General features: G+C 39.6%; 4 protein-coding genes across 5 annotated transcripts; 2 read left to right on the forward strand and 2 right to left on the reverse strand.

Moving 5' to 3' along the window:
• Positions 1 to 6997: 6997 nt before the first annotated feature.
• NSMAF (neutral sphingomyelinase activation associated factor) lies at positions 6998 to 45985 on the forward strand. 2 transcript variants are annotated; one of them, XM_040065095.2, is made up of 31 exons: positions 6998 to 7114; positions 16845 to 16934; positions 17036 to 17114; positions 17206 to 17273; positions 17359 to 17395; positions 20187 to 20237; positions 22584 to 22655; positions 23034 to 23081; positions 23207 to 23259; positions 23769 to 23898; positions 25694 to 25765; positions 26599 to 26707; positions 28718 to 28894; positions 29881 to 29960; positions 31284 to 31374; positions 31468 to 31531; positions 31652 to 31703; positions 32640 to 32760; positions 33026 to 33157; positions 34878 to 34920; positions 35362 to 35525; positions 36964 to 37072; positions 38420 to 38478; positions 38937 to 39004; positions 40664 to 40731; positions 40962 to 41085; positions 41849 to 41932; positions 42935 to 43085; positions 43508 to 43610; positions 44597 to 44706; positions 45617 to 45985. In XM_040065095.2, exons 1-31 carry the CDS (start codon positions 7062 to 7064, stop codon positions 45709 to 45711), a joined length of 2757 nt encoding a protein of 918 aa, XP_039921029.1. In that variant the 5' UTR covers positions 6998 to 7061; the 3' UTR covers positions 45712 to 45985. The 2 variants fall into 2 exon arrangements, with proteins under 2 accessions (XP_039921029.1, XP_058276214.1); XM_058420231.1 differs by lacking the exons at positions 6998 to 7114; positions 16845 to 16934; positions 17036 to 17114; ... (17 more) ...; positions 35362 to 35525; positions 36964 to 37072 and adding an exon at positions 37761 to 37776.
• A 3804-nt stretch (positions 45986 to 49789) lies between these two features.
• Positions 49790 to 65171, reverse strand: SDCBP (syndecan binding protein). The gene is made up of 9 exons (XM_040066556.1): positions 65039 to 65171; positions 60532 to 60613; positions 57611 to 57689; positions 54989 to 55098; positions 54519 to 54677; positions 53347 to 53522; positions 51956 to 52127; positions 51381 to 51472; positions 49790 to 50518 (listed from the first exon to the last, which is right to left on the reverse strand). Exons 2-9 carry the CDS (start codon positions 60580 to 60582, stop codon positions 50464 to 50466), a joined length of 894 nt encoding a protein of 297 aa, XP_039922490.1. The 5' UTR covers positions 60583 to 60613; positions 65039 to 65171; the 3' UTR covers positions 49790 to 50463.
• Positions 65172 to 87898: 22727 nt separating this feature from the next.
• LOC120754951 (cytochrome P450 7A1) lies at positions 87899 to 95210 on the forward strand. Its single transcript, XM_040069329.2, has 8 exons — positions 87899 to 87992; positions 88105 to 88202; positions 88339 to 88483; positions 89733 to 89973; positions 90342 to 90955; positions 92386 to 92516; positions 93452 to 93627; positions 94243 to 95210. The coding sequence occupies exons 3-8, from the start codon at positions 88404 to 88406 to the stop codon at positions 94540 to 94542; spliced, it is 1542 nt and encodes a 513-aa protein (XP_039925263.1). The 5' UTR covers positions 87899 to 87992; positions 88105 to 88202; positions 88339 to 88403; the 3' UTR covers positions 94543 to 95210.
• A 17361-nt stretch (positions 95211 to 112571) lies between these two features.
• UBXN2B (UBX domain protein 2B) lies at positions 112572 to 126315 on the reverse strand. Its single transcript, XM_040080364.1, is given in 10 exon segments — positions 112572 to 114212; positions 116289 to 116365; positions 116367 to 116454; positions 116587 to 116724; positions 117206 to 117315; positions 118642 to 118719; positions 120244 to 120403; positions 121920 to 121991; positions 123480 to 123580; positions 126190 to 126315. Coding segments are annotated over 10 exon segments (1113 nt in total). The 3' UTR covers positions 112572 to 114049.
• Between the last annotated feature and the right edge of the window lie 17864 nt (positions 126316 to 144179).

Genomic DNA, 144179 nt, shown 5'->3' on the forward strand with positions numbered 1-144179 from the left:
ATTTAAAATGGAAGCATGAATATTATTCTGTCACAGCTACTCTTTGCAGCAAGTATGCTGTTGGACACAGAGTTGAAGTAGATACTAAATACATGGCCTAACATATCTGGGACTATTACCTATGCAAAAAGTATAGGCATTTAAATCATTCTTCACTGAAATATTTTAAAAGTTTTAAAGGCCAACTATGTAAGCAAATGAAACAATTTATTCTGCATCTCAGTTCTTCCGCTTTATTTTCCCTCCCCTACATCCATGAAAAACACCCTTTGCCAGAGCAGTGAACCCGTAGCCCAAAAAATAGGGAGACTTGCGATTTTACCAATTACAGAGTGGGATTCAAACATCCCTTTGAGTTCTATCCACATATACTCTTAGACATCTAGTCACATGCACTTACTCATGAGCAAAGGAATAAAACACTGTATTCATCAGCTAATTGATGTTCTGCCAACAACTTAACTGTGCCCATTCAAAAAGAGGGAAAACCTATGGCATTACAAGTTACTTTTTAAATTCACATTTGAGTGATATGTTATGGTAGTGGATAAAATAGAAACTGGTATTTAGTCTGTAAAGTTTATTATATACTGCTTTTGCATAGAATATCTGTCCTTAAGAGATGCTCCCTCCTTCCCTGAGACTTTTCAGGTATTCTCTCACCACCACTATCCATGTTTATTTTCACTACTATGATATAAAATAAAGTTCCATTGTCCTGTGGACTATATGTAACAAGCTTACTAAAAGGCCTTTCCTTAAAACACCACCAATACTGAAAAATTACTCAACGGCTCATCCATTTTTCAAATGAACATTTGTGGCACCACATTTAGCAGCTTTACAGCAGAGCAGAGTGACTCCTGAATCTAATGACATGAAGTATATATGGGTGCTGGAGGGGAGCCAAGTCGTCAGCTCCCTAAAGTAGCTGGAACACTGAAGGAGTGTGGGAGTATCTTACTTGATGAACACATTCCGTTGTTTTTTTTCCATATAGCTCACATGTGTTCCAAATCTGTTTTAATAGAGTAAATATACTCTTTTCTGTTACAAATTTGTCTCTGATCTTTAAAATTTACATGTCTTTAAGGAGACTAAATTAGTATTTATTTTATTTGCCAGCAGTGCAGAAGTATAAAAGTGTATCTGATTATTTCTGGATTATCATGCACTCTGCCCTGTTTTAGGAGTACTCTTCAGGAGCCTTCCAAAATGAAGTACAGGGATCTGCACACGAAGTTTGGTACATGCAGTGTGTATGTGGATTTTCAGTGGCTGAAAATCCAGCCCTCAAATTCTGCAGAGATTAACCCATGAAAAAGAGCTGTTAGTAATCTTAGCAGAGGAGTATAGAGACCTAAAGGAGAGGTAATCCTTCAAGGAGTACTAACACCAAACCAATTTATAATCAAGTACTGTATATCAGAATTAGCGTGGCTCAGAAGGATTTCACTGGAATCATTTATTTTACATAAAATCTTCAATTTAAATTTACATGGAAAATAATTGTACAAGTTTCTGTCATCACTGCCTTTACAATTTGACTTATAGAACATCTTTAAATGTTGACACTTTAAATCTGCCTCTAGGATTATTCTTTTCTCTATGGAAAATGGTGAATTATACATTTGTTTATTGATAAAAATTGGCTTAATTAAAATTGATTTTAAATCAAACACACACTGTGTACACATATAAATTGACTTACAACTAGCTCAAAAATCATAGCAGAATTTGATACAAGAAAGATGATTATGAACTAGTTTAACTGTATTCAGAACGGAGCTGGCAATTCTATCACGAGGGTAAACTTTGTGATTGCTTTTAATCTAGTGGAGTTTCTGCATGTATCTCCAGGTTGTCACTCAGACAACAGGTAAGCCATGACACATCTAGTTGTTGTTGATTTTGTTATCATTACTGTGGTAGAAGCAAGATGTACCAGTTAAAGATTTATTTATTATTCTAGGCTCTGAGTACACACACAGTGAAAAGACAGTGTGTGTCACAGAAAACTTGGGCCAGTGTTTCCCTTGCAGACGTTAGTCTGCCCTAAACTTCTCCTGAAAGCAAAACTATTTATTCCTACCTTTCAAAAAATGCTTACTTTACAAAAATGCAAACTTAAATAGTTTCAATTGTAATTGTAATGAGGCAACAATGTTGGGTTTTTTCCCCATGAAAAAAAATGTGTTTCTGTTTTCTGACTAGTTCTACTATCAATAAGCTAAAGTTTTCTTTACTAGTTTTGCCTTTAGTTAATTTGTCATAGGTTGGCTATTGACATATCTTTCAGAATAATTATTTATTGGATGAATCCTTGAACTACACTCAGGAATCTTTTATACTCCCAACAGGAACACCACCATTGACTTCAACAGCTGAGGTTAAGCCTACTCTGAACATTTCTAAAAATGCTCAACAGAAAAGGATGGCTTGACAAGAAACACTTGAGCATTGTATTTAATACAGCCTTTTAGACACCCGAAAGACAAAGATTTAGTGGTTAAATACCATGGTGAATATCTGCCTGAAACAAAAAAAGAAAAAACAATAAAATAAAACCAGCTTGGAATATCTGAAGTCAAATTCCAGGAATGCAGTGAGCCTATAAAAAAATACAGGTTTAGTAGCAACCCAGAGATATGGTAGCATACCATGAGTAATAGCTGTATATAAGAATGCTAGGGAAAATGGTAAATCAGGGATGATTATTCAATGTGTATTGAATTCAGGAAGAGACAAAAGATACTGTTCCCGGTGAAAATTAAAAGGAAGAAGCAAAATTACATTATGATCCAGGTCTATTTTTCATAATAGACTACAGCTGTATTCAAAAAGAGGAAGTTGGTGTTTTTCTGATGTATTCTGAGCAACTAATGAAGGTATTCAAGAAGCTTGCCCATAAGATAACAATGGATTTCAATCACTTGAGTACCAGTCTGAAGAACAATATAGGAGTTCTTGTAGCATTTTAGGGATGAACTTTGGCTTCACAGTACAGAAGAAGTTACAAGAGGCACTAACAACTGGAACTTCATGACAAGTAGAGAGGAGCCCACATTGATTTTAAAGGCAGAAAGTAAACAGAGTGAAAGTGATCATGACACATTTGACCAAAATAGACTTCCCTACTCTGTGAAAAAGGAAGAAAAACCATGTCAGCACTATGGATTGTACTGCTATGTAGAAATAGTTAAGCTAGCTTTAATCAAGCTAGTCTAGGTACTAAAAGCAGGCTCATCATAACAGCATGCCATTCTGTATGAGTTAATTAACCTCCTTTCTGTACAGTCTAGGCCTCAGCTCAGTCATTTAAAGCTAACCTAGATTTTCTACAGAGAACAATAGACTCATTTTTAATTAAACATACAATAGCAAGCTATCTTGATGTGAACAAAAGGAAGGAAAGGAAGCTTAAGTAGACTGTGTTAACATCACATTAAAAGCTCTTCAAGGACTTGAAGAAAGAAGTCACAATAAGGAGACATAACTGAAGGATAACATAAAAGAATATGAATAAAAGAATAAAATTACAAACCCTACAGTAAAAATTGAGTGACAGGTAAAAAGGAGTATAAAATGCAGCAAGAAAATGTTCTGGAAATTCATTAGAAGTACCCAGATACTTAGTTAAATTTATCTTACCATAGAGTTTAAAGAAGGAATCAGTTAAAAACTATGTAAATTTTATGCAATCAAGTTAATAGGGCCTAAAGAAATTTACTTAATAATATAGCAAAAACAATCTCTGAATTGGTAGAGGACTATATACGTTTAAAGAGACAAGAAAAGGATAAAATGCATCTATCTAAGGAAAGCTGGTCTAAAGCAATTCAGATTTATTTTGATGTCAAAGAATAATCTAGAATAAATTTCATCATTAAGAAGTTAACATAAGGTTGTCAGGAACAGATGCTCTCACACTACTCTAATGGCCTTTTTTTAATTCAATTTCACTGATTCAGTAGAAAAGGAGAAACAGTAAGTATCATAGATCTTGAGTTTAGAATCAACTGTCCCATGACAGTATCATTAAAAAAAAGCAAAAGAAACAAAATTTTCATTAAAGCACTAAGCAATTGGCATGCTGCTTACAAAAAACAAACTTGGAGAGAACCTGCAATGAGAACCCATAAGGATCTGTTGTCATTTCTGTTCTATTCAATATTTTCGTTAGTGATTTGCAAGATGCAACAGAATATAGATATATTAAAAAAACTGGTTCTAACCTGTTACCTCAACACGCAAAGCAATCACACGAGACGAGAGATTTTCACAGGACAGAGACTTCTCCAATTCAGCTCAAGCTGAGTCAGGGCGGAGAGAGAGCCTCCGTGTTTATTTCTTACTTTTCATACATTTGTGGGTCTGGCTGAAGATTGGCTTCTGGGTTTAAACACCCCTCAGCCTCAGTGGCCAGACCAACGGTCAGTTACAATTGTTTTCAGGTTAGAAATACGCAAACAAAGGACAGAGAATGAAAAACAAAGGATTTGTTTATGTTACATATGTGGGAAAAAGGAAGAAACTGCTCCTAATATTGTGCAGTAGCTAAAAGGTCTGACTCCATTTAATGAAAATTTAAAGGGCTTTAAAAAACTCAGAAAAACCAGGTTGACACTAACCAATGTGAGAACTAGAAGACAGTATCAAATTTCAAAACCATCTTCTTAACTAGGATAAATGTCTAAAGTTAGCAAGATGAAATCATCACGGCTAAGGCAAAATATTACACCTGAGAATAACTTACATATACAGGAGAAAAAGTGGAGAACTAGATGGCATTATGTTAGAATCAGTTCTGAGCAGAAATTTCTGTCACAATAAGACAAGCAAGTTCTTACTGGGATGTATTTACGAATGTTCCTCTAATGTGTAACATATGAGGCATAATTACTGCACTCTAGTTGGTGTTGATGCTAACATAAAGGCAAAAGGCTATCCTAACATAAAGGCAAAAGTCATACTGGAAAGAAGGCAGAATAAAGCTGGAATAATAAATCATTTATTAGTGTAGTCTATAAGAAAAGTGAAAAAATGTTTAGTCTTTGAGAGGATGATATACATATCCTCACATATAAACAATTATATGAATAAGTATATATTTATACACAAATATTTATTAAAACGTATGTGAGGCACATAAATACTGTTCACCTTCAAGTACTGCATCGAGCTCTGGGGTCCTCAACACAGGAAGGATATCAACCTGCTGGAGCAAGTCCAGAGGAGGCCACCAAGATTATTAGAGGAATGGAGCACCTCTGCTCTGAGGAAAGCTTGAGAGAATTGAGATTCTTCAGCCTGAAAAAGAGAAGTCTTCAGCGTGACTTAATTGTGTCCTTCCAGTACCAGAATGGAGCCTACAAGAAAGATGAAGAGAGTCCATTTACAAGAGCATGTAGTGACAAGGACAAGGAGTAATGGCTCCAAACTAAAAGACAGAAAGTTTAGATTAGATGTTAGGAAGAAATTCTTTACTATGAGAGTGGTGAGGCACTGGAACAGGTTGCCCAGAGAAGTGGTGGATACCCCATCCCTGAAAGTGCTCAAGGCCAGACTGGATGGAGCCCTGAGCCATCTGGTCTAGCGGAAGCTGTCCCTGCCCAGTGTGGGGGGAGGGATTGGAACTAAATGATTTTTAAGGCCCATTTCAACCCAAGCCTTTCCATGATTCTCTGATTGCATGATTTCCACTGGAAGTATGACAAAGAATGCAGCAAAGAAAAAACAGGTTGTCTATTGGACAAATATATGTCCACAAATGCTGTTAGAAGTTTGTACAAGCTACATGCAAATGTCACAGATTTTCTTCAAACAGGTGTTTTTACAAATTAGTTAGAGAAAGAGTTCATGTAGATGATAGAAGTGGTTTTCAAACTGTGATTTATTGCCTCCTTAGATTCTGTGAAGTACTCCGAAAGAGGACCCTGAAAGACAATTAGCCAAAGTAAACCTGCCTTCTGCAAATACAACAGTTCTCATAGTTATGTCCACAAATGGAAAATATTTGAGTAACACTCATAGTTATGTCCACAAAATGGAAAATATTTGAGTAACACTGATCAACATATACCTGAATCCACCTCAGTGCAGAGAGTACATCAGTATATCTCTTGAAGTCTAGAAGCCTGTAATTCTTTTAATTCCTAAGTGAATAAAAATATATCCTCTCCATGAATCCATTTTTCTAACTCATAAATATCCAAAAAGCAGCATTTTTTTTTTTCTACTGCACAAGAGATGATGTCTGTAAACACGTAATAAATACAATAAATAGTTCAGATACAGTGTCAGGTCTATGAATTGAAGGCTTTTTATATGAACTAAGCAATTTTACTTAACTCCTCTTTCCATAGAGGTCTTCCTAGGCAATGATAGGTCTTGAACAAATGGCATGAAGCTGAGTCAGGGGAGGTTTAGGTTGAATATGAGGAAAAGGTTTTCCACCCGGAGGGTGGTTGGGCACTGGAACAGGCTCCCCAAGGAAGTGGTCACAGCCGCACGCCTGACGGAATTCAAGAAGTGTTTGGACAATGCTCTCAGGCACATGGTGTCACTCTTGAGGATGCCCTATGCAGGGCAGGCAGTTGGATAATCCTGATGGATCCCTTCCAAATCCGCATATTCTATGATTCTAGGCTTTGAACACACCTCGTGCCCGGACAGCTTCTGTCACACGCATTACGGGCACAATGATCTCACTGCAGTGGCACTACACTTAAAACTTTTATTTTAATCCACGTAACAAAGCTGTTTCGCAATGTAATACAGCGTGAGCTTCCCGCCGTGTGCGCCGCGAAGGCCCCGAAGGCCCGCAGAGACACCGCAGCGCGGGCGAGGGCGCAGAGCCGGCAGCACCGCCGGACTCCATTTCCCCGGCCTTTTCCCTGGGCCACCTTCCCCCGCCTCTCCGGCGCTACAAACGGGGCGGGCCGGGCTCGCCAGCCCGGCTGCGGCCGCGGCCGGCCCGCTCTCCCCGCCTCCCTGAGGCGCGGCCTGGCCCGGTCCGGCCTGCTGTGGCGGCGGCACCGGCAGCTCGGCCGGGAGGCTCCATGGCTTTCATCCGCAGGCGGCGGCTGGAGCGGGAGCTCTACTCCAAGGAGAGGTGAGCGACACTGCCCCGCCGGCCCCGGCCGCCCCCGCTCGGCCCCGGCCCGTGGGAGGGCCCGGCGGAGCTGCGGGGCCTCCGGAGAGGCCGCGGCGCAGCGCCGGGAGGAGAGCCCGGGCGCTGTGCTGCCCTCCTTGTTGTTACTGATGAGATCAGGTGGCTGATGGTTCCCCTGAGTTAGGGCTGAAAAGGGAGGGGAAAGGACCTGGGAAAAAGGAATGCTGCTTGCCTTGCATAAACTGCATGAAAAATAGCGTTTTGTAGATTTTTTTTTTTTTTTTTAATATTAGTTTGTTCTCAGTTGTGCTTGTGGCATGGAGCTCTGCTTCACTGTAGTTTGTTGGGATTTTTTTTTTTTTCCCCCCTGAACACTATAGTCAGTGTACTGTCAGCCCTTAAATTACAGACTCTGTGTTGTCTCTTTAAAGTGTTAAATTCAATTAGCCCGTTCCTGCTTGCTGACTGACTTTGTTTTGTTTCTGAACGTACAGCAAAGGTTTATCAAACATGCTTGAGTGTATCCTGAATTTACTCTCTTATTTTTAGGTAGTGTCCCACTTTCTTTTGCTTGGCTTCGCTTTATCTGTCTTGTCAAAAAGTTTCAAAATCTTTTGCAAGCTTAATATTTCCACATAGGAAGTCTCTGTGAGAGCAGCAGGTCGACACAGCAGAAGAACACCGGCTTCTCTGGGGGGATCAGAGATCCCCAGTGGTCTCCTGCGATTGGAACCAAGGAAATAGCAGGCTGGTCCAGTGCAAATTCCTGGTGCAGGTCTCTGCTGGTTACACAGCGCTGTTTATTGTTGATGAGAAAACCACATGATGAAAAGCTGGACTCACTCTGTCCGTATAAATTCTGATTCATAGCTGTACAGCCAGTGAAGCTACCACATCCTCTGAAGTGGAATTTTTTTTTTTTTTAAATTTATTATTGTTTTTTTAAAGTACAGATGTGTTCTGGGTCATGTTTTGTCTTCTTGAATATCTTATTGCTTTGGGGGCTGCTGTGGTCTCAGTTGTGTGTGAGGGGCTGCAGGGAGAAAGGACAAACTACCAGTGTAGAAGGAAAAGAGAAATTTTTTTTATTGTAAAGTAAAGCATCTTAATTGTAGGAAAAGCAAGTGAAATGGCTGTGTTAGTTGTATTTTGGCTATAATATAAAGACTTTTTTTTTTTTTTTTTTGTGGGGAAGCTGAGAAAAAAGGCCAAAAACAGACTTGTCCTTAAGAACCCATGTGGGATCTAAATCTCTTCTAAAAAACCCTGAGAACAAACTCAGCATATCAGTGTCAGCCTTTCTGATCTACAATTATTGATGAGAACTTTTTTCTTTGCTCATACTTGAAAGCTTATGAAGATCTTATTATTTGAGCTTGTAATTTGAGCACTTCATGAAAGATCAGTCTCATTCTCACTTGCACTGGCAGCTTTTCCTGTATCCCTGCAAACTCATTTCTTTGTTTCTTCCCTTCTTCCCCTTGCCTAACAATTGATATTAGTATGAAATCCAAGTAAATTTATGTATTTTGTACACTATATCAGGTCCTTCCCTCTCCCTCTTTTCCCGTGCTTTTCTCAATTAGGAAATATTAAAAGCAATTAAGTGATTTAAAATATTTTGAGCTTAGTAATATCAGATCAGAGACACTGCATTTTTGTTGACTGTTGTCCTTATAGTTCTACCTTAAAACAGCAAAAAACCTGCTTGCTATGGCTTAATTGAAGGGACAGAGTCTGAGAATTTTTTTATCTAGGTGCTGGGTAACTGTTAGAGAAACCAACTTCTGCTTGAAAGCTTTGCTTGATCTTTGTATATAGGTGTAGATATTTCCTAGTGAAATGGCCAGGACTTTTTAAAATTTTGTGGCAACTGCATTTGATGTGTGTTTTGATTTGGGGTTTGTTGTTATTTTCTTTTTTTATTTTTGTTTTTTTGTACACTGTTTTCTACTAAACTTTAAGCTATAAAAGTTCCAGTTAAGAGTACTGTGAAACTTGGTAAATTAATCTTCATATGCAGTTGCTTTGGCAGAAAGGAAGATCAGATTAGTTTTAAGTAATCTGAAAAAAAAAAAATTCTTCTTAACTAATTAGTCCACTTTAATATCTAGTTATATAAACCTTCTTTTCTGACTGTATGCCATTTTCTGGTAGAAAACAAGAAAATGCTGAAGTCCTGTGTGCAGGACACTTTATTTAATCCCTAAAATATTCATCCTTTATGAACAGCAATCCTTTTTTACAAGCACTTTTAGTTACAAAACATCAAATTAGATGATCTGGTCTTTGGCTCAGGTCGTTGCTTTCTTTATAAAATGATTTCTCACTCTGCTGGCAGTGTGCCCAAATGCAGGCAAGTGTAAACACTGGATATGGGGGCTCTCTATACAATTTGTATACAGCTGCTGTTTGTCTTGCACCCTGCTTGGCTTCATGTGTGAGGGGTTCATCTCTTCTGCTGGAAACATCACTCACATGAACCAACCTACTGGCAGCATGTGGGTGCTGCAGATGGATCTCTGGTGTGATGGTTGCTTGGGCATTGGATTTATATATATATACATATATACTTTTTTTTCTTTCTTTTCTTTTTTTTTTTTCCCTTTTTTTTTTTTTTTTTTTTTTTTTATCAGTAGCCTTATCTTACTCTCTTGGGACAAAATGTGCATAATGAAGGCTTTTATCCAAACATCAGCAAATGAGTCCTACAGCTGGCCTAGAGATATTTTGTTCTTGTTGGGAGGAGGTTTAGTTATAGAGTTGGTTTTGCATAGCTGTGTGCTGCTGCTAGATTGGACCGCCCTGCTTTTTCATCCCTGACAATTACCTTCTGTTATCAGGATGGTACTTCCAGTTTCAGATCAAGTGATTATGCAAGGTGTGTTGGATCAGCCTCTTGAAACCCTTGTGTCCAAGTAGATTTCCATCATGTGCTTTTCTGATGAAAGGATGAAAATAGTAAGACTTCAGTCACAGATTATAAATCTAGAGCAGGATCAATGGGTACCTTTCCTGGGTGGTATAAATAGGATTTGCCAAGGCATTGATCCCTGCATGGTCATAACTGTGTCCAGTTTGAATAAGTTCAGTGCTTCAGGTGGTAGGTGAAATTGGCATATAAAATAAACTGTGGACTTGTTTTGTATTCCTTTCCCCGCCCCCAGATGCTGTTGCATGTCTGAGTCTTTTTCAAACTGAAGTATAGAGGGACATGCACATCAAGCAAAGTAACAGTAAAATTCTCAAATAGACTAAACCTGATGCACCACGTTTTTGTTCGGAGGATATTTTGTAACATCTTGGCAGGATTTATAAACCCTAGGTTGTAGTTTGTAAAGGGTGATTGGCTTCTTGGCTGCATACTCAGAACAATGCTAGGAATGTTTGGGTGCCTTTGGGTTCCCAAACCTTGTGTACTGGGAATGGCATCATATGAGCTGAAGTTTTATGAGTGTTTTCTTGATACTTAGCGCTGAGTTTTTTATGTGTCTTGGGTGTGTTCTTGACTCATATTCCCCAGACCTTTTCTGAGTGTCAATTATTTGATTGCTCTTTGAAAAAGGAAGTGGGTTCTGTTTTTCTTAGCACGATGGTTACTTTTTTCTACCTGGAGTTGCTTCTCAAAGGAATACTGATTCCCTTCACAAGAAAATACCTTCCAACTGAATGGCATATGAATTTTTCAGTTATTCTTAATATAATCTTTCTGGGACTATACGAAGACAGGAAATTTTAAATAGGTCTTAAAGCAAAATTATGTTGGCATGCTTTAATTTACCTCTTCCCTGAAGTGCAGGCGCTTACCTTTTAAGCTCAAACAGCTCCTCATAGAGTGTTAAAAGATTAACTCTTTACTCCACTAGGTTCTGTATGCTTTGAACACTGTGTGGGGATTGAAGATGTTCCAACACAAAAGCTCTTAAAGCCTTAATTAAAGTTCTCTGAGGGGATGTAGAGATGTGTATGCCTACACTGTACTGATCGTCCATTGCTGTAGCTCCTACTCACCCAACAAATACCTTCAGACAGACAGGCATAACTATGGCTGAAGATCTTTCCATTTTGGATCTGGGAAACTCCTTGTGTTATTGAAGTTTGTGATGTTGGTTTTTACAGCTGTGTGAGTTGTTACAATAAAAGATATTCCCCTATCTAGCGTGTTCTTCTTTCTTCTCTCTCCAAGCTGCTGCTGTTGATTTTTGAATGCAGAACTTGCATTAAACCTGAGATTTAACAGTGTAAGCACCTTTCTACCCACTCTAAAGCTCAAGGCTTTGGATAGTGGCAGCGGTGGCTACCAATTTATTTTACCCTGGAAAGTGAAACTGCCTCTTTCCCAGCATCTCTTGACAGCAGAGCTGCTGTGTGCATTTGCTGCATTCCAGAGGGTAAAGTCTTGTTCCTGACCACCTTGTTCTTGTTCCTGATCCTTCACATGGTACTGTTCTGGTATTCCATGTACCCTTCTGTGCGCAAAACTATCCTGGAAAATTCCACAGCTCTGATTAGAAGCTTGCCTAATGGCATGGCTGCTGATGTGATAACTTTTAAAGTCAAAATTGGCTGTTCTCCACAACTGGAAGTAGTTTTTGAGGCATTACAAGTGTGTGAGACCAGCAAAGTTACTGAAGCTGCCTTTTTTTTTTCCTTTTGACTTCTGTTTACCAAATATTACATATAATAAGAAAATGCAGTCATCTAGAAATTTCTCTGAAGGTTTGCTTGCTCTTGGTCATTGAGGATAATGACTGGACTGTCAAGAGGCCATAGTATAAGGTGTTGAACATCTTGCAGACTCTTAACCCTTATAGATACTTCCATGGGGTTTGAACTTTCTTGAAAACCTTTTGTAATTTGTCTCTTTGTCATTTTCAGAATAATATATAGGGGTTTCTTTTTGGATAGCCTAGCATGTCAAGTCCATTGTACGAGAAAAAAATGGTCAGTGATCCCTGAAGTTGGGCCTGTGGCTTACTAACTTCATCAGTGTTTTGCAAGCCATTAGATAGCATTGTGACCACAACATTTGTGGGCACAAACCTGTCTTTATTAGGACACAAGCACAAAAATATCCTGTAATAACCTTTAAGGTGTGAGTTTTATTGCTGGATTTCAAAGGATTTTGTGTCAACAGCTATTTCCAAGCCGTAGTATTACCTTTCTCTAAGTATATTTTTAATAAACAATCATTAATGATTTATACTTGGGAAGTTTCAAGTAACAATTGGCCTATTAATTTTGAAAATGGATCAAAATTAACCACTTGCTGGTAATAAGAAAACTGTCTCAAACTTGATCCTTTTCTGTTTGCCTGAAAAATAATTTTGTCATATTTGTTTATTACTGTATTACAGGAATACAAAGTTTTAGAGCACCAGGCAAATGTGTTTAATAGAAACTGAAGGTATCTCCTGCAAATAAGTTAGAACCAGAACTGGACTTTGTTTGTTTGTTGGTTTGTTATTTGGTTGGTGTTTTTTAGATGCTGGTTCTTGCTGATAATTTAAAAGTGGGAAAGCAAATCAAAATCTTTTTCATTTTAGATAACAAAGCATTTTTGTACATTACCAGTTAAAACTTACGATTTTCCTGACTGACTGCTTAGATTGAGGGGGTTTTGTATCTTGGGATCAGACTTGAAGGCAAGGACTGGGGAAAGACTTACTTATTGTTACTTGTCTCGGCATTGATTTTTTTTTATCCAGGTTGCTATTCCAGGTCAGTGTGATAAAGTCCTAGGCTTACAGTGTGTGCTGTTAATTACACAGCACTGGGAACAGTACAGGTGCTCCGTGGCTGAAATCCAAAATATAATTTTCAACTCTTACAGGTTTAGCCAGTATCTTATAGAGGATAGCTCATGCATTCTCTGCCTACTGTTAATTTTTGACTTTTTTTTTTTGTTTTTTTAAATTTTCCTGTCATGTGCAGAATTAAATTATTATTTTAAATCTGTGCTAAACATGCATACAAATTCTTGTTGTAGGACCACATAGCATTTGATAGTATATAAATTTGGTATACCGGTCATCTCGATATCACAACTGTCTTTGGAATACCTCCTTTAGCTCTTTGGAAGGCAGTCAGCCCAAAGCCCAACAGCTTGGCTGCATGTTGAAGATCCCCATTGCTATAATTTTATAGCTATTATGATTGATGTCCTATTTTTTTCAGGCCTTCACAGCACTGTTTGCCTACTTATGCAACATGCCAGAGACTGACCTGTACCCTTGCTGTCTGTAGATACTTGTTAAACCTCCTGGCAAGCCTGAAGTATCATCATGTGCAGTGATGGTTCTCAAGAGGGACCCTGTTGATACAGGAACCATCAGTGGCTCTGTTTATTTATGTGAAAGATGCTTCTTCTGTGAAGATAAAAAGCTCTGACTGTACTCTAGTAAAATGTGATGAAACTTGACTTTTCTTCGACAACTCTATGGATCGTTAACACAGGCAAATGAAATGTAAATACTTGAGCAGCAAAGACTGAGATGAGTTGAGAAATTCCAGAAGGTTATTCCAGAGATCACACATCATAATCTTCAGAGTACATTATTAGCAGTAACTTGAACTGGTCTGGATTTGTTTGCCAGCAGTGAGATGCAAGTCTGAAATTTTGCCTTTGCTTATCGTATCATATTAATTTTAAAAGGGGCAGATTTTTTGTCATGGTCTTGGGACAGGCAGTAAGTTAGCCACAGTTGCAGTGGGTGCTTGAAGAAGTAGAGACCTGTGATTGCATTTGTGGAGATTTGATATCTGGCTCTGTCTGCCTACAGAAGTGACTTGTTGCAGCCTGAAAATAAAGGAAAATGCAGTTAGAGTAAATGGACTTGCAAGAAGAGTAGCAACAAGCATAGAAATGATAGGAAGAGGCTTCAGAACTACATGGAAGGCTCTGTGAAGAGTGGGAGGGGAAGATAAATATGGAAAATGCACTTAGCCTAAATGATGGACAGTGTTTGAGGAAAAATGCTTTTAACAGCTTCCAGCACAGCAATACAACCCATTTTCCAGACAGAAAAGCTGAGGTCAGTGAGCAGGAGATCGTTGCACAGGAGGTCGCTGGTCTCCAGCAGGAAGCTCTACAGTGATGCTGTCTCTGTAAGCCTGGAGAATGAGTACTCATGTGGAAGAGACACAGAGAGAATAGCAAAAGGATAAACTGGATGCTGCTAGCAAACATGATACTTAAAAAGGAGTGACCCTACAGTTTCCCCACAGTACCTACTTAACCTGTATAAAGTGTTTGAGGTTTTGTGCATATCTTCTCTTTTTTTATTTTTTTTTTTTTTTCCTTCATGAAGTCATCTGGTTCAGCAGCAGTATTATGCAGGGGAAAGAATACCTCAAATTCTTGGCACAGCTTCTGTTTTAGGGAAGATGAATTGATTTATAAAGTGACAAGTACAAAGATACAATAGTTTCTTAGAGGTAGTTATAATGAAAAATTTCAAAGAGAACTCTCTTGGTTTATGTATTTTGGCTTACATTGAGGATATTATAGTTATTGTGAATAACAGCCAATGTTTTGATATAAAAGCATGGCTTGTCTTGAATACTTGAGGGATGCCTACATTTACCAAAAACTTTAAAATATCTAGTAAATACCAGTGCTGTTGACAGGTGAATTTGGAAAGAATATAAAAATGTGAGGAGCTTGTTAAAAGAATAGGTAGAGACAAAGGTAAGAGCCCAAGAATGAAGAATTCCAGAAATGAAGTCTATTGAACAGGCATTATAGTTTTCTTGGAAAAAAATAATTGTGGCATAAATGCCATTTCTCTGAAGCTCATGTTCCCTGTATCAATGGTGGCTGTTTTCTAATGAAAGAGAATAGATTTTTTTCAAACAAATCTGTTTGTTCTTGACTTTTTAAAATTATTTAAATAATAATTGCCTTATGGATAATAAATTGGATGTTTATACATACTAGAAAGAAGATAATTTTACTGGTGAATTGCTCTTTATACATCCAAACACAGCTTTATTAGAAAGCTTTAAAGATGTGATAGAACTTGCAAGATCTGAGTTTGCAAAGTCAGAAATTTTAAGTTTGTCATGGATGAATTCACCCGGATGATATGCTGAAAAATGGGGTATAATGGTAACTGCATGGAAGTACTATGTTTCACATCCTGACTATAATTCCATATGGCGCAGAATAACCCTTGGGTCAGTTGGGGTCAGCTGTCCTGGCTGTGTCCCCTCCCAATTCCTTGTGCACCTCCAGCCTCCTCGCTGGTGGGGTGGGGTGAGAAGCAGAAAAGGCCTTGACTCTGTTTAAGCACACTCAGTGCTTAAATCTTTGAATTATCAGCAGTTTTCAGCAGAAATCCAAAACAAAGCCTCATAGTAGATACTCAAAGAAACAAGCCAAAGCCAGCACAATGGGATCATTAAAAAAAAACTGTTTTCAAGAGGGAAGAGTAAAGATAAGGCCATTTTGAAAAAGCAGCAGGGCAGTAGGACAAAGTATCTTGGAAACACGAGCAGTTTTGAGTATAGAGACCCACTCTTACTTGTAGTTGCAGTAAAACCTTTATTGTTATGTTCTGTTTCAGGTAACACAACACAATCTTCAAGTGCACAAGATATATCTTCAATGACACTATTTTTTCCGTTGTGAAATATGCTTTTTTAATGAACGTGTTTTTTAATGATTTTAATGATTTTTCGATTCCCTCAGTTCATTTTGTGAACTCTTGACTTATTTACTGCTGTTTGAATACTGCTCTGGGGACACTTGGTGCTTATTAGTGTTTTCACAGGTATTTCTAGTGAAGCACATCATGGGCAAAGTACAAAAAGCTCAAAATGTGGGTGTAAATAAATACTAAGTGCTTGTGGAGATTAGACCAGTGCTCCACACAAACAAGTTGTACTTCCAACTGAAGTTGGTTTTGCTTCTCCTGCTGTGCCAGTATGCACTGGCATTCTCTACAGAATGAAACACTCAATGACCGAGTGTTCACACTGTTAGAAAGTTGTTGATTTTTGGTCACTTGCAGCAATTTTAGTTAAGTTGGTAGAGAAAGCATTTTCATATTCTCCCTTGTCTGGCCTATTTGCATTTATTTGGTACCAGCACTGGCATTACTATGATGCTGCAATTAAATACTTTCAAAGGCTTCAGTTTCCTATTTTTGTTTTGTTGTTGTTGAGTTTTGTTGTTAATCACATTCTTCCATGAACAGGCTTCCTGTGGGCTGAACAGAGGTACAGAGGAAGTACAGAATGTGGTTTGTGAGGAAGGTAATGCTTCCTCAGAGGGCATCCATCGAATGACTCAGTTGTGTTCTAAAATCTGGGCCAGTGTAACATTTCAGACCAATGTAACTTGGCTTGGCTTCAAAACAATCTAATTCCATCCATTCTAAGTGATTAGTTCCTGCCCTTCCTTTTTGTGTCATTGCATGTTCTGCCTGACATACACTGATCAGAGCTAAAGCAGAAAGCCTGTCTATATTAGAAGAGTTTCCACCTAAGACATCAGAATCAAATATCTAACTGTGTGATGGAAGAGCGTCAATTGATCTTCTTCACATGTACACAAATTTTCCGTATAGGTTGTTATTTTAAAAAGCTAAATTAATTCATTATCGGGGTGTGAGATGTATCAAAGAGATCAGTGAAAGCTTTCCAAAAACTCATTATGTTTTAGTAAGAATACAAACTGTTATGGTATTTTCTCTTAGAATAAAAGATTTTTTTTTTTCATTTGTAGGTTTTCACTGCTGCTTCTTAACCTCGAAGAATATTACTTTGAACAGCACACAGCTAATCATATTAGAAATAAAGATTGCAAAGATGAAAGGTACAAAACTTTTACATACCCTGATTTACTGGAGTCATTCTAGGCTCATGTATCTTGAACACATGCACAACTTTTTTTGTTTTTTTAATTGGTCCTTTTAGAAAATTCAGAGGCTCCCTAAAAATCTGTTCAAAGTCAATTATTTTTGAACCAGATGACAATATCCAGCCCATTATCAAGGTAAGCAGTGCAAATTTAAATTTCTTGGTAACTAAAGATTCCCTTTAAAAAGCTTCTAAGAAAGACTGTGTATTTTTATAACTTGCTGCAGATACCATTGAGGGATTGCATTAGTATAAAAGCCCCAGAAGATAATGAAGCAAATAACCCTTTCACACGGTAGGTAAATTTGGGATACTATATGTATTTAATTTCCTTTAATGCCCAAAAATCCATCATTTCAAATATCTTATTTGCATTTTAGGAATACATCTGGTGGGATTTCTGTTGTGTGTAGCCAGGTAAGACTTGTGTGTTATTAATTCTTGATGTATAAATGGGTGAGGTTACATAAATGAGCAAGCCTATGTTCCTGAATGGTATTTTTCCTCAAATCTGTAGTCCAAGAGTGGGAAGTTCACTGAAAACAAAGCCAATTAGTGTCAAAAACTTAGCATTAATGTGAAACTGTTGATGCTGGAAATTGCAAACTGTTGATGACTTCATTAAGTCATTAATTCAATAAACTGAACTTTTTGCCCTGTGCATTTTATAATGGAGCTCAGGGAAACCTTAAAACTGAATGAAAACAGGGGAATAGAATGTAATAAAACTTGGTTTTAATCATCTTTAGTTTGGTCTTGTTATACTGCTTTCATCTGCTTTCTGCAGCATGTTGTGGTAATGACAAAGCCATCTCGGTCCCTGCAGTTCAGCTTTGTGAAAACTCTGGACTGTGCTCTGTATCCACCAAATAGTTTCCAGAAGTTGTCCTGAAATACTGTCTTCCAGTTTCAGTCAAGAGTTGTGATTGTGGATGTGTTCATTCTTAAAGTTAACCAAGGGTATGCATTTTAAATTCTGATAAATTACAGTTGACAGGTACAAAGCTGTAAAAGTTTTAAAAAAACACAACCTCACGTGTTCCTTCCAGGACAGAGCAGAGTTGAGGCAGGGAATGCAATTTTAAATATTCTTGTATAGTTCTAAAATCTGTTTTTACCAATGCCCAAAATTGATAGCCTTGCTCAGTTACATGCTGCTGCAGTCAAAAACAAACTCAACCATTTAATATTGTCTGTGCCAGAGAATTTTGTGGCTTATGTTGAAGTAATCAGTATATTTAATTTCATTTTGAAGCTGCTTCTGTGAAAAATACTGTGTAATCGGTTTCTTGAGTTAGCAGGTTTTCTTGTGTACTGAGTGATTTAAAAAAAAATATTTCTAGCTGCTCCAGGCAATGCTTCCACCATACATCATTGCTCTATGTTCTGAATAACAAGTGATTATAAGAAACATCTTGTAGGAAAGAGGAACTAAGTTTTAAGATGGCAAGCGTGGTTAGCACCCCTCACTCCTCCCATTTGTAGCTTGCCAGTCATCTTCCTGTCTCTGAGGAAATATTCTGAAATACTTGGGAGGCATCATAAATGCTGGTATTTTGTATAAAAGGCATGTGGACTTCCAAGTGTCGAATAGTCACTAGTTGTAATTATGACTGATCCTAATCTAATTAAAAATATGGGGGTTTAAGTAGAATTTTGGCCTTGTAGGAAACAACACGTAGGGAATACTTGGAACACCTTAAACATCTATACCTTTTAGACTTAGAAAAAAATGTTATTACATAGCTGGATATGCAGCTTTTCTTTATGTAACTGACAACTTAGAACTAATGTCTTTAAAATATAGTAAATAGGAATAATGATTTAAGATTATTTCAGTATTTTTTCTTGAGATAAAATTGGAAGAAATCCTCCAAAATAGGAAATTAATACAGCATGCTTAAGTTTTTGCTGAGCCTACAAGTAAAAAAAAAACCCGAACCACTGTGTCTACTTATGTAATGTAGAGTACTCAGTATAGTTATCCTGCAGAAGAGCAATGAATGTGAAGCAGGTTTTTCATTCTGATTCCATGGCCTGATTCAGGTCTGTCCATGCTGATGTCAGATGAAAAACACTAATTACCACTGTAATGTAGCACTTAGAGAGGCAGTGCTGAGCTATTGGGCTTCTAAGCCTCCCACTTGCTTTCTTCTAGCTGGATGTTTCTTGGAGTGGTCAGGTGGTGGAGGTTGGCTCTGTTGTCAGCTGGTGGGAATGGGGAAGACTGTATGGATTCTGTGTAGAGAGCATTGTCCACATCCGTTCTTGCAAGCTGAGTACTTGCCCTTGCTTTGGGGCTGCTGCCATGATGCCTTGGAGTGTAGAACCACAGGTGTGCTACCTGTAGGAGGGAAACTGAGGCACTGGGAAAGGACCTGTGATCAACCACAGCAGGTTATGCAGTTGTCACCCCAAGATAGCTGTCCAGTGTATTTTTGTTTAGTTCAGAAGCAGTCCTGAGCTTAGGCCTGAGATTTAGCAAGTTTGGGCTTTCTCTACAAAAGGCAAAACCACAACTTATATCTGGCTTGTCGCCTTTGAGATGGTGGATAATAAGGCACAGCGTGCAAATTAGTGTGCTAGCAGTCAGGTCTTTTTATAGGAGTTGTGAGAATGTTCTGAAGAAGGAGAGTAGTTTTATGTGGGTTTTGGAGAGGAAAGATGTTCTCAGAGATAAGGCTAGCACCAGAGAAATAAAACTGTTCAAAGGCATGGTATTGGATGAGGGAGGAAATCTGGTGTTCGTTGCAGTTGGAGCTGGAAGCAAAATGTTTTGCAGCAGAAGAAAGGCATTAATTTGAGAAAGTTTGCACAGTGTATGTTGTGAGTTGCCAGGCTGGAGTAATTCGTGTTTGGGCAGAACCTTGAGCCACTAAAAGAGGGAGAGGATCTGCCCTGCTGAATGTAGCTGGGTGTATTTGCCTTAGTATTGCAACTCCTTGAAGGTCATATGATTAGCATAAAAGCCCACTAATCAACTGTATAAGTAAGCCTCTGAACTAAATTGAGCCCTTGCCCTCCTTGCAGTTAGCTCATATAAAAGCTCATTGTTTTTCTGCAGTTTATCTGGGATAGTTAAAGCAGGGTATTACAACCCAGTGTTTTGCTTGCCTAAACAGTGTTCTCAGCTTTGTATTTGCCAGTACTTTGGATTAATTTTATTATTTTTTAAGGCGTGAATCTGTAATGTTTGTTACTCTTTCAGGTTTTTCTCATTAAAGAAAGAAATGTTATTGCACCCTATAAAACAGTAAGAGTAAGTATGCGTTTTTTTCACCACTCTTAGCAAACTGAAGTTTTGTAAGGATTTACGTTCTCATTTCTGAAAGAGTAAGATAATTATCATTTGAGGAATATGACAATGAAGTTCAAAAAAAAAGTAATTGCATATTGAAAAACATGTCTGAATTCTTCTCTGATGGCTTTCTGATACTTCTTGGAGGACATGCTGCAGACTTGACTCTTGCCATTTACCTTGATGTGGGCTCTGTGGGCTGACTGCTTGTGTACAGGGGATGCTGCATCCTGGCTAAGTGGATTCTGCTCAGTTCAAAGAAATGGCAAAAAAGGCTGCTCACAGCAGAAATTGGAGCTTACTCATAGTTGCTTTCTGCTGATGGGCTCCGTGTGTTCCAATTCTGAGTCTTGAGGCTTCAAGGCATGCAAGTAAGAGTTCTTTGCTTAAATTGTGAGATTAGTTAGAAACACAAAACTTTTATTATGTGGAGTTAATTCACATTTTGCCCAAGAACTGAAAAAGACAGGATTATATTTCTCAATGTATTTGTTTAAGAAACTTCAAGAGTGGTGGAGTCCATAAATTTGTATTACTGTAGTGAACAGCAAAGAGGCAAGAGAGGATCGCTGATCTCTCAACAAGTGCTTTGGGTTGATTTTGTGATTAGATCTGCCTCTGAACCAAAGTTTTTTCCTTTGTTTTTCTTCTATTCTGGTAATGCTTCATGTGTTGAACCTATTTTGTCTTCTAGTCCTTCCATGATTTGTTTTGCAGCCATGTGCAAGATTTGTTAAGTATCAGACAAACACCTTATCCCATTGCCAACACAATGAAAAGGAAAAGAATCTGAAGGGTTATTTGGAAAGCTTTGCACTTCATTTTCTCCTCAGTTATGATTCATCCACAGCTAAAACATTTCTGACAGCTAACCGTCACAATTTACTTCGCTAAAGTGCAGCTATGTTTCTGCATTTTAAAACAAGAAATCTAGTTCAGCTTCAATCTTTTCTGATTTTTTTTCTGTTGCTGCTAAATATCATCTACTTGAATTGTTGCCAGTTCCATATATGTCAGTGAGTGCTGTAATTGAGTAATACATTTTATCTTCCATGTCTTTATTTGATTGTTTCAGATTAATTACAAAATACTGAGCTGTTGTCTTTCAATATGGCTGGAGAGCTACAGAGACAGCTGCTCACAAAAACTGTCACATTGTTGGCTGTAAGCAATACTTGCAGACCATTCACTTGGATTTCTGAGAGCTGTGTTTTTTCTGTTGAAGGAAAAGTGTACTATGGATGAAATGTTGCAAGGCTTTTATCTAAATTGCTATTGAATTTCACGTCTCCCTATAATCCAGTTCCATTTGTTTTTCGAAGCATGCTTTACTCTTGCATTGCTGTCAGTTCAGGCCAGATCACATATATTACACTGAAGATCATCTAGATTTTCATGTCTTCCTTCCTTCAGTTTAAAATTAATCCAGTTGTATCTGCTCAACCAAAACACTTGGTTGTTTTTTCTAGCCTGGGGAATCACAAAATGCTAGAGAAACATGTTGATACAGTTTTATACTACATTCAGAGGTCATGGAAGGATCCAACAACCTTTGCTAAAATATGAGTTCTGTATAAAGTTAGTACCAGTCATATACTGGTTATGGTTATATGGTTAGTACCATGCATATACTTTTAATATACTTAAGTTAAAAATAGGACTGTGTGCTATAAAATGACACTTAAGAAAGCTGGGAAAACTTGGTAGGGGAAAAATGAGTGTGCCACATATGCTGGGTGATGTGTTAGTGAGGCTTTTGTAAATGCCTAGTCAAAATAGGCTGTGATTGGATTTGGGATCTTTTCAGCTCAAAACTACTTACGTAGATGACAATGACTAACTTTTTTAGCTTAGTCTTTAAAGATTTGATGGGTTGATGTCTTTCTTCTCTATGAAATACAGTAGCTGTTTAAAATGTAACATGCCATTTGCCAGTTCTGTATTTGCATGTGTTTAAAATAGATATTAAAATAGCTGATATTAAAATAGGCAGAACAGGTACTACTTCTACATTTACTGATCTTCACACTACATTAACTTAATCACTTCAAAGCTATTGTGCTGCATTGTATTAAACACCAGACAAAGTACTGCACAGAGAGCTTTCCACAGGGAAAATACATTTTTAAAGAAAAAAGATCAGGTTTTACATCTGCTTTTGGAATCTTTGAGATATAACACAACCTTTAATAGCATAGTTTTACCAGGTTTATTATTTAGGGGTTTATAGTTGAGTTTAGTTTGATTTTTTTTTCCCACTGAGTTCTATTTGAAATTCATTCCTAGTAAATGTACTTTTAATTTTAGGGTAGAACAGAACACTTATTCCATCTGGATGTTGCTGGGAAAGTAGGAGATGTTGTGCAAACTCTGCATCAGGTATGTGGTTATTTGATAGCCCTGCATAGTTCATCACAACATCTTTTGATATCTAATGTAGAGTTTTATTTGTTCTCAAGGTGAAAACCTTGGAGTATCTATTTTTAAAATGTAGAATTGAACACAGCAGCTAGTTCTGACAGCTGTTGTAAGTGATCCATATTAGCTTTTAGTATGCAGGGTGGTACTATGGAGACAAAGCAGTAACATGGCAGTAGCAGTGAATTACTATTTCTTTTTATGTCCTACTTGAAAAAGAAATACTAATAGATCTTTTAGTATGTGGTCACCAAGAATGCTAAAGCCCCTCCTGATTCTGTTTACTTTTGAACGGTGTGGCACATCTCTGTGCTATTTCACTTAAATCTCATTGTTTAGCTTTATAGGGCTTCATGTCTAGATAAGATGGGAGATCAAGCTGCCATGGTGAGTATCTGATTATTTCTAATATACCTGTTTAATAATGGAATTATGATATCACTGTTTAGTAATTAAGTTCTCATTGCATTTGAATCAGAGACCATATTAATTTTTCTTTCCTTCCGCATTAGATAACTGCTATATTGCAATCACGCTTGGCTAGAACTTCATTTGATAAAAACAGGTACTTTTCTAATCACTTTCTGCTGGTAAATCATTATCGTCTTGTTGGTTGATCAGTCTACTGCAGTGATGATAAGATGGCTGGTTGAGTTAGTCTAAGTTCTCTAATTCAGAGGGATAGTTTCTTTGTATTCTGAAGCATCTGGAATGGAGACTGGGAAATTCTGTGTTGTGAAGATGAATGTGTTACTTTATCTCCAAAACATTTCATTTATCTGTGAATTTGTTGCAATTGTGCATCAGTATATGCCACATAAAACTATAGTTTTAGAAAAGTCCACTGGCTTACTGCTCTGAGACTGGAGCACACTGTAGCAATGTTCTTTCTGGAGTTCCTGTTAAAGTGGAGGTCCCAACAAAGAACTTTATTCCTGTGTAAAATAGGCTTAGTGAAGTCCCCATTATGATGTCCCAAGTCTATAAGCCAACTAAAACTTTTCTAAATAATTTGAGGGTGCCTCTACCATAGTAAGAACTGGAGGTAAACTTACTCCTTTCCTTCACTTGTAGATTTCAAAGCATTTCTGAAACGCTGCATATGGAATGTAAAGCAGAAATGGTGACGCCACTGGTGACTAATCCAGGGCATGTGTGCGTTACTGATGCTAACTTGTACTTCCAGCCTCTTAATGGATATCCTGTAAGTGCCTCATAGCTGGTCTTGCATACAATGTGAGCACGCTGCCCTGCTAGTGGACAGTTTTACTTTTCTGTACTTTTTCTCTAAAGTGCACGTAGAGCACATATCCAAGAAGACTATTTTCGTTTATATTTAGAAGGTCATTCGTTTTCCTTTGATCTCTGCTGCCTTTAGTGTATCTCTTCCTCTGAGGCTTCATTCTGTGCTAACTTGCTTAAAGTTTACCTCCTACTGACAAAGCACAAAGTGTCCTTTGCTCATTCTCTATTAATATTTGAAGATCGCTATTTGTAACATTTCATTTAAGATAAATTTCTCAGTCTGATGCTGTTCAATGTTAGTGAGAGCTTTACATGTAGTTTACTTCGGGAGCTCTTAGTTGGTTTCCAATTAAACTGATCATTTCTTTATCTAGAGGAAAACTGAGTGTATGTTGCAGATGGATTATTGCTTTAGAATGTGTCTTGGGAGCAGTAGTGATGGTCTTGGCAGGCCACTGACAGCTGTGATTCTGTGAAATACCTTTAGTATGGACATGGCAGTAGCACAATCACCAGAAAACTTTTAATTCTCAGATTAATTTTTTTTTCCCAATTTGCTTGTCAGCATGTGAGATTGCATCAGCAGCCCTGGTGCTGCTTCGCCTGGGTATGACTGGTCCTGCAGTCTGGTGGAGCACAGTCTGGCCAGGGATGAAATACCAAGCTAGACCCATCCTCTTATCCCAGTGCTGGACTGACAGTTCCCTCCACAGGAAGGACCTCAGGGCTGAGGGCTGGAGCATACCTCTAGTGCTCTCATCTGTGGGGAGAGAAAGGAATCTGCCTAACTGGAGTGCCCTAAGGACAAGGAAAAGACAAACCGAAGATTCAGTGGAGTCTGGAGATTCAGACTCAGGAAAATTAAAGGGGAAGCTCTGAGTGGTCTGAAAGGAGTATTGAGTTAGAGAGATCTTGTCTATGACAAGAGGGAGGAACGTTTGGAGCTAGTACAGAGAATGGAAAAGGGAATTGGAGAAGGCATGTTTGACAAAGGAGGAGGAATTTGGAGGACAGACTTTTTAGCAGGCCCTTTTGCTATAGGTCAAGGGTAATAGTTTTAAACTAGAACAGGCTAGATTCAAACTAGGCAGAGGAAAAAAAGAAGTTTATTACCATGGGGGTGGTAAAACACTGGCACAGGTTGTCCAGAGAGGTGGTGGATACCCCATCCCTGGAAATATTCAAGGTTAGGTGGGACCACACTCAGAGTAACCTGGTCTAGTTAAAGGTGTCCCTGCTCATTGCAGTGGGGTTGGACTAGATAGCCTTTAAAGATCCCTTCCTACCTGAATTATTCTCTGATTCTGACATGCTGAAAGATAAGTCCAGGCAGGGGAAAGGTGTTTCAGTGGGATAAGGCTGCGGTTCTGATTGCACCCGCCAGGTGGCAGCCTTGGCACAGTTTGCCCAGCAGCCCAGTGGCTTCCTTTTAACACAGTTCCTGTGCTGCTGCTCTGGTGCCTGGGCATCGCTGCTGGCGACAGGCTCGGGGACAAAACACTGCTGCTTGCTTATTCCTGAACTGCTGTGCTACTCAGGCAAAAGCCAGCAGCGCAAAGACAAGCTTCCTCTTTTTAACAGAACTGCTTAGCATCACTATTCCACTGCTAAAATGACATGGATGGATATTGTTTTCATATTGCTAGTATCTGTAGTCGAGAGAAACTTCAGCTTGTCTGAGGAGAGTAAGGCAGAAGGACATAAACCTACTAGAATGTCTCCATCTTTTCTTCCCCCTCCCTTATCCCCCACAGAAACCAGTAGTACAAATAACACTGCAAAACGTGCGTCGCATCTATAAAAGAAGACATGGGCTGATGCCACTGGTAAGCTCAAGTACTGATTTTATTTTATTGTCTTGCTGTATATATGGTTTCTTAAAGGGGCCAGCTGAAACAGTCTGCATCATTAGGTAAAAAACATAAAAACTCTGTACTAAATAATGAACAGTACTCAATGTACTTTCCGGTTTTTTAAGTGTTTTCTTTTCCTGAGTTGCCATAAAGTTGAAAACAGAGTGAATTCTGACAAGGATGAAAAACTTCTTTTGTAAGCAGTCAGTGTAGGGGAAGGAAGAAGGCAATACTGTTAAGGAGCAATTCATTCCATTTATCTCAAGCACCTCTCATGGGATAGAATGAATTTCTCTCTCATGGTGTATATTCTCTGAATTGATTCATGGAGGAAGTTTGGTCACTGCTTCGTATTGAGACTAATGTGGAGTGATGGGTTCCACTGTACATGACTGAGGAATGACAAGAGCTCTGCATTGAAACCTCAGTTGTGTGCTTTCAGGGTTAGCACTGAAATTTCAATCTTGTAGAATTTTTTTTGTCTCAAAAACCATTTAAACCAAACGTACTCTTTTTTTTTTTTTTTTTTTTTTCCTAAGTGAATGGAGTGATGCAAAGAATTAAATATCTATTACCTTGGCTTAATCAATCCAGACAGAGCCAATCTATTTGCTCGGTGTAAACTGAATGCTGTTATGATTGGAAATAGAAAATTTAGTGTGACAGATTTTGTGGGAAAAACTGCTATCTAGTGTAGAGCCAAAAGTCTTAGATATTAATAACTGGAACTTTCTGTTAAAAAACACAAGTACTACGGCTTGTCAATAATCACTCTCATTTGCTTTTCCCCTCCTTTAACTTTTCAGGGACTTGAAGTATTTTGTACAGAAAATGATCTGTGTTCTGACATCTACTTGAAGTTCTACAACTATCAGGATCGAGATGAGGTCTATTTCCTTATTGCAACATATATAGGTTTGCAGTATTTATTTATTAATGTAGTGTGTAGTACCTTGTACAGGGAAGTTTGTCTGGATTTCGCTCTGTTAATGTGTGGGAAGAATGAGAAAAATAAACAGATATATGAGCTGTAACACTTTTTAAGAGAAATAAGCAAAGAGCAGAATGAATGTTGTGAAATGGCACCAATTTTGTTGTGTTTGAAGAGCTGAGTGTGCAAGCTGAGGTGGCATTTGAGGCAAAACTAATTTTTTTGATTTGCAACTTGATATGCACTGTCATTTAACAGCCCCCTTTCCCCCTCTTCAAAACAAAAAAAAATTAAACAAATGAAACAAAGCCCCAGAACCCTATCTTCAAAGCAAGGGATAAGTAAGATCCACTCAGTTAAATTGTGTTTTGCTGAAAAAAATGTAGACTAGCTTGTGTGTGGATCCCCCACGTCTTCCATTAAGACGCTATTAAGAAACTTTCTGTAATAGGTGGAATTTCAGTGTACACATAAATACCTGAAGTTTCCTCAGTCTTAGGAGTGGTTGATGAAAATTATCATTCTGAAACACTTGATTACTCATTTCTATTAAATCTTCTATGCATTTCCTAGAAAGTGATGGTTATTTTTTTACAGATTGTAAACAGAAATTTCCTTGTGTGTGTGTCCTGTAAAAAAAAAAAAAACAAAGGAGAAAAAGGCTGAGTTTTTCTGTAATTTGAAACGTTGAAACTCATATTTACTGCCAGTATTGAAAATGTTTATGTAAATTTTGTGCTGTTTTGTTATAGGACTCTAGTTCTGTTTCAGTCAATTCACCTACGTATCAGTTGACATTTCCCTCCTGCTTCACAAATAAAAATGGAAAGGCTACGAAGGAATCATAACTTTCCTTTAGAATTGTTTTAGTCTTCTAGATTTTTCTTTGAAAAGGAAGTAGATTCTGACATCATTTTCTCTGTTACTGAAATAGCTCTATGCTGTTACCCTGCTTCAGACTTTTTCTGGATAATTTTCTAAGATGAAATTTCAAGGTGTAAGTGAAAAATGCTGATCATGTTGGAGCTTAGAAATAAAAAAAGAGTGAACCCTTTCCTTAAAAGTGTTTGTAGTATCTCAGCATCTCTCTGGCAGCAGAAGAGCCTCTCTTTGAAGGTGCTAACACTTTTTACTTGTAGAATTTAAAGTGCTAAAGTGAAGAAAAGATTGGAATATGTCTTTCCACCCTATGCTGAGCTAAAATAGAGGCCTGCCATAATCTAATCGAAGTTTCTTTCTTGCCATCATACCATGTTTGCAGTCCTTCAATTCTACTGTTTCAGGCACTTGCCCAGGTGCTGTATACTGAATCAATGGAAGAAAGTATGAGAATAAATAAATAGCCCAGTTTTCCAGCTGCATACCTTGACATTGCAGCTAATAAGCAGAGAGTAGTGCAGTTTAAATTTCTTGAGCTCCTGCCTGTACTTCAGAGAGAACTCCAGGTGCGTAATTCCTGCTTTCTTGAGCGAAGGTCAAGTTTTCTTTTTCTCTACTTTCTATTTCAGTCTATCTGAAGTTAAATCCTGTCCATGTACATACCTGACTTTTTTCCACAAGTTACTGATAGTGGGTGTTGCAGTAAGAAAAACATATTTAGTTGTTTTCCTTGACTGAAGCAGAACTGCTTCTAGAAATTTGAAATCTTAAAGGTTGCCAGATTGCTGAGAGAGTTGTTCATGGTCTGCAAATATTTTTCCGTTCCACATAAATATTCATCGGTTCATACTGTGTTTGGTTTCAGCACTTCTTCTTTATGATTTTTTTTTTTTGTTTTGGCAAAATGCAATTTAGACCTGTTTGCAGAGATACTAAAACATGTGAAGTATGGTAACTGTGAAAACATGAAGCTGGCAATTAATTCTGACTTATTCTATTATGAAACTGTGCCTTTAATTATTTTATAGTATCTTGCATAATGTTAATCACAGTATAGTTTGGGGGCCAAACTCCAAACCTCACAACTTTTAATGTTGTACTTTATTTTATTTTAGAAAATCATATTGCAGAGCACACAGCTGAAAGTTATATGTTGCAGTGGCAGCGAGGACATATATCAAATTACCAGTATCTTCTTCATCTCAACAATCTGGCTGATAGAAGCTGCAACGATCTCTCTCAGTATCCTGTATTTCCTTGGATCATAGCAGACTACTCTAGTTCAGTGTTAGGTATGTGTATATAGAAAGGCAGGTTAGTGCATCATGACCAACCTGAAATGTGGGGGGAGGGGGCTTTTACACTGCATAAATTTCATGTTACATCAAAATGAACCTGGCTTGAGTGCTCTTGGATGTTTTCTTGTGGTCTTAGCGCTCCCCTTTAGCTTAGGAGACAAAATATCTCACCTTTTTCTCTTAAGCATTGCACTCCTCAGATACAGAGTATGTACCAAACATCTGCTTGGTTGCTTTGCAGATCAGCAGTACTGAGCATTCAAAGACTTTCTGTGATTCTTATAAATGGAAAAGAACCAGTAAAATTACTTTTTTTTTTTTTTTTTGGAACAAGTTAGATGCACTGAAATATGTAGAATCCAGGTGTTCTTTTATAATTCTTAGCCTTGCAGATTGAATTCAAGAGGCTGACAATGCTTGTGCCTAAAGAAGCTCCTTGATTAAGGGTCTTAGTGCAGTTTGTGATGGGATTTTGTCCTTTTGAGGTTTGTGTCCCTCTGCAAGAGGCATAGTAGGGGAGTCTCATGGTGTTCATCAGCACCTGCTCAAGCATTTCAATCTGATTGTATGGTGGGATTTAACTGTAGCCTGACAGAACTGTTAATGAGTAGGAAGATGATACCAGCTGCTTTTTTGCCTTTGGTAGCAGGACCTTGACTACACGATGCTACTTGCAATAACTGTCCCATATGTTAACTATTAGCTCTTAAGCAAGAGGTATGATATGATATGATATGATATGATATGTACTTGAAGGAAGATGAGTAGCCATTTACATCAAGACTTTATGGGATTGCAGGTAGTAAGGAGAGAGAAAATTACTGGAGAGGTTCTGTATTGGCTTTTGTTTGCTTTGTTGCTGCTTGGATAGGTTGGGGGTTTTTTTAGTTTGTTTTTAAATATTGATTAGAGTACATTAAAGTCTAGTAGAATGCTTGGTGTCTATAACGAAGTTTTTGTTTTGTTTTGTTATTTTCAAGATCTGACAAAGCCTGAAACATTTCGTGACCTTAGTAAACCAGTTGGTGCCCTGAATAAGGAAAGGCTGGATAGACTTGTGGTACGTATATCTTGGCATTTGTATGCTGAACATTTTGGGCCTTGTACATATTGGTAATAAAAGGAGCTTTGTGCAGCGAGCTTTGGGAATTATGTCTTATGAATTATTGTATCACAAGTTAACTATCAACCTTATCAGAAGCAAACATACCTATCACCATTCTACGTTTAATTTCCAGCTTAATTTCATCAGAACTAATTTTTTCAGTACTAATCTAAAATTATTTGAATCCATTTCCTCTCTCTTACTACCTTTTCATACATATATGCTTTTAAAAGCTTTGCCTTACTTTTAAAATAATACCCTGAAATCCATTTAATATGGTGGCACTGATATGCTATAAACATACATGGATTTATGAAACTTCAAAACCCATGGATTTAAATGTGTAACGTAAAGCACATGTTTGAAAGAAATAAGAAAAAGTAGTAGAAATCTTAAGTATTTCTGTTTAAGAGAAATACTGAATTTGAGGGAGAGTACTTCAAAGGGAGGAAATTTGGATCCATGGAGGTCAGAACACTAACTTGAAAATTTTATATGCTTATAATAGTGCACCAAGTTTTTCTATTACTCAAGGTAGGCAGGCTTTCCTTTCATAAGCTGTCAAACACATACCTGGAGACCTAGAAGATCCTCAGTTGCTTTGCTTTTAATTATTTGTGTAAAATGACTGTCTTCTATAGAAACTTAATTATTCCAAAATAATTTATGGAACATTAGAAAAAATAACACTGCCTGAATAACTCCATTATATTGATTTAAAATTTTAAAATATTTTAAAGTCATATAGCTTTCTAAGGTTGTGGAAGGCAAGTATATGAATAATATAGTGTTTACAGTAACAGTAAGATCTGACTTTCCTCAAACTGTTACTGGCTTCATGCTTACTGCAGTAAAAGTAATTTTGCTTTTATTATCATACGTTTTAGAGTAATTTATAGGAGCTTCAGACAGGAAGGAATCTTCCAGGTTGATGGAAGTCAGTATGTTCTTCCATATTCTCATTAAACTTGGTGTGAAAGACAAAAAGGATGAATTTGTTTGTACTTCTTTGAATTTGAGTTCCTTGACTTATGTGTTAAAGTGAGAAAGGAAAGAAACACTGAAAACCTGATAGTTCTGGATGCTCAGTTGTGACAACTATTTTGCCATATTGATTTACTGCTCTGGTTAAAACTGCGTAGATATTAGAACTTAAGAGGGGTTTTTTATCATCAGAGGAAAAATTGAGGGTGGGTAGTCCTAATCTGTGTTCAGTATTGAGGGAAAGCAGGAGTGCTGATTTGAAACAGACGTTTCTTTCTTCTTCCTATGTTGCAGGCACGTTATCAGGAAATGCCAGATCCCAAGTTCATGTATGGAAGCCATTACTCTTCTCCGGGTTATGTTTTGTTTTATCTCGTTAGAGTTGGTAAGACACCTTTTATATGCTCTTTGAGCAGACAGTTACCTCCAAAGCAGACAAGGTTTGGAGCAAGCTGATGCTGTTTTTCTTTCTCCTTAGCTCCAGAATACATGCTCTGTCTGCAGAATGGAAAGTTTGATCATGCTGACAGAATGTTCAACAGGTTTGTTTACATTTTGTCTATAACTAGGCTGGTTTTGTTTTCAAATATGCATCAATGGGGAGTGCAAAGCCTTAAAAAATACTTTTTTTAACAAACTTGTGATTGATTTGTCTTCTCTAGCATTGCAGAAACCTGGAAAAACTGTTTGGATGGCGCAACAGATTTCAAAGAGGTAAGTGGCTGGGAAATTATTCAAATCTTCTCATCTGTGCTTAGCTTTTTCATCTGCTATTGATTTGAGAGTGTTTGGTTGGAGTGTGTCAGTTTGGTTTTTGTTGTTTGTGCTTTTCAGTTGTGTGGGTTTGTTTTTTGGTTTGTCTTTTTTTAAGGCTGATGACTGCATTTTCTTGGGTATATTAACCCTGTATCAGCTCCGTGTTTGCTCATCTGTACCTGCTTTCTGGCTTTTAGTTTAGCAAAAGTATCATTGTGAATATTAATGGCAATACATGGGAATTACCAGAATGTGAATTAAGGTTGAAAAGACAATTTTGTGTATTGTCTGTTGGAATCTTGTAAGGATTTGGCTGTATTGCAGCACTGCATCTGGAGAGTTAAATTGTAGAAATAGTATCTTGGGTTTTTGAGCCTTGAGAAACCCTAACTTGTAGAATATGTTGAGAATAATAAACTGTCACATAATAAATACTGTTAAACTCCTTTATCAAAGAAACATTATTTAATACAGTGAAGCTTTAAAAAAAATAGTCTACAGTTAATGGTTAGATATGATGGTATTTAGATAATTGATTTAACCTCTGAAACTTCTATCATAATTTAATTTTATTCTAGATTTTAGTCTTGACTCTTACTTGATATCTTAAAAATGAGAAGGTAGCTATGCAATGAGAGTTCTGAAGATATTATAAACTCATAGATATTATGGATTTATATGTCACACATTACTTGTTTAAAATGTGTGCTACTGAATTTAGCAATTTAGCTCAGAGAACTGTCTTGTAGGGAAAACCTGGAAAATCTGCCCAACTTTAGTGCTTGACATATGATCTTTAATAACTTTCTTTTCACTCAATGATCTGTTTAAGTGATCAAAACTAAGCTGATATCAAATCTTGGTTGTTACTTTTGTTTGTTTTTTAAATTCCAGTTGATTCCAGAATTTTATGAAAATGATTCTAGTTTCCTAGTAAACAGTTTGAAGTTGGACTTGGGAAAAAGGCAAGGTGGAAAGATGGTTGAAGATGTAGAGCTTCCACCTTGGGCATCAGGTAATAATAATCAAATTTCTTCTGTTATTAATTAATTCAAGATTCCTGGCATTGTGGTCCCTCCTCAAAATTGTTCATTCTGGTTTCTTCTGAATGAACTCTTTCTTTAAAACACTGACATATTTCATAGGTGCTTTCAGGTTTTTTGAGAGAATCCAGGTTAGTGGAGGTGTTCGGCTGGCTTTTCAAGAATTAGGACGGGAGAGAGATGGATAACAGTACTGAACAGGATATTCTCTCCTTTAACTAACCTTTCTCTTGTCAGGTCCTGATGACTTTCTTAAGAAGAGCCAGGAGGCTTTAGAAAGTCCATATGTATCAGAACATCTTCATGAATGGATTGACATCATATTTGGCTACAAGCAGAAAGGAAGTGAAGCAGTTGCAGCTCACAATGGTAAGTACACATTTATAGAACTAGCAAAGAAAAAGGGGATGCTTCATTTAGGCAGGAATGGTAAATCACAACATATCTGTAATGCTTTTTTTGTTTTAAATGTTCATAACTGTGCTTTGAATGCTTAGTCCATATTGGAAATAGTGATTTATCTGGTAGTATTGCCTTCATGGTGATTTGCATCTTTGAAGATGTACTTCAGAGAGGGTGGACAAGATGATTCTGTAGCATTGCTCAGATTTGCTTGCACGTCACAGTGTGGCAATATAGTATGGAATTAGTGTTTCCCCATTAAAAATGAGTCTGCAGGGTCTCCAAATAAACATGTATTTAACTTCCCTCCGCTGTCATTTCAGCAAGAGAATTTCAATGCAATTTCCCTCTCCTCTTGAGAGAATTGGAAAGGGAAAGAATGGGCTAATGGGCACCAGGTCTTTGGAGCAAGAAAGAAGGGAAAAGTGTGTTAGTTTGTCCTTGTATGCATACACATGACTGTTTGTGAGACATTTCACTCTTTGCAGCCTTACTCTGAGCACGTATCTAACCACTATGGGCCCTTACAAAGGCAGATGTTATTATGTGACTGCTGTGTACGTGTTCTTTTACACCTAAAAGTATTACCAATGATTAAGGTATTCATCAGTATGATATTTTAGCTTCAGATAAGGAAGTGCCTTCTGTTTTTAAAAAAAGAGTAGCAGGTCAGAGTTTTAGGGTATTTATTCCAGAAGTCCTGGTCCTTTTGAAGGACTACAAGTAACAGAAAATGTTGAGATTGCCCTTAACAAGATAGAACAACTTTAGAGAGAAAACCTTCCTACAACTGTGGTAAGAGTAGGAATTTTGGTATTCAGTTCTTTCTACTTTGAGGGTTAGATAGTTGAGGATTGTTTCGCTGGGGTTTGTTTGGTTTGGGGGGTATTTTTGCTGTTTGGCTGGGGACAGGTTGGTTGTTTTCCTACTGTTCATTTCTCTCCAGTGTACTTTTTCCATGTGTCCTTAACATATGATTGGCTCTATTTTAGAATTGTAGGGTTTGGCATCCAGTCATACGGTGAGCATACGTGTCAATTACAATGTACCACAGACTTTAAATACAGTAAATCAGCATATAAACTATGGCACCTATATTTTTACCTGTCAAAAGAGATCACTAATAAGAGCACTTTATAAGCATAATGTGCTGTTTTTGCTGCAGTGTGGATTTTTATTAGCATAATGAATTGCAGACATTTAAGAAGATAAAGAAGAGAGGCAGAAAGGATCTGTGTGTGAATGAGCTTAGGTCAAAGTAAATATTCTTGAGCAGAGGCCTCAGTCATTTGCGTCATGGCAATTCACCTGGAAAGGTGAATACACAGATCTTTCTGATCATTCTTTATTACTTTCTGTTTCCTATCTGAAAATTAACCAGTTATGCAACTGTGCTTGCTTGCTTACTTGTTTGTTTATTTATTTATTGGGGGTAGGTATTTAATGAAGCTTAAATAAGCGATCCTTCCTTTACAAAAGTACTGATTTCTTCTGAAATTATCTGAAAATCTCTTGGAAGTCCTAGGTTTTTTCAGGTAAAAAAAATGGGATTAAAATGTAAGACCTCAAACTCTTAATGCCTGCTGAAGTAGCTCATTTGTGAGTAAAAAATGCAGCTCTGTTTATAGGAAGATGAACAGAATGAGCCTTGCATATCTACATTGTACAAATAAACTTCTTTTTCCAGTGTTTCACCCATTAACTTATGAAGGAGGAGTGGATTTAAACAGGTAATGAACAAGAATCTGAATGTTTTTGTTAAAGCAGTTAGTTAAGTTTCTCAGCATCTCTCCAAGTTCTCTGCTGGCTGTAAAAGGGCTCTGTACATTAATGGCATTGCTCTTCTATTTTATACTCCTAAATATGCAGAGAACCAGCAGCATGTTCTCAGTTTTAGCTTGCATTGAAAGATTGTTACTTAAGCATTTCTTCAGTCTGGCTTTTGTGGTACTGCTTCATTTGTTCAGTCATTGAGAATATTGTTATTTTATATAAACAGAGTAATGAAGCTGTTATATGATTGTAAATCTGCAGTAAATCAGTTCTGTAGAATGTGTGCTGGCCTGTAGTAGTGCTGTAATAACTGCACATGCAGTTCTATGCTTTTGGGGAAGGGGAGGGAAAAAAAGTACTTGCCTCCTTGGCTTAATTATATATCTTGCTTTGTAAAGTATTATGGACCCCAATGAAAAAGTAGCTCTGCTGACACAAATCCTGGAGTTTGGACAGACGCCAAAACAGTTGTTTACAACCCCTCATCCTCAAAGGATAACTCCGAAATTGAAAAGCTTGTCTCGAACATCTAGTCACAGCATTTCCATAGCTGAGTCTCCAGGTAAATGTTTAATAGATTAACTAACAATGTGAAGGATTTGTAATTTTGAGTACTCTCTTTCTCCCACAGGATCTCATTATACAACTCTGTTGGCTACTTTCCCTGTGTGCCAACTCAAGATAAATTCGTGAACTAAATCTTAAAGAAAACTAGACAAGTTTCAAATTTGAAAATAAAGGTGTTGCCCTGTATGTTGCCTTCTGTTCCAGTGGTTTCCTCTGGGGCTGTTTAACCTCTGCTTCTGAAGCTATGGGAGGGCGGTCATCCCTGGCCTTTCCTAACACTTTAAATTCTGGCTGATTGACAGCAGTTTCAGTGACCATATCTGTAGGCATTCTAAATGATGCAAAGGTTTGTTTGGGTTTTTAATAAGAATGTCTTAGGGGTAATCAATTAATTAGCTTGGTAAAAGCAAACCCTAAGAACTTATATTAAGCGTCTGATTTTTTTTTTTCCTTTTCCATGACTTGAATGAAAAACTGAAATGACATTTTTTCCCCCCTATGCTACTACATACTGTAGGGACAGAGTTGATAGAATAACTGTCTTCTAGAAGACAGTTGTAGTGCCCTCACAGGCTTCTGTTCAGGGAAGGACTTAAACCACTTCTCTGAAACTGAGATGCTATTGTCTTCATAATGTGTATAGTGATTTAACTATGAATTGGGCAGAAGATTCAGCCCAGGTATCACTTGGGAAGATTTTTCTCATCTGATTGTCTTCAATTCACTTACCATTTGATGGCCTTCATTTTTAAGCAGAGCAGCGACAATGAGTGCTACTTAGCATTGCAAGCTGTAGCATCCAATGGCAAGAGGAGCTTTTAGAGTTGTATGTGGTGATAGTAATGGTCCTGTGTATTAAATAGATTCACTGCCTAAGTCATTAGTTCATACATCAGCAGTTTCTCTTGGGTTTGACCTTTTTATAATCAATGTCTAAGTATCTCAGTTTTGTTGCGTTTTTCATCCCTTAACTTTTGCAACAGTGAAATGAAGTTGTGACACTCTTAACAAAATGCAGTATAATAATAAAAGCATGTACTTAATTGTAGCAGTAAATGGCTTTTCTAGTTCTTTGCCATCTGGAAAACCCTTGACATTTCAAAAGACATCAAAACATTGCTGCAGAGTTTTTAGGTTTTCTTTTTTGTTTATTTGTTTTCCATTTTGGAATTACATTCCATAAAGTCTGCAGTTTAAAACCACTGATTTAGTGATAAAAATCCTATTTTTGACTGTGTAAGCCTATGCAAATTCAGCAAGAGATTTTGGAAAAAAATTAGTGATCTTGTCACTCTGCATTAGTCTAAGGTTCTTATTTGAAGCTCTGCATGATTTCTGTACTTTTATATTTATGTCAGCTACCTATATATTTGAAATAACGTCTTTTTATTCTCTATTTGTGATGGAACTTTATTGTGGCATTTTTTTTACAGTTTCTCCAAATGAAGAATCATTTGAAGATTTGACAGAAGAAAGTATAACGCTTGCCTGGAACAATATTGCCAAACTAAAGTTAGATCAGCAATATAAAATTCACAAAGAGTAGGTACTATTCTTTTCAGTCAAAATTATTCCGCTGAATTTGGGGTGGGAGATCTGTGTATCAATCTGAATGAGGGGCTAGGATTTTAAGGTAAATACTTTTCTTTGTGAGATGACTTAGTGATTTGATTATGCCAGATGAACTTGAGTATCTGTTGGGTTATGAATCCAGAGAAGGTATTTTTCAGCTTGGTTTTTGCTATTGTTTTTCCTTAGCTCTAGATCTGTATAAGTTCACTATCATTTTAGTACCTGAAGCAGATATTGGTTTCTCTTCTCTAAAACTGATAACAGCAGGCAGATAAAGACTTCTGTTTATTTATTTTTATAATGCCAGGAGGACACAACTTCATCCCGTCAGATTTGAAAGGTTAAACTCTTAAGTTGTTCCACTGTACACCTCAAGCTGCTGCTGCATGAGCAGTTTGCCAAGTCTCCAGCTATAGGTTTTCAGTTACTCCAGGTACCAAACTACTGTTCTGATGTATTCCTAGGAGTCAGCAGGGGCACTTTTCTGATGAACTTTGAAAATACCTAATAATGAACAATGTCAGCTCTGTTTTAAAGAACAGGTTTTCCTTTGGCCCCATCTCTTGTCCTAGTGACTGGGCTGCTTAGGAAGATTTCTTACTACCTTGAGTCCAGCTACTCTCTTGGTGACTGTAATTCAATCTAGGAAAACATTATCATGTCCCTAAAACAAGGTAGTATTTGTAATGAGAAAATCTGTTAACACATTGTTAGCATTAGAGAAATCCTGATTCTGGAAAGAAACTCAAATTTCAGCTTCTTATTTTTATTACTTTTTTTTTTCCTGAAGACTGCTGAGAAATAGTGAGACACAGAGCTGTGCAGGATGCACAGAACTTTGGCTGTGCAGGATGCTCTGTGCTTCCTAATTTCCTGACATAAGCTTTGTCTAAATTTCTACCTATAGTGACTTTTCCAGTGTCAAATTAAAGGAGAAAAAAAGTGCAAGTTCCAATTCCTGACACTTGAGGTTTTCGGTATCTACTTGTGGGCAGCTGCCTGACTATTTGTAGTTAATCCAGAATTGGAAAAACTAAATGTGAAACCATTTATCCTCTCACGTGGACAAGTCCCTTCTGATGAAGATATAGTTCTTAAAGAATATTATGGGGATCTTGTCCTGGTGTTTCACATATTATGTCAAGGTATATTTTTGTCTCTAGGCAGATAACACAGCACTGTAGTGTTTTTAATCTCCTTGAATGTCTTAGCTCTTACAGAGCTCAAATAACAGATTTCAACTGTAGTCTGTTTACAGTATGGTGGTTAAGTTTCAAAACCTATGAAGTCACCCACAAGCTTACTTGTATTAAACAGGGCAATTACTGGAATAGCAGTCACTTGCAATGGGTCTTCTGTTTTCACTACATCCCAGGGTAAGTATTGCACAGGTATTTACCATAACCTGCAGTGCAAATGCAGGTTAATGTTTTGGGTTTTTTATTTTTAACAAAATGTCATGAAACTGAAATATATATATGATATAATTAAATAGCTTAACTATATGAATTTGCTCAATTTTAGATGATTTTGACTCAAGCATTTCAATATTATCTAGGCTTGGAAGATAATTTCAGTAACAATAATAATGGAAGTTGGTCCTTTTAGATACCAGATTTCTCTCAGAGTTTGATGAGCATGGGGCATTTACCATCTGTACCTGGTACAAAACAGGATAGTTCCAGGCCCAAGTCACAAGCCTTATAAAGTTTCTCAGAGACTATGAGAAATCTGTGTCTGCTATTCATATTAAGATATTCAAGCAGGAGCAAAATTACTAGCTTCTACAATATAAAATAGTACTTTTTTCTTTTATTTTGTCTCTTATCCTCAGATTCAACTTTGAAGATGTTTTCCAAAGACTCGAAAACCATCCAGAGAAGTGTATCCTTTTCAAACATGGTAAGCTGCTCTCAAAATAGGAGTGAGATGATAGGGAATCTGAAAGCTGCTCAGAGAGATGGCTCTTAGCATCCATCAATGCCTCTTTTCTTTCCCCTGTCTACTCAGTTGTATTGTGTATTAATTATTTAACAGAGTGAACTGAGACTCTCTGAGGCCACCAGAGAGACACAGCACATTCTGCAAACATGGGCAAGGAGCATTAAATGGTTATGCTGGCTCTGTTCTGAGTTGCCCTGCCATCCAGAGAAGAGCTTGTGGTAGACAGAGATAGTCTGGCATAAGCAGCAGTGTCTTCCTGAGCAACTTTGAGCTGCCATTGGGACCAGAATTGCAAAGATGAAATTCCACCCGTGTGCTCGCATCCAGCATTGCCTTAGTGCACGCAAGCGTTTGAAGCCTGTGAGACAGCAGTGAGCAAAGGAAATCCAAGCACAGGGAGTGGAACCTGTGCTGGCTGAAAATGAGCCATCCTTCTTCCATGAGCCATGATCTCAGCAAGTTGTGAACAGCATTTTTCCCCTGCTCCTAAAAGAGCTGGGAAAAGGATTCTGAATTTGATTTTCTGTGCTTAAGCACTTGGCCAGACTTAGGTTATAAAGATACACTCCCAGCTATCATATTCAATCTTCTATTGGTGCAAGATGTCATGATGTATCAGTTTTCTCTACCATTGTCTCTAGGGGAAACAAGAATGGCAGATGTGTTGCCCAGACAGAGGCTATAGCATGCTCTGACTGGTCCCCAAGTAAATTGCAGGATCAAGACTCTATGGTCTGCCATGGGACACACCAGCAGGTGACTCTAGATGTGTCAATTCCTAGTGCTTCAGCAAAGGGAAGCTTGGGAACATCGCTTCATAGCACTGTGAGAAGGATGCCCTTTGACTACAAAGCCAAAAGTCCAGTTTTCATGAGGAGACCTTGTATACTCTTATTCTCCTCCCTTGTAGTCTTAGAGCTGATCTAAACACTTCAATCAATGCTAGAAGGAGTGGTGTTTACAGTCCAGCAGCTTACTGTTTTTCAAACAGACCGAAAACATGACCAGTAATGACACCAGGTGGAAGCACCAGGCTGATTGTTGGTTTTTTCCTTGCTGTTTCTAGTGATGGTAATGTAACTGATGTAACGTAATTAATGAAATGATGGTAATGTAACTAATGTAACAGGTATCTGTAAATAGTGTTTCTTGTTGAGAGTAGTAGAAATTAGACAGTTATATTTGTTATTTGAAAGACCTGAGTTGATAAGTACCTGTGATGGAGAACAAACATCAAAAGAATCTGCATTTTCAGTTTCTGTTAGCTATTTGTGTCTAGAATTGACAGCAGCTTACAAGATGAAGAGCTGACCCAGTTACTGATTAGTGAGAAATTACTTACCATGTGCTTGAAATACCAGTCAGTCTCTTTGGAAATACCAACCAATTCTGCATGTGTTCCTGAATGTTTCTGCTACCTTTATTTAACAGAGATTAAGTATTCTTGATGTTCAGTGTCCAGCCTCTTAAGTTTTTTTTGATCAGTTTTCATATAACATCTGCATGTTATTTTTATAGAAGATTAAAATGCTGCTTGTTCTCCAAAAGCTTGTTAATGTACTTGGATTGGATTTGGGGTAAGAAATTGAGTGTTACTTTTTTTTTTTTTTCTTACAGGCTTTGTCATCTTGTCTGATCTTACCAGGAGATACCACTGTCATAAGTTCTTCATGGGATAATCATATGTGTGTATTTATTCCTATTGACTTCATTGAATTGCATGGAGTGCCTTGATTGTTGTTTATGGTTTTAGATAATGATACAGAGAATAATTTTTAAAATATTGTGTGTGTATTTCTATTTTTTGCCACTAGATTTCTGTTGAAAACTACAGAAACGAAGTTACTTTCTTTAGGAAAAAAAAAACAACTTAAGTTTTACTAAACATAATGCTTCTATAACCTTTCTCTGTCAGATATTTTTATTCAATTGCATTTGGAAGACAGCAAGACGTCCTAATGGGCCATGATGATGCAGTCAGTAAGATCTGTTGGCGTGATGGGCACTTATTTTCTGCATCTTGGGATTCCACTGTGAAGGTTTGTAGATGGGATTGTTACAGTTGCATAACTATTTATAGCCAGCACTTTGTAATATTCTGCCAGCCAAATGATTTGGAGTGAATGTACCTGTTGTAGTGGAGTGCCAGCCAAATGATTTGGAGTGGAGTAATAACCTGAGTAGTATCACACTAAGTTTATTTCTAGAGTTTTTTCTTCATTTAGCTTTATCTCAACTGTTTCAAAGCTAAAGTGTTACATTTCAAGAAAATTCATTCAGTCTAACTTAATGTTAAAAATTAGGATCCTGAAGACAAACTGTATTTGTTGGAGGAGGTGGAATGTTTTGTGACTTTGACGATTCTGTTTCCTGGTGGAATAGACTTCTAAAATGTTTACTAATTTTGTAGTTTACATTCTTCAGCTAAGAGGACCAGGAACCTGCTAATCTAAAGAGTATGCCTACTGATAGGTAGAAAGATAATTTGGAAATTATCTTAGAGTTAATAGAGACAGGAAATAACTTCCCAAAGCCTGCTGTGTATGATTGTTTGGGTAAGTACACCTTTAGTGCAGTGATATATCCATTCTTAGGCAGGCTTTGTAGGCTATCTGGAGTCAGCAAAGTTGTGTTCACCATGTAGCTCTGCTTAGGGTGAAGGAGTTCAGCTGCCATTTCTTGCTGTATTCTGCCACGTTGGCAGTGAACACAAGCAGCCCTCCTTGTTCCTTCAGCACTGAAGGAACTCATCTGGGGTTATAGCACTGCTTTCTTGAACAAACTTTGCTATCTGTCTTGTAGGTGTGGCACTGTGTTCCTGGAGAGACCTTGAGCAATAAAAAACACCACTTTGAACTGCTTGCAGAGTTAGAACATGATGTTAGTGTAAGTATGTTGATACAATGTCTCAGAATAAGAAAATCAATTGATGATTTAAATAATGATCTAGTGGTGAAGCACAAAGATTGTGTTAAGGGCTGAGGGGTGTATTTTGCAAAATGTGTATAGGGTTTTTTTGTTTTGTTTTGGGGTTTTCATTGTCTGATGGTTCTGCACCAGTGTTCCCTGATTCCTGGGTTGAAAGGTCCATTTCTTGGGATTGAAGCACCAGTGTAAACAGAGGTTTCTTAATTTTTCTTGCTCAGCTTGTATGCGCAGAATTCCTATAGGGGGCAGGAGGGATTGGGTGGTTTTTGTTAGCTTTCTTTGGTTTTGAGAACAGATTCATCTTTTTTCAAGTGTTTTGATTGTTACAGCTTCCTCTTAACGTAAGGCAAGCAAATGAAAATGAAATGAGTTGTTTACCATGCAGTCTTAGTGAATTTCACTGTAAATATACCAACACATTGTATGCAATGAATCATAAATGTGTAACTGCATACTTTTGTTTATAGCCTCTAACATCACTCTAGTAAAATATCACAGGTATCTAGACTGTGTTCTAAACCTTCCTAATAGTTTTTTTAATAGATCACAACATTGGCAAATACTGAAACAGTTCTGGTAACATTTAAGAACTGTGCCCAAGAGAACTGGAAACAACTGATGGGTAGGAAGTTTTATAAATGTGAAAATTTTACCCTTAAGGGTAGAGTCTGGCAGTTAGATGGAGAGTATTGGTACTGAAAGCAATCTGAAATGTCACTTAGCATTTCTGATTCTGCAAAGCAAAAGTTTTTAAAAATATCTTCAAAGTGACCTATTTTTTCTTTTTATAGTTTGGATTTTTCATACTTGTACTTAAGGATGCTGAGAATTAAATTCAAAGCTTTTCATAAATAAAATATCATCTTAGGGATAACGGGCTTGTGTTTGTGTCTGTTTAAAACCTGTCTCAAGATGGCTACATGAAAGAATAGGAAAAATCACAGGATGTTTAACTTCTAGGTAAATACAATTGACCTTAATGCTGCAAATACCATCCTGGCATCTGGAACCAAAGAGGGTGCCATTAGTGTTTGGGATCTTACTACAGCAACAATGTTGCATCAGTTGCCGTGTCACTCTGGGACTGTATTTCATGCTGCTTTTAGTCCTGGTATGTTGGATTTCAGTTTTTAATAGTCAGTGTTGGGAGGTTCAAAGGGAATCTTATTCTTGATACCATATATATCTTTATATATATAATATATCTTTATATATATATCTTTCTTATTGCTTACTTATCTTTCTTAATGCTTTCTTACTGCTTTAAGGGGGATGGTGAGGTGTTTTGGATTGTCACATATCTCCACTGTAAAGAATTTAATTGTATACTATGCCGTGCTAGACTGTAGACCACTGGTGTTTATCTTTGCTTGCTTAGAGACTTAATTTCCAGTGAATTATTTATAGATAAGTAGGTCAGGCAATGTCACATCCAACATGCTGATCACAGGGTGCTTTGGTAACGAAAACTGAATGTCTGAATGTGCTTTATTTTGTTGTTATTTCTTTTGTTTGCTTCCTTCTTTTGTACAGACGGCAGACATCTACTGAGCACAGGGGAGGACTGTTGTTTTAAAGTAATAGATGTACAAACTGGAATGCTCATATCTTCTGTGACCGCTGAAGAACCACAGAGGTAATGCTGAGAACATGCAGGTTACGGAGTTGGGTGGAGATGGTTGGTGACAGCAGAGTGGGAAAGTGGGAAAGGGCAGTAATACTGGGGACTTTGATTTTGCTCCAGTTTGGAAAGCTTGATCATAATGCACACAACATGCTAGAATGTCAGTCTTCGCACTCTAAAAAGTGATTCAATAAAACAAACAGCTCTCTAAGTAAACTTTTCAACAACAACTTTCATGTCCATTAAAGGTGATGACAGCTGTAGCTAACTAGCTCTTCCAGCAGCTGAGTTACTGAGGTGTCTAGCAAGTTGAGTTTTCTTACTTGAATCATCTCCATCACTAATACTGATTTTTTGTGTTTGTTTTGGAGGGTTTATTTTAATGTTTTCTTTTTATTTTGATAGTCTTGAAAAAAAGATTGGGTTTTAAAATCAAAGCTTGGTCACCTTTTTCCACCAACTGAAAAGCAGACTGTTATTTATGGTTTTATCAGATAAACAGGTGGAATGCTGACTCAGTTACTGGAGTAAAAATATAGCAGCTGTACATGGACTACACCTGTTCATTTTTTTTGTGGATATACATAAATACATATGCATGTTCACATATATATTTTCACTAGTTATTTACCTGAAAGTCATCTCTGCTTTTTCAGTGACAGTTTCAGGATTATGAAGTGGCAGAAATGAAAGTGATGGCTCATGAGAGCACTGGGATATCACAACACTTGTGTAGCTGACTGGGCCCTCTTCTGTTACGGGATTATGTTTCATACTCTGCCAGGGGAGGGCCTGGCTGGGTCTACAGTCACAGAACCAAGTTTTGGTCATGACTCTTTTAAATAATTTGGGAATAATCTTTCCAAAAAGACTCTGTTAAAAGGTGAATTCCTTTGGTTTCATGTCTCTATTTCCAGTTCTTTTTTGACCTAATTTGGAAATGTTTGGCTGTCATTATGCAAAAGCTTGACATGAACTGATTTCAGACTTACTTGCAGGTGCTTCAAATGGGATGGAAATACCATCTTATCAGGATCTCAGTCTGGTGAATTACTGATTTGGGACCTTCTTGGAGGAAAAGTTACTGAAAGAATCAAAGGGCATACAGGTAGGCCTGAACTATTCCTATTCTCAAACTGAATGTGAGATTCCTATTTTCCAGCTCTTTCAGTACTGAAAAGTTTGAGAGTCATCTGCTCAGCCATCTGGCTGTTCCTGACACCGGCTTTACCTGAAACACCAGAATTAAAAGTAGGTCCATGTAAGCCTCCTAGGAAATCAGATAAGAATGGAGGAATATTGCTTTGTACAAGACTGGCCAAAGGGAAATTACTTTCCTTTTTTAAAATACACACAACATTGCAAAAGTCAACATTTTTCTACCTCTTGGCCCTCAAATATAGTATAGACTGTACTGTATGCTTTTCCGCAGTCTGTCCAGGCTGAGTCTAACAGCATTAAGTTCTCTAATAAGGTTGTTTTGGATGGGGATTTGTAGGCTGATTAAATGTATCTATATAGTCTCAATACATCAGCAACCAGGATGTGTGGAGAAAAATTACTTAAGTTTTATTAAGTCAAGTTTTTAAGGCTATTTAACTAAAAACCATTGTTTCAAACTTCCCTGCTGTAAGTTTTAGTCTGGAACTTGACCTGTGGAGAGACCATTCTGTAGTTGGGGACTTTTCAGAAGTGGGCTTCTGAGGCATATGCTCCAAGATGTGAATACACTTTTAACACGAAAATTCCAAACAGCAGAGTTAAAAAGCTCGTTCTCCATGAATGATTTCCTTAGTTGTCATCTGCATTCTACATTGCAGTGATGTTGTCCCTCTAGTAGCTGAGGCTATGGAGCATGAGATTATTACTGTGAATAAGAGCAGCCCCCTAGAGCCTTACTAGAACTCCTCTTGGCATACCCAATGATCAGACTCTATGCTGAACTCTCTCAAAAATACCTGTTCTGTCATCTCCAGTACCACACTTTTTTGCATTTTGATTTACTTCTTGTTTCCCAGGTGCTGTAACATCCATGTGGATGAATGAACAGTGCAACAGTGTTATTACAGGAGGGGAAGACAAACAAATCATGTTCTGGAAGCTGCAATACTAAGTGCCTTTCCCTCCAGTCATTTAAATGAACTCTTATTTTAAACCAAACCTTTTAAAGGAACTTAACTGTGTGCAATTATGGCTGCTGAAGTTCAACCAGAGAGGAAGATTTGTTCAACCACAACTTTCTATGTTATGGTGACTATGCTGCAAGCTCTTAAATTCCTTAGAGTATGCATTTGTTTTTCATGGAATGTCATTCTGAAATTGCTTGTGTAAAATGATATCTCATATAAAATTAAAGACTTATTTTTCTGTAATTAAAGAGCTCTTAACTTGCAGTCATTGTTTGATTTACAGGGAATGTATCATAGCTTGCTGCTTTGAACTGCTTTGAGAGAAGAAGCATTTGCATTCTTAATTGGAGCCTTTTAGGGTGTGTGGAGCTTAATGCTGTCATGATGTGTGCAGTGAACCTTTCTTCTTAGTGGAGATGCATGTGATTGTAAATACTGCTTTGAACAGCTGCAGGCAGCTGCTGTACTGAGCAGGCCCCAGTCTGGGCTCCTAGATACTCCTTAGCTGCGGCTGTTTGCGAAGGCATAGAGCACAGTAAGAACAAATTGTCTCTTGCTTTTTCCTACTAAAAAACAGCATTAATGTATTGGTCTGGAAAGAAAACAGGCATAAAACTGATCTCCTAACAGACCAGCTACATGTACATGTGTTGGGATAAATATTCCTCTAATTCTATGCCTGAAGCTGGAGCATAAAAGACTATCACTCCTTTTCCTCATTTATATTATCCTTCTCTTAGTAATCTTCAGCATTTTCATGTTTTGTTTAGTGTTCTCAACCTTCTTTAACTCAAATCACTTTTGGGATGGAAATTCAATTGCAGTATTTAAACAGAGCTACAGTTCCTGGGTTTATCCAATCTCCCAGCTGTCTCTTAACCCAGGAACAAAGCAGTCTTGCACAAGGATTACTTTCTCTGTAGGACTTCAGGGTATCGTTTCCTGGGAGGAGCTGTTCTGAAGTGAAAGACTTGAAATAGTATTTAGGTGGCTTATTTACAGCAATAAGCATTTGCATTTGTATTGGTGCCCGAGTATGACTGAAGATCTGTTTATTTCTCTGCTGGTGTTGAGGTGTGTCCAGGGCAAGTGTTCTACTAAACACTTGACACCCAGTGCCTATTCCAAGGCACAGCTGTTTCTTGGTATTGTAAAACAATCAGTTTATGGTTAGGTGCTGTTCTCTTCTTCCCCCAGTCTTCGATTATGCTGGAGTGGGAGCTTATTTTTCAGTAAGGTAAGGGTATTAAACCAAAGTGGTATTTATTTCAGCTGCACTACTGACTTGGCTTAGCAGATAACTGGATTTTTATGTAATCAGTGTGTGTGGTGAAGCCACACATGGCAAAAGACTAAGCCATAACATGCATGCCTGCTGTACCAGTCTTAGACTTGCAGGAGAATGCTGGGTGTCTGCCCTGTTTCTTCACCTTTATTTATTTCCCAAACATATCTGAGTGTAGACAAAGATGATAGAAATGTGATTTTTCTATACTTGCCTGGAACTGGCTTGGGTGAATTCTGGATTATTCTTTGTCACTAGGGAGACTCCTGCTGAGCTAAACCAGAGGAAAGTAACTCAGAACTGAGGAGGCACAAGCCTCAGGGTCAAAGTATCCCAGAGAAGATACCCTTTCAGTTAAATACGCATGCATGGTAGGCAGAGCTCTTGAGTGCAGCTGAGATTTACCTTCTAGTGTAAAGCATGCTCACAAAACAGAGCCCTCACCCACTGCTTCATTGCCTAAAGCAACCATGGCTTTCTAAAGGGGAAAAAACAGTCAAGTTAACCCTGGTGACTGGATACTTCCTTGCAGTTTCTGTGAATTTACATATATGCATTTAGCCATAAGTTATTCTTCAATACTAGCTAATTTCTGCATTAGAACAAGAGCTTTCTGATTATTCTTTTACTTCTGGTTGCTCTCTGCTATAGCTGGAAGCTCTTGCACTAACGTTCTACCAGTTTTTCCCAGTGGATTGCCCCTGTAGTTCCAGTGATTTGGTTGATAACAAAAAAATAAGTATTGTCATCTTGCGTTCCCTCAACATAGTGTTGCCTTGGTTCACTTTTCTTTTTCAGTTTTAATTTTAGCCAGATTTGTTCTTAGTAGGGAGTCACAAGATTTAAGTCACCAACTGCCACTTTTTAAGATGTAAACAAAGAGTTTTAAAGCCCAGTTAGATCTATAATCAGCCCTTGCTGACTCACCTGCTCCTAAGTAAAAACTGGTTAGAAGCAGAGATCAGTGTCCGGGCTCCAGGGATCCTTTGCTGGGCTGCAGCAAAGGAGCTTGGCAGAGCCCTCAGAGATGACTGCAGGCACAAGGGCTGGGGCCCATGAGGCTGAATTATACCAATGCTACATGAAGCCACCAATTACTGCCAGTGCAGGCTTGCCACAGTGGTTCCAGAGACACATCATTTAGTAACCAAACAGTGCCATTAAACTGGCTTGCAGGATGAATTTGATCACTTCTCCAGCCTGAAGTGCTGTAATTGTTTTCCCTGGGTTACCAGAACTAGGAATGAGAAATGCATTTGAGAAACAGCAAGCTACATAACAAGAGTTTTCTTGACCACTGAACTTCAGTCCTCCCTGGAAGAGCAGGTCTCCTACCCCTGCTTTTCCTACAAACAGGAAAAGCTACGCTTAGCTACACATGGTAATGAGAAAGTGGCAGATGAAACACTATTTATTGCAGACTGCCAAGGTCTGAAGCATTTGCTTTTCTTTTTGGTGTGATCTCTTAAAATCTTTTGCAGTATATGTTCCTTAAATGGACAAGCAAAAAAATAATTAAGATGCCACCACCCCCAGACCAATTCTGGATCCAAGTAAGTTCTGAAGGAATACCTAAACTGATTCCCCAAATACATCTTTACAAAATAATAGCTCTACTGAACTGAAGTTCTTTGCTTTGACTTCATGCTACTGCCAAGTATGAGGAAAACTGAAGTTCAGCAATCCTAGCTGAAAGGTTTCATAGCTGAAACCTGAAACAGAGTAGATGGGGGGAAAAAAATAGTAAAAAGGCAATCACTAAACTTCAAGCCTCATGCCTCTGAGCCGTTGTGGTGGGCTGATTCCAATGATCAGCTGAGCCCCTCCTGAGCTGCCGCACAGCAAGAGGGGCAAGAGTGACCAAAGTGCAAAAGCTACAAAAATCTGTGGATTGCAATAGATGGGAGAAGTAAGTAAAGGGAAAATATAAAGTGGGGAAGAAAAAGGAAGTGATGCAAAGGTAATCATTCCTCTATTTCCCCAGCAGACTGCTCCCCACACCAACAAATGCCTTGGAAAGAGTTCCCCCCCCAAATTACTGTTGAGCATAATGTCAAAAGGTGTTGAATTGTCCTTTGGGAAAGGAAAAAACTGTTGGGATCAGTGATCTCAGCTGTGCTCCCTCTCAGCCTCCTGCTCCCCGGGGGAGAGGCCTTGACACTGTGCACATGTAACTCAGCAAAGACCCTGCTGCATTATCAGCCCTGCTTTGGTCACAGGCCTCCAACGCAGCCACAGACCCACTCCTACAAGAAAATTAACGTCATCCTAGTCAGACCCAGCACACTCAGCAAGCTGCAGGCAGTTTTACACTGAAATTGCAACTCTACAATTAGTACATCTTGTAGAACAGCTGACTGCTACACCATATGTTAAGCTTAAGGTGCATAGAGAGTTAGAATCACAAGAAGGCTTGGGTTGGAAGGGATTTAAAGATCACTTAGTTCCCAACTCTCAGCCATGGGCAGGGACACCTTCCACTTGACCAGGTTGCTGGGGTCCCATCCAGCTTGGCCTTAAGCATTTTGAAGGATGAGGCATCCACAGCTTCTCTGGGTAACCTGTTCCAGTGTCTCACCACTCTCACAGTGAAGAATTTTTTCCACTGAACACATTTAATGTAGCCCAGTGCTACCCTTCTAAGATATTTCAATTTTAAAAGGAGTAAGCTTTTTAAAATATTTTACACTGCATTTTCTATGTTAGCTGTTGGCTGAAACTGACCTTGATAAAACAAGCCTTTTTTAGTCTTTTTAAGTATGTACACACACAGGATCTAAAGTTTTGGTCATTTATTTGGTTATGTCTGAATCCTTAAAAGAACATGGTTAAGGCGAGAGATCAGCATATTAGTTACAATTCATATAACAAGTAATAAAAAGATTTGAGTATCTGTACACTACTTTAATTAACGCTTACTTACTGACTGATGCCTTGAGCTATATTCAGCTAGGTGGCATTTTTGTGTAAACAGTATTTACTAGAACAAAAAATTAACTAGTACTAACTAGCCTTACTTCTAATACGCTACTTCAAATCTACTCTTGCAAACAAAAAGCAGTAAAAATAACTCATTTGTCTTAGACATACAAAGCACAGCATTGTCCTGGGTAACAACATGTAGCTTTGCAAGGGATACCTGGTTCCTTTAGTTGCAATGGCTTATAGTAGTAATAAGCTAAATAAAAGACCTACGAAAAGAAGGCATAACACAACTGGAATTTCACATTTGTCAAGCATGTAAGGCTGCAAGTTTTACAGTGTGTGAATACACGAGATACGTTGAACGGTGACATTCCCAGCCATTGTAGATGCAAATGCTTGATGCAGCATATCTTCTCTCTGCCTCCAGAAAGGCTCATGTGCAGAAGAAAGAGATCACTGAGTATAATAGCCCAAGTTTAGTGGAATCATCGTTAGGTATCTGTACACACACATCCATGGTGCAAGTTTAGACTTCAGGAACAGAGTGATCCATCAGGCTCTTCATGATGCTAGTTGCCATCCTAAGGAGAAGGAAAAGGCATTCAGGTTTGTAAGACAACTACAGAAGACCACTCAAGCTTCTGCTCGCAATTGCTTTATCATTGCCAGCCCCTTAATACAAACCAGAAGCTGGACTTTCACTCCACTATATCTGACAAGTTGCTATAGACAGCTGCACCAAACTGCACCCCCAGATGAAAGAGAAGCCCACAGTACTCAACATTTCTATTAGCACCTGAGCTGTGTTGTTGGTATCTTTCATGGTATGGGCACATGTGCAAGCAGAGTACAAGCACAAGGGAAGGAAAGCAGATGGAAAGGTGGCTGTTAGACTGAAAACTGCTTTGTAGAAAAAGGATACTAAGCCAAGGGGTTTAACAAAAAACAACAAAACAAGAAAAAAAGACTCAATTACATCCGAAGCATTATTAATGTCTAGCAAGTTCAAAACTATTTTTGCAGGAAAGATTTAGTTGTAGAAAGCCATTGTTACTAAATGATTAAGAAGAAACCCAAAACTATCCTGCCAAGAATCACTTTTACACCACAGGAATTAATTGGAATACAACAACATTTTAGTTACAAGGTAACAAATACTTGTAGTATGCAGTTCTCAGAAATTCAGGGTTTGTCAAAAGAAGTTTAGAAAAGGTTTTTTTCAAGAGAGAAAAAGGCAGAAGATATCACAAACAAAGAACAGGTTAAAAACAGTACCAACACACACCAATTTGACCAAAACATCAGATTCAATAAATATTCAGGCACCCCCACCCCTCCTCCAGTCTTCAAGTAAAGTTTGTAATTAAGTCATATCGTGAGTACACTTTATAGTCACTGTCCACTTGATTATAATTAACACCATGGCTGCTTTTTATTACCTACCTCTTTATTATATAGTCATAAATACTGGAAGGCATGACAGTGATGGTCACTACATTTCCAGCTGTTGCCAATATGTCTGCAACCTGTGAGTCCTGTTAGTAAACAAGTCATATATGAGCAAGGCAACTCAACTGGCTAAGAAAACAGCAACTCAAGAGCTTTTTCTAGACACATTTCACATGGCTCTGAGACTCCCCCTCAACTTGTTTGGAGCACTCAGCATTCAGGACAAATCACTGAAACTGAAACACCACTTTACAGATGTTTGGTTATGAGTTTCATGAATACACTGACTAGGGAAGGAACACAGATGTCATAGACAATTCTTGCTAAAATTTGATGCAGGTTGGAAGGAGGAAGCTTAGCCTTTGTTTTGCCAGCAAGGTTGGACTACAGATAAAAACAAGAGGACCAGCCTTGCCTGTAGTGGCAGACAGGGTGAGAATGAGTTTCCCTGGCAACCAATACAAAACTGCACAGAAGCCCAAAACATCTATGTCTCCCCAGACAAGTTACATAATGACTAGAGTTTTCATTTTATGAACACTAAACAATAGTAATAGTAGTTATTTTACCTTCAACCCAATTACATTCTGGCCATTAATTTCACAGATGTTGTGCTCTGTCAGAAGTCCATTTCTTGCAGCAGAGCTGTCTTTCACTATTGAGGTTATTTTTCCATTCTTGAATATGAAACCAACATGCCCTGTGCTGTCCTTATGCATGGTAATAATTCGTTCAAAAGGTCTAAAAAGACATTTAAAACACAAAACAATGTCTTCAGTCTACTAAACCACAGAAAAAAACACATGCTATTTTAGCATCTTTATCTTATAAAATAACTGTACTCTAAGGAACCCAAATATTTTCTATAATGAAAAGCTGTTGGATTTAACTTCATTTTGTTAATATTGTTGTATTAAAATATACTTTTTTATAAATCTTACATGTTTTCCCTGTTCTACAGATATTTCACAATATGGATTAATAATAATACAAAAAATCCCATACAACATCCACCCACCCACCCCCCCAACCAAAAAAACGTCCATTAAAAATAAGTTCTCCACAAACATTACAAGGTCGATAAAATTGCACGGGCAGTTTTAACAACTGTAGGTACACCACAGGATTCTGAGAGTACAAGGTTTCCCCAACAACCTTTCTACTGCTTTGGGGACAATGAACCTTTAAATTGTGTCTTTAAAAGGCAGTAGAAATAGGAAGGGGATGGCATGTTGGGCACTGAAGTGGCAGACAGAGCAGGGGATCTGCTTCCACAGTATTTTAATTCAGTGTTTGAAGTAACTGCCCTGATCAAAGCAGCTGCCCTCCACTGAGTCAGGCTCGGTTCTTAACAAAGAAGGAACATGGAAAAAGCTTTGAGTCATACACTTAGTCACATGAAGTACCATCTGTCTTCTTGCAGCCTACAGGCCTTATGTTGAATCTGACCTGTTGTTACTACATACAATTAGCTACAAGATCATTATTTTAAAAACATTGTGTCATCAAGCATGCTTTCAGTAAAACTGAAATAATTCCTCTGCAAACAACAGAGTTCACAAGAAAAGCTATCATGCTACATAAAATGCAAATTAATACAAACATTTTGTTACTGTCCTTTAATGTTGACTTTCACTTATACTAAATGAATAAAAAAAAAAAAAACCCTATCTGAAAAAAAGCACAGAACTCTTCAATTCAGAATTTAAATTTAACTTGTGCCATCTCTCACTCACTAGTTTATCTTGGAAAAATGTTATGCCTCAGCATGCCCAGGAAGTTTACAAATTGGGAACCATTTTGACTGTTCCCCACAAAAGGGAACATTTCTAAAGATCTTTACTACTGAAGTACATGGACAAACAGATTTTGTTAAACCTGCTCAAGCAAGGGGAGATCTAAATCTCTCAGAATTGCTCAGAGAGGGATAATGTAAATTCAGATCTGCAGTTGGCATTACCTGTCCCGAATGATCATTGAAATCCTTTCTGCAGAAGCCTGTTTCAGAACTTTATGTGCTTTATCAGAACTCCATCCTGCACAGTTTTCACCATTGATCTGCAGAACTTGGTCCCCAAACCGCAGACCAGCAAGGGATGCTGGAGAGTTTGCCTGAACTAACTGGACAAATATACCCTACAAAAGAGGAAGAAAAAAGGGAGGGGAGGAGAAGGGGAAGTTCTTGCTTAAAGATGAAGACCAGTCACAGAACACACAGCCCCTAAAGTTTCCCATTCTACACAATATCGGCCAAACAGACAAGACAGAAGGTTTTGCTAATTGTATCTTCCTAAGGGGCACTTTTGAAATTTCGGTCTGTTTCTAGAGGTATTTAATAGTCTGACAGATAATTAACGCTCAAACAAAGTTCAAAAACAAGCAAATCTGTCTAGATCTCTAAATATTAATAAAAAAACCCCATGAACGTAACATTAAAGTCTTAAGCAAAGGGGTAAATACTTGTCTGTTTTAACGGGTGTTACAAAATGATTTCTAGTCAAAGAACCCCTAAAACCAAGAAAAGCATATTAAAGCAAATCACAAATAATACCTTTGGGAGTGAGGGATGTTAAAAAAAAAAACCAACAAAACAACACAACCCCATGCTACTCTAAGAAAACTCCAGTTTCTGCATTAAAACAACTACAGAAAAGTGTTTTAACCCTAGAAGCTATCTTCAGTACAATTTTTAAAAAACGTTCAGATTAAACGACTTAAATAGTTTAAGTACCTTTAATAAGAAAGGAGATATTTCTAAGCTGTGGGCAGTTCTCTGCATACTGCTGAATATTAAGTACTGTCCAGTGTTTACACAAAGGTAAAAAGTCCTGAGCTGATAAAAAGTATCACAGCAACCATGCAAGGACAACTTTACACTCTAAACTGGAACAAGAAATACTGTATGTATTTTTCACATCTTATAAAACACATGGCATTAAACTATGGCTATAAATACAGATCCTAGTCCAGAGAGCTGGAAATCTAGTTACAAGTCTAATGAAGGACTGTAAAATTCTGGCAACAGATAACAAACCATTATACAGAAAACCATTCTGTCACCACACACTAACTTCATTACTAACATAGTCCAGCAGTAAAATCTCTAGAGGGAAAAGGAACCTCTACACTTACATTATCGACAGACTTAAGGCGAAGTCCAATTCTGCCATCTTGATCTTTACACAGAATTGCTTCACGGATGCCTTGCTTAATTTCTGCTCTGCGAATTCCAATATCGTTTCCAGTCACTGGAGCTACCATGTAATTAGTAGAAGGTCGTGTTACCAGTTGCTGATTAAAACAAAACAGCCAGACAATTTAGTTTCAACTTTTAAGAATAGCTATATGTCAGTTTGTATGAAATGATATTTTAAAAAAACAGCACACAAAACAAGCCACAAGACCAGGTCTCCCCACCCCCTGCCAACATTGGAAATGGACAGCTCAGTTTCAGAACAGACTAAAATAGGCACTGCTACTTAAATAATTCACCTCTCAGTCAAGTATGGTACTTAAGGCAAATAACAGTCTGCTCTAGAATGCTAGATATACATTTAGTCTTTAGGCTTTTGTTTTCTAGAATATGCTTGACTGGTACCTACACCCTGTGGCTGAGCAGCTGCTGCCACTGCCAAGTTCCTCTGCACCTCTTCCTCATTGAGGCTCAGGCCCATATACTGAGAAAGTTCTGGATACAATCTGGGGTACAAGCCTATGGGAAAAAAACAAAACAAAAATCAATACAACTCTTGGTTTGAAAAAGGGAGCAGTTAACTGCTTTTACATGCACAATTACTTCAACAAATCTTCTGCTGTTGTAATTATTTAATTGGAAAATTATGACAGAAGACCCACTTGAACCAGAACTGTTATTCTGGCCTGGTTTAGACGAGCAAAGCAACCAGACAAGAAGCACTTCTCAGATAAAGAACTTACAGAGAACTTTCAGTTTCAGTTACTTCATTCACCCTTTACACATAGACACATGGTGACGTTCCAAAACCAACAGTGTGCTGCATTCCGCGAGGACATGCCCTTAAGCGCTAGAACTTCTGGGCAATTAGTGAGGACTACTCTCCTCCCCACCCCCAAACCAGGTGGGCTGAAGAACATGCACAGAGATCTTCTTCAAAGTTCAAAACAGCACTCAAAAGAGGCATTCATGCCAGGGATATTCTAGATCTGAGGCATGGGAAGGTTTCTGCAGAAGCCTCCTGGTTATAAGGCTCGCACTACAGTCTGCTTTGAGTCTTCATGAGAAAGTAGCTGTCATTTTCTCACAGCTTCAAACTGTGGCTTTATAGATGCCTCTCAACAAGACAAAACACACACAGCCTTCAAAATATCCCTCTCTACCCAAGCGGAGGGAGGTGCAAGGAGTGGGAGGAAAGGAAGCTAAACTGATGGACTTGTCAGACCTTGAGCTGAACAACTCTGGAAAATAAACTTGATATTGCTGTCGACATTCCACAGATCATTAACTGGTGCCATTTTACAAGTGCCAGTTATGAGAGCTCTTAAGAGTTCCCCTGACATTCTCACTAAGTGAGTGGGAACAGAAAAGGCTGCTTGGAAAGAGAGGCAATGGAAAGGAGGGCTTCGGAAGCAACCAGACTCCCCAGCACACAAGGCTTAGGTTTCCGGTGTTCATTTATGGGCATAAATGTATAAAAACAGCTATTATAAGAATCCATGTCTGAACTGCAATGGAAAATAACTTTCCTGGGAAGGAGCAAAGGTCAGTGCAAGGTGAATGCCAGTATAAACAAGATTGATTTTGGTTTTTTTTCTTGTGCTCTTTAATATACTGCTTTGCATGAGAGCTGTCTGATCATATTTCTGGACTAGTCTAGTAGCTTATAGCTGCATCAATATTTATTAAAAAGCTTTTGATGAATAAATTTTCTAATTTTGTTTGGTTTTTCAAGCTCCTAGGATTATACACAACACAGCACAAGATTTCTTCAGCTACCCATTTTTTCTGTTTTGTTCTTTACTAAAGACCACAACACAGGATGCATCTTTGCTGGCTGAATTACAATCTCATTTAAAATAGAGAGCGCTCCAAATAGTGGAACACACAAACTCTTGATGTATAGTCTCCTGTTTCTGTCAGGACAGAAGCATTTCCAGTGGGTCTGGCACATGATGTAAGGCCTTCTTTCGTTTGGGATATATTGAATGATTAATCACTCTTCAGCCACAGAACTCCAGAGCAATTCACACACAAACTGATGTCAAAATTATGTTTTGGTTCCTGCTGGCCAAACACATGCAGGAGAATTCAAACTACGGACAGCAGTAAAAATGCTGCCAAGACTGCTGAAGGAAACTCAAATCCAGTCTGGTGAGATTAGGCCAGATAAATACCTAATCCAGACAGGATCTACCAGAGGCAACTCTGGTGAGCAATGCAAACATCTGCCTTAAAGTCATCTCAGACACAGAAGGACCCAGAGGAGAACTGGAGACAAAGTTCTATCCACCAGCCTTTAATACCTGATCAACCAGCACTCCTGACCACCATTCCAGCACTGCTGCTGGTCTTGCTGGTTAGAGACTTTAGGCTTTTTAGACAGAGAGTAATTTACTAAAGCATAGCTCTAACCTCAAACATACCTGTGCATCTTTGTGGATGTACAGGTACATGGGAGAAAAGAAGAAGAAAGTACAAATCAGACTTAGATCTGATGGATTTCCCATCACACATTTGCTTCTAAAATCTGCTGGAAGTTTTAAGTTGATTGCACAACAAAATTAAGTGCCAGCTTCCTGGGCACTTCTATTATTGACAGAGATTTTTCTTTGTCCCAAAGCAAACTCACATGTAAAGGAAAGACTGTGACTTGCACTTTCCTCTAAAGCTTACAAATACATATGTGATAAATAATGACAACTAAGTGTCTGAGGTAAGAGCTAACAGAGCCCAAAGGTACCAACATCAAATCTTGCTATGCTAGGCTTACTCGGAAAAGGTTGCAAAAAGAGAAGGGTGGCTGCTTGCCACAACTTCCTTTTATAAGCAAACACTGTTTTTTGACTCCTATAGCACCTTACCACGGTTGGTGTTGGCATTTCCAACATGGAAATGTAAACAGGGTAACATTTATTTCCCTTTGTAAATAGGGTAACATATTTATAGCTATTTTTGACTGTACTGTTAACTTTAGGATTTCGTAACTGCTTTCCACAACATTAGGATACTATGCAGTACATGAGCTTACCTCCATCACAAGGAATTGGAGCAGAAGCTTCAGACAAGATTGCTGGATTAGCTGGATTTGAAGAAAATGCAGTCTGAGCCTAAAAGCAAAGAAACTCACATATGCTATCTTGTATAAGAAAAAATAAATCTTAATTATGCAGGCAGGAGACTCAGCATTTTCTTTTTTCTTGTACATGCTAATTACTATCCATCTTGGAGTAATGAAGTCAAGCTTTTTATGTGAAATAGCTTCAGTACAACATGCTGTTATAGTATCAAAACTACTTTGGCAGATCAACTCACATCTTCCTCAGAGACAAAGCTACAGTGATAATGCAGAAAGGCTTTCCTGTCAACCTGTTCTTCTGTTTACATCATCAAGCAAGTTAAAAAGCCTTAAAGGAAACATCACCTCTGTCCAACAAAGCTTACAACTAAGTTTTAAGGTATGATCTTTAGCAGAGTTTTTTACAATTACTGTTTTCAGCTGGATAGCAGGAGTGTTACTTCTTCACACCATTTGCAGACATTAATAGTGAGATCCATAGTTCTTTTCAGGTGTCAAGTTCTGCACAATCCAGTGCTACTAGCATAACATCTTCTGAAAGAAACAGATCTTCCAAGATATTTTTTCTACAGCAATTGCCACTACAGTGAACACATCAGGCTTTATTTCTGTATTGCTGACTGGCTTACGTTATTAAGTTCTCTTACACTGGTGAGTCAGTTTCCTTCCTTCTCAATACCTCAGCTCTATTTTTTTTGCCTTGTGTGTTCATGACCAGTGAAAATACAGCCTTAGAGAGGCCTCTTAAGCATGATGGAAACAGCTATCCCAATAACTTTCCTGAGGCTGAATGTCAAAGGTGGGGGGTGCAGGGGGAGGAAATACTCAATGCATAGTGAAACATTATGCTGAACAGGACACATAAATTTTCTAACACAACATGACAGTCAAATTACTTCATGATGTTAAGGAAATGCTTAAAAATAGAAGACTTCTCAATCCTGTACACTCCAGGATGTTGTCTTTAAAAAAAGGTTTCTCAGCAAGAATGAGTCATTATTTAGCAATATCACGTGTATTTAGAAGCACAGCCTCCAACTCAAATGACGGACAAAAAGAGAAGGTTAGAATAATATTTAATGTTTGTTTCAGCCAGCAGTCATTTGAGTCTTACTCATTCATTGCAGATACAGACGGTTTTCAGCACTCTGCCCCCCTTTCCTCCTAAGAATGCTCTCAGACTTATTTAAAAAGACAGCAGTTTTATAATGCATTTTTTATGAGAAGGAAATAATTTAGCCTTTGATGCCAGCAGGTCAAGGGAGGTGATTCTGCCTCTCTACTTGGTCTTTGTGAGACCATACCTAGAGTGCTGTGTCCAGCTCTGAGATCCCCAGCATGGGAAAGACATAAACCTGCTGGAGCAGGTCCCAATGATCACAGAAGTAATCAGAAGATGGAACACCTCTCCTATGAGAAAAAGCTGAGAGCTGGGGGTGTTTAGCCTGGAGAAGAGAAGGCTCTGGGGAGACCTTACAGCAGCCTTTCAATAGTAAAGGGGACTTAAAAGAAAAATTATGACAGACCTTCTAGCAGGGCCTATTGCAATAGGACAAGGGGTAAAGGTTTTAAACTAAGAGAGGGTTACATTTAGACTTAGACCAGATATGAGAAAGAAGTTTTTTAAAATGAGGGTGATAAAGCATTGAATAGGTCATCCAGACAGGTGCTAGATGCCCCATCCTTGAAGACATTCAAGGTCAAGTCAGACAAAGCTCCAAGCATAATGACCCAAAGTATTCAGTGAATCTATGAAAAGCATCAGTGAAAATGGAATGGCTTACTGGTTACATTTATGACAATTTTCAACTAATACATAAACTCTAGCAGTTGGTTAATAAAGGCCAAAGGAGCATGTTCTTGGCTCCAGGCTACTCAATTTTTAGTTCAGCATTACCAGACTGTAGATAAAGGACTCTGGTTACATAAGAATGGAGTGGGTGGACATGTCAAGCAGAAATCCCAACATAGCACCCACAACTTCAAAAGCCCCACCCCACACATACAAACACAGATTAGACAAGGCACTGTACTTTGGCATAGCACAGGATAATTAAGAAGCGGTTCTTGCAGTTTGCTTGATTGCTTCCCAATGAAAACAGCAAGGACAGAAGTAGCAGCCACCTAAAAACACACTATAACTCCTTGCTGTTGTTTACACCAGGAAGGAATGCAAGTTAAGTTCAGGAAAAGGTAAAATGCTGAAGAAAGGAAGGAAAGTCCTTGTGAAATACATCCATGTCAAACTTCTCAGTTTTTAATCCACTAAAGTGTTTTTTCATGATTTTGTTTCACAGATATTTTTTAGTCCTCATCATGTCTAATAATAAAGCTACAAATAATCTTACACATAAAGGGTTTTGCACAAAAGTGATAATCTTGGATGCACTGTGAGAACTGGTCACTACCATGAAATAGCCAGAGGACAAGTCTGATTCCAGATGGCATTAAGACAGCCAGTGCTTTTTGTTGCTGTTGTGCTCAAATGACCACAAAAACTTTCTACCACAGATCTGGATGCTGAGACTGAGATGCAGCAGATTTATTAGTTTGGTCATCAAGTCAGAAATTAAGTATGTGAAGAGACTGATTATACTCATCTACTTAAGACTATTTACCTATACTTCAAAAAACTCAAACATATTGAAGACAAATGAATACAAATGAATATATAAAGCAAAATAAATATATCCAGGTGCTAAAATAAGCATTAATCATTTTAGACCAAGCTACAAAGTAAACAGATTGTCTTTTCCCTTTCAGAGTGAGACAGTAAAACAAATTCTCAACTACAATAAATCTCCCCTTTTCTGGATTAAATATCAGATATATTATTGTCATCAAAACTCATCTTTTTTTAAAGTCCACCATACCTGAATAACTTTGTCCACCTTCAGATCTTCTAGGGAAGGATAGAGAGACATTTTGATGAAGTCTTACTGGGTAGAGGGCAGACTGGAAAAAAAAAACAAATGGGAAAGCAAACAAACAACATGATTAGCTTTCAGATATTTACTGAGTTTAACTCCTTAGTTTTATTTTTTTAAAATAAATTAACAAGACTAAATAAATTAACAAGACAAGTGCTAAATAAGTGTTCTGTGACCTGCCAATCAGCAATAAAGATATCTGGCACTACAGACGGATTCCATTAAGACTACCCATAATCTGTTATCAATACCAGCCTTTGGCTAATAGGCTTTATTTAATATACTTAGCAGTATCAAAGTTTAGTTCTCAATGACGAGAAAACCTACACAGAGAAATACATTTCACAGGAAGCAAAGGGAGACTTTAGGAGGCCAAGATGCAATTATGATGAGGGTTAAGAGGAAAAACCTAATCACCCTCCTCCCAACAGGGAGAGTATTTTATATACAACTAGGGAAGCTTCCACTCTGTTATCCAATTTATTTAAACACTTCTAACATTCCACTGACCTGCTTTCAGCTGGGCTAGAGCTAATATTCTTCCTAGAGCTGTGTTTTGGATGAGAATATTAATAACACACCAACTGTTTTAGTTGTTCCCAGAAAGTGTTTATCCTAAGTCAAGGGCTTTTCAGTTTCTCATGCCCTGCCCAGTGAGTTGGCTGGAGAGGCACAAAGAGCTGGGAGGGGACACAGCCAGGATAGCTGACCCGAACTGGCCAAAGGGATACCATGTGGCACCATACTCAGTATATAAACTGGGGGGAAATCTGGCCAAAGACATGGGCACTGGTCACCAAGTGGTGAGCAGTGGAATGTGCATCGCTCATTTTATGTATTACAACTCTTAATATTTTTTTCTTCCTTTTCTGTCACATTAAACTATCTAATTACATCAGCCCATGACTTCTCACTTCACTCTTCTGATTCTCTCCCCCCATCCTGCTGGGGCAGCGGGAACAAGCAAGCAATTTTGTGGCGCTCCGTTGCTCACTGGGGTTAAATCATGAGATCCAGCAAGAAGCCACTAGAGAGAACTGGCTTCCCATGTCCATTTACAACACATTAATTGCAGCAAGAGCCCTGTATAAACTAGGAAGATTCAGTGAGTGGTGAGCTTCAAAACACAAGAGATTCCAGGCTGGCTCTCATGTGATGTTCAGTGAGCCCTGTGACAACTTATCAGGAAGTAATACAAAAACCAACCAATCTGCGCCCCCCCCCCAAAAAAACCAAAAAAAAACCCCACAAAAACAAACCACAAAAAACACCACCACTAAGCAAGAACAAAAAACAGTAAACCACTTCATATGATATTCTAAGGCACCATGCTGATATCCAGCTCTGCTAGAACCCATCACCTGAGGCTTCAGTAAATCCTATTTTTCCAGAGCTCCTTCACTCATGCTCTCTCACTGAGATCAGCTGAACTTTTGAAACCCAGAATGAAACATTCCACATCAGTATATGGGAATATTTTAGTGAGAGGGATATAACCAGAAGACACTAAAATGTGATACAGTTTTGCAAGTCACCAAAGGTATTGAGAACACAGTTCATACAGAAGTTTTACTCACTACAAGTTTTTAGTTTGGAGATTCATTTTATCATCCAAAGAAAAAAAGGTTTTTATTAATGTAGCAATTTAGCAAAAATTCCAGACTAAAAGTAACCATTGCATAAATCCTTGAGCTATTGCTTCTTTAAGTGCAGATATGAAGTCCATTTCTAAATGAACACCACACACACAGATGCCTAATGTGATACTGCAGTAACACAATAGACATCTCTTCATATTACACTAAATTCATCAGCAGCTTTTATGCTTGTTCAGCAGTGCCCAACAGCTCCAGTATCATGTCAAACTGCAATTAACTTCAAAAAAGCATGCCCTAAATGTGACAGAGATCTAAACTGTAAACAGTTGGTCTCTTATATTACAATAATTAATTGCTACTGACTTTTTTGATTAATTATTGCAACTCTACCAAACAGAGTAAAAGCCTGGAAACCACAAATTAAACACACACATTTAAGGCCAGTTTGAAGTTCTGTTTTAATCCAGCATTGACCTGAAACAACTAAATGCTTTTGCTCATCCAAAATGGGTAATAGCAAATGTAAGCAAAAGCCCTTGGTCAGTCAGGTAAGTGGTTCCTGGATGCTCCATTCTGCTGCTCACACCAGTCAAGGCACACACAGCATCGGACTCGGCATCTCCCTCTGTGCTACAGCTGCCCTGGTAGATTCAGGTGCTGCTCCCAGCACTGGCACATGTTCAAAGTCAGCACACCGCTGGCAGCAGGCAGGAAAAGAGGGCAAGCCAAGGACAGTGTGTCCCCAAAGGAGTCAGCCAGCGGCAGGGCGGCAGCAGCACTTTGCAGGTGGTAATCTCTGGCAACCACAGAGCTGCAGAGCACAGCACAGGGAGAGCGGGGTCCCCTGCCCCAGTGACCAACTTCCATGGAACGTCCTGCCTAGCTTTATTTCTCCTCCACAGACCACACAGTTCTCTGCACATAGTTACCTGGTTACATTTGTCATGGACAGGCAACCTCAACCTCCCCCTAGATTATAAAAAGGAGCACAGTGCTTTCTGTAGAAAAGAATTAGCAAAGTTAAACATATACTAGGATCCAGATTACAAAAAAACAACACTCCAGAAGTTTATCCTAACCCTTGACAACCCCCTAAGCCTCCCCTCCCCAGCCAAGGGTTAAACAAACCCAAGTGTTTGTCACGAAGGATCTGCTGGGCTGGCTCCCGTGTCACAAACTCACCAGTTCCTGGTTTTGGTTTTCCAACTAAATAGCCAGAGTAACAGTCACCACGTAACTGCAATCAGCGAGTTCGTAACTTCGCACATGGTATCGTATTAGATAACGATAGCCACAAGAATATTGCGTTTAGTTTAAAAAAGGACTTTTTTAAGTAACAATTGCCACCGTCAGAGACCATCGGTAATTGCAGCAAGAACTTGTCCATGACTTCTGTGCAACGTTATTCACAGTATAAACATGAATTTTAGTCGGTGCTGTAACGGCTTTAGGCACTAGGGAGTGGATACCACAAAACGTGAGTCACTACAACCTCCTCTTCTCTCTTAAAAATCTACACCAACATCAGAATCAGGTTCCCCAACCATTTCCATACTTTCACGTACTGTAAGGAGACCATGTGTTTAGGGACACAGAAGTGAAAACAAAAGGAAGGGCATGGGCCAGGAGCTGTAACTCTGCTAGCGAGCCGCAAAACCTGGCAGCAAAGACCTCGCCCCCCTCTTCAGTACACTTGGCTGGAAAGTGACCGCCCCTGCCAGCACGTCCCACTAAGGAGATCCTGTTTGCCAAAGGAAGTACCGGGCCACCGATCGGAGAAATATGAAAGGCGTCACTCGTGACACCCCGAGCCTGCCAGCAGGAAGTCTTGAAGGTGGGAGTGATCCCGAACTGCTCTCGGTGGCGCGGCTGGGAGGAGACGGGCTGCCCGACGCATTCTTCAGCTCGGAAAGCATGAACACAGCACAGGTCCTGCCAAACCCCAACCTGTAGTGACTGCAGTCTTTGAAAGCACCAGCAGCCAAAACTGTGGGAGGAGACAGGGGGAAAAAAAAAAAAAAAAAAAAAAAAAAAAAAAAAAAAAACACCAACACAACCCCAGAAAACGCTGCCCCATATGTGTTCCTCCTGTAGACCGTGAAAAAAGTACAGCGGGACACAATGTTGGCACCTATAGGAACATTGGTTCCCATTTGCAGAAATTAGACGTTTACGAGCCCCAAAATTCATCTTTAAAGCAGATCGGGGACAACACCTCCCGAAGGTCAGACTGAGACATCACGAACCGAGGCACGGTTTCGTAAGATACATACTCCACTAATAACTCAGTATTTCCCTTCTGATACGTATCTAATTAGCCAGGGAGCAACTGCCCTCATTATACGCTCATCTCCGAAACCTGCTGCCTCCATTTCAGACCTGAAGCAAGGCTCGCCTGCCTGAAAAGGCCGTCGTATCACTCCACCGCAGCAGCACCTTTCAGCCCGTCTCAAGAGAAGTTGATACTAATGCCCTAGCTTCTCCCACTGGCCCCGGAGCCCCAACGAGGGGCCAGAAAACGCTCCCAAACCCGAGAGCCGGGCACGGACAGTCACACGGGGCCCTATTCAGGCGCTGCTTTCCCTGTCGGCGGGCGGAGAAGCCCCTCGGGCCGGCAGCGCCCCGAGCCCCGCTGAAGCCTTCCCCCCGGCCGGCTGCGGGGAGCGGCGGCCCCGCAGGAGCACGACACGGCTCCGCGGCTGGAGCGGGCACCAACACCGCCCTCGCAAGCGGCACAGCGGGGCCGCCTCGGCGCCGGCCGCCCCCTCCCCGCCCCGCAGCCCCCCGCCCGGGCCCGAGGAGCGCACAAAGAGCCGCGGGGAGAAGACCCCGCCCGTCGGCCCCTCGCTTACCTCCGGCCCGGGGGATTGTTGGTTGTCGTCCGTCGGGGCCCGCAGTACGGAGAAGGGCGGCGGCAGCGGCTCCCCTGGATCCCGGCAGCGCCGCTATGAGCGGAACGGGGGTGGCGGCGCAACTGGCCCGGCCCCGCGCATGCTCCGGCGGCGGGGAAGGGGCCGGGGCCGGGGCCGGCGGCTGTGGGGCGGAGTGGGACCAGCGCGGTGGAGGTAGCCTCCTTCCACTCTAGCCGCTTGTTTTGTTTCACGTAGAATTTGGTTGAAAGAGATCTTCAACATCGTCGAGTCCATCCGTCTACCTGGCACTACCGCTGAGACCACTGAACCACATCACCCAGCGCCAGATCCAGACGCCTCTTAACACCTCCAGGGATGGTGACTCCACCACCTCCCTGGACAACCTATTCCAGTGCCTGACCACTGTTACTCTGGGTCTTCCCTGTTTCAGTTTAAACATTTGCTCTGGGTCCCCTCAGTGCAGGCACGGCAGAAGAGACGGGCCCCCACTCCACCTAATCTCCACTGTAGAGAGAGAGAATGTCCTCTCTGAACCTCCCCCTGAGATTTCTATGGTTTTGTCGGGCCTTAGACTCATTCGTGCGCCATTATTGGTTGAAGCTGTCGTCTTCATGGAGAAAAAGTACGATTTTCTGCTCATTTTCCTACTTTTATTTTTCTGCTGTAATAAACCACTCTCCACTAACGACCTCGTGTTTGCCTTGATTTGCTTGTCTGGCGTGGATGGGCGAGCTGTGACACATCAGAGCCAGAGTGACCACATCACCTGTCCCACGGTCCAGCACCTGCCTGAGCCTTCTCCTACAGGCAGCAACAGAAGCAGAGCTTTTATCCTGGAGAGGGTCCCCTGAAGAAACCGTGATGTAAAGTGTACCAGTGACAGAGAAATCCCCGAACAAGCTCGGGAAAAGCTTTCATGAGTCAATTATCATAATTACCCCCCTTAGTCCTACTTAGAGTGTGAACTTCTCTAGCATCAATTTTCGGTCTTTCCTTCTTCATTACAATTCTTTGCCTGTTGTCAAATCTTGTTCATCATACAGATAATTAAATGCGCTGAGTGCCCTACGGCTTCTCCTCACGTAAGAAGCCAGAGCGTTCAGCAGAGAAGTTGAGCAGTACTAGGAAGCCCGGCACCTAGGAAGGAGGTCTGCTCCCACCTACAGTCTCTTTCTCCTGTCCTCAGCCAGTTGGGACTGGCAGTCGCCACGCTCTTCTGAGAGAAAGCTTAACTCATTGCCCCAGGAGAAATCAACTCCACCAAAAAATATGAATGCTTTTCTGCTGGTTAGTGAGCCATACTGGCAATAAAAGTCCCTCTCAAGCACAAGCATGAGCCAGAGCAAGGAAGCTTGTGGCTGGAAACAGGAGAAAGGAGGAAACAGAAGGAGAAATGGGAATGAGAGGGAAGGTTGTGTCACTTCATTCTGGCACTAACAGGTGGTTTCATCATTTGGGCTGTCTGCACAATCAAAACCTTAGTTAAGCTAAACAGAATTTTTGTTGCAATATATGTTTTTCTGTTGTTGTTGCAGTATATTTTCCAGTTCTTTATTCTCTCCAGTTGCCAGCATCTTTGGTGAGCACCATAGGATAGCAGCCACAGCAGTGCTGAATACAGCTCTCTGGCTGCTCAGGAGGCTTCTGTTTCTATGTCCAGCACTCGGCCAGACATGGAACCTTCCTGCATGCCACTACCTGAACCATTGGCTGCTCAGTCATGCAACTACAGGTCATTAAATATATGATGTGAAATCTTGGGCTTAGGGTATAAGTTCACAAAAATCCTGTGTTACGTGTCTTCTGGGCCAGGAGGAAGGGAGGGAATCTAGCTCTGGTTTAATAATGACAGATGATTACTGCTTTAGAAGTGCTATATTTTCTTTGTAGCCAAAAGAGATTTTAACGTAAGTGCAGTGAAAGTTTAAAACTGTGCTTAGACAAAGTGCGCCACTCTTCATCCTGAAATGAGCTCAGTGCAGTGAAGCCCTGGACCCACCCTGTAGAATGAAGAGCACTGCAGTGCTCGTGTAGCATGGAAATTGCAGGTGTGTCATTGACAATTTTCCGGTGCAATTCTGCTGGGTGCCAGTGCTAACAGTGGAAGGGTGGTGTTTTCTTTTGGTTTGATGTTGAATGCTCCTCTCATTGCAAAGACCTTTCTTCTCTCCAGAAAGCTAGGTTGCTATTTGCTGTTTTCTGCATTAATTTATCTCTTTGTGGTCTTTCAATTCAGCCTGCTGTTATCCACGGAGCAACTTTTTCCAGTGGGTTATCAGACTTGTACTGTCAATGCACCCTCCCTGATTTCACCCACAAGACTGTAATGGATGTTAATTTTCTTTATGATTATGTCCTAGCCCAAACACTTGGTTCCGTATGGTTTATTACTTGTTGAGCATACTGTGTGTGCTCTATTACAGATACATGATCTAAGAGCAAGCAAAGTCTAGGTTATGGGCAGTAGCTCTAGAACCATGTCTACCTGCAGGACATCCACTTTGGTATCAAAAGTGAATCTTATCATCCTCATCTCCCAATGTATTGTGAAACATGATTTCAATACAGATTTTGAAAAACTGTATAAGGCTGTTTCATATTGCTAAAGAACAGCTATTGGAGAGAGAAAGATCGCACTTTTGTCCTGAAAAGCTTTCTTGGAATTGTTCATTTAAATATAGGAATGAAATATAATAAACCAGAAAGATAATTGCTGAAAAATGGGTATGTCTAATCTGTGCGACCAGTGCAGTTTGTCTCAGGGTCCTCATCCTTTGAACACACAGACTAAAGACAATTCCAGCTACTGGTCTAGTATTGTTTCCTTCCCAGGGAAACCAGATCTTGGAAGGGGGTGGCATGTGCCTCAGTCACTCTGTGACATAAGCTGAGCACCTGGGACAAGGGAGATATTTCTGTGCCCTGAAGTTTGGAGGGAGGCAGAAGAAGGGCCAGGCCATATCTTTCTAAGAACTCCACTGAGACTGAGGAGCTCTAAGGAGTCACAGGTGAATTGCCCAAATAAATATCTCTAGAAGTTCCTGTGGTATGTACGTCTATTGTTTGAAAGAAGTGGAACAAATAGCCAAGTCAGTAGTCTTTGCTTGTTTAAATTATAAAATCACTGGCAAGTGTGATAATTTTCCATCATATGTGTACTGTTTGTGGGTTTTTTGCTGGTCTAGTGCCAACTTTCAAAGAATAATAGAAACCACCCACTGATCAGTATCAGTCTCAGCTGTTGCAAAAATCTTAATAATACATAATTATTACTGAAAAGTTCACATTTCTCCTTTGAAGCTGAAAACAGGTTGTGCTTTTGTTTGTAAGGAAGCTCTCCACCCATTCCGCAATGAGACATTATTAGTGGTCCCTCAAGAGGCACAAATTGTGCAAGATAGCAACCTGCCAGCACTGGAAACAGAATAATTGTACTAAGGTGGTTCCATACCTGGGGTAACTACGAGGGAGTTAACAGGTCCTGCTCTAAGCCAGGTGAAAGGAGTGTCCAGACATGTTGTTTGTATTTCTAGAACAAACTTACCCCAAACCAGCTTAATTAACTGTGGGGCTGCATTGCACTGAGCTGGGCCTCTAGACTCCATGTTACAAGAATTTTTGTGCTTTCCATTTGGAAACGATAATTTCAGCTTAAAGCCCTGTTATGCAGAAGAGATTACATCACAGGAGCTTTGCCCCAGTAAGGTACTTAACATTAGAAAATGCTAGGTCACTTTTTTCCTCATTCCCTGATCATCTTTTTTTGATCTTGCCTTTTAAGGGCATAACATATTACTTTCACCTCCAGCCCACAGGGTGGATAGCACTCAGTGAGTGATTTTCCACTGTTCAGTTGGCAGTTTCATGCCCAATTTCCTGTCTACTATTCAAACTCCGCTCTAAAGATGGAAATACTAATGTTGTCACCATCCTTTCTAAGTAACGCTCTAACATCTGAGTGCTGTGCAAACAGTTGCTCATTTATTTTCTGTCATAATTCCTGGGGTACAGACAAGGAATTCAGGTACTCAAGTTGAATATGCTCATAATGCATTATTCTGAGCTCTCAGTTCCACCAGCTCATGTCTCATGTCTCATGTCTGTGGTAAAACAGGAGATATTTTGTTAAATCCCCACCTTCCTGACTTCACTGACTCGTTGTACCCAACACTTCTGCAGATTAGACCTAGAGCCTCTGTGGGGCAAATAGAAAAGGAGCAAAACACAGGAACTGCTTTGTGGAGAGTCTGGAGAGAGGAGTTATTTGTCACTGCAGGAGAGCTCTGGGGCAGAGACTCCACAGCCTGACAGTCCAGGGTGTGAGCAATAAATTGTTCCTCTGTCCTCCTCATTCATTAGACACCTTCTAGTCTTTGCAACAGATGAAGACAAGGTCCTGCAGACAACAAGCTCCTTCGTGCCTGACCCTGAGCCATTCCTAGGAGACAGGAGACAGGAAAGAGGCAAGGAAGGGGTAGATTTGAGCTCTACACAGGCAAGCAGGAGGAGTGACTGTGCTCTTACTGTGCCTAATCCACAAGTGGGATTTTGCTGGAAAGGACTTAAATAACCTGAACAGTTCTTTCCTGCCTCTGACATGTTTCAGGGTTTAAAAATCTATATTCTTTGTTTTCATATTGTAAAGACTAGGTAGGCATGGCAGAAATAAGGTGTATATTTCACAGTAGGTGTAATTTTTTCTGTTTAACTGTTTTCACAGGGATTCAATGTCTTTTCCTTTCTCCTGGGATCTCTAAGTTAATATTTTGTACCTTTATGTTAGATACAGTCTAGTTCAGGCTGAGGTTGTGGTAATATAGGTGATGTTCCATGGTCTAGATGAAGCATGAAGCAAGACAAAAGGACAGATCCCTCTACCCTCATAGAATCACAGAAGGGCTTGGGTAGGAGGAGACCTTAAAGATAATATAATTCCAAACTCCTGCCATAGGCAGGAACACCTTCCACTAGACCAGGTTTCTCCAACCAAAACCTCATCCAGCCTGTCCTGGGCACAAGTGCTTGTGACAAATGCAGCATGAATAATCATTGAGCTCTGATGCCTCAATGGGAGGCTGGATCTTTGTTTTAAAATGCCACCAAGGATAAATTTGAGCAGACATCTGCCTCTGGGATGGGATGGTGGGACAGATGTGGACCGTCCTTTTGCTCTGCTCTGGCTACTGGGACTGTAACATCTGGAAGAAGAGGCAAAGGACAGTGGAGGCCAAGAGCAGCTGCTCTAGCAAGGCTCACTAGTGGCACCTGTTGGAGAATTTTTATGGTACCTACCTTCGAGGTGAATTAAACACACCCTTATGCTTAAATATAAAAGAAGAAGTTAATGAACAATGCATTGGGCGGAGTCCCATCACAATCTGCGGCTCTGCATGGAATCTGCAGAGATGCATCACAAACAGCTTCCTTATGTACCCAGCACCAAATCCAAGATAATTTGCATGGAGCGCCTCAGCCTGTGGATCCACCCTTCACCCAGCTCTGCTGCTCAGTTTGCCCCTGAGCTTGGCTCCCTGAGCACTCTCATTCCAGGCTGGCTGCAAGACAAAGCTGAGACTGTTCCTTATCACCAAGGGAAACTTCACTCCCTTGGAAGGAGTCTGTTCTGTCTCCGGCATTCCTGCTTCCAGCCAGTTTAACCCCTCCTTGCCCTCTATGCCAGATCATTCCTCAGCCACAGATTACCACTACTGAACAGTAATAATTAGAATTTCCCTTTTATGTCTGTCACCACTGGAAGTCTTTAGACTGAGCCAAAAATTTTTGGGGGAGACTGTCATGGGAACTTGAATTGCTGTGAGCAACCAGGAGATGGCTCATCCCAAGGCATGTGTTGGTGTTGGCACGGTGCCCTTACTTTTCTGGAGAACTGTCTCCATGCTGACTCAGCAAGTCAAATGCAGCTCAGGAGTGGTTTTTGGCAGTCTGCCACTGCATTTCTGACCACACCAAACCTGTTTAATTTATGGGACCGGTCTTGAGCTATATAACTACTGGAGCACCAATGTTTGTCTGTTTGTTTAAAAAGGCAATAAATTGTCCCCATTTGTAAACTAACCAGCTGTTTAAATGCTTCCGCCTTTTACCTTGTGTTTTGTCTTTCTCTTCCTGTTCTCTACAATGTCTGCCTGTCACCCCCCTTCCATCAGCTTTTTCTTCCTGTTACCATGTTCTTTTTGTGTTTTTCTGTTTTAATTTTTATCATTCTACCTGTAGATTTTCTTTTCAACTGCAATGCAAGGCTGTAAGATGTAGATCTCTGATCTTTGGCTACTTAAGTCAAAAATAATATAAAAAACACATAGAAATAAATAGGTAAAATGCAATATTACAGCAATTCTGATAGTGGAACATTAATATTACTTGTTAAACAAAGGTTTTTTTTTTTTCCAGATTAACCATCTTTAGTCAGCTGCAATTCGGTTTTCTCAGGCCAGAAGGCTGATTCACATGTAAAACCAGTGGACTCTGCTTTGGACAGGTCATTCAGTCCCATATTCATATATTTTAATCTAATCTGGACTGAACAGCCTCATACTTTAAAGCTGGTTTCATATTATGTCTGTAGCACCACCATGCTTTATTTTTCCTTTCTGCACAATGAAGATATTGTTCAGTGCCACAGTTTGCTTTCTCCAAAAAAAAAAAACAAAAAAAAACCACAAAAAAACAAAACAAAACAAAACAAAACAAAACAAAACCAAAAAAAAAAAAAAAAAAAAAACCAAACCAAACCAAAAAGCCCCAAGAAAATGAAGAAAGCTTTGGCTCACAGAAGTATGGTCATGAAGAGGAATGTGTCACAGAAAAGAATTGAAGTGATGACTGGCAGATTTCTTCTGCAGTGTAGAAAGGCATTTACTCCTCAGTCTTGGCTTGTATCATCCAATAAATATTGTATTATAAAAAGCAGAATATATCAATAGGAAAAAGAAATCTTCAAGTGAATCTAATAGTAGAAGAATCTGTATTTTCCCTAGGAAGAACAAAATGTGGCTCAGTTGTAAAACTGCTTGCCCCACACTTCTACTTCTTTGCATTTTGCACAGTCCAGTGAAGCTCAGATCTCCATTAAAAAACATATTTATATACAACCATTCTTGGCAAAAATTTCCATACCTAGGCAACAGGCTTGCATAAATTCACCAGGGATGCTCTCAGATGATGGTTCCTGTGTTCATGTGTAGATCCAAAAGACAAGTAAAAATATTCTGAAACCAGAGAAAAACTGTTCAAGGGAAGCTGTGCTGTTGATCTCCACCATATTCAGGCTGTGGTTCCTTTCCAGCTGCTTTGTTAATTCAGCTTCTCCACTTTCCTCAAGCTTCTGGAGACTTCTACAATCCCAAAGTGGCCTAACAGCTGCTGACATCACCATCAAGGGGAAGTTGCTGGTGGTTTCCAACAACTATCATCTTCTGTCTCTCCTTAGACCTATAGTGGCCACAGCCAAGGTAAAAAATCCCCACTGTGACTACAGGTGCCAAGCTGGCTCCCAGCCAGAATGTCATCTTGCCAGTAAGGTGGTGGACCTTTTGATTTCCTTTCACACTGGAGAAATGGATGTTGTCCTTGTACAGTGATCACTTCAGAAGCAAAAGGAGCACAAAGCCAAGGCCACAGCAACCTGATGTGAGGTTTGCCAAAGTGACCCAAATCCAGACAGCAGAACCAGAGCATTACCAAGACTTGCATAGAGACGATGGGGATAGCTGTAAATAACAGAGAGATCCTTAAGATGCCACCCTTCTTACAGAATACGTGCAGGTGTCACTGAATCGCCGTGGCTCCTAAATGAAGATGTAGAGTGAATTATGAGTGTGATGAAGGAGGGGACTTGAAGTAAGTGCTACACTTAATGGATGCCTAACTCAGGCAGTGGATCATATAATCATAGAATGGCTTGGATTGGAAATGAACTTTAAAAAACATTTAGTTCCAACCCCGCTGCCATAGGTGGGAACACCTTTCATTGGGTTGCTCAGAGAACCTGAATCCACCTTGTTCTTGGATACTTCCAGGGATGGAGAGTCTACAACCTCTCTGGGCAACCTGTTCCAGTGTTTCGCCATCCTCACAGTAAAGATTTTCTTCCTCATATCTAATCTAAATCTACCTTCTTTCATTTTAAAACTGGTACCACTTGTCTGAGCACTACATGTTTGTGCAAAAAGTCCCTTTCCATACTTCTTGTAACCCTCCTTTACATACTGGAGGGCTGATAGCAAAAGAGCAACTAGTAAGCTACAGGGTAGTGCACCTCTTTAAAAAGGGAGGGAGGGAGGGAGGGAGGGAGGGAGGGAGGGAAGGAAGGGAAGGAAGGAGGGAAGGGAAGGAAGGAAGGAAGGAAGGAAGGAAGGAAGGAAGGAAGGAAGGAAGGAAGAAGGAAGGAAGGAAGGAAGGAAGGAAGGAAGGAAGGAAGGAAGGAAGGAAGGAAGGAAGGAAGGAAGGAAGGAAGGAAGGAAGGAAGGAAGGAAGGAAGGAAGGAAGGAAGGAAGGAAGGAAGGAAGGAAGGAAGGAAGGAAAAGAGCATCAGCAGAAGAGAAGCTAGGGCAGCAAAGGGAGGCAGGAGGTGCCATTACATTCCTTGCTCCATCTGCTGGAGCAGCCCAGAACAGCTTGTAGTGTTCACCCAGACAACTGGATTGCAGCAATCTTCTGGCTTGTTACCTAACTACCTTTCTTCAGATAATTATTTGGTAGCAGTGAGCCGCATCATTTTTGTAATCACATCTGAGATTTGATTTCCCCCTGTTAAGTGTTTTGAGCGCCTGCAATTGCATGTGTTATAAATAGGCAGGAGTCGATGTTATCTCCTTTTAATGCCTTTATTAGTGATTTCAGCAGAGGGACGGCTCGGGGTAGGGATGCCCTTGCCCACGCTGCACCAGCCGGACACCGCCGAGGAGGAGGTCTCGTCGGATCTGCGCCGCTGTCGTCGCAGAGCCGGAAGCCACGCCTCACGGGAGTCCCTAGGCTCGCTGATGGCTCGAATGTCTAGGGGGGTGACTCTTAGCAGGGACTTCAGAGGTTATGGCGACCCCTCTTCGGTGTTTATAGATGATACTGGCAGCTACCTTGGCTCTTTCCCCACTCAGCGCTGCATTCCGTCTCTCCGGGTCTTGATCGGGCTCGCTGTTCGGAGCGGTTCTTGGTTCTAGACTCACTTCCGGCTATACTCGATTTGCATAGAGGCGGTGACAGGCCCAGAGCAGGCGAGGAGTGGGCGAGGCCCCCAAGTTGATGGGCAGGCTGGTATGTGGGCGGTGTCTCGGAGAGCAGCAGGGCTTACAGACTAAGGTAGGGGTGCAGGGAAAGTACGGGACGGGATGAATGTAACATTCGAACCACAGAATCAGTGCATTTACGATTGGGTTTTAGGGTACAACAGTACATTAAACAGATAACTAACAGATAACATTGATACATAGAACAGAGGATACCCACAACTAACTACTAACTGCTAATAACTAATGGCCTGGACCCTTAGTAACTTATGAAATTAGTGCGTTAAAATCTTTATCTTTCTCAATCCCCCCTCTTTTTCTTTGATCGAGTTTAACTCGCATCAATTCTTTTGAGTTAATCCTCTCAATTAGATCAATGAATAAATTTTTGTTGGGGAGTTCACTTAATTCATCTTCTCTGATGGTTAAGAGTTTTTCTTTCACTAGGTCTGAGGCCCCTTCCTGATTGTCTATCTTTTCTAAGCAGAACCATTCTCTCATAGGGCATTCTCCAGTCAGACGCTGCCTATAATTGGCTATATTCTTAACAACCCAATATTTCTTACCTTCCTCTTGGCAGGAGGTAAGTTGTCCAGCCTCAAAACAAGTGGGGTTTACATTCGTATGAACCCTTATCAACTGCTGTAAATCCTCCCCATCATAGATGGGTGAATAGCACTTTGTGCAAGCGGCCCCTTCTGTATGTTTATTCATCGCCAGGACTAGTATCAGTCCTATCAGCTTCCCCAAGAGTCCAGTATGAACCATGATTGTTTTGGTCTCACCTGGGCTTGCCTCTTGGGACTTAGGGGCTCTCCGCGTTTAGTCCTTAGGGTTCTGTAGTTATCTTTCCTTCCACTCGGAGGTTAATTTGGTTACTTCGCCCTTCTAAAGATTGCTCTAGGAGAGAAATTTGAATATATGTTCTAATTTACTTATCTATTTGCTTAACTGCTTTTAACATTAACTGAACTTTATTACAACAATGTTAACAATTTTCAAACTTAATACAACAGCAAGTGATTTATAATAACTTTCTTTCGCTTGAATTAATTTCTTAATCACAGTTCTTTAACAGTCTCTGGGGCTCAACTGAGTTGCTCCAGTCTTCTACTGAGTTTTTGTTTTCCTTTTAAACGTCAGTTTTAGTGGGTCCAGTTGCGGGGTTACCGTCCAATCGGAAGAGTCAGCTGGTTGGTTTAGGTCTGGGGGTTCACTTGGGGGTGACACAGGTCCTTTTACTCTAGTGATGTGGGTCCAGCCTCTTTCTTTAGTGCGTACCGCGGTATGAGTGGTTAGGAGTACCTGGAAAGGACCTTCAAATTTTGGGGTCAATGGGGTAGTGCTCCAAGATTTAATTAAAACCCAATCCCCAGGATTTATTTGATGTATGTTAGCGTCGAGTGGGGAAGTCTGAGGAATATACCCTTTTATTCTGAGATTTTCTAGTGTTTTACCGATGGTCTGTAAATACTTTCGGGCGGCTGTATCACCTTCTATATATTCCCCGGTGCTGTGGGTTGTTAAAAGAAAGGGGAGCCCGAACATCATCTCATAGGGGGAAGCCCCTATATCCGATCTTGGCCTAGTTCTGATTCTCAGGAGAGCTAGGGGTAGACACTTTAACCAATTTAACTGTGTTTCTTCGATTAATTTTGTTAATACGTTTTTAAGGGTCTGGTTCATTCTTTCCACCCTCCCTGAGCTCTGGGGGTGCCAGGGGGTGTGCAATCTCCAATTTATGCCTAATTCTTTAACAGTTTGGCGCAGAATTTTAGCAGTAAAATGAGTTCCCCTGTCCGAATCAATGTTATTTATTAACCCATACCGAGGGATTATGTGCTCTAGGAGTATTTTTGCCACTACTTCCGCTGTTTCCTTTTTGGTCGGGAACGCCTCTATCCAATGAGTAAGGTGGTCGACTATGACCAATAGATGTTTGTACCCTTGGATTTGAGGCATCTCAGTGAAGTCAATCTGAATACTCTGGAATGGTCTCAGAGCTAGTTCCCTCCCTCCAGGTATGGCTTTCCTCGCTATCCGTTGGTTGACTTTTTGGCAAATCGTACACCCTTGCGTTATGGTTTTTGCTATGCTGTATATTCCTATGCAAAAGTTTTCTTTTAGGAAATGATCACATAATCCCTGGGTTCCCCAGTGGGTTAGTTCGTGAATTTCGGTTAAAATCCTTCTGGCTAGGGGTTTATTCAAAAACTTCCTGCCATCCGGAGTTAACCATTCCCCATGCTCTCCCTTCCTCATTCCTAGGTCCTTGATCGCTTTTAATTCTGTTCTATCATACTTCGGTTTCTCTTCCCCTCCCTCTTCCTCTGATGTTTCATTTAAGGCTAATATTCTAATTGATCCTTTGGGGTCTTGAGCTGCTCTTTTTGCTTCTTTGTCTGCTAGTTGGTTCCCTTTCCCTTCAAATGTGGTTTCTTTTTGATGTCCTTTTACATGTACCACAGCAATCTCAATGGGTTTTAACAAGGATGTTAAAACTGATCTTATCATTTCCTTATGCACTAGGTCTTTCCCTTTTGAATTGAGATATCCCCGTTCCTCCCAGATCTTTCCGAAGGTATGGACTATCCCAAAAGCGTACTTCGAATCGGTGTAAATAGTTCCCCGGTCTCCTCCTAATAGGTCTAGTCCCCTTTTTACAGCATAAATTTCGCAGAGTTGGGCAGACCAACTCGAGGGTAACTTTCCCGTTTCTCGAACTTGAATGTCTTCTATGGTGGATCCTTCTACCACTGCATACCCTGAAACCCTTTTCCCCCTCTAGAACTCGTGATGATCCATCAGTGAATAACCTTTTTCCATAAGGTAAGGGAGTACTTTCCAAATCTTCCCTTACCTTCGTCTGGAGACTCATAAGTTCCAGACAATCATGCTCCAAGTCTGGAGGTGGTTCCCCAGAGAGGAACTGTGCAGGGTTCAGGTTTTTGGAAACTGTTAACCTCAAGTTCTCCGAGTTTATTAAAGTGATCTCATATTTCAGGATCCGGGAATCGGTTACCCACCCCGGGGCTTTTTGGCTCAAAACTGTTTTGATATCATGAGGTGTATGAATTTGAATTTTTCCATTTAATGTGAGCTTTTGGGACTCCTCAACCAACACTGCGGTGGCGGCTACAGCTTGCAGACAGGCTGGCCACCCTCGGGCTACAGGATCTAATATTTTGGAAAGGAAAGCAATTGGCTTTTTGCACCCTCCCCACTCCTGAGCTAACACACCATAGGCCACTCCTCCTTCGGTGTTCACAAATAGATCGAATTCTTTCTTCAGATCGGGCAGGCTCAGGATAGGTGCGGTGGACAACTTGTTTTTTAGTTTTTCCAATTGTTTTTCATCCTCTTGTGTCCACTCTATGGGCTCTGGACTTACCAATTTATCATAAAGGAATCTCACATTTTGGGTGTACTCATCAATCCAATGTCTGCAATACCCGAAAAGGCCTAATAATTTTCTTATGTCTCTTTTGGTTTTTGGAGCAGGTATTGCTATTATTCCAGCAATCCTTTCAGGGCTTAATTTCTTGTATCCTTTGCCAATCAAATGCCCCAAATAGGTCACTTCTGGTTTCACGAATTGTAATTTCTTTTTTGATACTTTCAGCCCTTTTTCCCCCAGAAAATTCAGGAGTTTAATGCTGGTGGTTCTCACTTCAAGTTGGTTTTCTCCTGAAATCAGTAAATCATCTACATACTGGAGGATTTGCACCTGTCCTTCTGGGGTGAATTGCTCTAGCAGCCTTTCCAAAGCTTGCCCAAATAAATTTGGTGACTCAGTGAACCCTTGGGGTAGGCGTGTCCATCTTAGCTGCTGTCTCCTCTTTGTTTCAGGATGGTCCCATTCGAACGCAAACCAGTCTCTGCTCTCCTCTGCTAGTGGACATGCCCAAAATGCATCTTTCAAATCTATGGTGGTGAACCAGGCATGCTCTTGGGGAATCTGGCTCAGGAGATTGTATGGATTAGGGACTACAGGGTGTTTGGTGATAGTCCTCTTATTAATCTCCCGTAAATCCTGAACCAATCGATATTTCCCTTCCGCTTTCTTCACAGCTAAGATGGGTGTGTTATGTGGGGACATGCATGGTTCCAGGATGCCTTCTTTTAACAGTTGTTCAATAATGGGGATCAACCCTTTCTTTCCTTCCAAAGACATTGGATACTGTTTTATCCTGATGGGAGGAGTTCCTGGTTGCATTTTAACTTCTATAGGTGGTATATTCAGGAGGCCGCTCTTCCCTCCTTCTGCCCATACCTCTGGGTTTATTTCCTCTAAGTCTTCGGCGGTTAATTTCATAATCTTTACTTTCATTTGGCCGCCTTCAGGGATAACTCCTATTCCTAATAATACTTGCAAATCGCGTCCCAATAGGTTGCTCTCTAGGTCCGGTAAATAAATAAAATCCGCTCTTATTTGTTTGGAATTCCCTTTGACCTCTATTCCTTCTATAATTGAGGCTGTGAATGGTTTCCCCTCCGCCCCTACGACCTCACATGTTCTAGTTCCGACCTTAACTCCCACTGGAAGCTTCCTAATACTGGATCGGTCTGCTCCAGTGTCTACTAAAAATTCATATTCCTCGTGTTGGGGACCCACTTCAAAATTTACTATGGGCTCACCTCGGTGGTACATCGGGTCCCCTAGTGCATAGAGCCCATGACACCCCTAATCCTCGTTGTTTTCGCCCTTTAATAGCTTCTCTAAGGCATCCTGTTCTTTTGTGATGGCTTCATCAAAGGATAATTTCTGACACTCTCTTCTTATGTGTCCAACCTCCCCACAATAGAAGCATTTTCTGTCCTCTCCTGGCCTCCCAGGAGTTTTCCAAGGTGGTAAGGCCCTTCCTCCCCCTGACTTGGTACTTCTCCGATTGGGAGGGTTTTGATCTTGTATCGCTTCTCTTGCTACAGCCACCATTATCTTTGCTTTCGTCTTGGTTTTCTCCTCCTCCCTTCTTAGATAGACCTTTAAAGCCTCTCTTAACAACTCATTTACATCTTTTTCTTGCCAGTCTTCTATTTTTTCTAATTTCCTCCTAATATCGGGCCAGGACTTGGTGACGAACTGTGTCTTTAACAACACCTGACCCTCGGGACTATCGGGGTCTATACTTGAATAAAGTTGAAAATTCCTCTTTAACCTGTTTAACCAGGTTGCGGGAGTCTCGTCTTTCCCCTGCATATTATCAAATGCTAATCTGGTATTATTGCTTCGGGGTACTGATTCCTTTATACCTTTAACTATTAGGCTCCGATAGTCGTCCATACTTCTCCGGTCTTCCTCCCTGTTCGGATCCCACCTCGGATCTACGACTGGTAATTTATAATCCCCTGGCGGACCCGTTCTGTTTTCTTTCTCCCAAATTTTCATCCCGGCGGTCCTAATCATTCTAATCTCTTCTGGGCTAAATAAAATCTTCAGAATCGAATTCATCTCTCCCCACGTGTAGGTATTGGGGCCCAGAAATTGATCAACTTGATTCGATATGCCTACAGGGTCCTCTACCAGGTTTCCCAGTTCTTTCTTGAAATTCCTCACCTCTGAAGCTGTTAGTGGAGCATTTACAAAACCGACCCCTCCTGCAACTCCACCCATCGGGACTTCCCTTAAGGGGAAAAGTTTAGTTCTGGACCGGGTGTTATAGTTATGTCCCTCTGGGACTTCAGTTGCCCCTATGAGGTTGGTACTGTGAGAGGGGTCCGTATTCGGGGTGTTAAGGTCTAGCTCCCAGCTACGAGGTGGAACAGGAAGTTTAGATGGCGATGGAGAATGTATGGAGTTTGGAGAGACTGGCTGCGAGACTGAAGGAGGAGTAGGAGAAGCTACAAAGCTATAAAAGGGGTTTTTACTAGAGCTATGAGATGTTACTGTTAGGGGTGTATTCCCAGAAAAATTCACAGCACCTACTAGAGAGGCATTCATAGAAAAATTAGTCCCCATCGGGGACGTATCTACCGAAAAATTAGGGGAAGGGGAATTAGGTACAGGGGAGGAAACTGGTGAGGAAGGGGTCTGAGGACTGACTTGGGGTAGATCAGGGTAAATAGGAGGAGGGGGTAAGTGCTCAAGGGGGTCCCATACAGGACCCTTCTCTTCTTTCTTATCTTTATTTTTCCCTTCCTTTTCCTGCATCTTGCAAATTTTTACTGTCTCAGTACCTGATCTTACATGCATCCAGCAGGCAGCATACCTTAGCTGCTCTGTGTCCACTTCCTCTTGGGCTCTCAAATATTGGTTTAACTGTGAGCTCATCCAAGAGTCGGTGGTACCGTACCATGGCCATTCCCCGGGTAGATTAAGGGTTGGCCATACTTCCACACAATAGTGAATCATTTTCACTTTGTTTAAATTCTTAGTTTTCTCATTGTTCTCCCACTGGTCTAACATTCTCCCTAGTGGGCTATCGGAAGGGATGTTAGCTACCTTCCTTTTTCTCGCTTTCCTCTCCTTCCTGATCTTACTTCCGCACACACCCATTCTTACTTGGTCAAATGAAAATACTCTACTGTGTCCTTACCCAAAGGAAATCTTACGACAGGACAACGCAAACTAGAAAAGCGACCTTTCTTGAACTAAAATCTTATAAGGTGCCCCTACTCAAACGGAAATTTTAAAGACGGGCAACTAAAATCTAAAATTTCATTCACTCTGGATAGCTTACTGGCACGCCCTTAGGTCCTGGCCACTATCCCTCTTTCACTCTCTCAGACAGCCTGTTGGCCCGCCCTCAGGGCCCAGCCACTGTCCCTCTCTTACTCACGACGCTACACTAAACTAATCCCCGCAGACGGCCGGTGGACCGGGGCCCAAGGTATCAGGCACCGCCTGCAGCCAGGATTAGTGCGTCGCGGTGCGACACTCACTCTGTCCCTAGCTTTGAACTACCCGCACCTCAGTAATTCCCTAACCACACACACCCCCACCCGGGACAGCGTCCTGTCCGCCCGCCGGTGGGCTGCCCCCGGATAGCATAGACGCCTCCGCCCAACGGTCCCAACGTGTCCGGTAGCGTACCCTAGTGGTACCCCCGCCCAACACTCCCGTCCGGTTTGCACGTCTACCCCCGCCAGGGCAGGTCCCTTACACCCGGTAGCATAACTCCCCTTTGAGCTACCCCCGCCCAGTGTAAGGCTCGCACTCTTGGTCCCACCGTACTACGCCGGATTAGCGGCGCACCCCCTCGTTGCCGGCCCGTAGGTCCGCCCTTAGGACCCCGGCCGCCGCGCTACGGGCTTCCTACCGCCCTTGCTCGCTGGGTAGCCTGCCGACCCGCCCTCAGGGCCTCAGCCACTACCCCGGGTAGCCTGTTGACCCGCCCTCAGGGCCCAGCCACTACCCTTGTGGGGGGGGATCCCTAGTGGGGCCTCCTACCAGTTGCCTATCAACCTCACACGGGCCACTCACACCCTAGGTTTCCTCCGCCCGTTCGGAGGGGGGCCCACTATGCCCCTGGAGGCGCCTCACTCGCTCAGGCTCCACTCGCTTCCCCCTGTTCCCGGCCGGCCCCCTCGCGGGAGTCCCGGAACCGCGGTACTAAGGGGTCCACACTCGCTTCGGAGGTCCGAGCTGCCGGCCCCCGTCTCATTCACACCACACTCGCTCGCCTCCACTCCCGCCACCGGCTATACTTACCAGCCGGCGCTCCTCGGCGCTGTCTTCCTCGATGCTGCGTCCCTCGTTGCTGGGGTCCGATGTTCGCCAGCTGTCCCAGGAGTTCAAAGATGGGCGGCGCCTTCCCTTCTTCGTCCTCTTCTGGGCGTGGCGATCCCGGACGAGCCCCCAAAATTGTTATAAATAGGCAGGAGTCGATGTTATCTCCTTTTAATGCCTTTATTAGTGATTTCAGCAGAGGGACGGCTCGGGGTAGGGATGCCCTTGCCCACGCTGCACCAGCCGGACACCGCCGAGGAGGAGGTCTCGTCGGATCTGCGCCGCTGTCGTCGCAGAGCCGGAAGCCACGCCTCACGGGAGTCCCTAGGCTCGCTGATGGCTCGAATGTCTAGGGGGGTGACTCTTAGCAGGGACTTCAGAGGTTATGGCGACCCCTCTTCGGTGTTTATAGATGATACTGGCAGCTACCTTGGCTCTTTCCCCACTCAGCGCTGCATTCCGTCTCTCCGGGTCTTGATCGGGCTCGCTGTTCGGAGCGGTTCTTGGTTCTAGACTCACTTCCGGCTATACTCGATTTGCATAGAGGCGGTGACAGGCCCAGAGCAGGCGAGGAGTGGGCGAGGCCCCCAAGTTGATGGGCAGGCTGGTATGTGGGCGGTGTCTCGGAGAGCAGCAGGGCTTACAGACTAAGGTAGGGGTGCAGGGAAAGTACGGGACGGGATGAATGTAACATTCGAACCACAGAATCAGTGCATTTACGATTGGGTTTTAGGGTACAACAGTACATTAAACAGATAACTAACAGATAACATTGATACATAGAACAGAGGATACCCACAACTAACTACTAACTGCTAATAACTAATGGCCTGGACCCTTAGTAACTTATGAAATTAGTGCGTTAAAATCTTTATCTTTCTCACATGTTTAGGTGTAACAGTATAATATAGAAGATTGTGTTTTGTTATGAAATAATACAACTCAGATGCAGTTCACTGCACTGGTGAGTAGTAATAGCTCCTCATGGTTTATTTTACAGCCATTTCCTTTTCCTGCTTGGGTTCGTGTATCAGTTCTCTTTTGTCTCCACTTTCATAATTGCTGTCTTTACGGTTTCTCTTCTGCAATACTTAGAAAAAGGTAACTTTCATAAATTGTTATATTCTCAATTGTTACTTTAATCATAAGTTTAATAGTTCCCTTTTCTACAGTTTTAAGGAAATTGGTTATGATGGAATGCAACATATGATTGAAATATTTTCACTAAGTAAAGGATGGTATTTCTGACTGAGATTTAGTTTCTAATGCTTGATATTAAAGGGAAGATAGTGGCATTGTAAATCCCAGGTCTGATAGGAAGGTTGCCAAACTTTCAATTGGCATTCCTAAGGAACAAAGAAAATTCCAGAGAAAATGAATTGATATGGTGCAAGTAAATCAAGTTAATTATCTGATATATAAGCACATTCAGATACTCTGAGATAAATATGGAAACATTAACTTGGTCATTAGAAGAAATATCTGTCCCTAATATATTATTTATTATTTATTTGCTATATTATTTATATTATTTAAATACTATGGGACAATTGTCCTGAAACAGGATGCAAATAAATCCAGTTCCCCAGCCCATCCAATTTTATAGCCCATCAATGTCAATTACCCTGTAAATACAGTGCATTTTCTATGCAGAGAGCTTCATCATGAAAAAAAATGACAGGGTCAAAAATATCACTATGATATCAGATTACAAAAGAGTTGTACAATCTACATACTATATACAGCCTACAGAAAAAAAAATATGATGATGGTGGTGATGATGATTTTTAATTTTTTTTTTTTTAAGGCAACATGAGCACACTATTTTCATGGAGTCAGATGACTCACAAATTCTGCAAGAGGCAGAGTATAATGTAGGCAAAATCTGCCCCCTCAACAACCATGACAGGTGTTAAAATAGAGCTGTGGAGTGATACTGTAGTAGCATTCATTTATTTTAGATTGTGTAGATCATTAAATAATTAAACTAAGGCAGCATTCTATCCAGCATCTTTAATATAATTTCACTCATATTCTTTTAGATGCTCTATTATAATTTAAGTTTACAAGACTTCCACCTATTCCATTGTCCCAGGAAAACCAGGGAAAAGGTGAATCCAGCTGGGGATCTGTTGGAATTATATCTGGAATTACAGTCTCTGTGGGGAAGATACTGCATTTCTGGCATGATCTCTTGGTGACAGCAGCTGGTTCATGAAGGCAGGCTGGGCAATGTTGTGCCATGATGTGCCATGATGTGTCAGGTCTGTTGTTGTGAGGGGACACGGCAGCCAGTGTTCTCCTCCCTGTTCCTGGAGCACTGCTGATGCCTTTCAGTTTGCAGACGTATGATGGCTGTGCCAAGTTAACACTGATGCTGCACAAGGCCCTTCAATTTCTCTGCTGTCCCCAGAGTACAGGAACCTGTGTGCTGACAGCCATCATTCCTTTCTAAGAATAGCTGTTTCTTGTTTCTAAAGCCTTGTTTTTCATTCTAACATTTTCAGTGATCCTAAAGAAGCCAGGCTTTCAGCTTAGCCCTCAGAAACCTCAGTGATCTTACCCAGCATATCTCCATATCTTTATTAACATGATACTTGACGTAAATAAAAAGAAAAATACATAGGTACATGGAAGAAACTCCACTTTTGTTGCACAGAAAGAAGAAACATTGACTAGCAGAATTCAGTGGCTGCTGTAGAACACAACACACAAGTACCACACAAGGAGGTTTACCAGTAGGTGGTGACATATAATTATTTATTAGTTTTTTTCTGGCTGCAAAGTTTCTGAGCTACAAGCAGCTTCACTGTGCAACTTCTTGTTTAAGCTTTCCTTTTGTATTGCTCCACCTTTCTGAGATTTCTTTTACAAGTTTCACAGCTGCAGAAGTGTTTCATAGCTGCAATTACATCTTCTGGCTGTAGCATGTCAGCCTGCTCCTGTTCCATGAACCGCAGGACTGCCTTCCCACTGCTGAGCAAAGTATTTGGTTTGTATGGTTTCAGGATTTTTTGTCTGTTGATGACAGAAAATAACCCAGTTGTCACAACACATATATTAAAAAAAAAAAAAAAAAGTTCCTTTCTTTGTCGTATGTACCTCTTATTTACTTCCCATGAGCAAACAAGTTTTAGAGTTAGCTGTGTGGAAATCTGCTATTTAGTGCCAAATGTAATCAGCAGCCTCTCCTACGTCCATCACGCACTTCTGTGCATCAGCGCTCCCAAGTTACAAAACCATCAGTAACCCTGGAAAAAAAGTTATTCCCCTCAGCTTGGTCTATCTATTCTTTTCTATTAATTTAAATACCATTTAAATGGGGGTAAATGGTGGGTTGTGACTAATGAAAGCCATATAGCTTATGGCTTATGCAGCATATGAGATGAAGTTCAGGTTTAGATACTGAGCAGTTTTGGAGCAGCAGGAGGAAACAAGCTTTAAGGTTTCTCTTAGGCTTCAGGAATCACCACAGAAGTGAGCTGGGCCTGTTTGTCTCATGGGAAGGGTATTGGCTCCGTGGAGGCCACCGCCCAGCTTACTCCACCGGCTGGAGCAGAGGTGATAGATAAGAGCGCTCCTGGCAGCCTCTGCCCACAGCCGGTGGGTGTATCTGGGTGAAGTGTCCTGGTGCCCTTTGGGGGAAAATGGTGCAATGTAACTGCATCAGTCTCAATTCCTGTCCCTGAAGACACGAGCAGACCTCGTGAGGACACTGCTGCCCTGGCAGCTGGCGTGGGCAGCCGGGCTGGGCTGGAAGCGGCCGCTAAATGCGCCATACCGGGTGAAATGTCAGCGTGTTCTCCTCCCTGCATCCACGTGCTCTCGAGCTGCTCTTTCTGAACTGGTTCTAGCTCGGTGCTCATTAGGGCTTAACCAAAATGTTCTATTGCAGTTCATAAAAGATTCTGCATTTTCCAACTACTATTTGATGCATTGCTGAGTTCATGATGAATACCCATGTTCAAACCTGCAGTGACGTTCAAACATACGCAGTGCTTTATTCCTGATGCTGTCACTGGCCTGAGTTGAGTCCTGAGCCCAAGTCGTGTCAGTTTTTCACTTTAATATTCTTACCATTTACACGGGGAGTTTTCTTCATGTAGCAAAGTCAGTATGTTTTTTCTGACTACACCCATGACTCTTGTGAGTCACGCTCTTGGGCTGGGGCAAGACAGACGAGCTCATACACAGCGCACAAAGTGCTGCAGAAAAAGTACTGTCAATTGGGGCAACCACATGGTGCTTTTAATCCCTGCTGTACAGACTGGTGGCAACTGCCTGAGCTTTGTCTGTGGGAAATAGTGTATGTGTCTGAAGAACACCAAAATACCACACCCAGAACATCAGGGCACTCTACTGGTGCTGCTGGAAAATCAGGAAAACCCAGTGCCCACTAATACAAATGGAGGGAGAGTCACACATATCATCTGCTAAATTTGGTGGAATATCTGTGGCAGACAAGACTCCTGCTTGCTCTTATCACAAGGACATAAGTCACAGGCTGCAGCCTGTTGTAATTCAGGCTGGATTTATGACTGTAGATTGGCCTATTTAAGACTTGCCTGAGAGAAAAAGCAATTATTTCAGGTAAGTCACCAAGCTGCTCCTGTGCTCTGCCTACACCTGGTTATACTTTTTGGAACTATTATATATGTACAAAGCAGAAAGTGAGAGAAGGTGGGCAGCTTTAGAGAAGTTACTGCTGCTGTTTGCCGGCGGCAGGATGCCGTTTATAAGTGATGTTATTGTCATATTGCAGCACAACAAACCAAAGCACAGAGGGAAAAAGCGAGTGTGACTGACAGCTCTGCCTAGTGCAACACAAGATATGGTGAGGGGACACAGGCAACTATTGCTGGTTAAATGTTATTCCTGTGAATAACATTTCACAGTTAAAACAGTTAACAACAGTAAAAACTGACAGTAACCTCTGAGTTTTTTTCAGTGTTGTTTGGACAACACATGCAAAAAAAATTAGACACCAATATAATAAAATTATTATTCCTGTTTAGGATGAAGAAGTCACTGGATGAAATCGAAGATGACACCCAAAACTGAATTTTTCAATAATGCAATCAAGAGGGAAATGGGAATGCAAGGTTTTTATAAAGCAATTATATAATAGCAAGCTATATTCAGCTGATGAAAAAGAAGTTTTTATAGGAAAACAAATGAAACACCTATGCTTAAATGAAAATGGGATAGAGGACTGAAGCTGACAGGCGAAATAAGAGATTTTAGATCAAGTGAGGGCAAACCTTGATACTGCAAATAAGGTTTATTTCTTCAGTATAGTAAGTTAAAAATTGACTCAAATGCAATGACATGTGCGCAGCTATCCCATGCCTCACTGCCTGTCCTGGTTTGAAGCCAGGACAATATTTCCACCTGCCAGACTTGCATGTCACTGTCTTCAGTGTAGTGTTCAATTGCAACAGCAAGATGCTCAAATCTTTACTGTTTTATCACACAGCTGTAGGGACACCAACAAAAATTGGTACAAAAGCGAGTCTGAAAAACTCTTCAGTTTCTCTCTTAGAAACATATTAGGCCTTGGATAACTAATGAAACATCACTATACCAGAGCTGCCTCCTTGATGGCTTGATGCCAGGTCTAGGAGCAAGCCAAAGATTGAATTCTCATAAGTCAACAACAGAAAGGAGAAAAGGTTTAGTGGGAAAATAAAAGGTGGTCCAAAGACAATGAAAAAAAACCAACAAAAAAAACCCCAAGTCAGCTTGGGGCATTGTCTCGATATACTTTCTTTTTCTTTCAGTCTATGATTCTGTGAAAGACTATTTTTTCCCTTTCTTCCAGATAAATATTGTTAGAGGAAGTAAGTCCACCTCCGCAGCCATCCTTTTGCCCAGCTGCTGAACCCCGCTGTTCCCTCTTGCAGTGGCACACCAGAGCCAGGGCAGTCCACAAGGAGAAGGGAGGGGGAACAGGCTGGCAGCTGAAGGGCAGCACGGGCTGCAGCCACCAGTTAGCGCAGTCTGAATCTCCTGGACACTGGTCAGTAACCATTTCATATATTGCTAAACTTGAACTATAAACTGCAATTCGTAAATCTGCAGGATTAATCAAAAATACACCTGGCTAACCTTCAAATTATCAACTATTACAGCTCTTTGGTTACTTTGGAACTGCTACTGCTACGTGACATTAGCTCAAGGCCAGACCTGCAACTGTCTGCATCAATCCAGCGAAGCTCTCTGCAGAAAGGTGACAGAACAGAGAGGGAACAAGCCCTCTCCAGAAGAAGGTTACTCAATAGCTTGCTATGTTGACTCAGTGCCATTAGATGCAGTGGCGTACCCACTGTATATAAATTGTGACCTGTCTTCTGTTTCATTCTCAGTCACATCTCCTGCCATCCTGGTAGTTTCCCATTTTCCACTGGGAAGCTTTTGGGCATTACCAGAAATGTTCCTAGCGTCCTGGATCTGGGGAATGGCAGTAATACTTTGTTGTGTGTCTTGGTTTCTCCTAGGGAGGAGAAGAAGGTAAGGACTCTTTGTAAAACCATCTCAGTGTGCCTGGCATTTATTTGTGTCAAATATTCTGTGTACATCACTAAAAGAACTGTAGTCAGACATATGCAGGATAACACAGACAATGCTGTAATTTGGTCTTTTGAGAGATTTATGTTCTGATAGAATTTCTGTGTATGAACTTTGCAATAATAGTGTTGTGATGCCTAGAGGTAGCTGTAGATACAAACCTATGCATAAGCCAGGTAATTAAAATATGAATATGTATGTCCTGATTTCCTAAAGTTCTGGGCTGTAATTTCACCTGTATTGTAATCACAGTGAATACCTACTTATACGTAATTATAGTTTAATACCTACTTACAAACATTTTTATATTATATCTAATAACACAATTTAATACAGGTAATATTTCTGTACCATGTATATTCCTTAAAAGCATTTATCCTACTGACACATTCACACAAGGAGTGAGCAATTTGCTTTACTCTTCTTATTTTTTAATTTCTACAGTCATTTTCTTGTTTTATTTTAAAAAGTTTAATGAAAAAAAGGTGAAAATAATTAACTTCATTTACTGTAAATGCTGAAATATTATATGAAAGTTATTTCAGCAGTCATGATGTCCTTATACAGGAAAGTTGTTTCTACTCAAAAAAGAAAATCATTTCAACATATGCTTTACTTTAAGTATCTGCTTAATTTAAAGCATGTGCTTGATGATACTGTGAAAGACTATCTCTTATGTTTACTGAAGATTATAGCAAAATTCCCATATTTTTAGCAAGATCTGGTCCATTAATGGGATATACCAATAACAACAACCTTTCCATACTAAAAAGCTTCTTTGCTTGGTATTCAAATGAAATTGTGGATAAAATTGCCCCAAAATGTATCAGACAATATTAGTGTGATGGATTATTTATTAATGTGACCATTTCATAACTGCATGTTAGCTAATGGCAATAATTTTGCATTTGAAGAGGTGAAAAATATACATCTGATCCAGGGAAAAGAAAGATGACATAATCAAACTGTGTTTTATTATGTCTATTAATGGTTAAAATTGTTCTTTCTTACATAGCTTAGTCCTTATACGGGAGAAAATTATTTGTATATAAACTACTTATTTGGGATTTTTTCTTCATTTTTTTTTTCACACGACACAAAGCCTAACATCAGTATTTTGCATTTCTGATAGTCCTGGAGAAGAGATCCTGTATACATAATTTTAAACTGAGCTTTTGTTTGTGTTTTGTAGGCGGCAAGGGGAGCCACCACTTGAAAATGGGTTCCTTCCATACCTGGGCTGTGCCTTGAAGTTTGGTGCCAACCCCCTTGAATTCCTCAAAGAAAAGCAGAAGAAGCATGGCCACATCTTCACTTGCCATGTAGCAGGGAAATACATTCATTTCCTCACTGACCCATTTTCATACCATGCACTGATGCGCCAGGGAAAACACTTGGATTGGAAAAAGTTCCATTTTGCTACTTCTGCCAAGGTACTCCTGGTTTTAATATCTAATGTGCAAAGCATCTGCTGATATACCCAGTCGATCCCTGTAAACATAACTATGCCTTTGAAATAGGAGTGGTTTTACCTTTCTGCACTTTTATTGGTTTAAAATATTGTGGTCGTTTGTTCCTCTTCCTAAATGGAGAAGAATTTTGCAGTGATTTTAATTTTTCTAAGACTATATATTATCCTAAGACTGTACATTATTTTATTACATTAATATCCAGCCCTCCAGTTAGAAGGGAAGTTGCCTTCTAGCTATGAATTTATTCTTTGGCTTTTGCTTCTGTTAGATTTTATCATCAAGGTAATGACAGGCCTTACTAATCATGCATACAATTTATTTTGTGACAGGCTTTTGGGCATGGTAGCATTGACCCAGCAGAGGGAAACACCACTGAAAATTTTCATCAGACTTTCATTAGAACCCTTCAAGGCAATGCCCTAGATGCCCTCATTGAAGCGATGATGGAAAACCTACAGTATGTCATGCTGCAGTCAAAAGCACCTAAGCTTCAGTCTAATACCTGGGTGACAGAAGGACTTTATACATTCTGTTGCCAAGTGATGTTTGAGTCTGGCTTTTTAACACTTTTTGGCAAAGAACTTAATTCAAATAGTGACAAAAACCTATCATCAAAGCAGGAGACTGAGAGAGCTCATATCCTAAATGCCCTTGAAAACTTCAAGGAATTCGATAAGATTTTCCCAGCCCTCGTGGCAGGGCTGCCTATCCACCTCTTCAAGAGTGCCCACAGCGCACGTGAGAGGCTGGGAGAGGCACTCCTGCACAAGAATCTCCTGAAAAGGGACAACCTCTCTGAGCTTGTCACCCTCCGCATGTTCCTCAATGACACCCTGTCGACCTTCGACGACATGGAAAAAGCGAAGACGCACGTGGCAGTGCTCTGGGCCTCTCAAGCAAACACCATTCCTGCCACTTTCTGGACCTTGTTCTATCTTCTTAAGTAAGTCCCAATGCTTCTTGTTCCCAAACAAAAAAAAAAAGTTTATCCTTCAGAAACCAATTCATTAATACAGGCCAGTTCCACTGCTTGATACCTTGATAACTTTTATCAGTGATAAAAAGTGATAAAAAACTCACTGTTCGCAACAGAGGTGCTGTGTTGTTCTGGACCTCCACAGAAAAGCCCTTCACCTATCTGAGAACAAGTAGTGGTAGCACAGAGCAATTCTTTAGAAGCTTCTGGTTTTTGTTAAGAAACAGCACTCCAGGGCAGTGCTACGCTTTGTCAAGAAAGCTTTGGAGTAAATCTACATGATATGACATTAAAAGTCCTAGTTGCAGTCAAAACATTAAGTGTATTAAAGGCTACAAAAATAACTAGACATTTTTAGACCATCTCACTAGAGCAAGCAAAATGACATTTAACTTCATTATTGTTTTCACAGAAACTTAATAGAAAATTATATGTATGTTGATAGATCCCACTGAAGTCTACTGTAGTTTGCACCTGCTGAGCTTGTTACTCGTGAGACAAGTGCACAGCTCAGCTAATACTATCAAATGTCCATTTTAGCGTGGGCCTTTGTGGGTTATCTGCTTCAGCATAACTAACTGAAGTATGTATCTAAATTCCTAATGGTTTTACTTATCATATCTACTTACCAATTTTTGTAATACAGGCTGGATTTATGACTGTAGATTGGCCTATTTAAGACTTTCCTGAGAGAAATTTTTGAGGCTATTTGGTACTTTTTTTCTCCAAGAATGCATTTGCTTTAGATTTTCTGGATTTGGAGTCTTTTAACACCCTGATTGTGCCTTCATCAAGACACAATTGCACCCTGTTTTATTGTGTCTATATATTTCACCATAGCTCATATTTCACCATGAGCTCATAGCTCATGTCTGAAAGAAAGGCTAGATGGTGAAGAATACTATGTGGGCTCTTAACATTTGGAAGATTGTCTTCAGCTAGACAGAATATTGTCACATCAGCCAGAATAAATGATGTTATAAAATTTTAGGAATAGGATCTTTAATCATGTTCCTAAACTTTCTACCTGCAGTGGGGCTATTTCCTAATCTACAACTGGCTGGGGTTTTTTTTCTTATTCTTGGCATTGCTTTTTAGTGACAGTACTCTTTATTACCTGAATTACACACATCAGTTCTGTCCTACTTGTCATTGCAGACAAAATCAAATATTTGGGGTTCCTTTTTTATTTTTCTTTTCCTTTGAAGATATCATGCTTTCGCAAAGACATGAAAAAGTGGAACTGCAGCATTTTGCTGCAACATTTTAATTTTAGAAGGTTGTACTTGTCAGCCAACAAGATAAATTCTAGTCAGGAAAAAAGTTAATAGCAAAACCCCTTCTTAATGAATTTTTTAATTTAAAATTATGTTATACCTTTGCTCTTTTGATCTTAGGAATCCAGAAGCAATGAAAGCTGCTGCCAAAGAAGTGCAAAGTGTTTTGGAAAGTGCCGAAGAGAGTATCAGCTTAAATGGCAAACATATTTCCTTGAACCGAAAACAGCTGGATAATATGCCAATACTAGGTATGACTATTTCATGCAGGATTGTTTATGCAGAAATCACACTACAATTTCTATGGTCTTCTATTTATTACCATATAAATGTTTGCTGTGGAATTCCTACGGAATTAGCAAAGAAACAGTAGAACAGGAAACTGTGTGTTCCTTAGTGATAGCAAACACAACCAAGGCTTCCCAAAGTCCCAGGTGGTGTTGAGAGTATCAAAATCCACACGAACAGCGCTTGTTCGTGGGTAATGTCATGTCTCAATAATCCTACACTACTACATAACATAGACCTATGGATAATTCTGAACAATATTTTGTTTGGTTATGTCTTTAAATCAAATTACAAGGTGTTGCCAAAACTTAATTCCCTATTCTTATCATATGAAACAATGTTTTCTAATACCATTACTTGTATTTCCTCTTAATATTTTTCAAATTATAAGCACATTTTTCAGAAGTTACAAAGCTTTGATAATGTTGCCTTTTAATTACTGTTACTTTAAAAAAAGTCAGTTAATATTGAAACAAAAAATTTCCATATTACTTTTTTTTTCTGAGTATGTGTTTCTCTACAGGACCTCTTAAAGCTTCAGAAAATTCTGCTCACTGCACTGTTTCTTTTTTGTGTTATGTTTTCAGTTTTCACTGGTTTGGTCTTTATCTCAGAGTGAAAATATGTCTCACTTTTGAACATTCTCTTTCATCAACTACAAGCATTTTTTGCGGGGAAGGCAGATTAGGTTCTCAGTGGTATCTGCAAAAGGGATAGAAATGCTAAAAAGAAATGACAAAGATACTTTCTTAGGCATTTAGGAAGTTAATATTAAAATATTTCTTCTGATAAATTCAGGGTTTAATAATGGCTCCAAAATAGTTCAATATCCATTATTTGCCCCCTGTATGTGAATATGCTGTTTCCATGGCAAACATTCCTTGTCCTCTCCCAACAGACAGCATCATCAAGGAGGCAATGAGGCTCTCGAGCGCGTCCATGACTTTCCGAGTGGCCAAGGAGGATTTCACTTTGCACTTAGAGGACGACTTTTACAACATTCGCAAGGATGATATTGTAGCTCTTTATCCTCAGCTGCTGCATTTTGATCCAGAAATCTATGCTGATCCCTTGGTAAGTATTTTTTTCAAATTGCATTAAACTTGGCACTCTGGCAGAAGTTAACAGGCCTTTAGATAAAGCATTTATTGTCGTGCCCCATGGCTGGTTTTCTGCTGTACCCCAGACAGTCTGTTCTTACACCTGAAGATGCGATGATAGGAAAGAAAAAGAATAAAGGCAGTGCACTGTCAGCAAGACATGTTTTAGTGTAACCAAAAGGTGTGCTACCAGCCCCAGACAGCCTTCTACTTACTGCCTTCCTCAGTGAGGGAAGATCACCATTAGGAGGGTCTTTGAAGAAGGATAAGGATAATAGTTTCCCAAAGGCACAAAATTAGAATTTTTCCAGTTCTTCTTCTGCCGCATGAACAAGAATGCAGCAGGTTACAATCCTTATTTTTAGAGGTGAGGAAAGAAAAGGAGAGGTATCAGCAAAGAACCTGACATCCTGACCCACATGCAAGAACTTCTCAGAGGCTACTCTTTCTAAAACAGCACCAGGGGGTTGGTGGTACTGTACAATGCTTATTGCTGGATATATCTCTTTTCCAGCCCGCATTTTGTGTCTTTATCTGGTTTTCGGAGGTGTTCAAATGTCAAGGAACTCTTTTGTGTGTTTAATTGCAGACATTCAAATACGATCGCTTTCTGAACGAGAAGGGAGAGGAGAAGACCGACTTCTACCGGAACGGTCGGAAGCTGAAGTATTACTACATGCCTTTTGGGACAGGCATAGCAAAGTGCCCGGGCAGGCTGTTCGCTGTCCATGAGATTAAACAATTTTTGGCTCTGATTTTTTCATATTTTGAGATAGAGCTTGTGGACAGTAATGTGAAGTGTCCCTCTCTAGATCAATCCCGTGCAGGACTGGGTATTTTGCAGCCATCCAATGATGTTGATTTCAGGTACAGGCTGAAGCGCTTATGAATATATATTTTGCATAATGCGTATACACTATGTACTTGTAGTACATAAATACACTGTATATACTAACAGTACTAAATACACTGTATAACATATACTTTATATACATTTTATGTATATATGCAAATGAAATGCTTCAAGTCTTGGGGGAAAATCTATATGAAGATGCTAATTCACCATTTTAATGAAAAATATGCACCTGTGTGGTACCAGCATGCAGTGGGTTTAATGCTCTCTTTTGATGCAAATGTCTCCCTTCTTACCCACCATTCTGAAAGGCAAATTTAGATTTTCAATTGTGTGTGTTTGTTTTTGGTTTGGTTTTTTTTTTTCTGTCAACAAATACTTTCACACAGGTAGAATTTCATGAGCTAATTCACAATAATTTCAAAAATGTACTACAGTTAAAACATATTCTTTTCTACAATTGAAACGTTGGGCGGGGGAGGGGTCTCCTCACAGGTGAAATAAAGTTTTTGTTGTATAAAGGCAGATTCACAGTGGGGAGGGGAGAGTTTCCTGAAGAATTACATTTATGGTTTTATGAAAAACTAGAAGACTTGGAAAATACCTACAGAAATGTTCACGTTCAAGTGAAGCCACAAAACTTGTATTATATTCTGTGTAAGATACATATTTTTAGAAAGTGCTAACTGTGTTAAAATAAATTATATTGGCTGAAACAAATACATCTCTAGACTGTTTATTGTTTTAACATCCTAACATTATCAAAGGCTTATGCACCCATCCAAGGTCATCCAAACCAGTTTTAAAGTAGCCAGCTCAAACACCAATATGGAGATAAATAAATACCTACCACATATTCTGCAGTGGTTCTGGCTGCATTTAGCCTCATTGCCTAAGCTCCTTATTTCCATAAGTCTCCTTAGGTTTTCCTAGTCTAATTCCATTAAAGTTACCATGGGTAGTATCGTGTCCACACATTTCATTTCCAGTGGTGGCATGTCCATAAGAACAATCGTTTCAGGGTTAATATAATTTGGTTCTCTCTAACATCCTTGTCCTTTTCTGCTGCAAATGACAGATACATGTATGTCACAAAAGTACACTTCTAAGAAATTTCTTTGGGCTGAAAGAGAGAGGTATCTTATCATTTGCTGATGAAAAGAACAAATGGACTTAAAACATTGTTTTTATCCTGTTTTTTCCAAGGACTTATGGTATGACCTTTTGCCCTTAACGCAAATGTCAGCCTCATGAGAGAAGATGAGATACAGGACTATTTGATATCTTCAAATTTCACATTCTGGCAAGATATCCAGCCTAGATGATAGAACTCTTCCTAAATAAGGAATTTTTGATTGAGTTCTACAATTACTTTAAATTATCTATCCTTTTTCCTTCTCACTATCCATTGTGCTAAATATTCAGAGGTTAATTAAAAGATTATGCAGTGTGTGCATAACACTTTAATTTGTGTGCAACACACATTTACTACCTGCGTGTTAGCTTTGTAATTTTATTTAATCTTTTTGTATTTTCAAAGGAGAACAGAGAACACCTATTTGTTGCACCATCTACAATATTAAACAATTATGTATAATGCAAAGGGGGTTGAATTATTACTGTGGTTCTCTTGGTAAGGGTAGTATTCAGTACAAGTTGTTTTCACACTTCTGCCAATTATAATTTTTATGATTTATATAAATTATAGCATATTCTGTGTAAGCAAATTTGGAGAGTGAAGGCAAGCCTGACATGCGCCCTGGCACATTTTATTATCATTAGAGTATCTGCTCCTTCTTTCTTAAATAAATCCTGCTTGAAACAGCAGTTTTTGAGTGCAGCAAGGCTATGCAATGTTTTAAGCAAAATATACTTCCTTGATGAAAAGGATTTAAACATGGAATAACAACAGCAGAAAAAAAGACAACTGCTAAACTAATTCGAGGTTCCTTCAAAAGTTAAGCTTCTTTTACATCCCATTGTGTCCTTCAAACTGATGCTCCAGTCTTTTCCAGCTGTGGTTTAATGGGTTTTTGTCAGTTTCTTTGGTCTATGAGAAATTGAAGTATTCAGTAGCTTCTTGAGCTGATCTGACTTTCAGCTTCCCAAGTGTGGGAGAATAATGGAAGATCAGTGAGGAAGATTGTGAATAAGGTCAAATGTCTTGCAAGCTGGGGTGTCAAAAATCACATACATCATACCAGTCATTGTTTAGCCTCACGGGCTGGACAACACCCGTGTTCAGATAACATAGTCCAGTGATAGATATAGAGGCATCCTGTTGAGCATGATTGAGATTCCTGCCCTGCTGTGAGAACAATCAAAGGTAGTAAACTACACCTGCATGAATCCCTGATATACAGAGGAAAAGAGGAGATCTGATGATCCCCTAGGACTCACAGAGCTCCGTGGTGCCTGCATCCCTGCCTGTGTGCCTCTGCCTGGGTGCTGCTTTGGGCATCCCCCCCACTGGCATCATGATTTAAACACAGCCAGCTATCAAGCACCAAACAGCCAGCCATTCACTCCCCCAGAAGTAGCATTAGGGAGAGAATCAGAAGGGTAAAAGCTAGAAAACTCATTGCTTGCTTTCAACAAAACCAAATTTTCTCTCCATTTCATCCATGGGATTGTGGTTGTTCCTGTGTCCTGCCTGAGTTGTCTCACACACCAAGGAATACCAACAACAGAGAACTCGGGAAAGTAAAAACATCAGAGGACTCACCCCACAGATTAAGGTCCAGTTCTGAACACTGTGGAGAAAATACTGACTTAAGTGCAAAATCACCACAAGTTGGTGGAACCCAGCACTGTGACCGGACAGGACCCTGCAAGGGTGGCTCAAGTGCTCCTGCCCAAACTCCTGCAGCACCACAGTCCTCACCACTCAGCCTGCTGCCAGCCCTCTCTTGCTGGGGTAGCAGCTTTCCCTGGATGGCTGGAACACATAACCTCTGGACTGATATGCAATGTATAGAACAGAGGCAACCAGCCCTTCCTGCTCAGTTCTGGACTCCTGTAGCCTGAGGATGAAAAGGCATGTCTGCAGGTGACTCTTTCATACTGACTTCGTGTTATGCAGATGAAAAGACCCACTGTAAGTCCAGAAGTATGCTTTCACTTTGTGACATAAGACACACAGATGAACAGCTTGAGTAAGTTGGATATGGATTTCCTTTTTTTTTAATATCTATTGGGCTATATACAAGTACTTTGGTTTACTGCTGTAGCTGCTATTTTTCTGACCTCAGTTAAACCCCTGTTACTGGGGTTACACAGATGCAAGTGAGGGGAGAAAAGAAAGTACAAAGTCTGTGGCAGTATGCCTCAGCCAATGCAATCAAATACTGCAGCAATCAATACTCATCTGCCCTGCCAGGGTCACAAACACCACAAGGTTATACCAGGGCAATTCTTTCTGCTGCCTCTCCTAAAAGCAGGACTTTTATTAATACAGGAGAACAAAGAAAAATAACACTGAAACCGTAAGTGCAATTAGAAATTTCTTTGCCAGATCCAGGCTGGTAGGAAGCAGGCAGCCTGTACTGTGGGCGCTGTGAGTATTTCACATTATATACTTACTATTTAAAATGCTTGGAGAGGTATGGGCAGAAGAGGAGCAACAACCTCAGTCCCCAGGTGGGCACCCTAACCATTAGGATAGCTCAGGCATTTTTCTCAGGGAAACTGTAGTGTGTTTTCTCTAAAAAAAAAAAAAAGTAACAGATTCAAGAGGATGATTTGCACGACTCCCTGACAGTGCCCTTACAGCCAAAGTGCTCTCTTAGTTGAGAGAAGATTCAATTTCAGTTTGGGATTGCAGTCCCTGAGGAAGTGGAGGTTAGTGAGTTCAGTCTCTCCTGCACCCCCAGCGGACAACTGTAAGCTTGTGATTGCCCTGTAAAGGGTGAGTAAGAGTGAGGGATAACTCCTGAGGAATACTTAAGTGTTAGGCATAGACTAGGCACACCAGGGAGCTTAAATGTTCAGATTTTTTTGGACCCAGATGAGCTGGGCATTGTGCTAGTCAGATGCCTCTGAACAGTGATTTGGGGATTAGGAGCAAGGCACAGCTGGCTGAGTGAGACCACATAGCTCACAACCCAGCAGAAGGAGGCATTTTGGGTGAGCAGATTGAACCTAGGCAGTGAAAATGTTCTACAGTTCTTTTCAGGCTAAAAAAACCTAATTTACTGATCGTGGAGATCTTGGAAATGACACAGTGACTTTACTAATGAAAGAAGACTTCATGTCAGAAAATGAGACAGTTTTGCAATTCTGAAACCATGCTGGCCACAGCTGTTGCAGCAGAGCTGCCACTAAATTCAGACAGCCACTCTTCAACATGTCAGCAGTGGCTTTGATCATAGATTTTCAAGCCTTTCTTAAATTGTTTTTGTATCTCACTCTAGGACTATCAGGATAAACTGGTATTTATATTATGAGACCTCTTATACAAGTTTCTGGTGAAATAAAAGGAAGCAAAAAGAGGAAAAGTCATGGGATAATTTTTCTGAAACCATGAAATACATTTTAGAGATAACTATTGTTTAGCATGCTTCAAGTTGTTCATTGTCTTGGTCTTAACAGATTACTGTGGCAGCAAAAATCGGTATTTGCCATTTTTGAACTGCACAGTGTGCTACATCTGGATGTCAACAGGCTAAAGATAGGACCAAGATCTTCTGAGGCTCCTGCTCATTGCAGGGGATTGGACTAGATGACCTGTAAAGATCCCTTCCAACCCAAACCATTCCATGATTCTGTGGTTCTATTATCGTCTCTCATTTACACCACCAGTTCCACACATTTAAAGAACATACAGAGGAGGCTTGATCATAGTTACATCTAGCTGCATACAGAGGATTTGGTGGTAAAAGCAGTGATTGCCTCCTAATAACCTTAGAATTAAATAATATAAAGGTTACATACTATTAAGTGGAGTGCCATCAGTGTAAATACCCAGCTTGCTAACTCTTGTTGACTTTAATTTGTTTTCTGCCAAGACAGACAACTCTGTGGGACACACTTCAAATCAAATGATCTTCAGTGACCCATGAGTCATGAAGGGAGAGAGAGGTCACTTCAGAACAATTCACTAAAGAGAGATAGATTTTTCAAATGAAAAGTTCATTTTACTTAATTTACCTGTAAATAAGATCCTGTGGTCTCCAATTGTCTTTTTAAAGATAACAGTAATTTCTAAAATTTGTCTCATCAGATAGCAGGATCCTATAGAAATTCTGAAAGATTACAATACCTTCGCTGGCTGAATCTCTCTTGTTTTGAGAACTCTTCAGTGTGATTGGCCATTTAATTATTTCGTAGTAACATTTGTATAACATTCAATTGGGAAAGGATTGAAAAAGGCTCCCAGTAATTGCAGACTTGAGACATAAACGCACCCACAGAAAGAACATTAATTACAATCAACTGGAAGAAGTCAAGCTAGAAGTCACTTCACTCTAGGTATGGAATGAGGTCCTCTTTATCCAGGGCAAGAACAATCAGAGCTTCCTTGGGATGCTTGGGATTTGTGCAAGGCTCCTAAGGCACAGACTTGCTCTCCGAGGTGCTCAGCAGGTTTCAATAAAGCAGCTGGTTTTCTGTTGGGTTCTGGAGGGCTTTGAGAGGCCTCCCTCCTTGTGTTAGCTGCAGGTAAGCACCCTGTGCGGAGTGCTGGCTGCCAGGAGCATGGGGTCAGTCCACACCGTCACCCCTGGGATGTGCGTGTGCCTCTGCCAGCTGCGCCGGGGCCAGGCTCGCCTCTCACAGGCTTTGGAGGGAGATCAGTGCCAGACCCCATTTCATTTCAGCCCGTGTTCCATAGGGACACCTGGACTCTAAACCTGCAAGGGAATTGGAGACGGATAGGAACATTTTGTGCCTGCGAAAAGCTCTGCTCCCCCCTTGCCACGAGCTTGCGTGTCTGGTTTGAAGCACAGGGCCAAAGGGTTGCATCAGCAGGCGAGAGGGGAACTGGGTCTTGATGACCTGCAGTGACCTTGGCTCTGCTCTTCTTTAATGATAATTGCTCCTTAGGCTGAGGCAAAGACTTCTCTGCTTTATGCAACATTTCAGCTCGGCTGCCCAAGTAAGCAAAACCTTGGAAAGACAAATAGATAAGGGGGAACTTTCTAAAAATGCATCCTCCACATTGAACTAACAATTTAATGGCTATTTTATTTCTTTGATGTAAGAATTTGGAGCAAGGAATAATATCCTTATGAGGATTAAAAGCTCATGTTAAAAACAACATGAGCTTTTAATTCTCGTGAGGATATAAAAACAACAGGGGGAGCCATTAAGGATGCAATTAAACAAGTTGTGTTCACTGTGCCTCATACTCTTGGTACATTAGCTTCATACATGTATTATTTAGACACAGAAAACTTGGCTAAACAGATCAAAACGACTGTTGTCCATTGAAGTTCTCTGTCTGGACCTAGAAGAGATTCTCCTGTGTCTGTAAAGAGATTACAGTCAGAGGACTGTCCCTGAAATCTGTTGGTTTACTAATCCTGTGAATTTGCAGAAACCATAGGCAGAGAAAGGGGTGCTGGATGCATATATAAGACATACACCACACTGCAGAGGGATCCACAGATGAGATTCTTAGTGGAGGCACTACAGTGCCAGAAGAGAGTTGCCTCACTGCAGTTCAGAAGACCCCAGCTCCCTGCTGAAGTTCCTGGCACAGGTAGAGCAGAGGTGAGAGATAAAGGGCCAGCATCATCTTGCCCCATGAATGATTTCTGCAGCTAAATGGTGGCAAAAATTTCTTGCTTATTCATCATCCTTCGCTGTTAAGACTATTTTTACAATCATTATTTATTAATGATATTATTTCCACACAGATAAGGACTTGGTGTAAGAATTGTACAAACACAGAACAAAACTGCCATGCTTCTCCCAAGGATACCACAATCTAAGGAAAAGACAAGGTGAAACCATCCATCTAGAAGAGAGCAAGGAATCAATGAGGCAGCATTGCCAGAATGACAGCTAGTGGTCTGAAGAGACCAAAAGGTCAATTAAGGTCAAGTTGATCACTGACATCAAAGCATCTTGATCTGGTCAGATCTAAAACATGAGAACTAGACAGTTAATACCAGACGACAGAGAGGTGAGGATTGAGGTACAAAGCTGCTTGGAAGCAAAAAAAGAAAACTTTGTATTTGGTGCTGTAAAGAATGCAGGATAAGGTAACAGGGGAGGAGGTTTGACAGCACAGATAAATGCCCTTTGTGGCAAAACCATGCATGGATGTAGCAGGAGAGGGGAGGACAGCACTGGAAAATTACTGCAGTGCAAGGAGGAAACACTTGGGTGAATATTTTGTTAGGAGGATGGTTATGGAAGGCTATATCTTAACAGCAGTTATGCACAAGTCAAGACAACGTTCGAAGGAGTACACGGAGAGTGACAGAGATTGCTGGTGGGTGACCAAGGGTGAGGATAGGGCACTGATTTTGTGTCTTGAGCCCGCCTAAAGACATTGTGAAGCAGCATCACCTGAGTGAAGCGGGTATAAATTCAGTTGATAGGGAGCCAGAACAGCTCTTTCAAACGGTGCTCCACAATGTGATTTTTTATTGTGCGCTCAGCAAGCTGTGAAGCAAGAAAGAAATTGAACATGAACAGCACAGAAATAAGCTTGCATTAGGTAACAATGGCTAGGGAGGAACAAAAGGTTAAGGGAGGGCATGACAGGGTGGCTCTGAGGAGATACAATGGGATGGAGTCAGAGGATGAGAAGAGGTCTGCAAGAGCATGGTTCTGTGGAAACTGATAATCTCAATTTCCAAAGTAGACCTCAGACAGACCCTGTTCCAAAAAGTCACTCTGTAAATAAAATACAGCAGGCTGAATCCACATGCATGCACTATGCAAATATTTGCCACCACTCTGATCAAAGTTATTAGGTGATAATGTCCAGCCTTGAAACTGGCCTTGAACAGCGTTTATGAAGGTGTTCCACTGCTACAGCTATCACTAAAGATCAGTACATCAAAGTGTACCATCAATCAGCCTTGAACCTTGTGTTGAGGACTGCCAGTGAAGCCATACAGAGTATAATGTATCTGAAGCCTGACAAGACACACATGCAGCCATCACCAGTGCCATAGAACCACTATTACAATTTATGTATTGTCAATAATATGCTGGATAACAAGAGGCAGCTAAAGAAATACAGAATTTTGCTGCTTCTTACGCTTATCTGGGGAATAATTCTAATATTTTGGGGGCAAGGTTTTTTTTTTGTTTGTTTGGGTTTTTTTTCATAATCTAAGAGCCTTTACTTCTAGTTCCTAATTTCAGTGTAATAGAGATGTTTGTAATGAGTATGTGGTAAGAATATGAGAAAGAAAGGGAAATGATGGGTGCCACATATGTAAATGAAAATACATTGTAGTCTGAAAAATATTAAGTTGAACCACCAAAGACTACAGGAAAATAAGATCTAAAAAATGTTTAAAGTCATGCATTGAGAGTGACAGACAGCCAAAGTGAGAGTCTGTTCACAGGCTAAGAAGCATGAATTAAGTTTCAAAATTCATATAGCCAGTGGAGATCTGGCCAGCACATGCAGGCAGCTGAACACCAGCAGCTGCCAAAGAATGCGGTGTTACTTTAGGGTAAACCAAATAAATCTCTAAATTTAAATGATGACACTCACAAGGGGTTTGACTCATTTGTCCCCACAGAGGAAGTAGAGACATTTGAAGTACCCTGTAGTAACCCGTGTATCTCTAGACTCCCTTCATACAGATTTACAGTCCCAAAAGTCAGGTGTTGAATCTGTTGACTTCACGGTGTCTTCAGAAACTGAAAAGCTCCAGGAATCTGACTATGGGATAGCTGCCTGATCAAGCCCTAAACTCTGTTGAACAGAATGGGAGCTGGGCATTTTGCTCATACGTAAATGTGCACAGGTAGATACCTACATTTAAGTGCCCCAGTCTTTGAACTGAATCCCATTCTCAGAGTTTTGAGGGCCATCAAAGAAACGTAAGCTCTGAATTCAGTTTTGGTCATCAGCTTTCAAAAGCAAATTTTTATTTCAACAGGAACAATAGCTATTGAGCATATAAATAATAAAACTGCTATTGATTAAACTCTGAAAGGAGGTTCTGGAAAGACAGGTTTTTTTGATTTAGGAATTGTATCATGTAATTTTTGCGCAAACTAAGGGAGTCAAGATTGCACTGATCTGGAAAATACTTTGGCCAACAACTTCTGAGGGAAAAATGCAAATTGTAGTCACTCAAACCAGCTATACAAGGTTCATATTTCCTGAAATATGAATTTCAAATGGAAATAAGAAAATTAATTCTTTCCTTCCGTTGTACTCAAAATGACACATTCCTGGTTTTCTTCCCATTTAAAAAAGCTTTCATTTCAAAATTGCTTCAAGTTAAAAGTTTAAAAATGGAAAGCATATGATTTTGTTTAATTCGATCTATACTGGCTGTCACAATGTTTTGGGTTGCTGAAAACTCTGACATATTTGACTTAGGTCAAATCTACTAAATGGCTAGCATCCAGTTCTTTCTGGAATTAATTCGTTTCATAACTACCCTAGTAAGTAAAGCTACTTTTCAATCTTACCCATAGAACTGTTAACTTTCTCCTATCAGGCACTCATGTATCAAAATCCGTGAAGAACTCATACAGTATTTACTTTTGAAAACATTTACCAACCAATTCTTTGGAGCTCTTACACAGTAAAAGTTCCCCAAGGCACTTAGCACTGGTTTGCTTCCTGTCTTGTCAATATCAGAAGGAACTTAATCTAAAACTCTCACCATAGGAAAATAAATCATTGTGAACTGCTCTTGAAATTCTCCACTATAACATTTACAATAAGGACAGAAAGTAACTTTGTATATTTCTATTAACTTGAATGAACAGAAGATAGGTATCCAAGCAGAATCCAAAAATTATTTTCTATATATTGATGTAACCACAAATACAGATCCATCAAACTAGAGAGATGTTTCTGTCTGCTGATATTAAATTTTGGTATGCAGTGTCTCATGACTATCACAGCCATAAGGCACAAAGTAATTGATGAGATGCATGTGGCACAAACCATTTGCAATCAATATTCAGGTGCAGTGCTGTATCTTGTTTTTCTACTTTAAAATAGAACAGAAAAGACCAATTCCCAAATTCCTAATCACAAATCAAAGTCACTGACTGCTGTCTTATGATACTACATTTTTGGTTTTCTATTTATTTTTATAAACTTCTATATATTTACATTTGTTTCTGTATGAGAATTTTATTAATTTACTTGCTTATACAGAGAGCAAAAGAAAAGTATCTACTAACAGAAGCTAAAAAAATCCTGTCTTGTTCAGCTCATGTCAAATCTACTTCTGTTGTTACTTCCCCCCCACCAAAACCCAGATAGAAATTATATTCATTAATCATACAATTCAAAGAAATAATTCTAAAGAAAGCAGAAGAAAACTGGAAAATTCTTCTTTGTAAGAATTCTACCCTAAATGACAATCTCACTCGTATACAATACAAAAGTCATATTAAAAAAAAAATCATAAAATCATGATTCTAAGAGCAAAGATTATGTTTTAATCTTCAGGATCATTCCCTTTCTCAACACCTATTCCCAAAATTTTTGAAATAAAGGAAAATAAATCCTTCTTCAAAGAGTTGTAATTGGTTACAGTGGTCCCAATAGGTCCACAAACCTTTATCCTTCCATTTGATATGTGTATCACATCTGTCTTTTTCCTCTGCCAGGCAGGTCCTAGACTCAGAGACCAGTTTGGGTTGGAAAGGACCTTGGAAGGTCACCTAGTCCAGATCCCCCTCTGCAATGAGCAGGGACATTTTCAGCTACATCAGATCCCAGTCCCACCTGACCTTGAATGTTTCCAGGGATGGGGCATCTACCACTTCTCTGGGCATCCAGTTCTGGTATCTCACCACCCATACCATGAAAACATTTATTCATCTCTCTTCTTTAACTTCACCCCTTGTTCTATTGCAGGAGGCCCTGCTAAAAAGTCTGGCCCCATCTTTCTTACAGGCCCCCTTTAAATACTGAAAGACTCTAAGAAGGTCTCCCTGGAACCTCCTAGCTGAACAACCCCAAGTCTCTCAGACTGCCTTCGTTGGAGAGGTGCTCCAGCTCTCTCTGTTCTTTTGTGGCCCTTCTTTGGACACACTTCTCATTTCTGTGCTGAGGACCCAAGAGCTGGACACCACTTCAGGTGAGGTCTCATGAGAGCAGAGTAGAGGGGCAGAATCACCTCTTCTTTTGATGCAGCCCAGGGCATGTTTGGCTTTCTGGGCTGTGAGTGCACATCGCTGGATCATTCCCAGCTTTTCATCCACCAGCACCCTTCAAGTCCTTCCCCACAGAGCTGCCCCCAATGCCTTCATTCCCCAGCCTGTGTTGGTACCAAGGGTTGCCCTGAAGCAGTTACAGGACCCTGAACTTGGCCTTGTTTGACCTCTGATGCAGTGTTCAAAGGAAGATCATAAGAAGATTCACTTGCTGCTCAAGATTTGTTTTGTTTTGTTTGCCTTTTAACTTCCTTATCTATAAAACCCATTGGATCACAGAATGAGAACAAATTCCTGCTGACTTCTACAGCAATTCCATCTGTTCTGCTTTAGAATACAGAGGAACAAGAAAAAATAAAATATAAACAATAGAAAGGGGAAGTTCTCCCACAAAATAGGTTGCACTATCTGCAGTTTTTAGCGTGTCACGTGTTGACAGATCAGCTGCAATGATGGCTAAAATCACATTACTGGGGTAAAACTGGGATGGCAATATTGCCAAAGTGCCCTGAAATTAAGTTAAACATTATAATTGCCCACTTAGTCAAAAAAGTCAAAAGATAATCAATGTCTTTGATATTAAAAAAAAAAAAAAAAAAAAAAAGAAAAAAAAAGAAAAATAAAAAAAAAAAAAAAAACCAAAAGCTTAGAGGAAAAAATAAGCATAGAGTGTAAAAAGCAGAATCCATTAGTGATGTTTGCATGAAAAGTGACAATCTTCCATTACTGAGTTAAGGAAGAGATGTTTTCATCTATTTTAATATATTTCTTTCAAATAATTTCTTAAATATGGACAAAAATATAGCTCTCAGAAAGAAGGTGAATCCTCAGAATACAAGTTAATGTGATCAGCCACCCAAGCAACTCATTACTAAAGCAGAAGTATTAGCTGCAGAAGACCAAAGAAAATAGATGAGGTGCAACATAATAGATGAGATCCTGATAGTACAGAATGAAACTTTGATATCAGAAGGCTCCCTCTGTTTCAGTGGCAGGTGTTGAAGAAGGCAAGAATAGAAAAAAAGGAACTATATTTATCAGAGATGGGCAGGCATTTCATAGGAAGTATAGACTATGGGTGATTTATAGCTGTAATAAGAAAGCAGTGTCTTTCATTGTCACATCTACTGAAGCTTTTCTAGGAGAAATACCTGACATGAATTATAATCTATTCCTCCCTCAGAATGTCAAGATAATAAGAGGAGAAAGGACCGCCCCCTAATCATTTGCCAGGACCATAAAATATAGTTATGGGGTTTTAAAACTCTGTGTTGCAGGAATTAAGTATCCTTATAACTGTGAACAAGCTATCTAAAACAATGCTACAGAATCTCAAGTTCACTGAATATATTACAAAAATCTGCATTGTTGGCTGTCATGTTGTTACTCTACAGGAAAGAGACTGATTTGTTCATCTAAGAGTATCATGGAATCGTAGAAAGGTTTAGGTTGGAAGAGAGCTTAAAAATCATCTTGATTCCAAACTGTCTGCCATGGGCAGGGACACCATCCATTAGACTCAGGTTGCTGAAGTCCCCATCCAACCTGGCCTTGACCACTTCCAGGAATGAGGCATCCACAACTTCTCTGGGCAGACTGTTCCTCACCCCTCTCATAGAGCATTCTCTAATTTCTTCTAATTTCTAATCTAAACCTCCTTTCCATTTGAAGCCATTCGCCCTCATCCTATCACTACATACTCCTATAATTAGTCATTCTCCATCATTTCTGAAGGCTCCCTTTGGGTATTGGAAGGCTGCAATTAGGCCACCCCAAAGCCTTCTCTTTTCCAGGCTTAACAATCCCAATCCTCACTGTCTTTCCTCGTAGGAGAGGTGCACTATCCCTCTGATCATCTTCTTAACAAGACTATTAACAAAACATATCTTTCTTAATAACAAAGACATCTTATCATTTTAACAGCACTTAATAAGATGTTGCTGTGCTTGTACAAAGCCAGCAGCACTCTCTGAGCTTGGAGAGGCTACTCTTTTAAGAAAACTCTTAAAATTAAATGCATGTTTGTTTGATGGCCTTGAGTATGAGTAAAGGCCATTTGGAAATCACTGACTCCAGGTCACCTCTACCTTCTGTGCTTGCGCAGTCGGTTGGGTAATAACACCCCCAGAGACAACGAAGGCAAACAGACCTTGCCAGGTTGGCATGTTCTGATTGATACTGGATATCACTCAAAGCAGTAAGAGCTAGAATTGGTGGGAACAATAACACAGTAATGAATCTGATTTTGCTATTGTTTCGAAGTTTTATTGCAGTAGGGCCTGAAGATTGCAACTACAACCAGGCAGCCACTATTTTTCAGAACTGCAGACATGCTGAGAGATGTGAAATCAGCCACAAAAAAAAAAAAAAAAAAAAAAAAAAAAAGGATGAAAGCACTGAACATAAAGTTCATTATTCTCATGGGTGCCTACAGCCAGGCCAATAGGAATTGCTTAGGAAGAGAGAATTTAAAGATACTTTCTGTACATGCATAAAATAATGTTTTGATGAGTAAATAAATGAAAAACCTCTGTGTGGAAGAGGTCAGTTGCAGGTTAGAGAAGAAACATGAAAAATCAAAGTTCTTCCAAAATCCTTTCAAGGTGCTAGTTTTCTCACATTTATTTATTTACTAACACTATGAATTACTCCCCCATCATTATCATATATGCGACCTAAGCTTCTTTCTTAACTTGGGCCATGAGAAACTATTACAAACACATAAAACCCAGACAGAACTGGATTCCAAAGGCCAGGCACTGCAACAACAGGAATACAGAAAATACTAGCTAAGTCAACCTTATATATTATTGAGTCCTTTGGTAGCAACATGTGTGTGGTTTATCCAAACCTTTTGAGTCTTGGGATTCAAGGCAGAGGGGGAAAAAAGTGAACCTGAACCCTGAGCAAATTATTTTAAGGTCTAATTGTCTGATCTCTCCACTAAAATATTCAGTTCTTTCAGCAACCCAATCCTGGCTTATGATGTTTTGTGCAGTGACCAAGGTTACCAAGAAGTTCCAACTTGGTCTAAGGTCTGTATCTGTTTCCATGAAATACAGTTTTCAGGAATAGGCCTTAGAAAATGAAACAAATTATTAGACTAGAAGAGTAGGAGTAAATAATTTAGCAAAAACCTTTTGACATAACCATTTGCCTATATCCACTTATGTGCCCTCCTCTGCTTTCAATGATTCCTTTTAGACTACAGGATTTGAGAGCTACTACTGGAAGAAGCCCTGCATTGATAACAATAGGCAGGAATATAATTTTATAGTTAAAAGACATGAAAGCATACATGTGAAAACAATATCAAAACAAGAGAACCAATTCTAAAAAAGTGTTAAATAAAGAAGTGGAAACTACTATTGACATGTATTCAGATACTCATTCATGGACAAAAAGTGGTAGCACTCTTCTGTGTTCAGAGGCAAAGTCTTCTCTATTGAAAATTTCTCAATTTCTTGTACCAGGAATCAGTTTGCTAAGTGAAGAATAATTCAAATGCAAATGGAACTAAATATGTTATCAATGTTTTTCTCTATCAGCTGCAAGCTTTCAAAAAAACTAGCACACTTTCACATTCAGGCTGGGGTACAGGATGGCAAAATCTAGTTTAAAACGGACTAAATTGTCATGAAAGACTGTAAGGACATTTATGTTGTGAACATTTGATTAATGATGACTTAGTGTAATTTGATTAGTAACAGTCATAAGATAAACAAAAAATAATTATTTGCACTGAAATGGAAATTTGTCTGCAGTTTACATAAGGAAAACATTGAAGTTCTGAGATTTTCATTGGTGCAAAACACTGTAGGAAGTTATTGCCATAAAAAAGTTAATGAAAATAAAAATTTAATCTGGAAATCAGAAAATTTATTTTGTCCTCAAAGTGAAATTATTTGGTAGAGTTAAGGTTAGAGCTAGTAAACACTATGAATGGTTTTGGTTTTTCTTTTTCTAGAACAGACAATCAAAAATCTTATTTCAGCACCTAGTAAGTTACTAAGAATTCCATGTAATAAACAGCAATTTCATGGCCCAGCATAAACAATCCCTTCTATTCAAACTTCAGCTAGACACCTCTTATTAGAAAAACTACTCGGGGTTATTCCGATTTGTCAATTCTTGCTTGTTACTATTTAAATGGACTAAGAGCTCACTAAATTAACTTGGACTGAAGAAGGTTTATAAATGTAAAATGGTAGCTCTTCCAGAATAATTCCCTGAAGGATTTTTTTTTTTAATCCCACAGTTAAGAATTTCTCTCTTGGTTTATCTTAAAGCAGTGTAGAATAGCAAATCTATCTTCTCATACCCCTCAAAAAGAGCTAAACCACATAGCTTGTAGATCACATATTTAACTCCAGAGCAGACAGCTCCCAGCGAATGGAAAGGAACTCTCCCCCTTTCTCAATTTTAGATGAAAAAGTTTTTAAACATAGTTTCTTTGCTTTAAGCTTCAGATGTGCTGCCAAGGAGCTCTTCGATTATGGGCAGAACAAGACCATTACTAAATGAGAATTGCAACTAAGAAGTGTAAGAAGTTGAGTTCTGGTTTGTAATCTGAGTTCTTTGATGTTCAGCAGACTTTTTTTGGGAGACCTATAATGGAAATTTTGATGATGTACAGTGATATATGTATGAAACATCTCCAGCCCTTTCAATATGAAACATACATCAGGATTTATTAATTTTGACAATTAGACAAAGGCAAAGCAAGTTGCTTTTCAAAAACGAAACAATTTTATTTACTGTCTCAGTACCAAACCCAAATAAATCTGGTTTAGTTAAACAAATCTCACAGAAAACCAGCATAAAAATGAGATTTAAACAAACAAACAAACAAACCCAAAAAACCAACCAAACAACAAAAAAGTAGTTGATTTCAAGGCTGGTTCATTCCAGTAATTCAGCTATTGAAAAATGTATTGGATTTCCCTTTCAGAATAACTGAACTGAATTTCTAGATTTGTACAAGCTTCTACTTTGTGTTATAGTTTTCTCTACCAAACATTACTCTAATACTTTACCCCCTGTGAAGTAACTGCCCACTTTAAATCACCTCATCCCTGTTTTCTTTTAAGTTATCTGTTCTGAGCTATTTTAAGATAAGAAATTTAACTTAGGACCAAAGACTCAATGGAAATGCTCTCTCAAAAGAGAGGTCCTTAAGAAGCAGAACCAGCACCATAAACTCAAACTTGATAAAACTCACTAATGAACGCAGGGATTAAAATCATCTCCAGTCACAAAGTCAATTGTGTAAACCTCAAATTGTGTAGATGGTTCTGCTGCACTGTTTGCATCTAACCCCATTCCAGAGCCAGTGCTTTCCAGGCTAAACAGAAGCAGCCCCACTTTTAATGTTTTCAGGAACCCATTTCAATTATACCCATCCCACAGAAACACCAGAAGCTGACTGCTTTTGGCATGCCATTGATGCAGTATTTATCCCAGGCTCTTGCTGCTCAATGTCTCACCTGCCCAGAGAGCAGCACATGCCTATGCTGAGGCCTGCAAGCTTTTAGTACCATGAGCAAGGGGGAGATGCATTTCTGTCTCTTCTCTCTGCACGAAGATCATTTAAAGACCATGGGAGCTGTAATTTAGTGCAAGCAACTAAGCAGGGAGCTAAGCAAGTAGCACTCCAGAGGACTGATGTGTTCTTCCTTGCTTCATTTAATATTGGAGAGATTTTCACCAAAGAGAAAACTGTTAATATATGCTAATTATACGAGTGTGTCCAGTAGTTTAATTAAAGCAGAATGTTTACAACCATCTCAGTGTGCTGCTGAGGAAAAAAATAAACACAACAAAACCAAGTCCCAAAAACTAACCAGGCTATGTTTATCCAGAATAAATTATTACAGAGGAGTTATCTTTAAAGAAAACATTCAGGTTTTGATTATTTGGCTCATGTGTGATAAAGGATTTCTAGGAAAGTCAAGCAGAGATGAAGCCTGAGCCTTTCATAGGCTGCCTACAAGAGCAAGCAATAGGATTATTACCTGTCTTTAATGGAAACTAAATGTAACTCCCAAGCTTAGCAGCCTCACTGTAAGAGAAATATCATCATCCTCTACTAAGCTCTTTCTCCCTTAACTGCATAGCCACATAGGTCTGCACTCAAAAAACAGTTTTGTGACAAAAATGCCAAGAGGTTAGCGACAAGTTACAATTTAGAGTAATAAAAGCTATGACATAAAATTATAAGACAGAAGATTCCACAGGCTTTCAAGTACTGAGAAGCAGTGAAATATTTAAGCATAAACACTGATACAGTTTCTTAGTGCTTGACAAAATAATGTCAACTTCTGGGACCCCCAGTTACTCTCAGCTGCCATTAGACAGTAAAATTTAACGTGTTTGAAAAAAAGAGACTGTGCTAATATATAGTTGTAGGTTTTTGCATAAGACGGGAAAAACTCAACAATTTAGTTAACCCCTTTTCTTCACACGTCACTGTTTAATTAACAATGGTCCTTGGAAGTAATAAGCAATGTAACTTTACCTGTTCTGAACGGAAATATGCCCAAACCACAGACAGCCCAAAATCAATATCACAGACTTTGGCCTTGCACATTTATATACAGAAAATTGTTAGTATATTGTATATTAAATATAAGCATAGTACATGACAATTCCCTTATGTTTAGGCTTAAATATTTGGCACACATCACAATCACCACTTTATCACAGCTTGGAATAAATTTGGAATAACACAAGAAATCATGTCTGCAATCTTAAACATAAAACTTTAATTACTTAGCACATGAAATAAATTATGATTAAAATCATGCAGATATTCAGACTGCAAAACAAAATACTTCAAATACAACTGCATGTTTAAAATCTACCCAGTCAAGTATCTACTTTGAGGTAAAAACGTAAGAATATACTAAACAATTATAACCCTAACGTAAATAAACAAGTATTGATATTTTCAGAACAAAATAAACATGGAAAATAGCAATTTTTAACACATATTGGTACAAGAGATACAGCCCACTACTCTCCTTCAGAGTGTGATCCACTCATCTGATATAAATCCAAAATTACTAAAAATCTGCATACTACTAAAGCAGAGCAGCCAGTTTCCCCCAACATAAGACTCTTACCTGCTTACTACACTGTTGGGGCAAGTTTTTTTAAAAAATATATAATTTCAAAGATGAAGAGGTTTAATTATACAGCTTCCAAACATGCACAGTGAAAGCAGCACAACCAAAACCCTAGTAAATATTACAAAATGCCTTTGGCCAGAATTCCAAATATAAAGAACTGAAATTCAGATCAAAAATACCAATTAACATGTTTATACTGTCACTTGCATGCACAAAAGTAGACAAGTTCTGAGTTTGTGCATCTCAGTGTATTTTTGTTTGGGGTTTTTTAAGTAACTGCTTAAAGAATCACATCGCTGCACAGGGTCCAGCTGCATATTCAGATTCAAAATGACAACAGTTCTCCTCTAAATCACATAATTTTCCCAGATGACAGTGGTCTCTCACATTTCTCTAACTTTCAAGAAGAAAAAAATTCATATTTATTTTCATCACAAGCAGTACAACTAGAATACAAATAAGAACATTCTATTATAGTCTGCAACAGCTGAGGTTTGCATCTCTTGAATTCATATAAGCAACAATACAAGAAAAATGACATAAAAACTAGAATATAAATATTATACTACACCATGAAACGCTACAAATAGAACATACAAAAATTATATTAGGGCATTAATTATCTGTAAACCTATTTAAAAGAACACCTTAATATTAATACAGTTTGCAAGGTAAACATAACCTAGTCTAAGTTTTCCAATGGCTGTTTGTCAATGCAGCATAGAACATTTCCATAGTGCAAATCTTACCAACTGTATGAAAGATACTGTCCCCTTCAGAAAAACGCTCCTTTCCCCACCCCCCTCAAAACAATGAGTCACAAAATCCTATCTCGTTTCACACTTAGTATAAGATGTAGTTTGAAACATACTAACATACAGAACCTTAATTTTAACACTGAAAAAAGGCTGAATAATGTTGAGAAATTAAAATAAAAAAGTTAGATATGTTATAGCTGGAAGACATGAAATCCAAAAATATGATCCCTGGAAAAGAGGAAATAAAAAGACACTGATATCTCCTTTCTTTCATCTGTTGGAAACATATTGTATGACAGTACTGCAGGGTCCCTATATTGTACAACAACCACAAGATTACTTTAATTGCTGAAGAATCACAGTGTTAAGTATATCTGCTTCCTGTAGTGTCAGGCTTTCATCTGTTAGTTCTTTATTTGGAAAGGTAGTCACAAGAACAAAATCCGTTGTTGCAAAAGCTGGACGGGACTGGATAATGAAATCTCGAATATGCTTAATCCTGTGAAAAGGAAATGGACATGAAAACTCTGTATGATTCCATCTGACAAACATCTCCTGAACATTAAGATGACCAGAGAAACACAAAACCACCAAGCAGACTAAACCCCAAAGTAAGTTCCGGATTTCACATTTCTCTTTGATACAGACGGCTAATGATTGTAGCCTCTTATTTTTGGTTCTTGCATTAAAAAAAAACCCTGAAAAATTATAGGGAATGTTGCTTGTTTTCTAAAATAACAGAAACAAAATTTGTAACAGACTGAATCACTGTTCAAAGTTTCATTATTAATTAGTTTATTCCAAAAAGGGGAAATTATTAATGGAATAAAGAATCTTAAAACATACGGTCACAGTGAAGAGAAAGCAGATATGAATTATTAATGCAGTTCAATAGCAAGAAGTTTCCCCTACTTTCACTTGGCAGTGATTTTCTGAACAATAGTTAATAAAACAGTCACATAAATAGTATAACAAGAATAATTTAATTTTGTAGATATGGATAAAAAAATAGTATTATAGAGATAAAATCCTGAAATTTGAGGGTTTTTCTATTAAGACATCAAGCTGAGAATAAATCTGTGAAGAACTTTTGTAATTAGTAACTTGGAAAATTTACTGTAGCCAAACAAGCAGGGATTTCAGCTTTCTACCAGTCTTCAAGGGCCTATGACATAAGCAATGCACTTTAGCAGCTGATTTTGACCATATATAGATAACCATAAAGATTCACAGTCAAGAAAAAGTTAATAATAATTAAACAAGCTTCTGTTAATACAATCTAGGTTGGTTAGAGATGTTACTGCAGGGTTACCACTTCTACTCTTCCATGCAGACAGAAGAACACACAACTCAACTACAGAGGCTGCCCAAAAAGCCCCATTGGTTTGGTCTCAGCCACTTCTCAGCAGATTCATGAAGAAAGGGATCTGGGCCATGTACTCTCAGATATATCATCAGGTCTAAACTATAAAAAAAATACTGCTGGCATCTACCTCCCTACTGGCATCGCAGCTAAAATTTCCTCACTGTGGTCTGTGTATACTGTCAGGTAAAGAAAGCTACACTTGTGGCCTTATTCTGAGCCAGAAGGAAAAAAAGGGAAACACCATCTCCACGGGATTCAAGCTGCAGCGATGTTTCTAACACAATTGTGCAGATTTCAAATTAAGGCTGGCTTTAAAAGTGCTTAAGTATGGGTGGAACTGCTGCCCAAATCTCTGCCCTCTGCTCAAAAATCTCTCAGCACTGGAGAGCAGAGCTTTGCAGAACCTTGCACTAACATAAACTCTAAGGCAAACAAATGGGGTCAGCCAACACCGTATGTGGCACTGCCCCAACGTCAATAAAATTGGTGCCAAGCTCTAATCAGCAAAGCTACTAACAAATCTAAAACCTCCACCAAGTTTATACATTGCCAATTCTTAGGAGATGACCATCCAAAACTGAAGTTGGTTCTCAGTATTATGGTCCAACTCACATGCTGGAATTCAAACGAGCATGAAGAATCTATATAGCCTTCCGCACATGGGCTGCAGTCTACACCTACAGCCAGTGTCATGTTTTGTCACAAACCTTGAGTATAACAACATAGAAAGCTGAAATTCTGATTATGGACCATAGGATTTCTCTGCCCATAGTGTGGACTATATTCCCAATTGATTCTATAACTGTACACTTTGCAATAAAGTGCCTTCAGAGTGTTTCCCAAGTCATCCACCCGGTCCTCCCAGGGAGGACCCAGGGCTGGCATGACAACAGAGTGGAGCTATACACATTTCAGTTGTCCTGGGAACAGTTACGACTTGTATGGAGTCCTTAAAAAAAAATCAAAGGACATAATTGGTTATAAAAGTTTGTACAGAAGTTGCAGTTATCAAAGATACTGTTTCCAAGTACAGAATTTTTGACAGCCAGTTTACCATGTATCTATGTAATGAAAGTGACACAGAACTATACATTCCAGTAAGGCTGGTATTTCCCCCTTTTGATGTCTTCGCGGGGACTAATTTAATGACAAAGCCCAAACTTATTGAAATAGTTATACTGTTACCTGCGTTGATGTAGAATAAATTACCTGTGGTGTTTGATTAAATCTTGTATTAACCGGCTTCCATCTGCTAATCTGATTTGAATTTTAGTTGCTGGCATGGAAATCATCAATCAGAACAGGTTGCATTAAGAATGGAATTTCTCCCTCCTCCTCTGGTGAAGAAGGTGTGCTGACTATTTCTGGTGTAAGGCTATAGGATTGGAAAAAAAAAGCCAAAGCAGATGTTACTAAGGGAATCATGACAAAGTAGTCTGATATTTTCAGTCACAGGAATGAAACAGCATATGAATACAGAGCACAGAAGAGATCTGGCTTTTTTCACCTTCCAAGTTTTTGCCCTTCACCACTGAAAGCTTTGAATCGCAGTCTGGGCTTCACATACTCCTGTTCTTGGTGATCTTCCATATCCAAATTTACCTGGCCACCATGAACAAGTCGCTGAAGTTCCAAAGGAATTTCCCTTAATTACAAAAATAATACATTACAATAATTACACTTTCAATTACATTCTGAACTGCAAAAAGAAATCATCCAAAAAGTACACACACAGTATGAGTGAATATTAATATTATGTATACTTTGAAAGTCACATTAAATTGTTTTATGAATTGATTTCATCCTAAAAGAAGGAAAAAAAAAAAAAATCAGTGAACTAACAGTCAAAACCTACAACATACTGTCAGCTGAATCACAGAATGAGCTAGGAAAAAAATATGAATATAAAAGCTGTTGTAACAAGTACCATTCAGAGTTAAACCACCAAAGGAACCAATGTATTCCAAATTTTTAAGTGCCCCATGCATCTGGTGACAGATACAGACTATATTTTATGAGTTCAGGCAAAGAAAAAGTCTGGAGCTTTTAATAAGTGTGTGGAGAAAGGATTTTTCTTTACCTTCACTTCAAAGACACACCTGAAAAAAGTTGTCATTTCAACTTACCCTCTTTTAACAGACTCAAGAAACTGAGCATTTGTTGGATCTGAATAGGATCTCAACTCGCCGTCATCTAAACTGAATCCGTTCCTCCACAGTTTCAGCAAAATTTGAACCTATGAAGCAAAACAAGGGAAAAAAAAGTGAAGAAAGACAATAAGGCAGTACAATTTCATACAGACAAGTTATAGAAATTTTGAATCTATACTAAGCAGATTCTGTACAAGACCACAAACAAGAAGGCGAATGAACAATAAGAACAATACATTGCACTGTAACTGTCATTGTCATACTATTTTTGAAAAAAGGCCAATAGTTATAGACTTATCTTCCTCTAACCACTCTCCTTCCTCAGGAAAAAGAAATTCTAGATCTGCTATCTATGACATAAAGTACGCTACAGTAGGGTCTAGTGATCTTCACAGGTGTCCAATTATTTCAAAAGCAGTAAACATTTTTATGAGAAATTAAGAAAAAACCTATAAAATTACAAACTACTGCTGATACATCAGTTACAGCAAAACCTATACTTTCCTCAAATTATTACATACTGAGCTCCAACAAAGCTGAAAGTAGTACCATTTAGTTCATATGCTAAGAATCCTGGAAACCAGACTCCTCTGCTCCCTTCTTATTTTGCTACATCCTACATGAAAGGTCCAGCCGGGGTCTTCCAGCTTCAAGACCTGCACCTCTCTTCCAAGTGCTTTGCCATCCAGCAAAACTAAGCCTCTCCGGCCATTATAACTGGCCTTCCCTTAGAAAACTATTTATGCTCCCAGTTATGGAAAGCCCACTCCAACAAGAATCTGGCTGGGCACAGCTGGCTGTTACTTGGAGTAGAAGGATTACTGAAGAGTGGAAGACAGCAGCTCCTTGTGTGGCATGACAGCACCCCCTAGCCAGAACCACATACTTTGGGCTTCGTATTTGTTTCTAGACAAGCTGAAAATTTGCTTTAGTCATTCACAAAAATAGCAAAGTGCAGAGAACTTTGTTTCTCCCCACCTTCTCCTTCACATTCTGCTTTTTAAGTGATAGGAAAGAAAGGCCTCTAACCTGCTGCTTCACCTTCCCTAGAATACATCCATGCCCTCCAGTTTGAGATGGGCTGCTTTGCAAGCCACAACAAGAATCAATTACTAAAAGGATTTAAAAGTTAGCACAGCTAAGAGAATCCAGGACAACGCCTGGTGGAAAGTAACTGAAAAGGAGGTGTGCTAAGAATTTTCAAGTAATTTACATCTGACAGTTCCATAATGAAGGCCTTAGGGGTAACCAATAAACATCTCTTCAGAAACTTCAAAAATTTTTCTGAACATGTAGCTAGTATTTTTTTTTCCCCTCATAGACAGTTACAGTAATACTGGCATTTCAAGCTGTAAACATGATTAAGCAGGCCTCTGATGGAGGTTCTGTTTTCTGATATGAATTTTACTTACATCCTGATTTTCTCCATATATGTATTCAGAGTGCTTTTGTGATGAGTCACCCAATCTGTATCCACCACCAGAAAATGACTGAAAAAAATACAAAGAAAAGATAACATAATTATGTGAAACAGTTTATTAAAAGTCTTACCTAGGTGTACAAAAAAAAAAAGAAAAAAAAAGCCACCCACAAGCTTGCTTCTGTGATAAAAAGCAAATCCTGTTCTAACATGTATGTTCTAAGTGGTAAATTACATCTAGCAGCCACAGTCAGGCTAAGCAAGCTTTGTGACACATTTTAGCTTCTGTTTTGTATGCTTTTTCAAACATAAGAATCATAGAATACTTCAGGTTGGAAGAGACCTTTAAAGGTTATAAACTTGGATGTTTCCAGGAATGCAGCATGTACCAGCTACCTAAGCAACCTGTTCCAGTGTTTTACCACACTCATTGTAAAAAATGCCTCCCTTTTATCTAGTGTGAATCTACCCTCCTTTAGTTTAAAACCTTTACTCCTTGTCCTACCAAAACAGGGCAAGCTAAAAAGTCTATCCCCATCTTTCTTGTAGGCCCCCTTTAAGTACTGGAAGGCTGCAATAAGGTCTTCCCAGACCCTTGTCTCCTCCAGGCTGAACAATCCCAACTCTCTCATAGGAGAGGCGCTCCACCCTCTGATTCTGATTTTTTTTTTTTTTTTTTTTTTTTTTTTTTTTTTTTTTTTTTTTTTTTTTTTTTTTTTTTTGTGGCTTTCCTCTGGACTCACTCTAACAGGTCCATGTTCTTCTTGTGCTGGGGATTCCAAAGCTGGATGAAGCGCTCCAGGTGGGCTCTCACCAGAGTGGAGTAGAGGGGCAGCATCCCCTTCATCCCCCTGGTGCCCACACTTCTTATGATGCAGCCCAGGACACATTTGGCTTTCTGGGCTGTGAGCGCACATTGCTGGGTCATGTCCAACTTCTCATCCACCAAGTCCTTCCCCAGAATTGCTCTCGATCCCTTCATCCTCCAGTCTGGACTGATACTGGGGGTTGCCCTGATACAGATGCAGGATCCTGCATGTGGCATTGTTGACCTCATGAGGTTCCCGTTAGCCCACTTCTTAAGCTTGTGCAGCTCCCTCTGGATGGCATCCAAGACCTCAGGCATGTCAAAAGCACCACTCAGCCTGGTGTCACCTGCAGACCTGCTGAGGGTGCACTCGACCCCACTGTCTGTGTTACTGATGAAGACATTAAACAGCACTGGTCCCTCTATGGGTACCTTGTCACCAACCCCCATCTGGACACTGAACTGTTGACCACAACCTTCTAGGAGCAATTCTACAGGTAAGATTTGGGATGCAAAATTAGTCTGGTTTCTTACTTAATCAATTGCAATTAAAACCAAAGCATGTAATTCCACTTGATGATGATTTCTAATGATTTCCTTTGAAACTGTGTGGTTATTTCTCTTTATTTTCTGGAGCAATCTGTTTGAACACAGACAATATAAAACTGTGTTGAGCAAATCAGCTATTTGCAAATCACAGAAAGAGGCACTTGCTCTCCTGTAGTAGTTTGATGAATTTCAGAGACACAAACGTAAAGAGAGATCAACATATTTCTTAACTTTTACCTTGGCTTTACTGAAATCACCAGATGCTCTCGAGGCTTCATCTAACGGGACAGCCCCATGCTCTTTTGCTTCCTTGAAGAGTTCAGCAACAATTTTACTTGGATTACTAGAAGCTTCAGAAACCTGTAATCCTGTATATTCTGAGTCACCTGAATAAAATCTTTAGAATAGTAATGCACAATAATAAGCAACAATGCTTTAAACAACAAGCACAATTCTTCTATTTACATCAGAAGAAAAAAAAATTCAACGAACAAAGAGAGAAATTTGGCACAACACCTTTTCACTCTGATAAATGTTTCACTTGGTTCTGACCTTCTTAACAATCCAAGCAGCACTATACCAAAGACATTTGACTAACAAAGAACCAAAGCACCTTCTGGAACAAATCCCAAAGATCAGAGAGCAAGGCCATAAGTTTTAAGTGAACACAGTCCTGATGGAGCTGGGCATCTTTATGGCTGTCACCTACACCCAGAAAGACTCATTTCCCCAGGGGTGTCCTGCACGGGACTGTGCCTGGATTGAATAAAATATAAATTCACAGCTAACACCACCTTTGCAGAACAAGTATAAAACTGTTCTTGGAAAACCTGAACAGTGCCACAGTTTGATGTTCTAACTCAAAGATCCAGCATACTTCCATTCTCAACAGTATCAGAAATGGAAATTTTTTAATAAATATAATTAAACTTTCAAGGGATTTTAAAACCTGCAGAAGCTGTTGTGAAAGCTAATTTGTTGGGTTTTTTCTTTCACAGCACCATTACTAGCTCTTGAAGACAAAATATTAAACTACAAATAATTCTGTTCAAAGCTTTATCTGTTTGATGATGACGATCAAGATATTCCTCGAGAATTATCTTGAGCAAGGCACTACAATCTCTAAATACTATTGGAATAGATGCTGTAAAAAAATATGTATATAAATCAAAATCTGGCAAACCTGAATGCCTTGCCTTTGATTACAGGAAGTGTTAATAACTAATAACTGCTTTCCATTTCCTCAACTTTTACACTTAACCATCTGGAGTAAGGTAAATCAATTAATCCATGTGAAACTGTCTCTCAGACCAATGCCTGCACAATGTGTTGACTCCATCATAGTTTACAATTACCAGAAGAGAGTATTTGGTATGAGCGTATTGCATAGTCATACTGTTTTTATAATACCACATAATTATTAATCCCTGAGTAACATGTCTGCTTTGTATATAAATCTGTGTTTATTACCCCAACTACCATTTATATGGAAAATGTTTAATTATTAAAATGAAAAGAATGCTAGTGGTAAGGATATGAAACAGGAATTCTTGTCAGAATGTATTCAAAAAAAAAGGAAGTACCCAAATATTTGAGCAATAGATACACAGAACAATTCAGGGTATTCAGAAAAACAAAAAAGTTTTTGAGTACAAGTGTAAGTTACAACCTTTACGACTATACAGGTTAAGGAATCTACAGGTCCTACATCACTCCAGCCAGATTCTGCTAAATATAATTTTACAACAACAGTGTACAGCCAACACTGTGGTAAAGTCCCTTAGATCTTTGCAGGACAGACCTAGCTCATGTGCATTTTGAAAGAACACAAGGGAGCAAAGTGTGAATGTGACACAAACCTCAATTAACTTTCACAATTGTTATATTACTTTTTTGTTTTGTTTTAAAAATACCTTTGGTTTTCTTTGTCATCGCTCATGCTTCTCTCTGGTTTTCTCAACCTTTTAAGAGAATCCAGTTTAAGACTGCCAAGAGAATAAAAGAAAACATTTGAAGATGACTGGCACATCAACTTTGTTATCTAACTTCTAAAATGAATTCTTTTTTAAAAACAAAGAATATCAAGTTGTGTTTTCTGGTTTTTGGGGTTTCGTTTGGTTGCTTGGTTTTTGGTTTGAGGTTTTTTTGCTGAAGTACACAGCCATGAAGGCTTCTCAGTGAACAAGCAGGAAAGGGCACACGTATGGCAGAGTCATTTTGCATTAACAGTTCATCTGGATGTTCATTATAGGTCTCTTCCAACTGAACTATTTTTTTTCTAGTATAGAACAGCACTGCTTCCATGCAATTAATGCACTGCTCTCATCTGAGAGCCAACTGAAGTCTACTAATTCATCTCTTCCTTCTCACACAGATTCCGGTGTGAATGCCAACAAATAAAAAGCATTTCCCAGCTATCACACTGAAGTATTTGAAATATGGTATTGCAGCTTCTCCTTTGGTTGGGACTGGGAAGTTATAACTTCATGAGATGAATTGCTAAATGGAGCTGTTTGCTTTATTTGTTTGTAAACTTAAGTTCTATGTAGCTGGTTAGTCAGCTTAGGTGGTTTCACTGAACGAAACAAAAAAAACCCTCAAAACCCTCACACTTCCAAGTGTCACATACTCTGCTAAACTCTCTTCCTGAAGAGATCTGCATTTGCAGTGAACTTGAAGCATAACTGATGACTAAGATCTTTTCTGTTGCTTGACCTCCTTTAACACAGAGATCCATACTGGCAGCAGTGATTCATAGCAAGCCACATACAAGACTTGTTATGGCATCACTGTCGGAAGTTTTATAAATATTTCTTTTTAAAATTATTTTATTAAAATTAATTAAAAACTGGCAAGATATTTTATAAAAAAAAAAAATCCAAGACTATGCTGAATTTTCAAATGTTATGTGAACAGCAAACACTGCAGTTTAGCAGTGCTTTAGCAAGAGCTGGACTGAATACAGATATGCGTCTTTCCTTCCGCCTGTCCAACCAAAGAAAAATTCATTAAGAAGCCCTTCTCATTTCTGTCACCCCATAGGAACCTAAGGAACCTACCAATAATTTTTAGAATGACTATTTGCCTCATCAGGCACTGCCATAAATAAACACTGAAAGAATCTCACTTGCCAAGTTTCACACAAGCTGCGGGTTTACTGAAATTTGAAGAAGCAAAGAACTGCAGTAATTTTCTGATACAGCACATTTCCAAATTGCATCTGTGTAAAAAGAGAGCAACACAGCATTTTGCTTGAAGCACCTGGAATATGAATTGGTAAAAAGGCTCCTAAATAAATTTTAAAAGCATTCTGAGAAGACAGATGATGCGTTATTGCAGGGATTCACAATTTCCGGTTATGAATTGCTGTAGATTGCTTTTAATGCAAGGAGGGGATCAAGCAGGAATGACAAAGTTTTGTGAGCTAATAAAACAACTATCCACACATTTCTGAAAAACAAAACACATCTTACCTCTGTGATGCCTTTGGGTTACTGATCTTTGTAGCTTTTGCCTTGTCAGAACATAATGACTGTCTTTTAGCTTCATCTTCATACAACTCTGCCAAGGCCAGCTGTAGGAAACAGAACTCTTTTTTTAAGTCTGTAACTCTAGAACTACATATAGAATAGAAATCAGACAAAAATTAATGTGAAATATGCAGCTCTCCAGAAAATAAGAAACATCAATATGAGGAATCCCAACTAAAATTTAACTTCCTCTGTGCTTTATGGGATAGAACCGAACAACACAATGCTTAAATGCAGTTATGACTTGGAATTTGTACTCTGCTGTCCTTTGGTTTCCATAAAACCTGTATTAGATTCAATCATGAAAGTAAATACACACAGAGATATCAAGCATCAGCTCATTGACGGTAACAAAGTGAAATAAAGCAGCAACCTAACACTCTGATAGAAAAAAGTAATAAATTTTACAAACATTTTACATAGAAATGTAAAAAACATAATTCAAATAGGAAGATGGATGAAGAACAAATTCAGCCTTGCTGGCTTGAATTCAAGGCATCGCTCCACAAATACCTGCACAAGCCCCAACAACTGTTTCACAAAGATTCCCAAAATGCTGCCTTATTACTGGCAAGTTCATTCTTAGAAAGTTATGCAAGGGACCTGCAGTGTCATTTCAGCAATCTTTCTTTTGTCCTGAACACGACTCTACTTTGTCAAATCATCCTTAGTTTTGTCCCCAATCACTCTGCTCACACTACTCGACTTATATTAACATTTTGTCTACATTTTAGCTACAATTTCATTACAGTTTTATGTACAGGGGATACACATTAAAATAAAATGAAACATCATCTGTCCTTGAAAACACACCACTAGGAACACAGGATATTAATCCCATATGATTTTTTTTGTTGTTGTTTTTATAATATTATGAGGTATTTTCTGCAGGGAAAAAGAAAAAATGAGGAATTATATCCATTAAGAAAATTAAATTAAGAAAAGAGAGCCCCCGCAAAAAACAACCTGCTGAAGACCTCTATTCCGTCTGAGGATAGAAGAAAATACCTTTCAGATACATAAAGCATATGGGTAAGTCATAGACAACATACCCCATACCATCCCTAATCCAAGGACTGAGGGATGCTGAGAAGCACAGAAGGGCATGGCCAGGCTTCTGTGCTTTCCTCGTACCCCATCTCGTACTGTGGCACCACAAATCAAGTACAGACCCAGAAGATGCTTCCTCAGGGTTTAACACTATTGGTAAGTACCTGGCCAAAATGCCACTCTGCTTCAGCTGACTGAGACCTTATGAACCAAAGGTATTAACACAGGCTTTATGACTGTTGCATACTGTAACAATAATAAAGCAATCCCGGAGAATAACACAACAGTATAACACTGGAGAAGAGAACTGTACTTAAAGGGGGCTCAGAAAAAAGAGGGACAGCGACTTTTTACACGGGCAGGTAGTGATAGCACAAGGCATAATGGTTTTGAACTACAAGAGGGGAGAAGGAAGAAATTCTTTACTCAGAGGGCAGAGAGGCATCAGAAGAGATTTTCCAGAGAAGCTGTAGATGCCCCATCCCTGGGAGTTCACGGGCAGGATGAATGGGGCTCTGAGCAACCTGGTCTAGTGGAAGGTGTCCCTGTCCAAGGCATAAGGGCTGGAACCAGATGATCTTTAAGATACCTTCCAACTCAAAACATCCTATGATTGCAGCAAAATTAATCTTAAGAGGAAACTATGAAAATTCCAAATATTAACCAAAAAAACCCCAAAACAAACTATACCCACCTTTCTTTGATTATTATGTATAATTAAATTGATCAGGGGCAGTTTCAGTTACTAAGTTTCACCTGTTTTCCAATCAATTTCTTGCTAAAAGATTTTGAACCTTCATGAAGTGTCAAGTCACATGCAAAAAAAAAGGAATACTGCTAAAAGGGTTTGTAATTAAGCATTTAAGTACCAATACTGGATTACATTTGTGATCACACTATACTTTTCCCATATCACAGAATCACAGAATGATTAGGCTGGAAGAGACCTTCAAGATCATTGAGTCCAACCCATGCCCTAACACCTCAACTAGATCACGGCACTGAGTGCCACATCCAGTCTTTATTTAAACACGTCCAGGGACAGTGACTCCACCACCTCCCCGGGCAGACTATTTCAATACTTTATCACTCTTTCCGTGAAAAACTTTTTTCCTAATATCCAACCTGTATTTCCCTTGACTGATATATACCTGGGAAAAGATCTTGTTCTTAGTCTTACACCACATCTGTAGAGACTGACATTTTCATAAGGGACAAGACGTTCCTATCAAATAATCAGGAAATGCAATGGCACTGCAGTAACTTCAAGGACATTTAAAACCCAACTAGTGAAGAGCCGGGAGAGTCCTCGCCGTTCCCTGGAGAGCTGAGCACACGCCGTTTCCTAAAGGGCCTGGCGCTCTTCCAGAGCCGTCCTCCCCTTCCCAGCCTCAAAAGGGGCGTGGGAGCTGAAGGAAGAAAAGCCGACTGGGCTCAGAGGGCTCGTCGGGGCAGCCCCGGTGAGGGACTCACACACCGCCTGCTCCCCTCGGGGGCGGCCCGAGGGAAGGCCTGGGGCTCCCCCGAGGGGACGCGCTGCTCCGCCCGGCCCGGCACGGCCCCGCCCCGCCCCGAGAGCAGGGCGGCACCTCCGCCCTCTCACCTGCAGATCCCGGGCGCTGGGCGGGCGGCCGCCGCTCCGGGGCTGCCGATCCCTGCGGCCGCCGGCGGCCGGAGCCGCGGGCACATCCCCGTCCGGCTGCGCGGGCGCTGCCCCGCCGTCCGCCATCTTGTGGAGGCGGCGGCGAGGGCCGGGCGGGGCGGGGCCAGCGCCGCTGGGGCGGCCGCCATGGCAACGGGAGGGGCCGTGCCGTGCCGCCCGTGCCGTGCCGCCCGTGCCGTGCTCACCGTGCCGCCGTGCCCCGCCGCCCGTGCCTTCCGTGCCCCGTGCTCACTGTGCCCCGCCGCCCGTGCCCTCCGTGCCCCGTGCTCACCGTGCCGGCCCGAGGCCGCTGAAGGGCGGCGCCCCGATCTGCAGAGCTGTACCGGGCTTATGCACCTCAGCAAACAAAGCCGTCAGCATTCTTTCGTGGCGAATTGCGTACCTTGTCTGTCAGTACTGAAAGCCCTGCTTGCTGGTTGTGTGTCTTGCTTCTCTTGCTACTTAGTCTGCAGGTGCAGTTACTCCCTCCATTTGAGTCTGGGGTCCGTTTTGAGCCGGCGGTCAAAGAGCTGGTGGTTGCGGTCACCCGCTGGCGGAATTACCTACACAGAATCAAATAGGCTGGAACAGAGCTCTGAAATCGTCTAGTCCAACCTGTGACCAAACACCACGTCGGCTAGACCACGGCACAGAGTGTCACATCCAGCCCGCCCTTAAGCACCTCCAGGGACAGTGACACCCCCACCTCCCTGGGCAGCCCGTTCCAATGTCTTATTTTCCTTTCTGTGAAGAAATTCTTCCTAATGTCCGACTTAAACCTCCCACAGCTCAGCTTAAGACTATGTTGTCTCATCCTGTTGCTGGGGAGAAGTAGCCGACTCCCACCTGACTACAACCTCCTGTCAGGGAGTTGTAGAGAGTCATAAGGTCATCCCTTATGATGGGAGTTCTTTTCTTCAGTGTAAAGGAAGACTCTGCTCCAGACTCTTCAGCAGCTTCGTTGCCCTTCTCTGGATCCTTCTCTTTCCCCCAGTCACTGCTCCGTTCTGCTGACTTCACTCCTGGTAGCTCTTGTCCAGACAGACCTTTCGTCTTGGGATTGTCTTCTCTTTTCCTTAAAACAGTTCATTTTCCTTAAAACTTAGCATGATGCCATACTTTATGGGGTGTCCCTGCAGGCATTCGGGGTCAGCAGTTCTGTCTGTGCGCCTTCCTAACGCCTTGTGTACCTCCAGCCTGCTCCCTGGTGGAGCAAGGGTAAGAAGCAGAAAAGGCTTTGATGCTCTGTAAGCCCTGCTCAGAAATAGTCTAAGCGCCATTGTGTTACCAACACTGGTTTTCAGTCACAAATCCAAAACACAGCATTAATGGAAAATTAACTCCAGCCTAGACAGGATGAAGAACTCTTGACTGTGACCGGAAAGCTGAACTGCAGTGCTGTGAATCTGTAGCTGGAATAGTCAGCTAACCATCCTCAGTTTTCTCTATGGTTGCTCAGCTCAAACACCTGCTGCTTTCTAATCAATCTCTCTAGACCCTGTTGACACTGGATTACAGTCCAGAAGCCCTGGCAATGGTGGCAAATGGAGCTGGGATCTCACAGAACTGTTTAAGCGGGACTGGTAAACTGTGCACTTCATGCTTTCATAGTCAGCCGAACTCTCAGTGAGAATGCAGGCAGAACAGTCTGTACCAGCCCACAAACAGCAAAGGAGAAAACATGATCCTGTACCCAGATCCATCTCAAGGGTCGATGGTGACACTGGTCTCTACACTGGTGACAAAATTGTTCTTATGGAGTATGTAGATTTGAATGGTTAGCGCTTTTTTTTTTTCCCCCCCCCCCCTACAGAACTATATTGTGTGCTTGACAAAGAAGAATAGTATCACTGAGGAGATATATTCTATGTATAGGTATGTTACCCTGGTTTTTCTGAGCCGTTTGATTTTCTTGAGTGGAGTCAGATCTTTTTAGTTATTGTACAATATTAAGAGCAGTTTTCTACCTTTCCCACAGGTGTAACATAAACAAATCCTTTGTTTTTCATTCTCTGTCCTTTGTTTGCATATTTCTAACCTGAAAACAATTGTAACTGACAATTGGTCTGGCCACTGAGGCTGAGGGGTGGAAATCCCAAAAAGCCAATCTTCTGCCAGACCCACAAATGTATAAAAAGTAAAAAATAAACAAAGGATATCTCTTCTCGTGGCTCTCTTAGCTGGGAGCTGGATTGGAAGGACCTCTGCGAAAATCTCTTGTCTGCGTGTGACTGCGTTGTGTGTCTCGGTGACATCGGTATTTATGTAACATTGCATATATAATACACTTTATGCAGCTCCCACATTCTGAACTTTATATGCTGATGATGTATGCTTGCAAAGAACTCTTTGCTTGATTTAGGGAAAAAAAAAAAGGAATCTGAATAGAAATAGGATCTTCCCTCAGCTGGCTCCTGTACTTGAAGCATTCATATGAGGACTATGCCAAGCACAAAGCTTTAGTTATGTTATTTCATTCAGCCTTCCTTGGGTAGCTACATGGTGTGCAGCTGCTGTCTAAGTCAAAATGTCCTGTGGTGATGCAGACTGAATTAGCAGAGAGGATGTCTAAACTGTAATCACTTTAAAAGCCAAATAACTTTATTATAAAATCAGTTTTTTATAATTCAGTGTTCCATATTTTGACAGGCATATCTCCCCTAAACATTGGCATTATTCCTGTCTTTCTCTGTGATTGCCTCCTCTGCTTGAGGCTGTCAACAACATTTCAAGAGATCACCTGAATATAGATCAGCACATAATTATTTTCTCAGTGAAATTTATATTGTCACAGATATCTGGAAGTTTAAATTTGTGCAACCTAAGCATCCATTTTAATTTGCATAACATTATTCTTGTGACCAATGTTTTCTCACACAGCTATAGATTTAAAACTGTTAATTACTGCCTGGCAGCTCTAGTTCTTTAATTAAATTTGGTGCTGTATTTTTCTTTTTTGCTTCAACTATTCTAGATATTTTCCTCCTCAAGACTAAAACTAGCAGCATTTACAATCTTCTTTTTGGCAGTCAAGTTTTTTGTTGTGGGTTTTTTTTTTGTTTTTTTTTTTCCCCCCAAAATTTCACTGCAGTGTCGGTGCTGTCCAGAAACAAACACAAAAACACAAGTAAAAATAATATAATAAATAAAAAGTACATATAAAGAGACCAAATTCTCCACGCTAGAGTGTGGAGAATGCAGATGAGTAAGACAAAAAACTTTTAAATACACTTCTGAAACCCCAATGAACTATAATATTTTCTTGATTAGAGAAGTTGTTTCTCTTACCCAAGAAGCAAATGAGTAAGGGCTGACATAGCATTTGTATTTAAATTAATTTGCTTATTTTTTGCCAAAAATACATAGTTCTTTAAAACTGGTTTTGTGACTAGTGTGCAGCAGGGAATTCCCTGATGCTATTGCTTCTCCATGAGCTTCAGTCCCATGAAGCTTGTGCTGGAAGGGGGGAAATGCAATAAGGGAGAGGGCATCTGTGCTTTGTGGATGTGAAGTAAACTGTGTTAGAGGGAAATTTCCCACAGAAAATAATTTAGGAACAAGAAAAGGCTTGGGGTGAACACAATGGGTTGTCATGGCCTATGGTCACAAAGTACCTGCTGTTTTGCAGCTGATAACATTGTATGATAAATTAAAGGAAATTTCTTAGGGGCTGAGAGATTCATATTTGTATTAAAAAAATAAAATCACCACCAAACACCAAAACACATAGAAGATAGTCTGTTCAAAACCTACACGTATTTCTGAAGCACAACAGTTCTTTAACTCTGTATGTTAAAATAGGCCTTTCAGTGCTGTTGAGGTCTAATGTTCTGCTATTTCATCATCATTTCAGCCTAGAATTACTTTGGCCTAACTCTGCAATTTGTATTGGATTTTGTTACAAACTTTATATTACAATAACTGCAAAAAAGCAATGGTGTCTTCATTTCCCTGCTCACTTTGGTTGTCTCCAAATGTTTCATCAGGGACGGCATTTTGGTTTTGGCTGGTTATATTTATCTAGATGATGATAAGATTTAATAATGTACCATTCAGTTATGAGATCTATAAATGACAGGTATTTGGCTTTTACTTGACAAGAATTGCATGTGGCAAAGTTTTCTGTCAAAGCCTAAACAGTAGAATAAAATTAAAGATTAAGAGATGAGAAAAACACAAGCAAACAAACAAAATCAAAACAAAACAAACTACTCCAAAACTATGGCTTCAGTTGTAACATACAAGAGCAGAACTGAACTGCTTGCAGTTGCAGTGGACAAATGAGGCTGATCACTTCAATACCTTTGAAAAGAAAGTACAAGTCATTAGGATCCCTGACAACCTTAACCTTGGAGTTCACACTGTGTGAGCAAAGGGTTCAAGAACACGCAGGAGGAAACAGAGGTCTTTAAGGATATCAGACAAACTTTCCACGTACAGCACATGTGAAATAAATACTAAAGTAGATATTTTATTGTATTTTTAAGGCTATTTGGAGATCAAGCCTTTCTGCTTTTCCTGCAGATGCTCTGTAAATCAGGATATTTAAATTCATTCTGCCAGTGCTAATGTATGTTTATTTCATTTTGATGCTCCAGTAGCCATGCCCTGGCCTCTGTCAGGGGAACTAATGGGTGCAGAGACAGTACAAAGATGAAGGTTTCAGAGGTTTGACAATTGGTCTGTAGTGAAGCAACTGCTGCAAACCAGACTTATGAGACTGCAGTAGGAAAGCTTCTTGATGAGGAAAAGCATTGAGGACATATTTACATCGATGTGAGAGCAAGCCTACAAGCGGAGGTCTGCAAAAGACCTTCCACTACTTCCGTTGTGGGGGAAGCTGGAAAAATAGACATATTAAACAGTTCAACAGAACTAAGGAAACCAAATACCTACAAATCTTTATCCTGCATTCCTTATTTCTATTTCCCCCTGTATATCTCCTCCCGTTATATCCCTCTCTAGTTCCAAGCCAAAATATCAGCTTCTTCTTTTCTGTCCTCCCTAAGGCCATTTTAGAACCTCTCTAAGTGCCATTAGCATTTTTGTGTCCCCAGTATCCTTGCACTGCCATGGCCCATCTCCCCTGCCATGTGTCTTAGATACTTATTTTGACCCCTCACTTGGATCATGGACATAATCTGCTGAGTCTTGTCCAGAAGTGAATGTATGGCTGGCTCTCAGAAGAATGAACAGACTTCATTATCCCTTATGTTTCCCTTTTCCAATGCATGAATAAGATATCTCCACTTCACTTGGGCATCTATTTGGTAGATTTGGCTATCTAGCAAAAAGAAAGTAGAATCTGGGTTCAAAATAGCAAAAAAAAAAAAAAAAAGTTATATTTTTTTCAGCTAAAAATAGAAGGTACACTCAGCTGGGTTGGAAACATAGTCCTGGATGTATCTGTGTTAGATGAGATTAATCCTCCCTTAGAAATGACACCACAGTTAGTGTGTGTACAAATCTGTTCAGAATCATTCACTGTGCTGATTAATTTATTTTTTTTCAGTTGCAAAAATATGATGAGCTAGATAGGATGTGAAAAAATTATGCAAACCAGGAGTCAACTCCCTGTATCCTTTCTAATGGTTTCAGAGCAAGGTTTGTCTAAATTAAGATTTAGGATAAACTTCCTTTTCTCTTCTCCTTAGATGAAATAGCATCAGTATAAATTGTTCGGTGGGGTCTTCAAAGAGTTTAGGAAACAATAATCTTTCTTTCTAATGTCTTCCCAAATGTTTTTAGAGCTTAAATGAAATGTTAAGGGAAAACTCCCTGCCAGCATTACAATGGAAAAGATGAGAGGTACCAGCAGATGGTGCTGATATAACAAGCAAGCAGGATCGGTGGGATCTGCTTTAAAACCAACATTTCAAAACTTTTCCTTCCAGCTGATACCATTACCACATCGCTTTCTAATTTTAAATATTGACATCTTATTGCTGTGAAAGCTAAGAGATGTAGCTCTATACCAATGCCACACAAGTCTAAGTTCTATATGCACAGAGAACAAAAAATATACAGCATTCTGTTCCTCCGCTGGTTCAGGCAAGCAGATTAAAAACATGCTACATGGCTGTCATGGAAATTCTCAGAAGTTTTGGCAAAATGCTACTGGTGAACTATAGGTCAAGTTGAGATGGTTTCTTTACTTCAATATACTTCTCACCTGCATGAATACCTTTGTATTACTGCAAATATAAAGAGACATGCCTGAAATGCTGCATTATATGGCAGGCACTTGAAAAATAATTTGTAGAGACATAGTCTCTGCATAGAATAATGTCCCTACCACTTCAACTTCTTATCTGAAATGGGATCATTTACCCTCTAACTTATTCAAAGAAAAATGTATTTCACCACAGAGTCCTCTTAACACAAGTGTTCCATGGTTACACTTCCCTCTTGGGGAAAGCATCAGTTGTCCTTGATTTTTTTCTCCTCATGTCTGTCAGAGCAGAACTTCACCATAAGTAAAGGTGAAATTTTAGGAAACATCAGTTAAAGTTCAGGTAACACATTCTAAGGAATTTAATCCCAGGAAATATTGTTTTGTTTAATTTGCTAGCGGTAATTGCAGTGCATGGATTTGTTAAAACTCTGTTTCTTGTAAGTAGAATTACACAGTTCTCATGCTTACTTTCCCATTACTTGCACTGAGTGTTATAATATTGGATTAAGTCCCCAGTCCTTTTGGAAAGCCCTGCAATTCTGTCTTTTTTGTTGTTGTTTTTCTATTTAAAGAAAGATCCTAGTTGCAGAGTAATGCTCAGAAAGACACATCTAGTAAAAAATCCCCACATTCAACAGTGTTCTTGACCCTAAGGAATGCTTTTCCTTTTGGTTTTAGTTTCGTTTATCCTTTGTTACATCTTAGAACACAGTTTGACCTGATTTTTTTTTTTTGTTTTTTTTTGAGAAGGAAATTAAGAATGTACCTGGGAATGTGGGCAATACTTCATCCTCATTCAGTTAAGCTTCTGACCCTTAAATCAATGCAAGCTCTAGAAAGTCATCTACAGGCATCCTGTCCATGCAGCATTTCCTTTCATTTCTGAATTTTGCATTTCTCATCTTTGGCAGTTCTTTAATCTTCCCTCATTGCTGAAAGAGTAAATGAAAGCAATGAGGAGGGAAGGAAGAATTAAAGGAGGTGAATAACAAGAGACAGCTGTTGGATGCTACTTCACAGCAACAGCAGCATCTTCTAGGCTCTTAGAGATAAATGATAGAAATCTGAATCTACAAATCACCCTCCCATTAATCTGCATTAGTGGGGGCAGCCCATGGTGGAGTCCCAGAACCTGCCACACCTTGCAAGCTGAGAGATGATGAACACCACCTGTGCCATTTCAGTGCATGTGAACTTTGGAAAAAGACATCACCTGAAAAATGTCTATAAAGAAAGAATCCTGGAAAAAGAGACATCTCCACTGAGTCTTTGAAGTGCTCTGTACAAAGCAAAAGCAGAGGAGTTCAGGAAAGGTCACTTGTTGTGGCATAAATAGGTAGATTGATGTTTGCAGGGTTCTGTAAACCAGAGGAGCTAGTGAGCCAACTGCAACTTATTTTTGGAAGTAAAATGTTTTTCTTCCATTAATTTCCTTTTTTAATATCAGGTTTAGCCCTTGCTCAAATTGGAATGAAAAATTAAAATCTTGAAATATATTCATGAACAAAATTATATACGTCACTTTTTTAAAAAAAAATATTTCTTCATTATTTAGTTTAGATAACTTGAAGTAGCTTGAATTTCCAAATAAGTAGCTTAGAAGATTTGGAGTATCCCAATTAATAATATGCTCATAGATATTTAGACAGATTCAAAATTTGCTGGTTTTCCTCAAAATAGTTTTAGGGACAAATATTGTTGAAACCAAAGCCCTGCCTCATCACATGTCAGCTGGACAATACTTGGCACTGCAGTCAACAAATCCCTTGAGTGAGAATCTCAGCTGTAAGAGGGGGAGGGTATTAGGTGGTTCTGCCAGTCCCTGCTGCCGTGGTTTTCCCTGCAGATAACTAGGAAAATACTCTTGAGGTTCTCCCAAGTTTCTTCCCCCTAGTAAAGTCCCTCACCAGAGTCAAGACACTCTCTTGTTATGTGCCTTGCTGTGGCACTACATTTTAAACTATGAGGTGCAATCATATTAACAAATTGTAGTAGAGCTAGGGAAAGAGTAAGGTAAAAGTGGTCCCAGGTTGGACTGTGTGCACCCTGGTGATTCTGGATATTCTCCCATTCACCAGGAATTACGGAAAAGCTGCTGGTTGCTACAGCACTGAAAAGCAACATTAGCAGAACTACATTATTAAAAGAATTTCTGAAGAGTTAATTCATACTTCTGTTGCGATTTGCTATTTAGGAACCACAAGCTCTTCATGGGTCCATCTGTCTTCAAAAAAACAAGTTGGTGGGAGTTTCCTCTAGTGTGTTTATGTAAACCTTGATTTCTCTCTCTGACTTGTTTTGTATTTAAGTGAAAAGCACTTTAAACAAAAGGGTCTTCAGCACTCTGCACTTTCCATTTACTGCGTTAATGCTGCCATCATGATACACTAGTAAATGTGAAAACCTCCAAGATGGATATTTCAAGGCCACACAGTTATGATGGAGCCAACTCCCTGGAAAGACTCTTCCACATGGAATATTTTACAGAATCCAAATCTCACAGGTGTCTGCACAAGTATGCTGTAGGGCATTTCGATCCTTGTTTGAAATTACTTGGTATTACGTGATATCCTTTTCTTATTCCACTGGATTTTTATTCAATTTGTTATCAAAATTTTTCAACTTTTGTCACTATTAGGAACTGTTGATTTGTTAAGAATTGTTCTTATCTTACTTAACCCTCGTGACTGTGGAATTGCATTCAGTATTGCTAGCATCACCAAGTAGCTGGCATTGGCCCAGGAGCCAAAGATACGAGTAAGGTTTAGCACTTTCAGATGTGCTGATATTAGTCTATAAGAGCCAGAACAAATGCTGTGGGTGGGCCCTATCAGCATACTTCTTCCAGGAGAGAAACAATAACAAGATAAACATCTTTGATCAACAGAGGAATTTCTTTTGTAGTGACACCTCTGGCATGGCACATCTGTGAGGCAATTCGATGCTGCATTTGTATTAGGAAACAAATAAACCTATTTTTATAGTGAAAGAAAAGGGAAAAAAAATGGTGAATTGCTCAACAGAATATTGTTACATTAAGTAATTCAAAATAAACATATTTTAAGCCATTGAGGGACTTTTCTATATTTCTCTTATTGGTAATGACATTTAGCTCAAATTGCTTGTCTAAATATACTCTGAATTTTCAAAACCCCTCTGCTTCTGAATGTGAGTGGAGTATTGGATTGAACAGCTGAACTTCTGGATCGTTTCACTCATCAGAAGCTGCTTTCAATGCTAAACCAAGGAGGCCACTGTGTGGAATTTGTATTGGATTCTGGAGGTTTGATTGTGTGAAAAGTGCTGTTTTGAGGTGAAATATGGATTACAGTATTCAGGATTGTGATCTATGATTTGATGAGTTGCTACTTGTCAACCACATGGAGATAGCTGTTCATGTGTGTTCTTAGTGAGTGATAAAATTAAAGAAATATGACTTAGATTACCCACCTTTGAGTGAATATTGTAACCTTACAAAAAGTTCAAGCTGGAAAGCTGGTGTTTTTATTTAGGTTATGATACTTTGGAAAGGGTTAAAATAAGAGACATAATGTAACAGGAGCGGTTCAGTCATCAGAATAATAATACCGATAGCAGAGTCCAAAACTTTTTCACGTGTGGAAGAAGTTGGACAGCCTTCAGGCTGTAATGTGATCTGTGCAGGTTAACTGTCCTGACATAGTCAATTATTGTACCTTCTGTTACAACTGAAGGTGAGGTTTTCCAGAAATCAACAACTGAAGACTATGGAAAGCAAAATTCAAAATCTGAATTCTGTGAATGTCGGAAATTGGGACTTACAAGGAAGCATTTTTTTGTATTTTAATTTACCAAGTTATCAGTTGAATGTGTATTTTATGTTCTTCCACAACACCTCTGAGCAAAGTCAGCATGTCTGTTCTCTCTGAAACAGAATTTTATGACAGAGAGGCTGATTTTTTTCCAAGTTACCCAAGTGGCTACAGATACAGAAAAAAAAAAATGTTTTACTAGATTTGGCATTTAAATACTTTTAAGAATTTGTTCATAAGTTATTTGCTTAGGATTACAGTGCAAGTCTGTGGATGACTTGAATTGAGGGTTTTAGGAAAGGTCTCTCTGAAAAGTTTAGTTCCAGAAGCACTGTACTAATATTTTCCAGGTTTTTTGCAGTAACTTTATTTCCATCATTTCTGATACAGTACAGGTTCTCTTTTGTTTAGCTTTGCTGAAATTGGAGGATGAACAAGCTTCCTTCCTGTTATAGCAAACTACCTCTTTGCATCTGGAAACTCACTTCTAATATAGTGTTTCTAGCTTTGTTCTTTCTCTGCCATATACATTTAAATCATTTGTTTTTTTGACTTGAGGAGCCATGGCATGGGAGGTCAATACTAAGAAGTGGTCAGAATTTTAAACATAGACTACAGACAGAGTTCCTGTTGACATTTGAAAAATCTGAGCCCTTCTATTAGCCGTATGCATTATAGGTCAGTTAAAAATTAAGGCAGGATAGAAGTAAATTACTTCCTTCTTCATGGTCTAAGAAAAGGAAAATTAATCTGAAATTGAAAGTTTTTTTTTTTAACAAACCAGTCTCATAGGGCTGAATAAATTAAACTGTCAGACTTTAGTCATTACACATCTTCCTGTGTGAAGCATGGAAATTGGAAGCACAGACTGTGCATATTATGTTAATACTATTTACTCTACTTGGTATCCATGACGTATCCTGGCGAGTCTAAGCTACAACAGAATTATGCCTTACAGAAAAGAAAGAGGAATAAGGTTAATGAAACGGCATCTTGGCACTATAGCTAAGTAAAACACATCTCTGACTAGAGTGCTGAGCAGTACTGGGGGTATTCATGAGCTATTCTGCAGATGCTATGGCTCACATTAGCATGTATAACACCAAATCATCCTGTCAAAGAACCCTTTTTCTGTTCAACAGTGTAACAAGGCATTGATTGTGATTGTTGGATTATAGAGTCTGTCTACTGAGATTTGTGCAAGATGTTAAAGTGACACAAAGGACCATACTCTTCACTAGAATCCAGAAGTGCAGCTTTCATAAATACATTTTCCCCAAAATATAAGGAAAGACTACAATTAGGAATGACTTTCTGTTTCATTATACTTTCGTATTCTGCAGTGTCTTACATGGTGTTTTGATTTCACAGTAAACAAACTTCTCAGTTCCACTAAAGAGATACTTATTTTAAAATTATTTTAAAAACATTTAAAGCCTACTGATTTTCCCAGGATAGAGTTTTATTTTGTCGTATTGAGTGACATCCTGAAACCTGTTGTGTTATTTGAGAGTAGGCACTTTCGTTTCAGGTAGGTATGAGACAAAGTTGATGAGTATTTTTGTCTGCTCTACATTACATCGTCTTTAACAGAACAAACACCAAAGCACTGTTGGATATTGGACCATTCTTTTATGCTAAGTAATGTAGATCCTATATAATACAGAACTGACACTTTGGGAGTTAGTGACTATCTCTAGGGATACAGGCAGCCTCCCATCCTCCATTATGCTGTCACCAACTAGTTTTACTTTGGAAAATCTTAGCATTAGTTCACTAATACAACATACATGCAAGCTGTGGTATGGATATGCAGGTGATGCTCATGCTCTGGCCCTAGCACTGTAGCATCTTGTGCAGCTACGTGCTGATTCTGCAGCTGGAACAAGAATGACCTCACCACATTTGCTTTGGGGTCAATTCCAAGAGTCATAGCCCTTGGCAGCAAGGGGTTGGAATTGAGTAATTCTTAATGTCCCTTCCAACCCTTAATATTGTATAAGTCTGTATGAGCATTCTTGCAAGAGTGAAATGGTGAAGAAATATTAATTTCAGAAATATTGAACAGTTTTCATTGTATTTTTTTTTTCTTCACAGTAAGGCACAACAACCATATTCCACCACTTGGGTCCCCAGATGTATGGGCAGTCAAGGCTGTTTCATGTTAACTAGGAGAGTCCTTGGCTGGTGTTGCTGGGTGTGAGCGTTCTAGATAGGTCCATGGACTGGCCTAGAGATGTGCAAAAATAGGTACAAGGTCAAAAGGCTAAAAAAAAAAAGATAAATATATATATTGATAGTAAGTGTGGTGAATGGGAGAGGGGGGAGACATTCTTGTGACTTAAAAAAGGCCAATATGTCCCTAAGAGGCTCAAAACTCAAGAATTTGGTCTGAGAGCGGTTGAAGTCATGCTCATTTCTGCAAATAGCATATTTGATGTCAAAGAAATTTCTGAAAGAGGTTATGAAGCTGAGTACATGACATTTTCTTGCCCTTGGTATGCATCTTGAAGGTTGTACTATGATACAATTTGGAGGCAGACATCTCTGCTGAAAGAAAGTAGGATTTTCTAAGCCATTGGTCACAGACACAAAATTACATAAAATGAAAGCTGAATTATGGCTCTGGTGCAATATAATATATAAGAATCTATTTAAAAGTGACATATAGCACAATTTTGAGAAGATTCTAATTTATTTTTTTAATTAGACAGGAAGAGTGACTAATGAAATTATTTGCATTTAATTGCTGTGGAATGCAGTGAATTAATTTATACATCACATTAATATTTCTGTTTAAACCAGCATAACCTATTCTTAACTTGCTTTCCTGATGAAAATATAAAGCTGTAATAAATTTAAGGATGAGAGGAAATTACCAAGTTCCAAAAGGCTGCTTCACAGCATGTTTTACCAAATGAAAATTTGGGCAGAGCATCTAGAGAATCTATAATCCAATTTCTCTTTATTAAAGAGAAAAGCTAAAAGCTGTAAAGCTAAATATGTTACTTCGTTCACTTTAGAGTCAACAACAAGTAAGAAAAAATTATGACTGGATAAATGTAGCATATGAAAACAGGAAAGACCCAAATATAATTAAAAATAGGATAATACCTTTTGTAAAAGACATGGAATGGTAAAGGAATGTAGGTGACCACCTAATGGGAGAATGGAGGCAACCCTTTAGAGACACCCCAGAAACTTTTGCAGTTGACTCAGTGGCAAATATATTTAATATACACTTAGTTGATTTGTGCTATTTCGTTTTAAAATTTATTTTGACTGGGTGGTAGGGAGTCACAAAATTCATTGGATAAGACATATATTGCTGCAGAAGAAAAATATCTGAGAAAGAAATAAGATTATGCAAAATATGTGTCACTTAGGAGGTTATGCTCTAATTAAAAGCATTAATCCTAGGCAAATTTACATGAGAAAGGAAGAAATCATGGAAGCTCAGTGTGGTTTGTGTGCAATGTTAATTTTATTGGGCTTTATGCTTTTGTCCAGACAATATAAGTGGGCGGTAGAACAAGGCTAGAAAACTGCTGTGTATCTGCTTCCCTTTGTTCTGAGGGAGTGACAAATATGATTCCCACCAGACTTCAAAAGACCAGTCTAAGTGGTTGAAAGATACAAAACCCTGGAACTATAAATAGACATTCAGTGTTAAAATAAAATGTTTAAATCCAAATAACAGGACCTTTCTGTAATCTGCAAATATTTCAGTACATAAACAGATCCCCTCAGTGTGGTGGAGAATGTAAAGGTAGTGAGTCTCCCTTGAAGGAAGGCTTTTGCAGAAAGCTGGCATTTGAGTTAAAATTGCTCTTTGATTCAGACTGCATCAATCTGACAAACCTCACACACTGTAAGACACAACAACTGCTTATCGAGCAGGGAAAATGTCAAAAAACAACATGATTTATTTGTCAGCAATACAGGAAATGCACTCCACACTACAATGGGCTTGACCTAAGGCCCTTTAAATCTAACAAGAGAATTTTACAAGTCCCGAGCAACTACACCTTCAGGAAATCATGGGCAAGAAGAAGCCACTTCCTCAAAATCTCCTGACTGCACTGGTGTGATGGTCTCCTTAATATTTTCTCTCTCACCTCCATCTGGTGCTGGTACTAGCCAAATGTTGATATCCTCATTTGCTTCCCTGCTGCTAAAGAACGACCTGTTTTACAGCCCCCCGTCCTCCTTTTGTAACATCTCCTTCAGCAATGTTGAGTTCTCTAAAAGTGCTGAGCAAACCTCAGCATCCACACACCACCGCAGTCAAAATGGGCCACTTGAAGCCATTTCAGCCAACTGTGCTCCAAAGGTGAGACTTTTGGCAAACAGTCCTTGGGAAGGGAACAAATTGTTATGCTTCTTTTGCATGGGGGAGTTTGTTGTTTTGGTTTTTTTTAAGGGAAGGATTCTGTTGGAGTCCAGAGCATTCCTTTGGTTGCCCTGGAGGGTCAGGGACCTGGGCAGGGGGGTCTGGGACCCCAGCCCAGAGCCCAGAGCTCAGAGAGACACTGGATTTGATTTCAGTCCATGGGAGAGGCTTCTTGCACTGCAGGAAGCATTGCAGGCCACAAGAGTGTGAAAATAGTAGTTTAGAATATCATAGAGTGAAAAAACAGTGGGTTTGGGATTTTTGGCATTGAAGTGAATGGGGCAAGATGGAGAATTTAGGGCGTTGTCCCTTTCTTCTTCCTTCTTGTTCCCTCACTCCGTTTCTGCAGTGACGTTGGCACAAAGTAGTTAGTGAGGATTGGGTCAGAGTAAGGATGACCTTTCTAGTAATAGTGATAGACATTGGTAAGAAATAGTAAATAGAGAATACGTAGCAATTAGTATAAAAGATAAGGACAGCCCAGAGACAGGAGGAGTCACCAGATGTCCGAGCCGCGGCAAACATCTTTTGGACACTGAGAAAATTGTAAGATAAGAACTAATAAACGAAGCATGTAACCTTGAAGACTCCGTCTTTTCCTGCGTTTGGCACAGAGCTTTGCAGAGGGCCAGGACTCTAAAACCACCTGAATGCCGGGGAATTTAAACTCCTGAAAAGGAGCCCCCGACAACTGCCGTCCCTGGGTGGGCAGAAACAACTGCCGTCCCAGATGGGGCAGAAACAACTGGCACCCCAGATGGGACAGAAACAGGATTCAGGACATTGCATAGAGATGTGGGGTTCTTCCCTTGAGAAAATACCCCTGCACAGAAATGAAGTACACTTAAATAACAAGGTGCTGGACTGCATCCCCAAGGCAGTGGGAGCTAGTGGAGTGGAAGCAAATAGGCAGGTGACAGAGGGAAAAATTTAGAAAATGGCAGATCTGGAGGTCTGGCCATGCTATTGTCTGTGTTTCATTTGAGAAATAACTATATCTGGTTAAAGTGCTGTGACTGGCATTTCCCAAGAATTAAGGGATTTTGAATCTCATGTCTTGCAAGCTCACAGCTGCAGGTGTGATTTCCTGGCTGCCCTTGAAAACTTAGCCACTGGAGATATGTGCTACTTTTGCAGAAGTAGGAAACATCCTACCTACATTGTAAATAGTATAGCTTTGAAAACAGTGAGATTTTTCAGGTGCTCCAGCCATGTCATCACTTGTGGCTTGAGGTAGGGTTTGAGGCCCCACACAATGTTTTGTGTTGATGTAACAGTTAAGTGTTGGGTTATGAGAATATGTTTGGAGAAGAAATGCCTGTAGTCTCACTTTTCCCTAGGTGCATACAGTGCATAAATATTTCAGCTCTAAGTGCTTCATCAGGTAGTATTGTCAGTGTTTCTTCTGTGACATGTGGTAAGTTAGAGGGATTTGTCTCATGAAGCACCAAATGAACCCTGCTGCTGTAAGTGACCTTTTGGATATGATTACTTAGATTTATTTTTCAAATATTATGATTATTTATTCTACAAGTCAAATTTATCTTGCCAGACTGAGGTTAGAGTCCAGGTAGGGCTGAACCTTGACATTTTATCAATATTTTATTTTATAAACCTAAGGCTATGTTTGGTGAATTTTATTATGTTACAAAACTAGAATAAAGAGAATGGATAACTTTTTTGCCTCTTCACAGAGATTTTTTATATTGAGATTCATCAAAGGCAGCAAAGCCTTAAAAGCCCATACAGCAGCCTATTCTACTCAGTTCCAAGAATATGTCATGTGGTTACATGCTGAACAGGGCTGTGTGCAACAGAACAGACTTAGCTAAGCTTACTGAAGAAAATGTTATCATTAGCTCTGTAGGCAAACAACATTAGGAGACAGAAAACACTTGTGGAAGCCAATATGATTAAATCAGTACTTGCTAGTCACAGTCATGTTGTCTGTCATGTCCAAAAGTATCAATGCAGTTATTGAAGGTAGGACTAACAAAGAGTGCAAGTGTCAAATCTTTGAGGGGGGGAAAAGTATCAGGCTTAGCCCTTCCTCTTCTTTTTTTTTTTCCCCAGGCTAAAAAGAAAAAGTCTTGATTAAAGGAAATGATATCATGGGATTTTCTAAGCAACATTCAAGATACTGAATAGAAAGATCAGCAGTAGAAATGAATCAAAACGTCAAGTAGATATTGTTAGGAAGTCTAGCTTTTGCAAAAGGTTCTTCATGATTTCCATACTAATTAACCAATGGAAGATGATCCTTTTTTTCTCTGGCAAATTACCATGCTCCAACAACAATCACTGGGGTTTAGGAGGTATCAGACAGTGACTTGTAATGAGTCACCTTAGGACCAGAATTTATCTCACTGTGCAGTCAGCCCTGGCACCCTACACATCTGGGCTGCATCTGGCCACCTGCTGGGACAATCCCAGCGATGCTGGGCAGCATTGACCCACTCAGGCATCTGGGTTCCCATGACTCTGAGTACCTCTGCAAGACTCTCCTTTTTGTGATGTAGATGTACTGCATGTAAATGGGTGTATGAAAGAGGCCAAGTGGCACTGACTTGCTTGTATCCACAGTACTTAGCATTCTACTACTCTAGGGTAGGTTTTTCAAAGAGAGACCATGTTGAAACAGGCCCAAAGAGAGCAGGCTTGCAATTAAGTAATATGGGCACTCAGGGCTTTGGTTGCTGTATTCACTTCTATGCCCTCTTTTGTTTAACATTGCAGTCCTGACCGTACAGTGCAAAGACATTCAGTTGCATTGTTCCAGCTCATATAATCTGCTACCTTATCCCACTGCAGTGTCCTACTTGGCATGTTACACACAGAAGATGTGTATGTTATTGTTGCTTTAAAGCAACAATTAAAAAACAAAAACAAAAACAAAAACAAAAACAAAAAAACCCCACAAACAAACAAAAAAAACCCCACCACTCATTCCTCACTGCACCACGGCACTGCATGTATTATATAAAAATTTGATATATTATTTGGTTCTCAGTGAAAAGTATGTGAACAGCCAAAAACTTCAGCCTATGAACAATATCAGCTATCAGAAAAAAAATATATGCAGGCTGTGTAATGAAATTTGGAGAAACAGAATCAGTTACCAGACAGTGCTTTTAAATATAACCATTACTAGTGATGAGACTTTAAAGCCTTTCTGCCACCACACAATGAAATGAACTGTATTGGAGCAAATGTAATAAACACCAGAAATGTAATAAGTATTGTAGCCTGCTGCGAAAGGAAATGGTTTCCCTAGCAATAAAAAATGATGCCAGAAAAGCATCCTTTCCCTCCTCTCACTTTCTTGCTGAGATTTTTTTAAATCCTTATGTTTATTGGCTGACAAGAAGAATTCAAATATCTACTATCTAGCTTCAACTGATGTGAGCAGATGCATTGTGAATAGATTTCATGCTGATTAGTGACTAGTAAATTTTATTATTTCAGGCTCTATTAAAAATATTAATGGTTTTAACATTAGTGTGCATTCCCTGATGGATACTATGGGAAAAATATTGCATTATATAACTGGCATGACATTTGAAGTGGTGAACACTGGCGTATCATCTACAGT

This window comes from Hirundo rustica, chromosome 1 (assembly GCF_015227805.2).
Source record: "Hirundo rustica isolate bHirRus1 chromosome 1, bHirRus1.pri.v3, whole genome shotgun sequence".
Taxonomy (NCBI): domain Eukaryota; kingdom Metazoa; phylum Chordata; class Aves; order Passeriformes; family Hirundinidae; genus Hirundo; species Hirundo rustica.

Excerpts from the sequence above, each read along its gene's own strand:
- LOC120754951 (XM_040069329.2), top strand. The coding sequence starts at position 88,404 with ATGTTCCTAGCGTCCTGGATCTGGGGAATGGCAGTAATACTTTGTTGT. Across the intron at positions 90,956-92,385 it reads ACCTTGTTCTATCTTCTTAA|GAATCCAGAAGCAATGAAAG; the intron begins GTAAGTCCCAAT and ends TTTTGATCTTAG. Across the intron at positions 92,517-93,451 it reads GGATAATATGCCAATACTAG|ACAGCATCATCAAGGAGGCA; the intron begins GTATGACTATTT and ends CTCTCCCAACAG.
- SDCBP (XM_040066556.1), bottom strand. The coding sequence starts at position 60,582 with ATGTCTCTCTATCCTTCCCTAGAAGATCTGAAGGTGGACAAAGTTATT. Across the intron at positions 53,523-54,518 it reads GCCTTAAGTCTGTCGATAAT|GGTATATTTGTCCAGTTAGT; the intron begins GTAAGTGTAGAG and ends CCTCTTTTGTAG. Across the intron at positions 50,519-51,380 it reads TATGACTATATAATAAAGAG|GATGGCAACTAGCATCATGA; the intron begins GTAGGTAATAAA and ends CCTTCTCCTTAG.
- NSMAF (XM_040065095.2), top strand. The coding sequence starts at position 7,062 with ATGGCTTTCATCCGCAGGCGGCGGCTGGAGCGGGAGCTCTACTCCAAG. Across the intron at positions 23,260-23,768 it reads ACTTCATTTGATAAAAACAG|ATTTCAAAGCATTTCTGAAA; the intron begins GTACTTTTCTAA and ends CTTCACTTGTAG. Across the intron at positions 32,761-33,025 it reads GCTTCCACCTTGGGCATCAG|GTCCTGATGACTTTCTTAAG; the intron begins GTAATAATAATC and ends TTCTCTTGTCAG.